The 144,179-nt window shown below is 42.7% G+C and overlaps 1 protein-coding gene across 1 annotated transcript; it reads right to left on the minus strand.

Annotated features, from left to right (window-relative positions):
• Window positions 1–28,744: 28,744 nt before the first annotated feature.
• LOC126355054 (uncharacterized) lies at window positions 28,745–115,459 on the minus strand. Its single transcript, XM_050005211.1, has 5 exons — window positions 115,017–115,459; window positions 87,748–87,958; window positions 46,562–46,749; window positions 39,060–39,259; window positions 28,745–29,382 (listed from the first exon to the last, which is right to left on the minus strand). Exons 1-4 carry the CDS (start codon window positions 115,296–115,298, stop codon window positions 39,071–39,073), a joined length of 870 nt encoding a protein of 289 aa, XP_049861168.1. The 5' UTR covers window positions 115,299–115,459; the 3' UTR covers window positions 28,745–29,382; window positions 39,060–39,070.
• Between the last annotated feature and the right edge of the window lie 28,720 nt (window positions 115,460–144,179).

A 144,179-nucleotide genomic window follows, 5' to 3' on the forward strand; every position in this document is an offset into this window, starting at 1 on the left:
ATTTAGCTCGACTTTACACAGCTGGCATGCGGTGAACCATCAGTAGTTCGGCTTCCAAGTATTTCTGGTTTTCACACACGACTCATCAATAAAATGAGCATGAGATGACTATCGTCTCTTGTATTGTAACCACTAATGGGTTTGGATCTTGATGGATATGGTATTATTCGCCGCCCGCTTTATCAAGATGGAGTGCCACACCAGTAAGGAACGTAAATGTGAGACTGGGATGCGGTATTTGGCCCCTGCCGTCAAATCTATACATTGAAGACGCAGCGAGGAAAATAAAAGAGAGGTTCATGAGTGGGACTAAATTCGAGTAAATGTGATTAATGATAGGATTCGCTAGCGACTTTGCTAAGCTCAATGAAGTCAGGAAGAATTTCAGGATATGTTGATGAAGTGAAGAGTCTGATGAACACAGAATATAGACAGAGAGTAAACCGAAGAAAGGCGAATGTAATGAGAAGTAACATAAATGAGATTACCGGTAACCTTAACATCAAAATTGAGGACCATGAAGTAGACGAAATGAAGGAATTCTGTTACCTTGGAAGCAACACAACACATGATGAACGATGCAAGGAAGATATCAAAAACAGACCAGCACAGGAATAGATGTCATTTCTCCTAAAAGAGGTCTACTGACATGAAACATTGACCTTAATGTGAGGAGGAAATTACTATGTATGCACGTCTGGAGCACAGCAATGAATAAAAGTGAATGGTGGACTGTGGGAAAATTGGAGAGGAAACAGAATCGAAGCGTATGAGATGTAATATTACAGAAGTATGTTGAAAATTTAGTGGACTGATACGGTAGGAAATGGGAAGGCTGTCTGCAGACTCTGCGAGCAAAGAAACAGGTGTAAAGCACTGACAAGAAGCTGAGACGTTGCCTCTCGCGGGCAGATGGTACACGGAGTTGTAGAAGCACGATTCACGACCCGCCCTTACTGCTTTGACTGCAGCACTATCTTTTCTCCTATCTTTCAGATTTCACAGAAGTTCACCTCCCTGACGAGAAGTTCCAAATCAACGCACGCTCTGCAGTAGAGAGAAAGTTTCTTCTGGACTGGTTAGAAAATTTATAGGATTATAGGACAGGGTGTGTCTTAATACATCTGGGAATAACTTCCACGGTTGGGGAAAGTGGCATATAATCAGGTATGGGGCGAAACTGGGAACCGTCATATTTCTGTCTGCGAGTTGGTAAAATTGTTTCTTGGCGGTTAGATCCTGAAAGCAGCAGGCAGCTTCATTGCCACCATGAGGCTCGGTAATGTCAGACGCGTTGTTGTCGAGAAAAATTATTTGTTATATTTTTGTAGCTTCGTATCTTATTTTGTGGTTTCTGTTCAATTGGTAAGTACAACGAATAGTTCTATTAATAGGCTTTATGAATATAGGCTACTTTAAACTATTGTTCAGCTGGTTTCTTATGCAGAAAGCATTTTACTGAAAAAGTACATTTGGAGTAAAACTGTGTAGAAGCAAACCGGGTAAAACTGGAACTACCCAATATTAGCCTCATGACTTCGTTACATGTGACTTATCTGTTTGAGGTAAGCACTTTATTCTTTTTAACGGTACGCTAATTGCGTGTACACAGACTAATTCTCACGCTTAATTAGATGTTAATCCATAAGATGTTAATCCATTTTACTTAAATAACCGACTAGTTCAGCCTCTTGTTGTACAGTAAAGACATGATAATTACAATTATACAATGATACGTACAATTATTTTGCGCCAATTTTAGTTGTTTGTGTCCTTGGAAATCGGAATAATTAACCGTTATTGAAGAGGTATTTTTTCATATCTAAAGGATAATTCGCAGTTTCTTCAATATTATTATTATCATTATTATTTCGGACTAAATGATCTACTTTCAACTTGCCAAGAACGTAAAAACGTAAAGAAAATGTGAGAAGGACGCCAGATTAAGTAAAAAAAGAGGGGGTTCAAAAGGGCACAACTAATTTTGGAGTACCGCAGTCGACATTAGAAAATAGAATGAAGAAAGTAAAAAATTGTGTATCTACAGAAGATGCAGCAAAAAAATTGGCGTATTTTCTTAGTTGAAGTACATTAATTTGTTTATTGAAAAGATATAAACCGTTTGAAAATTAATTCAGTCTTCTTATCTTTCAAGACAATGTTCACAGCGGATCACGAAGCTGAGTTGGTGATTGGTGTGCTACAGCTAGGTAATGAAATGTCGTTTATTTGGACTACCAACGAAAGACGTCAGACGGCGGAGAAGAATAATCTTAAGCACAGTTCCAATACGGAAGAGAAAATGGCCGGAATAGACTGGCTACATGGCGTCCGCAAGCGCCTCTTTCCCGCACTCCGAACACGTGAGCTAGCTTCGTCTTCTCTTGCAGTGGGTTTCAATCAAACAGATATTGCAATCTTCTTTGAAATATTATCCAAATGCTTCGAGAAGTACAAACTACCACCCAAAAAATTTATAATGTTGACGTAGCGGGACTGCCAACAGTACCAAAGTCGCATTCCAAGATCATATTCCAAATGGGAAAGAGGTAGGTGAGAGTCTTGATATCAGCTGAACGAGTACAGTTGGCAACAGCAGCAATATGTTTCTGTGCAGCATGCATATTCCTCTACTTCTATAATTTCCTAGAGCTGGGATGAAAGAGGAACTTCTAGATGGAGCCCCGCCAGGAACAGTAGCAGTGTATCATTCTCGTTGATGGATGCAAGCTTTAATGGTCTCCCAGTGTTTGCATCACTTTGTTTCTCATAACCCAGCCTTCCAAGAGTGAACCAGACCTTCCGCTGTATGACGGCCATGCAACTATTGTGAAAGCATGGGAGGTTTTAGACCTTGTTAGCAAAAAACGGTGTCGTGATTTTTTGCTTCCCGCCACATTGCACCCATAAGCTGCAACCTCTCGCTGTCAGTTTCATGGAACCGTTAAGCACTTTTACGGCCAGAAAATTAAGACATGCTTATCAACCATACGGGAAGAGTGACAACCCAGTGCGATATAGCTTATTTGTTCGGACTTGAGTATTCTAAAGCAGCAGCCATACAAATGCCATATCTGGATTAAAAAAAAAGGGGTATTTGCGCGCTTAATGCAAATGCATTTGGCGAAGACGAATTTGCGCCGTCAGATACGTCAGGAAGAATAATTCAGATCACTGAACACAAAAGAGTTAGTTACTGCCTCTTCTCCACGCATGGTTTGTGGGGAACAAACACAGTCTTCGTTCTCTGTAACACTAGGGAACGTAAAGACAGTTTGTCATTACGAGAGATCGTCATCAATCAAACAAAGAGGTAAATGCCCCCTAATCCTGAGTCTCCGTACACAAATAAACTCAATGCAACAGAAGCATCTTTCCTGCAGGTTAAAAGAACTCTTGAAGGACTCCGGATCGAGACCATAAAAAAAAAGAATCAGAACATATGTGAAGCAAACAGCTCTTCGGAAGATGGAAATGAAACGCCTTGTCCTCTTCGCATAGAAACCTACTCCTCAACAAGAAAGTCGGATGGTTGGGTAAAGTGTTTAAAGTGTAAGACTTAGGACGATGATGATTGCACATTATGAAACGAAGACGACTAACATCGTGTTGGTGTATCCCATGTCACAGATGGAAAATTTAACATTGCCTGGTTGTGCTCCACAGGGTGCCCGCTTATACTCCAGTGTACAGGCTATAGCTGTATATCTCAGAGTGCTAAGTTACATTAAATGTAATTTAAACAAAAAAGTTCTTATAATTCATATACATTGTTCATCCGTTATTTATCTTCCGCTCAAATAAATTTAAAGTCCTAACAGTAAAACTGTAATTGTTATTTGGGTTTTTCTTTAGCTACCCGATTATACTCGTTTTTCCTGCTGGAGGGAGCTGTAGAGAGTAAAAACTATAGTGGAAGACAGAAATTGGAATGTATCAAGCAAAGAGCTGAGGACGTTGGGTTAAGCCTTACTCTGAGGCTGGCATAAGAGAGGAAGTCGTGTCAGGTGACATCGAACCAGTCAGGATGACCCAGGGAAAAAAGTGTTATTCAACAGCCATAGCGTTGTTATCGCCGTAACTGAAATACGCAAGATGCTCGTCATCTGTCTCTATTATATAAAAGAACTGAATAACAGGCCAGGGCATGAGAGGTATGCGTGTTAAGGGGCTTATCAATTTTGAGTATGCCACGGCCGACATAGTCAGCTTGCGGAGTCACCGCTACAACACGATTCTTACACGTATCGAGCAGAGGAGCATTACATTCAGTAGGCGAGGTGGAAGCTTCCCCTCTTCCACTTCAATGTACCTCCACCCCACCCCATCCCTCCCCCCTCCTCCTGCCACACCAACACAAACCTCCCACACACAAACAAAACATCGATGATTATATTACATTAAACATCCTTCTTAAATTATTTTATCCATAACTGGCGCAGCTGAACTCCATGACTGTTCCTTTATAGGAGTGGAATAAAAACCGTTACCAATCACAAAAGAACTGATTTTATTTAACACACGACCGTTTTAGGTTACATTCATGAACATGTTTCCATATTCAGTGATGGAGATCATTACAGCTGGTGTATACGTGTCGTGATAAATGTTACGTGGAAATGATATGGATGCATCAGCTATAACGAACTCCAACACTGGGTATAGAAACATGTTTTCATGTACGTGAACCACCTGAAGACGGACACAAGCCCGAAACTGGACGCGTGTTAAATGAAATCACCTCTAATGTGACTGGTAACGGTTATTATTCTACACCCTAAAAATACTTTTTGTTCTATAGATCCATAGTGAGGATATCGTCAAAGATGTAGAACAAGCTATGAAATAAGAATATATGGGACATATTTATGAGTAAAAGATATGTGTAAATGTTCCTTCCACAGATCCTAAGTGAAACGGTCTTCATCGATGTGTAGGTCCAGAAGTCTGAAACCTATTTTCATTTAAGAGTTAATAACGAACTTTTTACGAAACATGCCAATGTGTAATACAATGAGGTGCATCATTCATAGGCTATCGTAGTCATGCTTCAAAAAATGAAGTTTACAGCAGTTCACTACAATGCTCACATTACTGCACTAAAGGTGTGCAGAAGACAGATTTCGTGTAACATTCGCGGTATTTGATATTATTAACAACGTATTACAATACGCCTCTTACAATAATGTTTATATACGACTCATCCACTACACGGAGGTTTGTCATGCAGGGATTAAATTGAAAAGCTTTGCTCACAGTATTAATCTATTAACATTGCGTTTACCTGGTTCTCTCGGTGGTGGCCTCGTTGTCTCCTCTTACGGATATGGCTATGTCAACAAGGCTTGTTGTACGAAAAAATTATACTGTTTCCAGGATTGTCAATTTCGATGTTTTACTAATGAGATGTTTACTTCTAAAATATACATGGTTTCCTTATTTATATTTAGCGTAGAGCCTAGCTCTAAAGCGTATGTGCATCTTTTTACTTCTGTAATTACGTACACACAAATTTCTTTTAAATAGATGTTGTATAACGCAGATATCCTATGAAAGATACCAGTGATTTGTATTTCAAATCAGAACTTTCTAGGCGCTCAGAGACATGCGGTATTCGTTTACTTAAACAAGGAAATGTAATGGTAATTCTATTGTTTTTTGAGCTCTAGCTCACTTCCGTATTGTCACCGGTCTTCTGCGATACAGAGATTTTCTGTAAATGTCTGTCCGTGTGCTTAATTTTTCATCTGGCTTTAAATAGGATTTAACTTGTGTATGACCTATTCTACTGTTATCATTTCGAGAATATTTTTTTACCGTTGAATTTTGACATGCGTATGTATTCTTTTTCTGTTTTCAGAATATTCAACGGCTCGAACCAGTCGGCAACGAATTGTTGGGAGACATTATTACAGCCGTTAATTTGTCTTTGGACAAAATTCAAAGAGGTCCTGAGAAATCTTAGTGTCGTTTTAAGTACGTTGCATTAATTTTTGTGCAAGCCATTATGAGAATGATCTCCGATCAGCGACCGAATCATTCTCAGTATAGATTCAGTATCAGTCAGACACAGGCCCTCTGCACCCTTCTTAACGGATGGTGGTAGAAAAATGTTTTAGCATTCTCATACGACACTCTGAACATATGTACTTTCTTTCCGAAGACCGCACCACGTTATACAACAGAATCATTTACCACCATCAAATGAAGTATTCTTCTGTGGTGGCGATTGTAGTCTGCATCTGTTACATACATGTCATATAATTTAATTGATTCAACTGAATCGTCTCTCTGAAAACTTTCGCTACTTCAGAGAAAGCAGAGGGAGGAAATACTTCACTAACTATCAAATGAAAACAATTTCTTCATCATTTGTAATCTTAAGCTTTCAGATTACTGATCGAAACGATAACACAACTTCCACATTAAAGTTATTTTTATCTGTTCACATGAGATACAGGGTGCCCCAGGCGGAATGGTCATTGTTCAGGAGTGTGACAGGAGAGATCATTCGAAGCAAGAAAGTCTAGCAAACATCATCTTAAGATCTATGCGCACTTATTCACTTTCGATATTTTGAAACAAGTCTTCTACTGCATGCTCACTGCTTTACATATTTTGAGAGGTGGTAGCATCGACCAAAACAAGGAAGGAAAGTCCAGTAAACATGGGCTCTGAAGTGCAGTCCTTTAGAGCTGTGGCACTTGTTTATCTTAGCAACTGTGAAACCGGGTTAGATTCCCGGGGGGGGGGTCAGGGATTTTCTCTGCCTCGTGATGGCTGGATGTTGTGTGCTGTCCTTAGGTTAGTTAGGTTTAAGTAGTCCTACGTTCTAGGGGACTGATGACCATAGATGTTAAGTCCCATAGTGCTCAGAGCCATTTGAACCATCTACTGTGAAACACATCTCTTCTACTGACTAAGTGCTCGCACATCGTAAGGTATGAATTTTAGAGTCCATGTTTGCTAGAATTTTCTCTTCGAAATTTCGAGTGATCGTTCCTGTCGTATCCCTGAACATTGACCATTCCACCTGAGACACACTGTACGAAGTTCTACCTGTTATGTATGCACAAAATAAGTCCGACTACTTCCTCTGCTTATCCCAGACTCTCTTTCGCAATTGCTTTCTGTAACAACTGCAACTTAAGTGCTTTTTACGACGTCTAAAACGTAACTGCCTAACAGAATAAATCAAACATGTCTGCTTTCTACCACTCTTCCAGCTAAGAGCGGGCACGAATAACAGATATAATATCCATATTGGTAGTCCAAAGATTTCAGTCATTTCACAGATTTTCAACAAAACGTTCAATCAGTGTACATAAATTGACACATAGATATTATAAATATTTTTATGTTACTACTTTATAAAAATTGGCGTATTTATGTTACTTTAATTACACAAAATAACGTTAAATTTCTATTCAACAAACTGGTTGTTCACAAACTATAAAGATAGATGTTTTACAAATTTTCTGTTTTATTTACACATTAAGTGATCGATACAAACCAGTATCGGAGATTTCATATTATGTATTAGGCTTGATTACCTCATACTATGTATCGATCGCTTCTGGTAAGAAGGTCTTCATTGGTGTAGAAACAGTTGGCTACCAATAACCAATAGAAGGTTTAGGTTCCTCTGAAGCCGAACTTTATTAGTAGCTTTACTTTTTATGGCTGGTCTGAGGTTACTGAAAATGTGTTCTTGAGCAATAGACACATTTCTGGACCAACGGATGGACCTCAAATTTTTATGAATCTTATTATAGTTTCTAGTATTGATTCCCAGAACTGATCTGTTGGTTTGAAAAACAGATATGTTATTTACGACAAACATCAAAAGGAATAAATATATTGGGAAGAAGTTGCTAATATCCCCAATTCCATGAACAGGCCTCTGCAGGACATTCACATGGAAAATACAAGGTCTGGTCAAAAATACGGAAACACCAAAGCCGGGACACATTACAACGCCTAATACGATGGTTCAAATGGTTCAAATGGCTCTGACCACCATGGGACTTAACATCTGTAGTCATCAGTCCCCTAGAACTTAGAACTACTTAAACCAAAATAACCAAAGGACATCAACACATCCATGCCCGAGGCAGGATTCGAACCTGCGACCGTAGCGGTCACGCGGTTCCAGACCGAAGCTCCTAGAACCGCACTGCCACGCCTAATACGATGTACTAATACAGTTGTGCAGTCAAAATAGGAATCGTATAACATTTTTTCTGCAAAATATTGGCAAATTCAGGTGATAATGATCGACGTGGACAGCGATCACACACTCTTCTCTCCGAGCCATTCGGAATAGGGCATATGTCCATATGAAGTTTTTTACTGCAAATGAGCGTTTCTGTCACATTCCTAAGTATCCATTCCTCCTCGGAAACCCTGTTTATTTATGACTTTTATCCCCATTTGTTTATATTTGCATACTGGCAATAGCATTGATCTTCATGCCGCACTATATTTATTTATTATTCAGCTAAGTTAACCTTTATAAGTTGTAGTTATTTTCATCTTAAGCTTACAAATGAAATTTCAGTGGCAGTTTCCACGCCACTCTGCCTCGTGATCTGCGCCTTTCTCTGGGATTCCACGCTAGTACTGCCTTGGTCCATATACCGTCATTTCTACGTGCGATATGCCCAACCCATTACCATCTTAGAGCCTTTACCGTTTCCATAACCTTCTGAAATCCTGTTATTGGTCTTATGCCTTCACTTCTTTTCTGATCTTTCTTGGTGAAACATGGGAATGACCTTTCGGTAGACCTCTGAGCTGCTCGTAATTTTCTTTTGGAAAACTCATTTAAAATCCAAGTTTAAAAGCCGTATATTAGTGGCGGAGGAACATACTGTTCGAAATCAACATTTTACAAGCTTCTTTTTGCATATTGTGTTAAAAAAAAGGTGCGTTTCTTCAATAAGCCCTCCAACGTGGCTTGGTTCGGTGAAAAATTTCGGGTTTTAAGTCTCCTTGGATATCAATTAACAGTACAAAAAAAAATTCGTCATCATTTTTAGACAGTTGTTGTTCAGAATTATTTATGTTGCAGTAACCCACTTGCGCATAGCATTTGTTTAGAATAGATTTATCTTAAGGCCCACTTTTACGCAACTGTCTGAGAAATCCTTTATAGACGATTGCAATTCTGTCATGTTGTTGACTGCGACTACTATTTAGACAACAAAGAAAATTTGGGAACAGACAGCGGCAGTTTTCCTGTAAAACCGCACCGTCAGTTCACTGCCGCATGCGAATGTAACCTACATTAACCCCATTTCGACCATCTAAATTTAGTCTGCATGTACGCATTCATTATTTTGTCATAGAGTTTCTGTGTTTACAAATAGCCTTTTCGTTACTACGTTGTGTTCAGGGGAATCTTAGATTTAAGAACATCTTTAATTTGAATGTCTACTATCTTTATTCGTTTGTAAGTAACGTAAAACGTAGGTGGCAGTAATGGTCTACATTGGGGTATTACGTATGGCCTTCATTTGGGCCGTAGCCAGATTCTGGACTACTTTGTCAACATGACTAAACTGTGCTGTTTTCATTCTACACTGCGAGAACAAAGCCAAAATATATGCCGCAGGAAAAAAGAAAGAAATGGAACGAAGGAAATAACCAAGACGATTCATGGAATCACAAATAAAACTTTATGGACACTGAAGTCTGCTATAATATTTAACGTGCCACAGGAGGGGTTACAAGCATTTTCGAAGGCACGTTTCTCCATAAAAAAATCGCAGAAAACTGGAAGGAAGCGTGTATTAGATGCAGAATTGGAAAAGGAAGTAATGCCTTACCTACTCCACATAGAAGAGAAATTTCATGGCTGCACAAGTGGTGATCTAAGTCGAATGGCTTACCAGTCAGTAACAAGAATGGGTCTACGACGTCTTTTTAAGAAAGGAGACGCAGGAAGAGCTAGTAAAGATTTGTTTTCGCAACGTGTTTAAGAAATCGACAAGAATTAATTGCTTTTATGATATAATCTGTGGGCTAGTGCAAGACCATAGCAGACGTAATAGGTCATCGCCGAGGGAAAAATTCGTATATATTTGGAGTTTTCTGGACATGGACGATTGAAATCATACGATGGTCCGATACTAGGCTTGTAATGATCGCTAGTAATTGGTTATCCTCTCCTCCATTACACTAAACCCATGCGAACTGCCGTCTTGCAATCGCAGCGTTGACACCATTTAATAACTCGCATTTATTTGTGAAAGATCACAGATATAAGTGTCACTGCCATTTCAAAAAGTCCGTTGCACTTTTAACCATATTTCACCCACAGTAATGTACCGGTATGGCCTAAACGCAGCGATGTATAAGCTGCATCTATTACATGATTTGTAAATCGAGTTTACAAGTTAGACGAATATGATTAACGCGAAGCATGAAAAGTTAAATAATTTATTAAGAAACTAAAATTTCACACAGAAAGTGTGAAAAAATCCGGTTTTTAACCTCTTCCTTTCTTCAGAATCAATTAAAAAAAGTTTTTTCACGCCAGCAAGTGTGAAAAAATCCGACTTTTTAACCTCTTATTTTCTTCATAATTGATTGAAAAAGTTATAGAACTAACAAACCACTCGAAATGAAATTAGTTGCTTTCTTTTTTCACAAGGAAAGTAACAAGTTCATAAAAAGATGTGACGTAGTCTTATATACCTCCAAGTGCTTTTATTGCGTCAAAATCAGAGAAGTTGATTTTCTCCATTTCTCAGAGTTGATAGTCGGGTCATGCGAGCAATTGATGCTCGAAAGAGCGTGAGGAAAGGCGAATGCAACTGCTCCCAGCTTACAAAGAGACTATATTGATATTCACCGAGCTTTCACAGAACTACGTGCACCGAACAATTCGAGCGAGCATAAGCATCAGATGCAGGTCTCTAATAGCCACCTCAAGGACTGCTATCAATAGTTTTGAGGATTTAGGGTCACCCTACCTTTCGTCTTTTACAATTCGCTCATGTGTTTCCCTATGCTGACAGAAGACGTCAAGATTTCAAGAATATATATTAAGATTTATATTTTTGTGAAAGCCAAGATCGCTTGATTTTAAGACCTTTATTCCAATTACTAGTTTCGACAGAATTATGTTGTCATCTTCAATCTGGCATTACAATGTACGAAAAGAAAAAAATGGTAATCGATAATCTGCACAAGATACAGCCGACCCAAATTTTACAAAACCTTTTGCCTACCTTTCTCAACATTTTGAGAACAAAGTGTACATACATTAAAAAACTCCACGTGGTTTTAAGGTATTTACACGTTGTACTCAGAATGTTGACGATACATGTGTGTAAACGAATACACAAAGGTATGCAAAAGTTTTTATAAAATTTGGGTCATCCCAAAAAATGGCTGTATCTCGTGCAGATTATCGCTTACCTAATTTCCATACAGTGTAATGCCAATCGGAAGATGACAGCAGGATTAGTTGAAACTTGTAATTGGAATGAATGTCTTACAATGAAGCGATCTTGGCTTTCACAAAAAGTATATATAAAAAGAGATCAGCTCAACAACATGTGTAAGTTCTATAGTTACATATTAAGGTTATGTACTTTGTTCCCGCACCTTGTTCGATCAGTGCCTGTATAATTGTAGAGTGGCTGACAAAGTCAAATGCCTTTTCACATTCTATAAAAACTATGCGTGGTGGCATTTCATGTTCATTGGCTCAACTGATTATTCGATGCACTATGTGTATATGGTCAATTGTACTGTAACCACAGTGGAATCCATCTTGTTCTATGGGTTGTATGTGTTTCACAATAGCATTGATGTGATTGGTCAAGACTTGGGTGAAAACCTTGTAGATAACAGAGAATAAACTGATGGGACGATAATTCTTCAAATCGTGAATATTTCCTTTTTTGTGCAGTAGCATTATATTTCTTTTATTCCGGGAGGCCGCTATGCTGTTCTCTGTAAACAAGAAGTAAAGGTTTTAGCCAGATTTTTTCTTTTTCTTCACCATTACGCTTAAGTGTTTCAGTCTTCAGATTATTATGACCCCCTGTTTTGCCATTCTGCACTTGTTTTATAGATTTCCTTACTTCTGCTCCGAGGAGTTCTGTGACTGCAATATCTTCATTTGCATAAGGATTTCTTGCGGTTGATGAGTACTTCGTATAGTTTGAAGTAGAAATTCTTTATATGTTCTAGAATTTCTTCTATATCGGATATACGCCCTTTATATCATTGTCAATTGTTGCTTTATCTTTTTTACCAGCCACAAGTTCTTGTTTAGATTTCTTACGTATTCTTTTATTCTCTATCGTTAATTTTACGGTATTTATTTTGTATCTATTTATATCTGCTTTCATTTTCTTATTCACTTACATGGTCCTGAGCATTCTATCTTGTCAACGGTCGTTTTAATTTTCGTCTCTCGTCTTTTGACAGTAATGCTTTGGTTTCGGCTAATAACTTCTCTGGTTGTTCAGCAACTTTCACATATCACCTGTTTCTTTTGCAGTTTACACTGTTGTTTCTTCTAGTTTTTTCTTTTGTAGACTGTTCTAAATTCAGGTGCAGAGCTCTATAGAATTCTCTTTGCCTTTCACTTCATTTATCCATGTTGATTGTTTCTTTTTTCACTGATATTAGTTTTCCTCTTTCTTGCTGGATGTTTGCTTCTACTTTCAATATTACCAGTCTGTGGTTACTACCAGTAATTAATTGGTTTAAAAGTGAAATAACTTTGATTATTTTGTTTTGTTTGCAGTAATAAAATCTGTTTCATTCATAGTCCTCTCCATATCCATTTTCTGTTATGGAGTTTCTTAAAAAAAGATGTTAATGATGAATAAATTATACTCTTCAGCAAACTGAACAAGCCTTTCGGCTCTTTCATTTCTTTCACAGACTCCATGGGAACTTACTCACACATCTCCTTTTTTTTAATACTAAGTCGGTCACTTAAATCCCCAGTTATCAGTGTAAAGTGGCAAACCTTTCCTTTATCATATACATACATTACCTCCTCAAAAAAGCATCCAATTCATCGTCAGAAATACAAGAAGTGGGAACAAATAGTTGCACAATTTGTAACTTGTATCTTTTTGATATTTTTATATGAGTGACACACAATATCACAATCACAGAACACAAAGAATGGTTTCTTTACTTTACTTAATTAACTTTGAATATTATTGCTTGTGTTATGTGGCAGTTTATCCCCAAACTGTCACGCAACAAGTTTCATAATGTTATATGCACATCCCCGTGGTAATGAAGTCATTCATTTAATACTGCATAACAAACAAAGATAATGCCAGTGACTAACCAGCTAATTTACTTCTTCTGTTTTTTTTCCATTTTATTATGGTGAGGGGACTGACATTTTCTACAGCCAAGGAGACCTTTTATAGCTGGCTCACAAAATGGACGTTTACTTAAAAGGACAAGGGAGAGTTATAAATTTGTTTAAAGCTGAAAGCTCTTCTTGAGACCACGTAGACACACCAGTATTAGCTTTGTTCCACGTCCGCACACTGGGAGGCAAAGAGGGCTGGGCGTCTGCCATAGAACGAGATTGTTCGAAACACTAGAAGCAATCCTTTTAGGAAAAATATAATCGAAGCCAGATGGAGTCTTCACAAATAGCAGAGCTTTTTTTGGTAGCCATGCCACTGAAGAATGCTCGTTTAAAACTCTTTCAATGGGCACTCTGATCGTCTCACAATATTTATTTCGGTAGAATACACGCTTTTCCATGTGTTTCTATGTGTAAGCCCTCTGATACGTCAGATTCAGTATCCCGTCGTGGAGTGGGAGAGATTTTCTGCCTTCCTCTCCATACTACAGTATCATTGGTTGATCATAACAAAATCCTCAGGTGTAGGAATTTGTTTTACTTATTTACAAAATAATTACCTGGTTGGAACTCGCGAGATCTGCTGCAATTGGTGGGCGATGTTTCTGCACTGGCAGCAACAGTAACGTTTCAGAGATCTAAGATAGACAACACTTGCTGCTGGCGATGGAAGAGTGAGGTCTTGCTGCCGGACAACCGATGAGATGAGACTTTCTGTTGTGCAGTAGGATGTCTCCACTTTAGTACTGAGTACAGAGGTGAGCTGCACTACGAATTGCCAGCCATTACTCTCAGTGCCTTTCATCTTCTTGCCGTATAAAAGCAGTAGAAATGAGGCAGCTTGCAGTCACCGAGTGGAGGGGGATGTGATGCTAATTAAATTTCTTCAGGGACTGCTTGCACAGCTTTAACGTTCGCAGCCAGCGAATTTCTTTCATCATGCACTTTGGCGATTCTGCTGGTGTTTGTACTTATTTTGCTGGGATCTTTTTTAAATCACTAACCATTCTTACAGTCATTAGTGGCATTTGCGATTTATTCTTAATGCTATGTTTTTATTGTGCCAAGGTTTGATTTGACAATTGCAATCCCTTCGTCATTCATTAAGGATCATGTACTTATCTCAGTTTGAATTTCATGATTAAAGCTTTATGGTAATAAACCAAATTGTTATAGTGACGGCTTGTTTCTGTTGTAGATCAGCCCTTTCATTAATGTATGCATGTGTAGTGTTGTACCTGTATTTTCATGCTTGATTGCGGCACACCTATTAGTTATCATTCAATAAGACGTTTCCACTGAGCGACTTTTCGCATTTCCTTAAAATTTGCGTGGTCTTATGGGAAGCATCACTTCTCTGTAGGTCACTGGAACTGGGCTTATAGTATGTTAGGGGTATGCTAAACAGCTCAGCCAACACCTCACACATGAGAGCTGTAATTATCTTGTAGATTTTTATGGCAATTGTACTGCTGTCATTTGCAGATATTACAACAGTAAGCATCATCAAATGACTTCTTGTCTACAGAAATTTCATTTACTCTTGACTTTTCTCTCTCATTATTATGCTTTTTTCTCTAATTTCTCCTGTGGCACAATCAATAATTTTTCATAAGACACAAGAGACATCAGATTTAAGTGAGTTGATTAAACTGGTGTAAGTGGTTTTTTTGTCAACCATTCACTTATAAATTTTTTTATAGTCTTAGTAAAATATACCTTGCGTACTTGAAATCGTGCTGCCAAATGAAAATACTGATGTAACTATTGAAGCACTGATAATATTGTTGGTAAATTTGGGGATCTCTTATGTCCTATTGATGTCGGGAAAGATGCAGACGCCGCGCGGTATTAGCCGAGCGGTCTAAGACGCTGCAGTCATGGGCTGTGTGGCTGGTCCCGGCGGAGGTTCGAGTCCTCCCTCGGGCATAGGTGTGTGTGTCTGTCCTTAGGATAATTTAGGTTAAAGTAGTGTGTAAGCTTAGGGACTGATGACCTTAGCAGTTAAGTCCCATAAGATTTCACACACATTTGACCATTTGAAAGATGCAGACGCGATGACTTGAAAGCGCAAGCTTCAGGCAGGCCTTCCCTCGTCTCAAGGAATTGGTACCCGAAATATCTGGCAGAGATAGTGTCCACAAATCCCTGACAGACCATGCTGTAGGTGTTTCCGCGCCCGCATCTCTCCGGCATTCAATGGAAGTACTAAGTGAGGTAATCGCCAGTCAGGGAGCTGGAGGCGACAGAAGTTGAACCATTGTTCGGAAAATAGCAGCACGGCACTGATAATGCGAGTACAACAAGGTAGACAATACGGCTGAATGTTTTTGCAATGTGCAGCACGGGCGTGCACTGACGAATCCCTCTAGTTCACGGTTGCTCACGACGTCTTGGCGCACCTTACTGTAACTTTTCGTGGCTATAGCCGTAGACGCCCCCGGAGATTCATTTCGGAACTTTAATGTAGTCGACCATCTTTGATGTGAATATGCGTTATATAGGGTGGCCAAAATAAAAGAGGCCCCATGTCTTATAAACAACATACAGACAATTCACTCTTTTACTGTTCATACAGAGCACAGAGTAGAAAATTTTTATTGTAGGTCAATAGTTCACAGGAGGTGCTGTATTTTAAACAACATACAGACAATTGACTCTTTTACTGTTAATACAGAGCACAGAGTAGTAAATTTTTATTGTAGGTCAATAGTTCACAGGAGGTGCTGTAAATGTTCACCATCAACTACTATACACAAGTCAGCACATCTCATGTTTCCGGAAGCTTTTGGCAATTCGTTTGGTATGACTGCTGCAATCGCAAGACTATGTTTGTTTTCAACTAATCAGTTGTACGCAAAATGTTGTTCTTTATGAAATGTTCAAATGTGTGTGAAATCTTACGGGACTTAACTGCTAACGCCACCAGTCCCTAAGCTCACACACTACTTAACCTAAATTATCCTAAGGACAAACACACACCCATGCCCGAGGGAGGACTCGAACCTCCGCCAGGACCAGCCACACAGTCCACGACTGCAGCGCCTTAGACCGCTCGGCTAATCCTGCGCGGCTGTTCTTTATACTTTATATTATCTCACAGGTAGACGGATCAAGCGATCCGGGAGGCCAAAAACCTTCGTAAACTGTACGTTCTTCTCCAGAAGCTTCGTGGACGTATGGCATTGAAAACCCTGAAGTAAGCGCCGTGGCGCCATCTTGCTGGTAAAATACATACTCTCGTTCTTCTTCCGTCAGTTGCGCTATAAATGGTTGAAACAATCCCTTTACATACTCGTACACTTGAGAGTTCACACTGTTGTTAAACAAAATGGGGCCCACAGTCAGTTGGTCTGAAACTGCACACCAAACGCCTGCATTCAGGTCATACAGAGGCACCTCAGAGCGTTCCCTGGGATTGTTTGTTGACCAGTCGCGTATGTTTTGAGAGTTCAAGGCCCCGTGCTTCGTCTGAGTTGAACTAAAGATTTGGATCCAGATAAACATCAGCGACATGCCTGAATACTCGCAATAGTGTTGTCGTTGTGCGTACTCCTTAGGTTTTAATGCTTGCTCACTCTTACTTTGCATGCAAGCATATGTAATAGGTTCAACATGATCTGGCATAACGTTCGTTTGATGTTTTGTTGGGTGGATAAACGTTTAGTTGATTTCCGTGGACCTCTTACCATAGTCTCGTGTACACATTCAATATTTTCGGGCGAACAAACTTTCTTTGTACGGTTACGTTTGGCGTTAGCGACTGAACCTGTTGCTCTAAATTTAGTGATCAATTTCTGCATAACACTTTTCGCAGGATCGGTTGCCTGAATATTTTATGGTGAACTTTTCATGAAATGCTTTACACAATTTCCATCCAAAAGAAGTTACAACAATAAACACTCTTTGTTCGATTTAAGAAGGCATTATGAAGAACTGTATTCACAACATGCTTGGAACTGTCTGCTGACAACGCAGCACTGATCACTAAAGCGCCGCTCGACATCACATCAGATCACGTGACTCCACTCAAGCGCCGCCCTAGCTTCAAGAAATAGCAACACTCAGATAGCTTCAAATATCACGTTCAGTGCAACACGGGGCCTTTTTATCTTGGCCACCCCGTATTTTCAACCCCTAAGTCGGGATTTATGGCGTCCCGCGTAAGGCTTACATGAGACAGCTCATGACACCACTAAAAGTAGGGACCTACCTATACTTACGCTCATAAATTAAGGATAATGTTGATACATGGTGAAACAATGCTCTGGTGTGCGGTTTGTGGATTTAAATCACCTCGGGTATTACCATGCGGTGCATATGACCTGCGGTCGTCGCACGGTGGTGCTGGCAGCAGTCCACATACGCAGAGGTGTGTTGGTGCATGCCAGAGTACGGTGCAGCGAGTACGTGTGCCGACGTTTTCAGGCGTGCTAACGGTGACTGTGTGTTGAAAATGGCTCAAAGAAGACATATTGATGACGTTATGAGGGGTAGAATACTAGGGCGACTGGAGGCTGGTCAAACACAGCAGGTCGTAGCACGGGCACTCCGTGTGCCACAAAAGTGTGATCTCAAGTTTATGGAAACGATTGCAGCAGACAGGAAACGTGTCCAGGCGCTACACTACGGGACGTCCAAGTGTACAACACGACAAGAAGACCGGTATCTCACCATCAGTGACCGCAGACGGCCACGGAGTACTGCATGTAGCCTTGCTCGGGACCTTACCGCAGCCACTGGAACAGTTGTCTCCAGACACACAATCTACAAACGACTGAACAGATATGGTTTATTCGCATGAGACTTGCAAGGTGCGTTCCACTGACTCCTGGTCACAGGAGAGGTCGTAAAGCCTGGTGTCAAGAACACAGTACATGGTCATTGCAGCAGTGGTGGCAGGTTATATTCATGGACGAATCGAGGTATATTCTGAACAGTGATTCTCGCCGTGTTTTCATCTGTTGTGAACCAGGAAGCAGATACCTACCCCTTAACGTCCTTGAAAGGGATCTGTATGGAGCTCGTTGTTTGATGGTGTGGGGTGGTATTATGATTGGTGCACGTACACCCATGCATATCTTTGACAGAGGAACTGTAACAGGTCAGGTGTATCGGGACGTCATTTTGCACCAGTATGTCCTCCTTTTCAGAGGTGCAGTGGGTCCCACCTTCCTCCTGATGGATGATAACGCACGGCCCCACCGAGCTGCAAATGTGGAGGAGTACCTTGAAACAGAAGATATCAGGCGAATGGAGTGGCCTGCCTGTTCTCCAGACCTAAACATCATCGAGCACGTCTTGGATGCTCTCGGTCGACGTATCGCTGCATGTCTTCAAACCCCTAGGTCACTTCAGGAGCTCCGACAGGCACTGGTGCAAGAATGGGAGGCCATTCCCCAGCAGCTGCTCGACCACCTGATCCACAGTATGCCAACCCGTTGTGCGGCCTGTGCACATTTGCATGATGATCATATCTAATATTGATGTTGGAAACACTGCCGTTTTGTAGCACATGTGTTTCGGAACGATTTCCTCAACTTATCACCAATACCGTGGGCTATGCGATCTGTGTCGTGTGTATTCCGTATGTGCCTATGCTATTAGCGCTAGTTTTTTGTAGTGCACGTTGTGTGGCACCACATTGTGCAATTATCTTTAATTTATGAGCATGAATGTAGAAGATCGGGGCATCAGGCAACCTAAAAGAACAATAAGGGGAGGGATGAAAGAAGAGAATAAACTTAAATTTTTTTTAAACACAGCGGATAGTGATGCGACAATCGATAGAAAAAGGACGAAACTAGGAAAAAACAGAGTGAACTTGACGAATGTCTTTATAGAAGGTTTTTAATAAAGCCAAATGAAGGTATGTGACTTTCTGAGCCGTTTGTAAAATCTCAGGTAGCAAAATTTCACCTTCATTTACGTGGCAATAAAGGCTTTATTGCATGAAAGGTTCTTCGGTACTGTGTCGGACTGTGTTGTGGCAACTGCGAAGTTCCCACATCTCCATCCGACGCTACACTCAAAAACCTCTTAAACAATTATTACGCCGAGAAAACCTTAAGCAGCGCAAAGGCTTTATTGTATCTGACGAGGTGGAAATGCATCCATGGTATTTGCAAATGAACACTGAAAGAGAAGCAAGCAAGCTTCAAAATTTCCTGAAATTCTGCACTAATTATAATCCATCTGGAACACACTTAATGGAATTGTAAGTGATTTGTGATGATTTCTTGGCAGCCCCCATAACGTATTCCGACCTGTTCTGCACTTTATGACACTCTCGCCGGACGATCGCCTCCGAATGTTAACTTCATTAACGCTAATCTGAGAATGGCGGTCGTGCTGCCGATTTTCCACACGTTCTAATCCCTCCTTATATTTTTTATGCCTGGAATAGCCACGCGTCCTTGACAATGATTGATCACACATCTGTGCAATCAGTCTCTGGAAATTTTCGTCGCTTCAACTCCTTCACGAGCAAGATATTTTATAATCGTGGTAGTTATTGACGATGCTACCGGATATAGTAGTGCCAACACAAAACAGCGCAGCCCAGCTTTGTTTTGTCACTTTTTGCGCCTTGTAATAATAGAATCAGGACCTCCTTTGGTTGCTCAACAGTTTTACTGAGGTACCGAGGTGCGGTGAGTTCAGTGTTTATCGCGACATCGCGGTGAACGCACATTGGAAGCGTGTATTCGTCATCGTCATACTGGCGTATCACCCGGCGTGATGGTATGGGGTGCCATTGGTTACACGCCTCGGTCACCTCTTGTTCGCATTGACGGCACTTTCAACAGTGGATCTACCCTTCATTCGATCCCTGTAAAACCCTATATTTCAGCAGGATAATGCACGACCGCATGTTGAAGATCCTGTACGGGTCTTTCTGAATACAGAAAATGTTCGACTACTGCCCTGGCCAGCACATTCTCCAGATCTCTCACCAATTGAAAACGTCTGGTCAATGGTGGCCGAGCAACTGGCTCGTGACAATACGCCAATCACTACTCTTGATGAACTGTGGTATCGTGTTGAAGCTCCATGGGCAGCTGTACCTGTACACGCCATCCAGTTCTGGGTAATGATTTCTCTGGATCTATGCAGCCAAATTGCGTGAAAATGTAATCACATGTCAGTTCTAGTATAATGTATTTGTCCAATGAGTACCCGTTCATGATCTATATTTCTTCTTTGTGTAGCAATTTTAGTGGCCAGTAGTGTAAAACTTAAGGATTACTTTTCACACATCTATGGAATGTTAAATTTCAAATCGCATTCTCTATTAGCCTATAAACCGACCTTGTCGAAAACTGCTTGTACGTGTTCTTGAGGTTTCAATTGAATACCGAAAAAGTTTCGAAAAAAATACTGTGGTTCGATTTACTGTCGCATACTGGTACATATGAGCTTCTGGTCCCTTTCTTACGGTCAACAGAAACTCAAACATTAACACTGCTTCCGTTCTCTGAGGACGGACTGTAAAGCTTTGCATAAAGTGTTACGCTATGGAAACACTCGTGACTAATCCCTTAGAGAAGCTATACTATTTAGTTGATTTTTCATTATTTTCGTTACCGCTTTAAATTTCGTGCTTTTTTGATGTATCCATTACAGGGTTAATTTTCACTCACAACGAGTGTGTTAGAAAACGCCCCATCAGTTAGGGGAAAGAGCTAACTGTGTGCAGAGGGTCAGATGTACGTTGTGGAATCAAACCGTTATAAACGTTTATTTTACGTATTTTGTAGGCATAAAGAAACGTTTTGTAGCCGTCGATTTGCTTCGGATGAAGAGGTGCATTCCAGGTTCCGCAGGCAACTACAAACATTTTTCTATGAGGTTACTGACCACCTTGTCTCACACTGGGATAAATGTATTAACACTTACGGCGATTACTTTTGAAATAATTAACATTTTGCTTCCTTTCTTCCATCTTATTAGTTTTCATTTGATTGCCCGTTATACTGTATACATTGTGCTTATACTTTCATAACAATTACGTTTCGTTTGGCAGATGTTCTAATGATGGGCTACGCCTGAAACATGCCAGGAAATATAATTTTTAACAACGAGTGGTCTGTTGATCTTAGTGATGTAATAAAGCAGTGATATAAAATGTGCTCAGAGCTTAGATAACGGTCGCAGGCCATCTGCACGATTCCATGTCGCCACTTAAGATACCGCAGCAGGAACGATAGGAGGAAAATCATTCTCACAGTTTATGTCGTGTGTGGCCTTTCTTGAAATGCTGTTTCATAGTGATCGTTCACAGTCACGCCTGCGATAAGCACCTTCGGACGCCTTATGAGTATTTCTCGCTATGTCGACTCCCGTGTTGTTCTGGTCGGCTTATGCAATACGTGTTAAGATTATGTGAATTGTGTTTCATCCTGGCTTTTCACGAGTATCGTTATCAGCAACTTGTAAGGTTACTGCAGGTCGACTGCACTGAGCCTGTCACTAGCGAGTGAGAGATGGGGCTGTCCATGCTAGAATAAGAAAACCTGAAACTGGGGAAGCGGCCAAAGATCGTCAACAGCGATTGTAAAGTAATACATACTCAAAATATGTCACTATTCACTCTTGACACTTGATTTTTTTTTATAAAAATTAATTTTGTATTTTCATTATGTAACTCTGTTATTACGACGAAGCCGAGCGGTCTAAGGCGCTTCAGTCATGGAATGTGCGGCTGGTCTTGGCGGAGGTTCGAGTCCTCCCTCGGGCATTTGTGTGTGTGTGTTTGTGCTTAGGATAATTTAGATTCAGTAGTGTGTAAGCTTAGGGACTGATGACCTTAGCAGTTAAGTCACATAAGATTTCACACACCTTTGAACCACCTATTACGACGACACTTGCTTAATTTAAAGATTCGTGGTCAGATCAATGTTTTATGCTGGTGTAAACTGTATGTAATACTAAGGCTAAACACATTTGCGATCTTGCTTTTAATCTTTTTAATCTTTTATTACAGTGGTGAATGTTTTGTTATGTAATTTCTTATATTCAAATTTTATGCAATTTTTAGATATCTTTTGCAATGTGACTTTATTAAGAGGTAAAAACGAAAAAAGTAATAATAAAAATAAAGTAAACTCTCTACATAGGGGGCACTCTTATCACTGCTGGCTGCAATTATATCTATTTAAAGCTCGGCATCGAGCTTTTCTTTTAGTATTTGAGACACCTACTTGGGAGCAATGGTGACGTCTGCGAGCTAGGCGTAAAGGGCTATTTATACATTTTAAGGTTCACTATATACCATGAGTTTGCCGCTATAGAGTAGTTTTGAAAATTTCTCTTGAACTACTGTTCTATTTAATGGTAGTTTTTGATCATAGGGTGACCAGAGGATGGTACTGTGTAGCAAGTACCCAAAATAAATTAACTACGACAGTAGACACGAAGATATACTTTTTCAGTACTGTACAGGTCGCTGTTCCACAGGAATTATGTAGAGAATATGCAGTGTACGTAACACAGTAGGGAATTCCTACATTTCTGAGTCGTTTTTTTAATAAGACATTGATTAACCTGAACGACACAGTTCTAAAATGGTTCAAATGGCTCTGAGCACCATGGGACTTAACATCTTAGGTCATCAGTCACCTAGAACTTAGAACTACTTAAACCTAACTAACCTAAGGACATCACACAACACCCAGCCATCACGAGGCAGAGAAAATCCCTAACCCCGCCGGGAATCCAACCCAGGAACCCGGGCGTGGGAAGCGAGAACGCTACCGCAAGACCACGAGATGCGGGCGACACAGTTCTTTTACGATATTATGATGTGTAACACATCAGGACAATATACCCACACAAATACGCTCATGGCTCTTTCAGATCAACAGTTTCACCGATGTGGCAGACCGGTTCTAGGTGCTTCAGTCTGGTACAATGCGACCGCTACGGCCGCAGGTTCGAATCCTGCCTCGGGCATGGATATGTGTGATGTCCTTAGGCTAGTTAGGTTTAAGTAGTTCCGAGTTCTAGGGGACTGATCACCTCCGATGTTAAGTCCCATAGTGCTCAGAGCCATTTGAAGCATTTTTTGGAACAATTTTACCAAACATATTAATGCACTGATAGCCGCCCCACGCAGGGGACGTGCTTCGTTGTGCCCCACATTTGTTGTGCCTGTTGTTTTTGTAATATGTACCGACCCTTCAGCGTTGATCTTTGGCATGCTAGCGGCTAAGGCGTCAGAAAACTAGGTAAGTGCAAAATCTACACACATCTACATGTACATGTCCATCTACAAACGTAGTCTGCAAGCCACCGTAGGGTTCTGGTGGGAGGGTAGCCTGTACTGCTACTACTCGTTTTCTTTCATGATCCCCTTGCAGACAGAGCGAGCACTATTGTCTCATATCTTATCTTGGTTGTCCTTGCGTGAAATGTACCTTGTCGGCAGTAAGATCTTTCTACAGTCAGCTTCAAATGTAGGTTTTCTAAATTTTCTCAGTATTATTCCTCGAAAAGAACGTCGCCCTCTATCCAGGGATTCCCATCTGAGCTCCAGAAGCATCTCCCTAACACTTGCGTGTTGTTCGAACCTGGCGGTAATAAATCTCTGAACTGCTTCGATGTCTTCCTAAAGCGTATCTGGTGCGGACCCCAAACAGTCGAGCAGTACTAAAGAACAGGTCATACTAGCGTCCTACATGCGGTCTCCTTTACAGATGAACCACACGTTCCTACAATTCTCTCAACAAATCGATGCATTTTGGATATTTATTTACTTATATTTACGTATATTAATCGACGTCGCGTTATCTCCTTTTCATTCGAGTGAATTTACGTTTACCGTATAAATTCGCTTAGAACATATAGCTCCAAAAACTTCACGTAAAATTTAAAGGCGCACGTCATGTTAATTGTAGCGAAACCAGCGGATGAACGATGATATAAAATATTATACATTTTAGTATACTTAGTGCCAGGAAAAACATATTTTGTGCTACAGCATCAGTTGTAAATCTGCGCTTTACACAGTAATATCCTTGTTCAAAAAAATTATTCAACCTAATTTTCAGTGTATGTCTTCGAGAATAAAGGTATATTCTTGAGAATTTTCGGAAGTTACCAGTGTTGTGCATGACATTCACTGCGGGAAAAATTAGTACACCTTTCAGAGATCTCAAATTCACTCAAGAGTTATTGTTACAGTAGTACATAAGGAATACATGAAATAATTACATTTACAGATCAATAGCGCAAGTAATTCTGAGGAACTACCCACGCTTCAACCTCCATGTTAATACGTAGTGTAGTCTCCACTGACAGGCAGTGCATGACGCTGACCCTAGCATCCAATTGGCAGTACATATACTGTCCTGGGATACGTTATTCCACGCTTGTTCACGCAGTTTTTGGATGACAAGTCGCATGAGCCTCTTCTCGTCCTATGGCATCCCACACGAGCTTGGCAGGAGGCGAATTCCGAGATTGTGGTGACTAGGGAAGTTGCTGCTGGTACTGCAGAACATGTTGAGTCTGTCTCATGCTGTCTGCTGGCGGACGACGTTGAAAGCGTTATCACTACATCTGATCTCCCCCGGATCGCATATTTCGCCATTGGATGAAAATCTTTGTCGTCTTTTTTTATCCCGGTAGTGTATTTTGTAGTAAACCGGAGATTGTGATTTACACTCAAGCGCCAGAGAAACTGGTATAGGCACGTGTATTCAAATACAAAGGTATGTAAACAGGCAGAATACGGCGTTGCAGTCGGCAACGCCTATATAAGACAACAACTGTGTGGCGCATTTGTTAGATCCGTTACTGCTGCTGCAATGGCAGGTTCTCAAGATTTAAGTGAGCTTGAACATGGTGCCATACTCGGCGCACGAGAAATGGGACACAGTATCTCCGAGGTAGCGATGAAGTGGGAATTTTCCCATACGACCATTTCACGAGTGTACTGTGAATACGTTAAAACATCATATCTCCGACATCATTTCGACTCGAAAAAGATCCTCCAAGAACGGGACATACGACGACTAAAGCGAATCATTCAACGTGACAGAAGTGTAAGCCTTCCGCAAATTGCTGCAGATTTCAATGCTGGGCGATCAACAAGTGTCAACGAGCGAAGCATCCAACGAAACGTCATTGTGTCCTTGATGACTGCACGCCTCGCCTGGGCCCGTCAACACCGACATTGAACTGGTGATGACTGGAAACATGTTGCCTGGTCGGACGAATCTCCTTTCAGGTGGTATCGAGCGAATGGACGTGTATTGTTATGCAGACAAAACCTCATGAATCCACGGACCCTGCAGGTCAGCAGGGGACTGTTCAAGTTGATGGAGGCTCTGTAATGGTGTGGGACCTGTGTTGTTGGAGTGATGTGGCATGCCTCATACGTTTAGATACGACTCTGACAAGTGACACATCTGTAAGCATCCTGTCTGATCACCTGCATCCATTCATGTCCATTGTGCATTCCGAAAGACTTCCCAGCAGGAGAAAGCGACACACCACACTTCCAGAATTGCTTCAGAGTGGCTCCAGGAACACTCTTCTGACTTTAAACACTTCCGCTGGCCACCAAACTCCCCAGACATGAACATTATTGAGCATATCATGGATGCCTTGCAACGTTCTGTTCAGAAAAGATCTCCATCCCCTCGTACTCTTACGGATTTATGGACAGCCTTGCAGGATTCATGGTGTCAATTCCCTCCAGCACTACTTCAGACTAGACATGGGCAAAGTAAAACATCTGTTTCGAAACACTCAAGCAGTACTATGTACTGTTTGGAAACGCCGTTTCGAAACCGTGGCACAGATTGTGTTTTATAATCGTATAGGCCTACATATTTACATCATCTTGAGTGTGTACTTTATAAATATTGCACATAAGTGCAGATGAGGCCCAAGAGCGCCAGTCATACCGCAGAAAGTATCAAACCTTCAGTCAGGTGTCTTAGCAGTTTCGTATTTCCTGCACGAAATGCGCTGCTTTTGCGTCCTGTGACTTTCATACTTTCCAATCGGCTGAGGACAGATGTTTGTATGTTTGACATATTAGATTTTGACAAACTGGCTTTCCTGTCTTCTAGTGCCTAATTTTGATAGGTTTTATGTATAATAATGTGTATCTGCTCATGAAAAGGCATATCATGATATATACTTTACTGAGATACTATTCTGAGAAACGAGGCACTGAACTAAGAAATTATACCCATAAAGTCTGCAGTATTTTATCTATCATTTATTTAGTGACTGGTAAAATAAGAATAGGGAGACGTATCTGTTTGCATCATTTTTCCAGCATGAATTATAGCTAAACATGTGCTTTTAAAAATTCTTCCTATTAGCAGCATCCAGAAGCTATGGCTTCTTGTAAACTTGGAATTAAATGACAAAAATTTGAAAATTGTTGATAACAGTCCAACGGGCTTAATTAAGAAATTTGTTATTCTGTATAATAATATGGACCAGAGCAGCAAATACACATGTAGAATCAGGCTATAAAAGCTTCAGAAGAAACCAGTAAGATGTATTGGATGGGTATTACGGAGACTGTCTTGCAGGAATAATTTCTGTGAATACTGAATACTAATAGGATCATGTTTTTAGAAGTAAACCGTGTGCTTACGTTAAACAAAGAAAGACACCTTTATCACACAAGAGGCAAAAATAAATATTATGTCAAGACTTCAAGTCACAAACTTGCTGATAAAGATTTCACAAAGTTAATGTGCTTATTATTCAACAATCTGCCTGAGAGTATGAAATATGCGGAAGAATTACCAGTCTTCATAAGAAAGAGAGTACTTGAACACAGGAGTTTTCTTCATGTGAAGAAATATTTCGAGGCCAGTCCAAAAGATTTGGAACAATAATTGTGTCTCTAACCCAGTTTGAGTAACATTTTTATTTACACTGTTGATTTTATGAAGCTTATGTTTTATTAATTTTAAACATACAAATGTGGAATCTTCCAAATGCTCCAATTGTGATTTACAATTTATTCACAAGTATTTTGATGTATCTGATATCATGCTAGACAATAGTCAGAAGATATATAAGTATGTTGTCTGTTTTCTGTGTTTATGAGTCAGTCACAGCACAATAAACACATTAAACACATGAAATGCTCCTACCAGAAAACCTTGATTCACCTCAGAAGTCAACAGCTGAATCATTATTATTTATCTTTTTTCAACTAGACCCTTGTGGTCCTTGAAGTATAGCACTGCTTGTGGATGATTCACTTTTATGAATGCGCCATCACAGTTTTCTCATTCACAGTTAAATTTTCCATTATTTGTCAAACACAGTAGGACTGCGAAGTGACTAACTGATGTCTATCTGTTATTGTTTGCCGCTGCTTTGAAAATATGTATTCACATGGAACAGAGGTGGGCGGAATACAAAGACGTCATTTCATTACTTCAAACAGTGTGGGAAAAAACACATTAATTCTTTTCCAACACAGCAATGAATCTTGTGATCTGTGTATCAGTGGCTTCTTAAGTATTTACCGAACTCGACTACGCTTGCTGCACGTGGATTGTCTACACTTTGGATCAACCCTCCTGCACCTTGCTCAAAACCCTCTCAGATATTGCCACTGCTAGAGTTGAATGTGCTCACCCCAATTGGTTGGGCTGGTGGTGGATTGTTTGTAGAACACTGAGTGTTAATTATGGCATCTTTTGTTTCTTTGAACAGATGCCTTGTTTTTGGAAATCCAATAACGTTCTTGGATCCACTTACATTGCTTCCAAACAGATTTTTGAACGATGCCGTTATAGATTCCATCCTCAAGTTTAGCAATTAATGTGTTAATGGCTTCATTGCTGTAATCTGAGTTTTTCAGTCTCACTGAATTTGTAAACCTTTGTTCGATAAGACAACTTTTGACAAGGTTACATTTCTTTCGGTGCTAATTTCTGTTGTAACTTGCTCAAATGCAGATAGTATTTCACAATAGCCGGCCGGGGTGGCCGAGAGGTTCTAGGTGCTACAGTCTGGAGCCGCGCGACCGCTACGGTCGCAGGTTCGAGTCCTGCCTCGGGCATGGAAGTGTGTGATGTCCACTTTCACAGCAAATGTATTGTAAGTTTTATCGAATGATCGAAGGAGATCTAAAAGAAGTGGAAGTAAGGATACATATTTATTGGCGACTCAGTATACCGAAAATAGCAGGCGAACGTGGAATAGTTCTTGCAGAGGCAACATACAGCCATTGACGTGGATGAAAAGGAGGAATCCATGGATATGAATGGTTTCCGGTAGACATACCTAATGAGTGAATTGAATGATAGAGGAAGTACATAACATTGGGGAAATTAAAGAATAGTTATTGAGAATCTGGCTAGTGTGTGAGCATAAGATGGAATAAAAAGTAGGATATATAAACAATATTTTATTAATATGAAATGAGAATCACAGCTTCGTCAGTATAAATACTATTAAATTACAGCAGACTTCGCTTTTCGTGGACTAGGCACGTGATAAATAATGCCATCTTTCTTTTGACTGATGGTCTTTGTACTACTTTAGTTTCTTAATACTTTATCAATAGTACACTGTACTAAAGATATCCATAACATTACATGAGGTCGAGAAGAACAAAGAACTATAACGACAGAAGACTAAGAAATTAAATAAGCAATAAATTACTAAATAAATAAAATGTAACGTAGTATTGTCTTCTTCTTCAGAGCCCTGAGTTTAAACGAGGCTAGCCCTATGATAATCGTCCAATGTGTACACGTATTTTTTTTTTTTTTTTTTTTTTTTTTGGCATCATGTTGTAGTCAGTACTACTTTGTCTTTGTTAACATGCTGTCTTACAGTCATTTGATTTAGCGACTGAATAGTATAACTGGTTTATCACGTCAACTTAGGTCTATCGTATGAAATGTTCAAGTCATTCTGTCGTAGACTGAGGCTCGTTCGTCATCGACGACCTCTGTCATCTGTTAACAAAACTCCAGCGTCCGTATTGACGTCACAGGAAAACTGCTTCGCAGCTGAGTCCGTCATCTCTGAAACAAATTGAAAAGAAGAGCCTCAGTAACAAAAGTAGGATCAGTGAAAAATTTAATGTAACAACACTCTTGCACTCATACTGATTATGTATCTTAATTCATATTTACGAACGTTATTGAGACCTTTGTTCTTGTGTTGCTTTTGTACCTAAAACGAACGTAATTAATGTTATTGTATGCTTATTACAGTATTGTTAATTAATTAGATTTCGTAACTAGTGAATTTTGTAGCTGTTAATTTTGCATGTGAAAGTTTGCACACTAAATGTAGCTCTGTGGTCACACCCTGAGTAGAATATTATTTCGTAACTATTTGAACGTGGGTTTCTACGAGGACTAACGAAACTCCCATGTTACGAATGCACGCTGGGCGTAAGGCAACTTATGGAGAGGCTACAAGTGAGCTGGAAATAATTCTTCAAGAATGAATATCATATGGCCTCGAATGGACGAATTCGAATGCGCATAGGTTTACGGATTCCTCGATAAATCTATTGGATGTAAAACACAACATGCTGAGCGAGGCCTGGGCTGTCCAGTGTACCACTTTACTTATGTCAACTGACGAACAGAAGTTCCATGTAAAATTCCACCTTCGCATAAACAGAAGGAAATGTTCTTAACATTGCTGAACATTGTGACAGGATAACAAACAGTTTTGCTTTCATGATGGAACTTCGTTTCACCTGGTAATAATTAAATTGAGATTGTTTGCGTATTTGTCACTAGTTTAAATTCAGTTGTTGCTGCTTCCCTGCCACAACAACCGATTATTAGTAAGAAATAAGCTATGACGAGCATAGCTGGATCTGTATAACTTCAATTGAGCCTTCTGTCACGCCTTACAAATCTTATATTACATTGCACATATTTTCAAATATTAAAGATTAACCATGTTTCATTCGTGGTTTAATAAGCAATTGCAATGAGAACAGTGTACATCTGTGATGAGTTTACTTTTTCGCTATAACATAATTCAGGTATTTGATATAACATAGTTCAGGCAAGACTAGGTTCAAGATGGTTCAAATGGCTCTGACCACTATGGGACTTAACATCCGACTTTGGCTGCTGTCGTCCTCCAATTTGTAATCCCACTCCTCTTCAGTCACCGTCTGTCACGATCACCCAACACACACTTCCGTCCACGTTGTGATTTGGCGGATGATGTTTTTCCGCTTTACCTGTATGCGGTATAAATATTTGATATTGTGTTTCTACGAAGAATGAACATTTCGGCTACCTTGGTTACAGAAGCACCAAGCAGACGAAGAGCAACTATTTGTTCCCCTTCGAATCAACTGACCTCACTCACAACTAGACAGAGTACTTTTCTGACCACTATTGACACTTTCAACGTTTTGAGGACCTTACGCACGTGCCGTTCATGGTCAAAGGCAACTGTGCAAACTGTGCGTTTGATTAGCATATGCATTTATGTTTTCGAGGTATTTTTGTCCAATCACTGTATGAGACATTCTAATTATCAACAGGCTTTGAAAGTATTCAAATGTGTGTGAATTCTTAAGGGACCAAACTGCTGAGCTCATCGGTCCCTAGACTTACACACTGCTTAAACTAACTTATGCTAAGAACAACACACACACCCATGCCCGAGGGAGGACTCGAACCTCCGGCGGGAGGGGCCGCGCCATCCGTGACATGGCCCCTCAAACCGCGTGGCAACAGGCTTTAGAAGAGTGAAATAATTACAATTCCTATGAAGGCTGATGGTAACAGTGGTGAATACGCTGAATACACTGGGCCAGATTGTGTGAAATTATTAAGGTAGCAAGGATAACTTCTACCAATTTTTGACTTTTGCCCTTACAGACAAGAGACTGTGAAATCCACTAATTCGTGCGATTAGCACTAACGAATTCGACTCTTGAGTATAGGCTCAGGACTTTTGAAGAAATTGTCGCGCCAGTAAACAACATATGGATAGCGAGGTGCACTGTCAATGAATCAAACTTCAGGCCGGCCGATGTGGCCGAGCGGCTCTAGGCGCTTCAGTCTCGAACCGCGCGACAGCTACGGTCGCAGGTTCGAATCCTGCCTCGGGCATGGATGTGTGTGATGTCCTTAGGTTATTTATGTTTAAGTGGTTCTAAGTTCTACGGGACTAATGACCTCAGATGTTGAGTCCCATAGCGCTCAGAGCTATTTGAATTTGAACCAAACTTCAGACACCAGGCGTGGGTAAGGCGACGTTTGCTTCGTGAGAATCCACTTTAAACTCATCAAGCCACAGTGTGTGTGGTGTCACCGCCAGACACAATTGCTAGGTGGTAGCCTTTAAATCGGCCGCGGTCCGTTAGTATAAGTCTGACCCGCGTGTCGCCACTATCAGTGATTGCACACCGAGCGCCGCCACACGGCAGGTCTAGTCTAGGCAGACTCCCCAGCACTCGCCCCTGTTGGACAGCCGACTTTGCCAGCGATGGTTCACTGTTTACATACTCTCTCATTTGCAGAGACGACAGTTTAGTACAGCCTTCAGCTACGTCATTTGCTACGACATAGCAAGGCGACATATTGAGCTACTATGCATGTATTCTGAACAGATAATATTGTGAATCATGTACCGTCAAGAGCGACGTTCATCATAAATGGATTAAAGTTAAGTATCAAACTAATTACGTCCGCTTTCTGAATTCTAATTCCTTGTCATGTTCCAGACCTCACGTCAGTATAGTTCTCCCCTCCTCACGCCAGCCTGCTTGAGCTAAAACGCGTGCATTTCGGCCTCCACTAGTAACACGGTGTTGGCTCTTCTGCCAACACAACAGTGTGGTGCCCAAATTATGCAACTGGAATGAATGGTTCATTTCCTTGGAAAATACGCTGACGACGCAGTAACAGTTAATTCTGATATGTACGTCGAACTGATTTGTACATGTTTCCCACCGCAGCTTGCTCTTTACCGAGTGAATGATCACACACTCTTCTAACAACTTTAGCATAGAAGCCAATGCGATAGAATCCCAATGAGTGCTGTGAATGATTTGTTCCCTAGTCGTCTCATTTCTCGCATTGGTGATATCCCTCATCCATGTTGTTCGCCCCATTTAAATGTCGGCGACTTTCTTCTATGTGGGTATCCAAAAACAAAAATGTTTCAGACGGATTATGTAAACAGAAGGCCGAGGGGGCAAAAGTGAAAGAAGAGTGAGTGTTTTCACTCGTCGCCGCTGACGCCGCATAAAGTCTCGATGCAGATGACATCATGAGTCCTTTCCTTTCCTTTCCTTTCCTTTCCTTTCCTTTCCTTTCCTTTCCTTTCCTTTCCTTTCCTTTCCTTTCCTTTCCTTTCCTTTCCTTTCCTTTCCTTTCCTTTCCTTTCCTTTCTGCCCCATGTATCTTCAGTTTACAGAATATGTATCACAGCTGCTGATTCCCCGTTGTGTCTGTTTTTTCGGACCTGTCCGAAAGAACAGAAACCACGCATTCATATAATTTCAGGCTGATGCACTCACATGAATGCTAGCCATCAAACGCCCTCTATTGGACGAGGTTCTAACAAAACCTTTAAATATGGCACTAGTGGCCATGCTAATCTTCCAGGCCAGACACTTTACTTACAATAGAAGACGTCTGCCCGCCGTAGTGTTCATAAAATAGTTTTGTCTGCATTGCACCCCTAACCGCTAGTCTTATACTTTCAGTTTATCTTAGAAATACAAGATGTTTCAGGAGTTACCTTCTAAGAGCTCTGTGTCTGTAACAAATAAAAATTATACCCATGTTATATGGGATGCTTTATTCGAATTAGTGTACATTACCACCTCCGAAAATATTCACTATTCCGTTTGAAACTTACTTGCTTGAAAGAAAAAAAATAATGTGTAGCACATAGATGTGTTTAAAATGTACCAAGAAATTCCCACTCAGTTGAAATCACGTCATTCGCTGGTTGTCCAGTCTGGAGTAGTATCTGGTGTCCAAATTATTTTCTTTGCATCATCCTACCAGTTTGCTTCTATGATCTGTACCGAAAACATCATCGAAGTACTTACATTAATTTATTTCATGGTATGTGTGAACTTTTAATTATTATTGTGATCTAAATAATTGTTTTCATCATACTTTACTACTGGTTATAAAGTGCTGTGAAAGTAGTTTATGGCTATTTACCTTGTATCTTTCAGTTTACACTTAAATTTTATTGTCAAATGTGACAATTTTATTGATTTTGTTAATGCCATGATGAAATGAATTATTGATAATATTTTAATTTCTTTGTACTGTTGTGCTAAATATGGACAGTGGCCGAAATGCGTCAGAAAACCTATAGAATAATTGTCTTGAAGACAAACAGACAGTTCAAATATATAAGTTCAGTTATATGTAATAAACGTAAAAAATAAATTACAAGAACCAAAAACTTTTCTCAGTACATAATTCAATATAAGGGTTCAATTTATACGTAATAAATATAAAAATTAAATCTTCAAGAACCAAAAACTTTTTTCTGCGTGGTCCTATACGACAGGAGCCTTAAACAGAACTGTTGTACCTAAAACTGATAGATTAGTTATTATTTAAGCAACAAAATAAGTAACGATGACAGAAGTAGAGAGTATATGAAATGCAGACTAGCAATTTCATTTACGGGAACAGAAATTCACTGACATCGAATATAAATATAAATGGTAGAAAAATGTTTGGAAATATTTACCTGGAATATAGCCTAGTGCGCAAGTGAAACATCTACGTAAAGAATTGAGACAAGAAGAGAAAAGAAGCTTTTGAAATATTATCCTACAGAGCAGTGTTCAAGATTAGGTGGGTCAAGCGGATTACTAATGAGGAGGTACTACTTCGTACAGACAATCAGAGAAATTTATGGCAAATTCTGACCAAAAGAAGGTATAGGCTGATAGGACGTATCTGGGGGAATCAAGCAATAGTCAATTTGGTAATGGAGCGAAGTATAGGGGAGTAAAAACAGCAAATGGAGACCAAGGATTGACTACAGTCAGCAGGTTCAAAAGGATGTAGATTGCAATTATTATGTAGAAATGAAAAAGTTACTAAAGTGTTACCACCAACATGGAATTGCAATTTTTACCCATGGGTCGTTAACGGAACTTCCATTACGTCTGACAGGACGAAAGTAATACAGGACGAAAGTAATACTAAGCCACTACGTAGCAAAAATATCACAAAGGAAGTGATTACCTTCACGAACATGGCAACGAAAGTTGCCAAATCAAATAATAATGAACTCGATCACGTCGACCGTAAGTTGCTAAAATTGAATTAGACAAGAAAAAAATAATAACCATCAGGCTAAATCTCACCAATTAATCGTCAACTACATAAATAAAAAGCTTGCTGACGGAAAGGCAATAGCTATAAGAGCAGAAAACAGAAACGCAACCGTGGTATTAAAGGAGAAGCAGTAGGTTATGAAGATGTTATCATCTTTTGCTGAAAATCACACTGAAATTGCTAAGGACTCAACAGCGGACTTGCAGTTTCAAGTGAAAAGTATCCTCAAACATATTTCCTACTACCAGATGCTGAAGAAAGAAGATGCTTAATTATGAAAGTAACTGTGCCTAAACTTAGGTGACAGCTGAAAATACATAAGTGAATCGCCTGGTTTGTCCAACAGTGAAATGTAGAAATATTCTGGCCCATAAGATAACTAGACTGGCCAACCACATTCTTAAAAAAGGTTCCGTCTTTGAGGACAACTATTCGGTGCGACATAGTATCTCTCTGATGAATGGAATTGAGAATAATCTCCTTCTGGGGGATATCGTGCCCAATTATGTTCAATTGGAGCGTTAGATCGTCAAAATCCTTAGCTGGTTGTCTCCAGACACGTCTTCGCTGGTCATCGGGGGTCAATCCTAAGCGAGCCACATCACTGAAGACAATTTTACTCCAGTCAATGAGATTACCGGCTGAAGAATTGTCTGGAGATGCCCTGAACAGCGCTAGGATACTAACCAGATTCTTACAGGCCATACAGTCCGACAATCTGGAGTAGCAGTCTGAGGTGCCATTTCTTTTCACAGCAGGGCCACTTTGGTTGTCATCCACCGCACACTTACAGCACGGCGGTACGTCGACGATATTCTACGTACCATTTCGTTGTCCTTCATGGCATGCCGTCCTAGGCTTACATTTCAAGAAGATAACGCGCACCTGCGCGTGGCGAGAGTTTCTACTGCTTGTCCTCATGTTTGCCGAACCCTGCCTTGGCCAGCAAGGTCGCCGGATCTGTCCCTAGCTGAGAACGTTTGGAGCATTATGGGCTGGGCCCCCCAATCATCTCGAGATTTTGACGATGTAACATGCCAATGGACAGAATTTGGCAAGATATTTCTCAGGTAGACATCCAGAAACTCTATCAATCAACGCCAAGACGAACATCATCCTGCGTAGAAGCTAGAGGCTAATCAAAGCTTTATTGACTTGCTCAGTTTCTGAAGCTCTTCTTCTTGATAAAATCATCCAGTTTTTCTGAAATTGCTATCATTCGTGCTGTTTCAGACTTTCCCGATATAGTAAATGCTTCATCGGTTCACGGGGGTCGCGTAGGATATTTTTGTGGAAGTTGCACAATATTTCGATGAGACAGCTGCTCGTCATCTTCTGGTGCTCAGTAAGCATCTGAAGACGATCAGCAGCTGTCTCCTCGAAATATAGTGCACATTCCACTATATTATGTGACACGACGCCCATTAACCGATGAAGCTTGTAATAATTTGTTTGTCTGTAGACGTAAATCGGCAACGGCCTTGCCGCAGTGGATACACCGGTTCCCGTGAAATCACCGAAGTTAAGCGCTGTTGGGCGTGGCCAGCGCTTGGATGGGCGACCATGCAGCCGTCATGAGCTGTTGCCATTTTTCGGGGTGCAGTCAGCCTCGTGATGCCAATTGAGGAGCTACTCGACCGATTTGTAGCGGCTTCGGTCAAGAATACCATCTTACGACAGGGAGAGCGGTGTGCTGACCCCACGCCCCTCCTATCCGCATCCTCCTCTGAGGATGACACGACGATCGCATTGTCCGGTAGGCCACTCGTGGTCTGAAGACGGAGTGTACATCACATCTATAGATTTCCGTCCCATTCTAATTTTTTTGTCTTAGAGTGTATAAAGTGCTCCGGCATAAAATCGCAGCCACAAAACAATGTATCGTGGACGAGGTTGCGGTAGTGTCCGTCAGTATTGTTGTCAGGTCATGCTAAATTTACAGGTCAGACTGCAGCAACACCTTACTTACAAAGGAAAACATTTGTCAGACACAGCGTTCAGAAAATGATTTCGTTTGTATTGTACCTGTAACGGTTAATTTTCTACTTTCAATTAATATGAAATAAAATATTAGAAAATATTTCTTCAATAACCAGTTGTTTTTTGGAATCCGACCGTTTCATGGGTACACCATGTACATGAAGAACTACTCTCTAGCACCCACATTACACAGGAATATGCGAGGCAAATCTGATCATACGCCTTGTCTCAGCGTAATGCTTTCGTTTGAAGAAAGGCAAACACGAGTCTATAACATTTATAAATTTAAAGAAATCTAGCGGCCAAATCGATTGGAATACATACTTTGCAATTCTAACAGTAGCAGGGAGGGAAAAGATATCTTAACTTGTACACATACCAGACAGCAGTTATAAGTCGATTGACGTGCAAAAGAAAGCAGTAACTCGGAAAAGAAAGAGACAGGGTTGTAACCTATCACCAATGTCATTAAATTTTTACACTGAGCCAACAGTAAAGGAAACCAAGGAGAAATTTGAAATGAGAATTTAAGTTCAGGAAGAAGAAATTAAAACTCTGGCACTTACTGACCACATAATTCTATCAGAACTGACAAAAAAAAAGAAAAAAAAAGAAAAAGAAACTTGGAACAGCAGATGAACGTAATGGGGATGTCTGAAATAGAAATCGTAAAATGAACATCAGCTAAAGTAAAACTTGGATAACGGAATGTACTCGAATTAAATGAGACGATGCTGAGGGAATTAGATTAGGAACTGAGACAAAGTAGTAAGTAAGTTTAGTTAGTAGGGCAGCAAAACAAATGATGATGGCCGATGTAGAGAGAGTAAATTACGGCCAGCCAACAAAAGAATGAAAGATGTCTCTGAAAAGAATATATCTATTTGAATGTTAAGAAGTCATTTCTGACGGTATTTGTTGAAAGCATAACGCCGTACGGAGTGAAACACGGGCAATAAAGAGTTCAGACAAGAAGAGAATTGAAACTTTGGCTATGTGCTGCTGCGTAAGAATTCTGAAGATTAGATGGTCAGACCAGGTAACTAATAAGCAGGTACGGAATCGAACTTGTGAAAAGGAGAATTAATGGCACAACTTGTAAGAATGCAAAGTCTCGCGGCAGTAACGCTGAATAAGAAGTTCTCGGGTTTCCAGATGCATCAAGTGGTTATAATGACGCGAACTTTTGGCCAAGCACTCATTGGCCTTTATCAAGTGGTGTGACTCCCAGCAGACTGCTGGGTAAGCCCTTATACACTAGCTGTCGACTGTGACGTCAGTGTGCCGTTGACATCGTCATATACGGGCATACGTCGATTCGGCGTGCGATGCGAGAGCTTCAACCGCGCGGTAGCTGGATCCCACGGCGCGCTGAGCTGCAGGCCACCGTGCGTATTTAGGGTGTTACCGGTAGCTTTTATTTCAATGGCTTCTGTAATTACACAATCCCAGTTGTTGTTATTGCGAGCCATGACGGAAGTTTCGTCAAATTTTATACGGTGTTCGTTTTCGAAAGCATTCTTAGCTAAAGCAGATTACTTGGGTTAGCGTCGGCGGTAAAACATCGCATCCTCCTAGTTGCCTTATTCCACAATGCGTACTGTTTGTCCGAGGTAAGACGGGCCGCGCTTCCAAGGCATCTTGTAGACCACAGGTGTTCTGATACTTACTGCGTCTTTAACTTGTCTCAGTAACTGACAGATTTTTGTCGCTGGTCTAAAGATCAATTCAATCAGTCGGTTTATCTTGACCATCGCGAATCCACAGAACGACAAAAAAGGAAATTACTTTTCTCGCTCCTCGTTGGTGGTCTCTTTGTAAGTCTAGCTTGAAACCACTTCATTTATTTGATGGACGATATAGCCGTGTTCCTGAAGACCTTGCGCTGGTGGCTCAGCTCATGGGACAGGTGGCCTGCAGCTCAACATGACGTGGGACCCAGTGATCGCTCTGCTGAAGCGGGCACATCGAACCCCTAATCAACGTATGCCCGTATATGACAATGCTGGGCGCACTCGTGATGTCACAGCCGGTAGGTAGTGTATAAAAGGGGCGTCCAGCAGCCCACTGGCAGTCATACCACTTGACAGTGACCAAGGAGTGCTTGCCCGGAAGCTCGAGTAACTTTAATCACTTGATGCGACTGGAAATCCCGAGAACTTTTTATTCAATGACACATTTTGACAGAAATAATGGACTGGTTGAGAGGACACTTCCTGTGGTATCAAGGAAAAGTCAGTTTTTAATGGAGGGAAGTGTGGAGGGTAAAAACTTGAGTACTGCAAGCAGGTTCAACTGGATGTAGGCTGTGGTGGTTAAGTGAATACAGTAGCTTGTACAGGATGGACTACCGTGGAGAGCTGATCAAACACGTCAAGAAACACAGTGTATGTGCAGTGGGCGGTGGGATACAGTACCTGTGTGGCAGTCAGTACCTCTGGCGGCGCAGGGCGGAGCGCCGCCCGCCCGCCAAGTGCTTGCGAGAGGCGTAGTGGGATCCGCCCCCGCCGAAGCCCGAGGGGCCGTCCACCCCCGTGGCCGAGTGGTCGGCGCCGCTGGACGACCAGTCGCCGTGCGGCACGTGGTACGCCACTGCGTGGTGGTGGTGGTACGGCATCTGCTAAAGTGCAAAGTGCGCCGTCAGTCGCTGTTCCATTTTAATACTGTGCTACGTGACAATAGGTAGGAAGCAATATCTCGTTGGTGTGCGTGCTGTAAGAACTTCAGTACACACCATAAGATTATTTGACTTGTCGCTCTAAGTAGGCGAGTGTCAGCAATACGTCTCGTGGTCTTATCGTGGCGTGTTTATTTTCTGCCGTTAGGTCAGATGATAGAAATGTCACTTGCACGCTTAGAGTAGCAGATTGATGGCGACCAACTTTAAATAGAACTTGATTAATTTTCACACACATTTATTAAAATAATAAAAAACATAGACATTACTTAACTTGATTCTGGATGCTATTTACAATTGACAATCTGAAGTTCCTTTGGTATTGGTACGTTAATCTTATTCTCACATATATCTCTGATACTTGACAAAAGTGTCTATACATTTATCTTCATGGCTATGAACAGGAATATGGTAATCTTATTAGGCGCAGACTGAAACTTGTCTATAGACTGGTACAGACTGGTCAGACAAATACAGACTGACTAATTGGAGGTCTGTACACCTGTTATAATACCTCGCGCGTTCATGTAACACTGACCGAGTGTGATCCGCGAGGAGAAAAGGGTATACGTTAGCAGCAATCTCGTTGGCTGCGTTACATATTAATACGCGGATCGGCGGAGGCAGAATTTGGTCTGTCTCTATGGCAGCGCCATCTCGTAGTGCGAGGATGGACGAGCGCTGCGCCTGCGCCGTTGTGCTTAGCGGGTCATGCTCTAGTGGGAAAGTTGTGTACGCACTGACTACGTGGAACTATGTACACAACAATCTCCATACACGTTGTTATAGGCTCCGTTACAATGCTAATTTGTTTTTCCTGTGTATGGTTAGAGATAATATGCCCATCAGACAAAAAGTCACCTCTGGGAGATATCACGCTAATGCCGATTAACGTCGCCTCTTGCTTACAAGGGGAGGCCACGACCTTGGATCAAGGATTTACTTCACCTGTAGTGGGCTATTAAAACAGCATAATGTGCAGGTAGTTAGGTGAGTGCATCTTACACGTCTGTCAATTCAGATAAAATCACAAGAGAAGTTTTACGCATCTATCGTATTAGTTGAAAACAGTCTTGGTTGCAATTTTTAGTTTTTTTTTAATTTATCGAATATGCGTTTCACCTTAGTTAGCCATCTTCAGGCACTTCTTAATTTGGTATTTCTTTGGACGGTCCTTTAGACAGTGTAACTAAAGGGCACCGTCGAGTACATCAGGCCAACATCGCCTTCGCTAACCTCAGTCTTTCTATTATTTGCTCACGTGAACGTGTACACATTATGCATGTCTTGGAGTCACTCATGTCCATCTAGAAAGTATTTACTGAGGTTAACAAAGGCGATGTTGGCCTGATGTACTCGTCGATACCCTTTAACTACAGTCTAAAGGATCGTCCTAAGAAATACCAAATTAAGATCAGCCTGAAGGTGCCTAAATAAGGTGAAACGCGTAGTTGATAAATAAAAAAACTAAAAATTGCAACCAAGACTGTTTTCAACTAATACTGTTAAACATTGGTTTGCTGATTCATGCCACAAATGGAATGGAAGAATTTACGCGTCTACTATGTAACTGATATATCTGACCGTAGGTGCTTGATGCTAAGGTTCATCAAGTCAAGTGGTCAAGTGGTTGCCGGCACGGTAGCTGAGCGTGTTCGGTCAGAGTGGTAGCTGGCCTCGGTCATAAAAGAAGCTCAGTGAATGGATCGACGATGAATTTGAACAGGTGTCATGGGATTTCCGCACCGCACAGTAACGGACAAAATGATATTTAAAAAAATAATAATAATAAGTGGTTAGCGCTCGAGCCTCGTTAGACACACGTGTATGAGGCGATGGTTCGGTTCTCGTTCAAACCTTCATTTTTGTAGTCATATTCAAAAAAATTGCACCTACACCATTCGTTCTTGATAGATTATCAACGTCTCACGGCTACGCAGTGTAACTGCCAAAAGAGGCCTGCCTCTGTGTCTGCTGCTCGAAGCGTCGAGGTGCAAAGTAGTTCCAGGTGCCTAGCCAGATTGCATGTATACGGGATTTCGCAGATCATGCCAGGTATACATATTCAGGAAAACTCTTTTTTTTTTTTTGGTCATCAGTCTACTGACTGGTTTGATGCGGCCCGCCACGAATTCCTTTCCTGTGCTAACCTCTTCATCTCAGAGTAGCACTTGCAACCTACGTCCTCAATTATTTGCTTGACGTATTCCAATCTCTGTCTTCCTCTACAGTTTTTGCCCTCTACAGCTCCCTCTAGTACCATGGAAGTCATTCCCTCATGTCTTAGCAGATGTCCTATCATCCTGTCCCTTCTCCTTATCAGTATTTTCCACATATTCCTTTCCTCTCCGATTCTGCGTAGAACCTCCTCATTCCTTACCTTATCAGTCCACCTAATTTTCAACATTCGCCTATGGCACCACATTTCAAATGCTTCGATTCTCTTCTGTTCCGGTTTTCCCACAGTCCATGTTTCACTACCATACAATGCTGTACTCCAGACGTACATACTCAGAAATTTCTTCCTCAAATTAAGGCCGGTATCTGATATTAGTAGACTTCTCTTGGCCAGAAATGTCTTTTTTGCCATAGCGAGTCTGCTTTTGATGTCCTCCTTGCTCCGTCCGTCATTGGTTATTTTACTGCCTAGATAGCAGAATTCCTTAACTTCACTGACTTCGTGACCATCAATCCTGATGTTAAGTTTCTCGCTGTTGTCATTTCTACTACTTCTCATTACCTTCGTCTTTCTCCGATTTACTCTTAAACCATACTGTGTACTCATTAGACTGTTCATTCTGTTCATCAGATCATTTAATTCTTCTTCACTTTCACTCAGAATAGCAATGTCATCAGCGAATCGTATCGTTGATATCCTTTCACCTGAACGTTTCTTTTACTTCCATCATTGCTTCCTCGATGTACAGATTGAAGAGTAGGGGCGAAAGGCTACAGCCTTGTCTTACTCCCTTCTTAATACGAGCACTTCGTTCTTGATCGTCCACTCTTATTGTTCCCTCTTGGTTGTTGTACATATTGTATATGACCCGTCTCTCCCTATAGCTTACCCCTACTTTTTTCAGAATCTTGAACAGCTTGCACCATTTTATATTGTCGACCGCTTTTTCCAGGTCGAAAAATCCTATGAACGTGTCTTGATTTTTCTTTAGCCTTGCTTCCATTGTTAGCCGTAACGTCAGAAATGCCTCTCGTGCCTTTACTTTTCCTAAAGCCAAACTGATCGTCACCTAGCGCATTCTCCATTTTCTTTTCCATTCTTCTGTATATTATTCTTGTGAGCAGCTAAGATGCATGAGCTGTCAAGCTGATTGTGCGATAATTCTCGCACTTGTCAGCTCTTGCCGTCTTCGGAATTGTGTGGATGATGCTTTTCCGAAAGTCAGATGGTATGTCGCCAGACTCAAATATTCTACACATCAACGTGAATAGTCGTTTTGTTGCCACTTCCCCTAATGATTTTAGAAATTCTGATGGAATGTTATCTATCCCTTCTGCCTTATTTGACCGTAAGTCCTGCAAAGCTCTTTTAAATTCTGATTCTAATACTGGATCCCCTATCTCTTCTAAACGCCATCCGCGGTGGTCTCGCGGTTCTAGGCGCGCAGTCCGGAACCGTGCGACTGCTACGGTCGCAGGTTCGAATCCTGCCTCGGGCATGGATGTGTGTGATGTCCTTAGGTTAGTTAGGTTTAAGTAGTTCTAAGTTCTAGGGGACTGATGACCACAGCAGTTGTGTCCCATAGTGCTCAGAGCCATTTGAACCATTTTTTTCTCTTCTAAATCGACTCCTGTTTCTTCTTCTTACACATCAGACAAATATTCACCCTCATAGAGGCTTTCAATGTATTCTTTCCACCTATCTGCTCTCTCCTCTGCATTTAACAGTGGAATTCCCGTTGCACTCTTAATGTTACCACCGTTGCTTTTAATGTCACCAAAGGTTGTTTCGACTTTCCTGTATGCTGAGTCTGTCCTTCCGACAATCATATCTTTTTCGATGTCCTCACATTTTTCCTGCAGCCATTTCGTCTTAGCTTCCCTGCACTTCCTATTTATTTCATTCCTCAGCGACTTGTATTTCTGTATTCCTGATTTTCCCGGAACATGTTTGTACTTCCTCCTTTCATCAATCAACTGAAGTATTTCTTCAGTTACCCACGGTTTCTTTGCGGCTATTTTCTTTGTACCTATGTTTTCCTTCCCAACTTCTGTGATGGCCCTTTTTAGAGACGTCCATTCCTCTTCAACTGTGTTGCCTTCTGCGCTATTCCTTATTGCTGTATCTATAGCGTTAGAGAACTTCAAACATATCTCGTCATTCCTTAGAACTTCCGTATCCCACTTCTTAGCGTATTGATTCTTCCTGACTGATGTCTTGAACTTCAGCCTACTCTTCATCACTACTGTATTGTGATCTGAGTCTATGTCTGCTCCTGGGTACGCCTTACAATCCAGTAAATCTATGCGTCTCTTTATTTATTTGTCGACAGTTATAAATATGTTTGTTCTAATGATTAAATTTAATTAAAGATAGTAAGTAGACAAATAACATGAAATTCACTAAAACTTCAGGCAAATACAAGTGGATTTTTAATTATATTACCTCTAAAATGTCATGTAAATTATATAATATGATAAATGAAGAAAAATTCAGATTAAGAATTAAATTTGAGTGGGAGCCGAACCGTCACCTGATACACATTTGTCTTCCGAAGATCGAACGCTACCCACTTGACTACAATGAACTCTGAGATCCAGCGCCTACGCACAGACTCATCCGTTACACAACAGACGCGTAAAACTTATCTTGCGATTTTCTCTGAATTGCCAGAGTAGTCTACGTTACTACTTGCACATTAATGGCATCATAAGGGTGTAAAAAGTTTCAAGAAAATCTGAGATCCCAACGTTGTGGCCTCCCTTTGTTAGATAATGGCTTCAGTTGGGAGAGGAAGAAAGACCGCCACGTTCCTCAAGTATGACATACAGAGCTAAATCCACTAACTGTTGATTAGATCCCTCAGATCTGTCAAATTTAGGGGATGTTGATTGCCAGGTTTCAATTGTTCTAGACATTTTATATGGGATTAATGTCAAGCGAATAAGCAGGCCAGTTAAGGTGCAATTTGGCGCGTTGGTGTTCACCAAACGGGGAACTTATGCACACAGCCTTTCAAGACGAGTGTTATCTTGGAAGATGGGAATGTCCACAGGACACTCAGCATAAAGATATAGAAGAAAGGCAACACTTGGTCATGGAGAATGCTGAAATAAATATCGTTGCTCTTCTTGAGGTGTGACCAGAATGAATAGGCAAAAGTCATGCTGTGAACAACGCCCCCAAAACATCGTACAGACACAGCCAGCTCATCTACACCCTCCACACTCTGCAGGTTAAATGGCTCATCGTGCCGTCGTTATGCCTGACGTCTTGCAGCATTTGCAAAAGAGGCAAAATTGTGTCTTGTCGTATCACACGACAAGCCTCCATTTATCCACACATCTCACACGTATTCTGTCTCAGACGGTTCTCACCGTTGTCATTTATCTGTGCAGATATGCGGTATGCAGACTTTTTCTCATATCTTTCCGTGCGGACCGGTCTGTAATCTCTACATTCTTGTGAAAATTGACTACAGTATAGGAACTGCAAATTGGTCGATCGCCAGTGAGAATTACGGGGAGCAAAGGAAGGAAGCACGGCCGCCCACATAAAACGCCAAAGGGTGAGTAATGGGGGAGGAGGAGAGACTGTCTACGCCTGGCTCCAGCAGTCCAGGCACACGCGCGCGCGCGCACACACACACACACACACACACACACACACACACACACTAGCTGATAGTCTGCGTGTCACTCGACGCGCTGTCCAGCGCGGTTATACGCACCTGTGGGCGCACACAGAGAATGATGGTTACCTGCTGGTCAAGCAGTGTCACTACAAGCAGCTCTGAAGTCTTTCTCAAACTATGTTACAGGCTCTATTAGGTAAAAAAAAAGGAATTTTGTGCTACTTGTTTGTGGCTTTATGTATTAGCTTCATGGAGAAGTGCCCATCGTTTCGTTAATGCTCATATCTATTGTGATATTTCCCATTTAAGTAAGACATTGCGTGAAATTCGGGAAGTTTGAAATGGGAAATATGGGTAGCTATGATTTTCGTTTGATGCATATTACATCCTACATTGCTGCACACGAACTTTATTTAAAATATTGATTTTCCTTTTTACTTAGCAGGTCTCTGTGAGAAAATGAAGTTCATTTAACGGACTAAGTCCCCATCGTGCACGCTACTGATCAAGCCAGAATGAAATTTTCGTAACATCCTCTTGTAACGGTATGGAATATCGAAAAGAGATTTTGGCGAGTCATAGCTGTCAAAGAGGAGACTACACTCAAGCGCAAAAAAAAATAAATAAATAAATAAATAAATAAAAAAAATAATAAAAAACTGGTCTATGGATGCGTATTAAAATACGAGGATATGTAAACAGGCAGAACTGTTCGTGCAGTTCGTCTGTTGACTCAGGGATCGAGCCGTAGCTGCACGATCCGTTCCAGCCACGCGGATAAGATGCCTGTCATCTCGACTGCTAGTGATACGAGGCCGTTGGGATCCAGAACATCGTTCCGTATTACCCTCCTGAACCCATCGGTTCCATATTCTGCTAACAGTCAGTGGATCTCGACCAACGCGAGCAGCAATGTCGGGATACGATAAACCGCAATCGCGATAGGCTACAATGCGACCTTTATCAAAGTCTAAAACGTGATGGTACGCATTTCTCCTCCTTACACGAGGCATCACAACAACGTTTCACCAGGCGACGCCGGTCAACTGCTGTTTGTGTATGAGAAATCGGTTGGAAACTTTCCTCATGCCAGCACGTTGTAGGTGTCGCCACCGGCGCCAACCTTGTGTGAATGCTCTGAAAAGCTAATCATTTGCATATCACAGAATCTTCTTCCTGTCGGTTAAATTTTGCGTCTGTAACACGTCACCTTCGTGGTGTAGCAATTTTAATGGCTAGTAATGTAAATAACTACCACCCGAAGCCTTCCGACTTCTATCGACCTCTACCATCTCAGGCTTAGGGAGCTCATCGGCCGAAGTTAACTCATTGTACTTGTTAGTAAAACGTGCTTGAAGCTGACTTGCGGGGCACGGAAATGAAGTGAATGGTCGGGAAGCGACGTGCGTCGAGCGTCTGGTGCGCGTACCTTGCAGGCCTTGAGGTAGTGCAGCAGCGCCGGCAGGAAGACGGCGGCGAGCACGAGCAGCTTCTTGATGAACAGCACTCCCAGCAGCGTGGGGATCAGCAGCGCCTTCAGCTTCATGAAGAGGATCAGCGGCAGCACGATCGCCGCCTTCTTCTTCTTGCCGCGGGCCTCCGAGGTCGCCAGCTGGCCTGCGTGCACACAACGAGTCTCTGCTACCTTAACATCGTACTACTCGTCACGCCAAGGTCGCAGCGTTGAAAATATGTGATATTTTGTAAAGAAAACCGCCTAGATAACTATGACAATTTTCTTGATTTACTACGCCATATGGGCTGCTGCAAGCTTAGAACTTACAGAACAGGGTTCAGTATCAGTATAAGACGTATTCCTAATCTAGTCGTTGATATCTGATGAGCCGGCCTAAGTGGCTGACTGGTTGTAGGCGCTACAGTCTGGAACCGCGCGACCGCTACGGTCGCACATTTCCAGTCCTGCCTCGGGCATGGATGTGTGTGATGTCCTTAGGTTAGTTAGGTTTAAGCAGTTCTAAGTTCTAGGAGACTGATGACCTCAGAAGTTAAGTCCCATAGTGCTCAGAGCCATTTGAACCATTTGATATCTGATGCTGGCAGTGATCGAAACCGCGTATTAAATAAAAACAAAGTTTTGATAGTGATCTAGAGAGTTTAATCACGACAATAGAGAATTTATACAGAAAATTCATTTCCAACATTAAAAAAAATCTGAAGAACTGTGAGTAGGACTGACGCACCGAGCGTTCCGTACAAACATAGTTATGTATATAGGTACTTCATCCATCTTGGGAATCGAGAATTTCGACAATTTTTGTCCGTTGTCGATATCGATACTGGCAAGCTATCAAAATATGTGACATAAATGGTCATACCTGTGACTGCAATAAAATAGAAGCTTAAATACTTTACACCGCATGTGACATAAATTTCAACTTCATAAGCCTACGAGTTCCTGAGAAAGAGGGATCTTAACAGACCGACCGACAGGCAGTTGTATAACAGTTAATAACAAAAATATTTTTGTGGTACGATGACAAATTAACAATTTTCGAATTTTTTGCGTTACTTGTACTGTGAAACCCTGCTACTTGCCAAATTTCATGTTAACAAGTCAACGGGAAGTACCTTACAAGTTTTGATGAGTGACTTTGCAAGTATCAAGATATGTGACATAAATAGACGCATCTTTCCATCGGATTGACTTAGAAACTTAAGTTTCTACACCACCAAGGGACCTTGGACGTTGGTATCTGCCGTAAATTTGAACTTGATACGTTTACCCATTCCTGAAAAAAACGATCTTAACTGACGTACCGACAAATATACAGTGAGATAACAAAGACAAATTTTTTTCGTGTGGACTAATTATTACAAAATAACAATTTTCGGATTTTTTTAGCTGTGTTCTTAAACCTTGCTTTTTGCCGAATATCATGATTATAGGCCAAAGGGAAGTACTTCATCGGTTTTTATGAGTGACCTTGCCAGTGTCGAAATATGTTGCATGAAAGGCCCTATTTTTTGATGCCATTGACTTGGAAGCTTACACTTATCACACTGCCTAGAGACTTTAGGCCTTGTATGTGACGCAAATCTCGACCGGATAAGTCTACCCATTCCAGAGGAAAGGGGGTGTTAACGGACGGAAGGACAGATAGACGGTCGGATGACAACTGTGTCATATAAATTTTTGTGTCATGTAATTTTTTGTGTCATATAATTTTTTGTGCCATATAATTACAAATTAACAATTTTCGAATTTTTTCCGTTCATTTGTGCTGTGAAACCTTGCATCTTGCCAAATTTCATGATTCCAGGTCAACAGGAAGTATCCTATAAGCTTTGATCAATGAATATCAGAGTATCAAAGTATGTGACATAAATGGCTGTATCTTTTGACTGCACTAACTTAGAAGCTTCAATTTTTTGCATCGCCAAGGGACCGTAGATCTTAGTATATGGTATGAATTACAACTTCATACGTTTTTAACAGTTGGATAGACAGACAGACGGAAACAACAAAATGATCCTCTAAGGTTTCCATTTTTACCGACTGAGGTACGGGACCCCAAAAATATGTGATAATTACAAATAGCAAGAAAAATTCCGAAATACAGGCATAACTCTTCATTGCGTACATTATGATGGGTCGCAGATGGCTCGGAATTTGAACAGACATCATCTTCCAGATGTAGAAACACGCTTACCAACGTCCGTTTACGTCTTCGTGTTGTGATTTTTTTCCGTCAGTGTAGTCGTAAAACATTATTTGTTATTATTATCTGTTCTTTACGTTAGTTTCTTATCAACACGCAATGTAAACGTTAACATAATTTTAATGTGATCCTGCGCTGACACATTTGTCGAAACTTATAGTTCCGTGAATGTTATACTGTTGCACGTTGTTTCATAGTTACTGTAAATGCTTGTTACAAAAATGTTTGCAGCGTTAAGGATGGTATTAAATAATAATAATATGCACAAAAATGTATTACGTTTTCATTTCTACCAATATGTAAATGAATGCCTATGTTTAAGAACTTGCTCTGGCGGAGGGATTATAAATTCCATCTGGTTGACAGTTTCTACTTATGGTTGTGGCACTTAATCATGAAAAAACGGTGCTGAAGTGCGTATTTTAATTACTACAGTTTTTGCTCTTTCACTTCCGTCGAAAGTTGATTACAAACGAGCTGTAATGCAGTCGCTTGGTCCAAAAATGGCGACCACCGCTTAACTAGGGCTTTACGCTTGCGGTTGGTTTCAGTGTCGCCACAGCAGTCTACTTTGCGATCTTTTGAAGTAAACATGCCTGCAGCTCTCTCCGTTAGAACTGTAATTCGCTTTCTTTGGCCTGAAGACCTAAGAGGAAAACTTTCAGTACAACAAACAGGCAATATTTTATCACGGGTAAGTGCTTACCCGTAATCTTAACAGTTTATAAGCGACCGAAGAAGCGTGATGGACGAGGAAAGAGAAGGACGTTTTGTCGCATCCACTGTTGGTTCGTTGATTTGCAACCCTTGCCCTTTCTTAGAATGAGGAACGAATGACTGCTTATGATGTGGCAAACCAAATGCACATGATACAATGAAGAACCAAATAAACTGGTACACCTGCCTAATTTCGTGTAGGGCACCCGCGTGGACGAGGAAGTGCCGCAACACGACGTGGCGTGGATTCGATTAACGTCTGAAGTAGTGCTGGAGGGAACTCACATCACGAATCCTGCAGGGCTGTCCATGAATCCGTAAGAGTACGGGGGGTGGAGATCTCTTCAGAACAGTACGTTGCAAGGCATCCCAGATATGCTCAATAATGTTCATATATGATGAGTTTGGTGGCCAGCGGAACTGTTTAAATTCAGAAGAATGTTCCTGTAGCTACTCTGTAGCAATTATGGACGTTTGGGGTGTCGCACTGTCCTGCTAGAAGAGCCCAAGTCCGTCGGAATGCACAATGGACATGAATAGATGCATGTGATCAGACAGGATGCTTAAGTACGTGTCATCTGTCAGAGTCGTGTCTAGTCGTATCAGGGATTCCACATCACTCCAGCTGCACATACACCACACCATTACAGAGCGTCCACCAGCTTGAACAGTTCACTACTGACATGCAATGTCCACTGATTCATGAGGTTGTCTCCATACCCTACACGTCTATCCACCTGATACAGTTTGAAACGAGACTCGTCCGACCCGACAACATGTTTCCATTCATCAACAGTCTAATGTCGCTGTTGACGGGCCCAGGCGAGTCAAAAAACTGGTTCAAATGGCTCTGAGCACTATGGGACTTAACATCTGAGGTCATCAGTCCCGTAGAACTTAGAACTACTTAAACCTAACTAACCTAAGGACATCACACACATCCATGACCGAGCCAGGATTCGAGCCTGCGACGGTAGCGGTCGCTTGGTTCGAGACTAAAGCAGCTAGGACCGCTTGGCCATACCGGCCGGCCCAGGCGAGTCGTAAAGCTTTGTGTCGTGCAGTCATCAAGGGTATACGAGTGCACCATCGGCTCCGAAAGCCCATATGGATGATGTTTCGCTGAATTGTTCACACGCTGACACTTGTTGATGGCCCAGCATTGAAATCTGCTGCAGTTTGCGGAAGGGTTGCACTTCTATCACGTTGAACGATTCTCTTGAGTCGTCGTTGGTCCCGTTCTTGCAGGATCTTTTGCCGGCCTCAGCGATATCGGAGGATGATGTTTCGCCGGATTCCTCATATTAAAGGTACACTCGTGAAATGGTCGTACAGGAAAATCCTCACTTCTTCGCTACCTCGGAGGTACTGTGTACCATCGCTCGTGTATCGACTATAACACCACGTTCGAACTCACGTAAATCTTTATAACATACCAATGTAGCAGCAGTAACTGATCTATAACAACTGCCCCAGACATTTGGTTTCTTATATGGGCGTTTCCGACCGCTGCGCTGTGTTCTGCCTGTTTTCATATCCTTGTATTTGAATACGCACGCCTATATCAGTTAATTTGGCGCTTCACTGTAGATGATTGTTTGACAATTCATACAGTGAGTAGGTTTTTTTAAAATAAAGTTGTTAAATCTATTAAGATGAAAGTGAGTGAAATGCCAAATGGTTCGTTGTAGCTGTATTCATTCAGGTCAATTATAAACCTAAACAACCGGTTTCGCAACTATTAAGTTGCATTTTCTGGTGCCTTTATCTGTACAAAACAGTTTTTATAAGTAATGCTTTGATACTGAGGAATAGCAATTATCAGACATATAAAATACAGAATGACGAGACTTAAATGTATTTTAAAGTATCTAAGATAACTGCAGTTCCTCATTATCAGACATATAACATACAGATTGACTAAACTTGAATGTATTTTAAGATATCTCGGATAACTTCAGTTCCTCATTATCATAGCATAAATTATAAAACACTATTTTGTACACATATTGGCACCAGATGATGTAACTTAGAAGCTGCGAAACCGGTTGTGTTGGTTTATAATTGACGTGACCAAATAGAGCTACAGCGGATTACTGGAGATTTTATTCAGTTTCATGTTAATAGTTTTAATACATGTATTTTAAAACACTATCCACTGTATGAATTGTCGAACAATCATGTATAACTATTGTAGTTGTGGTTGCCCAGTTTTAAAATTATGTGTAGATGTAGATTAGTGAGTGTTCTGCATATCACATCATGGATAACAATCTCAAACTTCGTAGATTCTGTTCAAAATGGGTCTCAAAACAATTCGGTGCAGAGGATAGGTTGAAACATGTGAGAATCTGTGAGCAATTACTGATCGGTTGTGCTAATGAAACAAAACTTGAGATGCACTATGGGTTTATCACTTCTAACCAGAAACGAAACAGCTGAGCTTGGAAAGGAAACAACCCAGATCGCCAGCCAACAAGAAATTCACAGTTGTTGCACTTAGTTTAATAGGTCATCGATTCACCTCCGAAGAAGAGGTGAACGATGCAGTGCATACGTGGCTTGTTGTTCAACCGAAAATTTTTTTCTCGTGATACTGGAAATCTTGGACAACGATGGAACAAGAACACTGAAAAGCTGGATTACTACGACGAAAAATGGCGCCATTGTAAATTTTGTATTGTTGGTGTAATAAATGAGAAAAATGTTATTGAGATACTTTTGACTTACCTTCATATGTTACAAATAATTTAACAGTAATAATTATTTCTACTTCAACGTGGGAAAACTAGAAATATTAACAAATATGACCTGAAAATAATCAAGGAACATCCTCAAAGCGGATAGATACATGTAATACATATTACATCATGAAAATGCAACATCTATCAGGATAAAAAAATAAAAAATAATATAAGGTGTGACATTATTTTCCTGTGTAGGGAAAACAGTGACTGCTCATGGATATGTGATCCGATTGAACAAGTAGAAACATCGAGGGAGAAAGTTGTTAAGAAAATAATGACATAAATTTTCGTAACGTTGACTCACTATAATTTTATCGTGCATGCGGATGAATAAAGGACTGTGGGAAAATTTAAAAAAAGAGACTCGAAGACTTCGTGATGCAGTCATGTAGAAGTATGTTAAAAATTGAGTGGATCGATAAGATAAAATTGAGAAGATCCTCCACAGAATAGGCGAGGAAAGGAATATGACAAAAACTGCGACTAGAAGAAAGAACAGGATGGTATGGTATGAGTAGAGACAACAAAGTTTAAGTTCCATGCTACTAGAAGGAGCTGTAGGGGATAAAAACTATAGCGGAAGACAGAGATTGGAATACATCCAACAAAACACTTGAGGATGTTTGGTGCAAGTGCTAGTCTGAGATGATGGGTCTGACACGACAGAGGTAGTCGTGGCGAGACACAAAAAACCAGTCCAAGACAAAGAATGACATTTACTCGTCTGTTTGGCAAAATACATTTGCGACAGGGCACGATTATTCGGTTCGTGTCAGCCACAAATCTTTTTCCAGAAGGCCGCCTTAAGATAACTTGCCTGTGAATCCACTTAAAGGTATCGAAATTTTGTTTTCATCTTAAATCAATGTTTAAAGCTTTTGAACGAAACAGTGGTTAGAAGAACTAAAGAGGACATCGGGAAGTTGCTTAAAAAACATCTCAAATATCTCCCGATGTGCGTCCACACCCATATTCTCGCTACTTTCACACGTCAGTGTTGTCATTAGACTTCTGTTCGAGAAATGTAGCCTATACTATAGAACTGTTACCCAAGTTGACAGTCCTATTAGAAGTTACGCTTTCCAATGCACTTATTAATCGCTTGTACATATCTCTTTTTTGAGTGTTGTGTGCCTTATAAAGTTTTCTGTAGTTTGAGTTGCTGCTATTTTGTCATTCGAAAGTTACTCGTAATATGCTTGTAATTTCGTTTAACGTGGGACAGTTACCAGGTGTGAAGTTCTAGAGTTGCTACGAATATATCATGGATTTAATGTCTGTCACTGTCGACAGTTATTTTCAAGAGAGTGGCCGAAGCTGAAAAGAGGGTCCATGAAGCAACTAAAAAGACCAGGAGGAAGAAGAAAAGGCAGCGAAAAGATGGGGACAGTAAACCATGAAAATCATGGATCTGTATTCTATTACGAACAACAGAGATTGGTCATAGATCAAATATATCTGTGCACTGAATTTCCGGAGAGTTAAATTTTCTGACATGTTTATTTTATGCACAAAAATTTTATGTGAGCCAGAGGTCTGAAATTATTGGGATATTTCAGGGTACTATTTGGAGGAAAGTAAACTACAGACACTAACGTACTATCGACGGGAAGGAAAACGCATACTGATTAATTATAAAAAAGCGACCTTAATTTTGATTATTAGATGTAAATATTTCTAGAATAAAAACTTGTGGCTGAAATGACATGCCTGTAGTCCACTTTTCAGATAGACATATTGTTAATGTATACTTAATGTTTCAAGCATCTAAGTAAGGTAGTTAGCCAGCGCATAGATTCCAAGCGTGGACAAGCATATCAAAATTTATTTTACTGATCTTCACAAAATAATTATAATAAAGTCAGCGCTAGAATTTATGTTATTAATTGTATGTCAAAATGTTCAGGAAGAAATACTCCCATGATCCTACAATTTTCATGCTATTAAGAGATCAGCTGTTTAGTTATAACTGTACAAACTTTGTGATCGTTTTAGTATTTCTCCAGGCGTTCACGGGCAAGTTACTGTAAGAGATTAGTGAATATTGAGTAATGCACGAAAGTATTAAGTCTGCAGTTCTCATATACTCCTCGTATTTGCGCCTATTACTAAAATGCTGTGATAAATTGCGAAGACAACTTGCGTATCTTAGAACAGTACATGGAGAAAATTTAAACTTTAAGCACGAATTTTAAGTGTGTATGAAGTGTGAGTTTACAGACAATGCTATGCTGGACAATGACCGTTAATGCTCAGAATCATTCACGCTAAATTAAAAAGCGTAATGATTTCTTGAAACAAATAAAAAATCAATCACACGTAGATGGCGAAATGTGCCGAGTGACCAGCCGGTACCGCTCATGGCAGCATCACAGTATAGGGTCACAGTATAAGGGGCGAAGCAGATTGAGCCGATTAGTTTGACGACAGCGACCGTAAGAGTAGCTGACAACGAACACTTCTGAAGACTTGAAATGCAGCTACCTTATTTGCTTGAGGTACTGAAAGGGCGCAGAAAAAGACTGTGATTCAAGCACCCGTACTGTATTCGGGCCGAGAATAAAGTTCTGTGAAGACCTTGAACAAGTTTAGAAGATTTAATAAAAGAATGGTTACTCGTTTAGATCATAAGATATCGAAGACACGCTGTGACGATTTTGGCTTTTGCAATTAACTGAATTTTAGTGAGGTAGCATTCAATTACATTTGTTTTATTAACATCATTGTTATTAGTATAACATCTGATTCGTCCGTGTCTTTTAGTTGACACATATAGCTTGTTGAGGAGTGAGCGGTGCATGGAACTTCCGACAAATAATATTTATTGATGCTCTAACAGCCACTGTCTTTGCAATAGATGTCTTAGGTGTTGGGAAACAAGTCAAATCGCTTAAGAAAGGAAAGTCTTCCCGTCCAGATGGTATCCTTTCAGAGTATGCAGACACAATAGGGCCTTTCTTAGCAATCATATACAACCGTTCACTTGACGAAAGGTCTGTTCCTAAAGACTGGAAAGTAGGACACCTCACACCAATATTCAAGAAAGGAAATAGGAGTAACCCATTGAATTACAGACCCATATCACTGACCTCAATTTGCAGTAGGATTTTGGAGCATATACTGTACTCGAACATTATGAATCACCTTGAAGAAAATGATTTATTGATACATAACCAACACGGATTCAGAAAATATCGTTCTTGTGCAGCTAGCTCTTTATTCCCATGAAGTAATCAGTGCTGTCGACAAGGGATCTCAGATTGATTCCATATTCCTAGATTTCCAGAAAGCTTTTGATATCGTTCCTCACAGGCGACTATTAATCAAATTGCGTGCGTATGGAGTATCGTCTTATTTGTGTAACTGGATTCGTGATTTCCTCTCAGAGAGGCCACAATTCGTTGCGGTACACAGTAAATCATCGAGTAGAACAGAAGTGATATCTGGCGTTCCGCAAGGTTGTGTCATAGGCCCTCTGCTGGTCCTGATTTACACAAATAATCTAGGTAATAATCTGAGCAATCCCCTTAGATTGTTTGCAGATGATGCTGCAATTTACCGTCTAGTAAAATCACCAGACGATCAATTCCAATTACAAAATGATCTAGAGAGAGTTTCTGTATAGTGCGAAAAGTGGCAATTGACACTAAACAAAGAAAAGTGCGACGTCATCCACATGGGTACTAAAAGAAATCCGATAAATTTTGGGTATACTGTAAATCGCACAAATGTGAGGGCTGTCAATTTGACTAAATACCTAGGAATTACAATTACGAGCAACTTAAATTGGAAAGACCACATAGACAATATGGTGGGGAAGGTGAAACAAAGACTGCGCTTTGTTGGCAGAACACTTAGAAGATGCGACAAACCCAATAAAGAGAGAGCCTACATTACACTTGTCCGTCCTCTGCTGGAATACTGCTGCGTGGTGTGGGATCCTAACCAGGTAGGATTGACGGAGGACATCGAAAACGTGCAAAGAAGGGCAGCCCGTTTCGTGTAATCGCGCTATAGGGGCGACAGTGTCACTGATATGATACTCGAGTTGGGGTGTCAGTCACAGAAACAAAGGCGGTTTTATTTGCGGCGAGATCTAGTTACGAAATTTCAATCACCAACTTTCTCTTCCGAATGCGAAAATATTTTGTTGACACCTACCTACGCAGGGAGAAATGATCATCATAAAATAGAAATCAGAGCTCGAACGGAAGGATTTAGGTGTTCCTTTTTCCCACGCGCCATTCCGGAGTGGAATGGTAGAAAAGTAGTATGAAAATGGTTCGATGAACACTTTGCCAGGCACGTAAGTGTGAATTTCAAAGTAACAATGTAGATGTAGATGCAAAGTATAGTATTGGATTCCACCTGTTGTTGCAAGCTACAAAATTCTTCTTACTAAATATTTTATGTAAATATATTTCACTTCATGTATGTCACCATCCGTGGATTCTGATTTTATTCAGATCTGAAGCCAGTTTTCGATAAAATTTGCGAGTGTAAATTAGGCCCAGTTCTCACTCAGAAATTTTATATTTTGTACATCTACATCTTCATCGATACTCTGCAATTCACATTTAAGGGTTCATCGAACCTTCACTATTCTCTGTTATTCCAATTTTGCACAGCGCGCGGAAAAAAAGAACACCTATATCTTCCCGTGCGAGCTCAGATTTCCCATATGTTATTATGGTGATCGTTCCTCCCTATGTAGGTTGGCGTCCAAAAAATATTTTCGCATTCGGAGGAGAAAGTTGGTGACTGAAATTTTGTGAAAAGATTCCGATGCAACGAAAAACACCTTTGTTTTAATGATGTAACCCGAAATCATGTATCATTTCAGTAACATGAGCTTTTTCGCTGAACTCCGTCAATACTATCTGATAAGGCCCCCACACCGCACTGCATTATTCTAAAAGAGGACGGACAAGCGTAGTGCAGGCAGTTTCTTTAGTAGATCTGTTACATTTTCTAAGTGTCCTGCCAATAAAACGCTGTCTTTTATTAGCCTTCCCCACATTTACTATGTGTGCTTTTCAATTTAAGTTGTTCGTAATTGTAATTCCTAGAGATTTAGTTTAATATACGGCCTTTAGATTTGACTGATTTATGGTGTATCCGAAGTTTAACGGATTCCTTTTAGTACTCATGTGGATGACCTCACACTTTTCGTTACTTAGGACCAATTGCCAATTTTCGCACCATACATAAATCTTTTCTGACTCGTTTTGCAATTTATTTGATCTTCTGATGACTTTACTAGTCCATAAACGACAGCGTCATCTGCATACAACCTAAGACGGCTGCTCGGATTGTCTCCCAAATCGTTTTCATAAATTTTTAACAGTAAAGGGCCTATAACAGTACCTAGGGGAACGCAAGGGATGACTTCTGTTTTACTCGATGATTTTCCGTCAGTTACTACGATTCAGATTTCAATAACTTTTACGTTCTATGTTACTACTTTTGCGAGAAACAACATAGTCAGATAGGAGCAAAAAGTTTCCGCTGTCAATTAACATCATAAAAAATAGAAAAATCGGGAGGAACAAGTTTATACGGAAAGAACTAACACAACGGAAACAGTTTACCTATACGAACAAATCTATCAACGGGATGGAGAAAATTTGTGAAAGAGATACGAAAATTACATTTCTTCAGAGAGAAGCAAAATTTCTGAATAATGTATCTCAGCAGATTTCTTTTTGTAGGCAAGATCTACTAATATCTGACTGCAGGGCTTCGTATGAATGCATTAGGGATTTGTACCAAGTACAACGTCTGTGTGGTTCTGAGGGTTCCGTACCAACTTAATTATGTATACAGGTAGTTCTTCTATAGCTTTTGATGAATGAGTTAACGAGTATCAAAATAAGCGAGATAAAAGACCGTATCTTGAAACTATTGATTTTACATCGTCAAGGGACTGTACATCTTAGTTGTTGTTGTTGTGGTCTTCAGTCCTGAGACTGGTTTGATGCAGCTCTGCATGCTACTCTATCCTGTGCAAGCTTCTTCATCTCCCAGTACCTACTGCAACCTACATCCTTCTGAATCTGCTTAGTGTACTCATCTCTCGGTCTCCCTCTACGATTTTTACCCTCCACACTGCCCTCCAATGCTAAATTTGTGATCCCTTGATGCCTCAAAACATGTCCTACCAACCGATCCCTTCTTCTAGTCAAGTTGTGCCACAAACTTCTCTTCTCCCCAATCCTATTCAATACCTCCTCATTAGTTACGTGATCTATCCACCTTATCTTCAGTATTCTTCTGTAGCACCACATTTCGAAAGCTTCTATTCTCTTCTTGTCCAAACTAGTTATCGTCCATGTTTCACTTCCATACATGGCTACACTCCAAACAAATATGTTCAGAAATGACTTCCTGACACTTAAATCTATATTCGATGTTAACAAATTTCTCTTCTTCAGAAACGCTTTCCTTGCCATTGCCAGTCTACATTTTATATCCTCTCTACTTCGACCATCATCAGTTATTTTGCTCCCCAAATAGCAAAACTCCTTTACTACTTTAAGTGTCTCATTTCCTAATCTAATTCCCTCAGCATCACCCGATTTAATTGGACTACATTCCATTATCCTCGTTTTGCTTTTGTTAATGTTCATCTTATATCCTCCTTTCAAGACACTGTCCATTCCGTTCAACTGCTCTTCCAAGTCCTTTGCCGTCTGTGACAGAATTAGAATGTCATCGGCGAACCTCAAAGTTTTTACTTCGTCTCCATGAATTTTAATACCTACTCCAAATTTTTCTTTTGTTTCCTTTACTGCTTGCTCAATATACAGATTGAATAACATCGGGGAGAGGCTACAACCCTGTCTCACTCCTTTCCCAACCACTGCTTCCCTTTCATGCCCCTCGACTCTTATGACTGCCATCTGGTTTCTGTACAAATTGTAAATAGCCTTTCGCTCCCTGTATTTTACCCCTGCCACCTTTAGAATTTGAAAAAGAGTATTCCAGTCAACATTGTCAAAAGCTTTCTCTAACTCTACAAATGCTAGAAACGTAGGTTTGCCTTTTCTTAATCTTTCTTCTAAGATAAGTCGTAAGGTCAGTATTGCCTCACGTGTTCCAACATTTCGACGGAATCCAAACTGATCCTCCCCGAGGTCCGCATCTATCAGTTTTTCCATTCGTCTGTAAAGAATTCGCGTTAGTATTTTGCAGCTGTGACTTATTAAACTGATAGTTCGGTAATTTTCACATCTGTCAGCACCTGCTTTCTTTGGGATTGGAATTATTATATTCTTCTTGAAGTCTGAGGGTATTTGGCCTGTCTCATACATCTTGCTCACCAGCTGGTAGAGTTTTGTCATGACTGGCTCTCCCAAGGCCGTCAGTAGTTCTAATGGAATGTTGTCTACTCCGGGGGCCTTGTTCCGACTCAGGTCTTTCAGTGCTCTGTCAAACTCTTCACGCAATATCGTATCACCCATTTCATCTTCATCTACATCCTCTTCCATTTCCATAATATTGTCCTCAAGTACATCACCCTTGTATAAACCTTCTATATACTCCTTCCACCTTTCTGCCTTCCCTTCTTTGCTTAGAACTGGGTTGCCATCTGAGCTCTTGATATTCATACACGTGGTTCTCTTCTCTCCAAAGGTCTCTTTAATTTTCCTGTAGGCAGTATCTATCTTACCCCTAGTGAGATAAGCCTCTACATCCTTTCATTTATCCTCTAGCCATCCCTGTTTAGCCATTTTGCACTTCCTCTCGATCTCATTTTTGAGACGTTTGTATTCCTTTTTGCCTGCTTCATTTACTGCATTTTTATATTTTCTCCTTTCATCAATTAAATTCAATATTTCTTCTGTTACCCAAGGATTTCTAGCAGCCCTCGTCTTTTTACCTACTTTATCCTCTGCTGCCTTCACTACTTCATCCCTCAGAGCTACCCATTCTTCTTCTACTGTATTTCTTTCCCCTATTCCTGTCAATTGTTCCCTTATGCTCTCCCTGAAACTCTGTACAACCTCTGGTTCTTTCAGTTTATCCAGGTCCCATCTCCTTAATTTCCCACATTTTTGCAGTTTCTTCAGTTTTAATCTACAGGTCATAACCAATAGATTGTGGTCAGAGTCCACATCTGCCCCTGGAAATGTCTTACAATTTAAAACCTGGTTTCTAAATCTCTGTCTTGCCGTTATATAATCTATCTGATACCTTTTAGTATCTCCAGGGTTCTTCCACGTATACAACCTTCTTTCATGATTCTTAAACCAAGTGTTACCTATGACTAAGTTGTGCTCTGTACAAAATTCTACTAGGCGGCTTCCTCTTTCATTTCTTAGCCCCAATCCATATTCACCTACTATGTTTCCTTCTCTCCCTTTTCCTACACTCGAATTCCAGTCACCCATTACTATTAAATTTTCGTCTCCCTTCACTATCTGAATAATTTCTTTTATTTCATCGTACATTTCTTCAATTTCTTCGTCATCTGCAGAGCTAGTTGGCATATAAACTTGTACTACTGTAGTAGGTGTGGGCTTCGTATCTATCTTGGCCACAATAATGCGTTCACTATGCTGTTTGTAGTAGCTTACCCGCATTCCTATTTTCCTATTCATTATTAAACCTACTCCTGCATTACCCCTATTTGATTTTGTGTTTATAACCCTGTAATCACCTGACCAGAAGTCTTGTTCCTCCTGCCACCGAACTTCACTAATTCCCACTATATCTAACTTTAACCTATCCATTTCCCTTTTTAAATTTTCTAACCTACCTGCCCGATTAAGGGATCTGACATTCCACGCTCCGATCCGTAGAACGCCAGTTTTCTTTCTCCTGATAACGACATCCTCCTGAGTAGTCCCCGCCCGGAGATCCGAATGGGGGACTATTTTACCTCCGGAATATTTTACCCAAGAGGATGCCATCATCATTTAATCATACAGTAAAGCTGCATGTCCTCGGGAAAAATTACGGCTGTAGTTTCCCCTTGCTTTCAGCCGTTCGCAGTACCAGCACAGCAAGGCCGTTTTGGTTAATGTTGCAAGGCCAGATCAGTCAATCATCCAGACTGTTGCCCCTGCAACTACTGAAAAGGCTGCTGCCCCTCTTCAGGAACCACACGTTTGTCTGGCCTCTCAACAGATACCCCTCCGTTGTGGTTGCACCTACGGTACGGCCATCTGTATCGCTGAGGCACGCAAGCCTCCCCACCAACGGCAAGGTCCATGGTTCATGGGGTTAGTATCTGCCATAAATGTCAAATTGCTACATCTGCCAGTTCCTGAGCAAAAGGTGTCTTAATAGATGGACAACAAAGTCGTCTTATAGGGGTTCCGTTTTATTCCGACTGAGGTACAGAAACCTAGAAATAAAGGAACCCTCAGTATCATAGTGAATGATAAGCTGAAATCGCACAGCAAGCAATTTCTAAAGGACCAAAATTTGCAACTGAAGGACTGAGTACGCGATCGTATCGTTGAATGTACGTCCAGAGCATTTACAGTGTGCCGACCCACGTACTTTCTGATTAACAACCTCACAAAACACAGGTGGCCGGTTCGAGTCCGAGATTGGCCTGACTATGTGTACATTGTGTAATTACAGTAGAAAGTAATAATCAACGTTGATTGCGAAACTATAAAGATTATACGAATCCACCTGGACAACGACAAAAAATGCGTATCTAACTAGTAAAAACTGCAACATTATATCGCGAGTGTTGAAACAGAAGCTTTTTAAACATCTGAAAGCATGATAATTTGTGGCAGATCCGAAATGAAAGTGATTTAAAAACCAGAAAATATTAGGACTAAATACGAATACAAAAGAAGTCACTGGAGATCTACGCAGTTGCAAGAAAAAAAATCATAGATATTTTCAGAAAGAAATGGTTAGAATCTATATAGAATAAACAGCAATATTTTCAATAAGACAATTCCAAACTTAGTAAACATTTTATATGCAGCGCATCCGCAGCTGCTGAAAGTCATCATGAACGAAATCGATGCTGAAAACTGTTTAAACGTGTTTATAACTGACTGCACTACAGTCGCATCTTCAGCTGCAACTGATTTGGTGGGAGAGGGTAAGAAAACGGCGTGCCTAGTTTCTTTCACTTTGTACCTGCAGTCTGGCACTAATTCCACCGTTAATTACTTTTGAGCTATATTTTCGAAATCGGTTTTAGCCTTCAGTACTGTTCTCTCTTTCTCTCTCTATTTGGACATGCAATAAATGGCCATTGTATAACGGTACACTCTACCGGGCAACATTAGTAGAACGTATTCAAGGGCCATCTTTCCATGTAGCCTTAGTTCATAAAATTTTTTAAGTAATGGCAGTGTTCCCCAAGTGGCAGTACATATGGCGGGTTAATTTGTTGGTTGGTTGTTTGGGGAAGGAGACCAGACAGCGTGGTCATCGGTCTCATCGGATTAGGGAAGGATGGGGAAGGAAGTCGGCCGTGCCCTTTCAGAGGAACCATCCCGGCATTTGCCTGGAGTGATTTAGGGAAATCACGGAAAACCTAAATCAGGATGGCCGAACGTGGGATTGAACCGTCGTCCTCCCGAATGCGAGTCCAGCGTCTAACCACTGCGCCACCTCGCTCGGTTATGGCGGATTAATGAAATAGTTTTTGTACCGAACTAGTCTTCAAATAATCTTTATATAATAACTAATTTAACAATAATTTACAATGCAGCTTATGATTGTATTTCAGTTTTTAGGTACATAGGTTGCGTCTGAAGATGCTGCTTAAGCAAGTTTTAATTCATCTAAAATAAGCCTTAAAGAAGAAAAACCACAGCAACTGGCTAACAGAAGTTAATGAAGACCTAAATGAAGTTATATTCATAAATATATCATTTAAGAAAGAAGGAAATTTAGAATCATAATACACAAACATAAATCTGCTGAGAAACCTATCCGACTAAATTAAGAATACAGAGAGAAATGTGAACCAAGGAGGGGATACTGTGATAAAAGAAGAAACAAGTGCTAAATTTGTTCAAGAGGACCGTTTAGTTGATCATAATACTTAAAAATTCGGCGTTGGATATGAACTTTATGTGGTGCGTCCTATAAATACAGCAAAGTGTACGTCACACTTAAATTCCTGTTAAATGGATATTGTCCAAAGGCCAAATAAAAAGAAAAAGTTGAAAGTGAGACCTGTGGCGCACCCTTCCAAACTCAGAGCATGATTCCATTCAGTCCAAAACCACAACCTGATTCCATTGACCAACGTCTGATTCCACTGACAACCGCACCAAGCCTCGATTGCTGTGACAGAGCCAACATCACTAATGACTTCCCTCACTATAGTAATCTCGTCTTCATCGCTGTAATCCGGTTCGGGCGTGCAGTTATTGCAGCCATGCAGCCGCTCCAATAAGTAAAGTTCTGGCGATGGAAATCGAATCGTGGTGGTCACGCGCCGTCAATTATCTGGAGCGAGTCTGGACGGGTTCCCGCCATGTTGCTATAACGTGCCCAGCGCCCGGGGACCCCCCGACTGCTAACGAGGCACGTGGCGGTCCAGAGGCACTGCCCTCTTCGGGGTGACCGCGTTTTCATAATACGGCTGCCGTTACAGCCTACAGACAAAAAATAAAAGACGACGTAGAGGACCCTCTCACGGTCTCTCGGTCCTCATTGGCTACATTTTCGGCAGTTTCCTTATTGATCGACCTCGTTACCTCCTTTTACCGTTCAATCGTTATCAACACTTAGAAAGATTCCTTCCAGACATTAGCATTAGAGATAGATGCAGTCCACTGTGGTAGTCTCATTTTTGTTAAAATCCATAATAGATCTATTTAATTTCTGGTTAAAAGAAGTTTAGAAATTTCTGTGAATCACGGATGGATTCCAGACAAAATATACTGTATTATGTACTGCAGGGAGTGGCTGTGTTACTTTATGTGAATAAACAAATTAAAAAAGAAAGATTCAGTATTGCTGACTTGTAACCCTATCTGAGACGGTAAACAATACATTATATTTAAACAGAAAAACATAATTTTAATTTTGGTGGGCTTCTCAATTTCAAGAAATCTGTAGGAACATTTTCACAAATTTAGAAAGCGTGAATGTCCATAAACGCCTGGTAATATTCCAACCTTTGTAATATCCTATGTAACAAGCAAGTATTTTAAATTTATAATTTTTCATATTCTTCCTATCAGTTTTATTGTTATAATTAGCACAAAACGTGTTTCATGAATCTCCAACATGACGCAGGGAAAAATGGGCCAGCAACTTTCTTTTATTTCAATAATAATTTGCAATAGTCTCGAAGCTGCGGTCAGGAAAAAGTCCTTTATTAGCGGTGACTAGTTGTCCATTATTAACGTGGTTCGATAATGGACGTCATGTCCGAAGGTAGTCACCGCAGATAAGAGGTTTCTTCCTCACCACAACTTCGCCAGAATAACAAATGATAGTTTTATTGCAATATTTAGCATAATCTTGTCGCCTGCGATAAGAGAACTGTCGACGAATTTCTCATAAAGTAGTGCGAAGCACTCGCAGGCTGCACACTATGATAGTTTTTGTTTTTTATCGAGCATCTATGTTGACAATGACTTTTTGCAACCGTAAATGTTCACTTTGTATTACATAATTATATTGGTTTTTAATTTCGCCCTAATCTATGTGGACAATTTTGAAGACAAGTTACACATTTTTTATTGTTATTAACCTTGGTAATGGATAAAACTCCAGGTTCCATCTTTAGTGGTACGTGGTGTCGAGCATGTACGTTGAACGTAACACAAAATGATCGAAGAAATTTTCCACCGCTTGCGTATCTAGGAACGCGTGTAGCATTGGACTCAAAGTGAACAGGGAATGAAAGGACAACGTCATATGAAACTAAAATCTGGTTTTCTGTGAAATGAAAATAGAACAATAAACAAAATAAAGGTATTGTACGGGAAAGTGCGCACCTCTGAATTCAAAATCTGCTGCTGGGTAACATTCCATATCGTCTAGCTCCACCCTGTGCATGGTAACACGTTATGGCCCTTGCTGCTCAAATCGGTCCTACTGATCGAAGGCGACTCTTTTGATGCCATCCTATGTGTATGATCGTTCCTGTCATGATGAAGAGCTGGTTTCGAAAGGTCTCAAGCAGGGTCAGTGAGATTTCATTAATTCCGGGTTCCAGGATGAAGGTATCGAAGTGTGCAAGTTCTGTTCGTGCATTATCGTCTTGAAAGATGGGTGAAGAGTAGGTTGGAGGATACCGTCCGAGCACAATCCTTATATTACCCTACTGGCAATGAGAGGTGTCCAAAACATGGCAGACTGCCCCACTCTCCCTTCCTGCTAACCCTGTCGGACTTTTATGACGGACGTGCATTTGTAAGTGTCCAAATGTATACTCTTCTACGACGATCATTAGGCGTCAGACAAACGACGGCTAAGAGAAGCCCTTTTCATAAATACAGGTACCATTCCATAGATTCCATTGCCATAACGGTGCTGGGATGTTTGTACTGTTGTTCGCAATGGACACATAAAGTCCATGTAGAGGAAGTGAGGAACTGCGTATTGTCGACACAGCTCTGCCAGTTTCCTTCAAAAATCCGGTGTACAGTTTTCTAGCACTCTCTTTAGGCACCTACCAGCCATAATCATCAGCTCATATTGTCGACCACTACTACTATGGGCAGATTTTTAATGTTTTGTGTCTCACTGTTGCTACTGAATAGTAATATGACGTCACTGCGGTGTGTGTCTGCTCCTGTTTGGCGGTAAACATCCAGTGCTGACAGTCCTCCTTCTACTAAGGTGACCATGTGCACGCGATATAAGCTTGAAATCACCCCTCTGGGTATCTTAACACACTGAAAATTGTACACAAAGCGCATTGTAACGCTTAGCATTGGAGAAAACGCCTTCGCTATACTGCGCTGTGAATGCAGATTCATTTTTAACACTGTCACACACGAGCCTGTAGGCAGGGACTTGCTATGGTCAAAAAATGCAGGGAAACGGGCTTCAGCGAATGCAAGTCATTAGGGTGGCGCAAAGTATATCTTAAAAAATTCATGCTTTATCAGGATCGCTGTAGAAAAGCAGTTATATGTCAGCTACAAAGCACGGGCACCCGCAAGCCTTTTCTCTTCGTAAAAGATGAAACTGCTTGATAAAGTATTGCTTTCCTGTCTCCGTCTCTTCAAAACAATTGGTCTAAAAACACGCGGGCTACACGGGAAAATGGAAAGAAGCAATGCAGAGTTTTTGAGTTACACTTTCATAGAAGGGGCAGTCAATGAGAGCGAGACAGATGGAAATTAGTAGGTTGACTGTTTTTTTTTATTTAAAAAGCAACCGCCATAGCTATTAATGCATTTATCTCGCTGTAAGGCAAGGCGGTCGGTGCCTTCATGGGAAAATGTTGGGGCTGCTTTCGAAACCACTGTTGTACCCAGGCATGCACCTTTCGTCCGAAGCAAATCGACGGCCACGGATGTTTTTCCTCGGGCCTCCAAAAGAGTGGAAATCGCTAGGAGAGAGACTTCGACTGTATGGAAGATGCGTAAGGGATTCCTAGCGAAACTTGTGCAGCGTAGTCGAAACCACCTTGGCACTACGTGGTTGGGCATTATCTGCAACAGAATATCGACAATGTTGATTCGGCCACGCTGCAGCAGTTTCGCTGGGAAGCTGTTATACATCCTCCATAGATTCCCGATCTCTCCCCATGCGACTTCCATATTTTTGGAGCCCTGCCCCCTGGCCGTCTATTTTCTTCGGACGAAGAGGTGCACGCTTGGGTACAATCATGGTTCTGTAGACAACCGTAAATACTTTTACTTGAAGGCATTGACCGTTTTGTCTCACTCTGCGAGAAATGAATTAACAACTACGACGATTACTTTTGAAACAATAGACTTGTTTTACTTCTTTTCCATCTGTCTCGTTTTTATTCGGCTGCCCCTTATATGTCAGAGAAGATTTCAGGTGGTTTCTAAAAGAAGCACATTTGTGAATAACGCTTGTGTCCACAAATTAAGACACTCATTGCAATTATTCACGAATTTTGGAAGCCACCAACACTGAAGGAATCGTTACATAGCAAAAAAAATATCGGGCAGCTGTTTCGGAATATTATAAGCAAGCTGCACATAGCTTTTGCCTGCTGTTACCACTGTTGTCTACGTCCACTAGGTACTGTGCGAACAACTGAAAATCGTGGTATTACAATTTGTGGTACATTGTATTTTCCTGTATATTGATACAGGGTGTTTCAAAAATGACCGGTATATTTGAACTGGCAATAAAAACTAAACGAGCAGCGATAGAAATACACCGTTTGTTGCAATATGCTTGGGACAACAGTACGTTTTCAGGCGGACAAACTTTCGAAATTACAGTAGTTACAATTTTCAACAACAGATGACGCTGCAAGTGATGTGAAAAATATAGAAGACAATGCAGTCTGTGGGTGCGCCATTCTGTACGTCGTCTTTCTGCTGTAAGCGTGTGCTATTCACAACGTGCAAGTGTGCTGTGGACAACATGGTTTATTCCTTAGAACAGAGGATTTTTCTGGTGTTGGAATTCCACCGCCTAGAACACAGTGTTGTTGCAACAAGACGAAGTTTTCAACGGAGGTTTAATGTAACCAAAGGACCGAAAAGCGATACAATAAAGGATCTGTTTGAAAAATTTCAACGGACTGGAAAGGTAGGCCGACTGCATACGGCAACCAAAGAGGGCAACGCGCAGCTAGTGCAGCAGGTGATCCAACAGCGGCCTCGGGTTTCCGTTCGCCATGCTGCAGCTGCGATCCGAATGACGCCAACGTCCATGTATCGTCTCATGCGCCAGAGTTTACACCTCTATCCATACAAAATTCAAACGCGGCAACCCCTCAGCGCCGCTACCATTGCTGCACGAGAGACATTCGCTAACGATATAGTGCACAGGATTGATGACGGCAATATGAATGTGGGCAGCATTTGGTTTACTGACGAAGCTTATTTTTACCTGGACAGCTTCGTCAATAAACAGAACTGGCGCATATGGGGAACCGAAAAGCCCCATGTTGCAGTCCCATCGTCCCTGCATCCTCAAAAAGTACTGGTCTGGGCCGCCATTTCTTCCAAAGGAATCATTGGCCCATTTTTCAGATCCTAAACGATTACTGCATCACGCTATCTGGACATTCTTCGTGAATTTGTGGCGGTACGAACTGCCTTAGACGACACTGCGAACACCTCGAGGTTTATGCAAGATGGTGCCCGGCCACATCGCACGGCCGACGTCTTTAATTTCCTGAATGAATGTTTCGATGATCGTGTGATTGCTTTGGGCTATCCGAAACATACAGGAGGCGGCGTGGATTGGCCTCCCTATTCGCCAGACATGAACCATGTGACTTCTTTCTGTGGGGACACTTGAAAGACCAGGTGTACCGCCAGAATCCAGAAACAATTGAACAGATGAAGCAGTACATCTCATCTGCATGTGAAGCCATTCCGCCAGACACGTTGTCAAAGGTTTTGGGTAATTTCATTCAGAGACTACGCCATATTATTGCTACGCATGGTGGATATGTGGAAAATATCGTACTATAGAGTTTCCCAGACCGCAGAGCCACCTGTTTTTGACAATTGTAACTACTGTAATTTCGAAAGCTTGTCTGCCTGAAAATGTACTGTTGTCCCAAGCATATTGCAACAAACGGTGTATTTCTATCGCTGCTGGTTTAGTTTGTATTGCCGTTTCAAATATACCGGTCATTTTTGAAACACCCTGTACATGCTACATTAGCAAAAAAACGTTTGCTTATACGAGGACTACACAATTTAATTTGTTTAAGTATATTTTTATTTATCTAAAAGAAATTTACTTCTTTTCTTGTTGAAAGTCTACCTCAGGAGCCGAGTGTTCAGCGTAGAGGACTACCATACAGAAAAGCCGGGTTCGATTCCGATCCTGCCAGAAACTTTTCCTTCGTGGGAGGACTGGTTCGGACTGTACTCAGCATCTTAATGACAACTGAGGAGCTACTTGAATGAGAAGTATCGGTTCCATAGTCTGAAAAATCGACAAAACGGCAGGGAGAGCGGTGTGATGACCACATGCCCCTCCACATTACACTGAAGCGCCAAAGAAACTGGTATACGCATGCGTATTCAAATACAGAGATATGTGAACAGGCAGAATACGGCGCTGCGTTCGGCAACGCCAATATAAGACAATAAGTGTCTGGTGCAGTTGCTACTGCAGTTACAACGGCAGTTTATCGACATTTACGCGGGTTCAAAGGTGGTGTTACAGTCGGCGCACGAGCGATGGGACACAGCATCTCCGAGGTAGCGATGAAGTGGGGATTTTCCCGTACGGCCATTTCACGAGTGTACCGTGAATGTGGGAAATCCGGTGAAACATCAGTCACCGATATCGCTGCGGCCGGAAAAAGATCCTGCAAGAACGGGACCAACGACGACTGAAGATAATCAGTCAACGTGACAGAAATGTACCGCTTCCACAAATTGCTGCAGATTTCAATACTGGGCCATCAAGAAGTGTCAGCGTGTGAATCATTCTACGAATAATCATCCAAATGGGCTTTCGGAGCCGAAGACCCACTCGTGTACCCTTAATGATTGCACGACACAAAGCTTTACGCCTAGCCTGGGCCCGTAAACACCGAAATTGGGTTGTTGATGATTGGAAATATGATGCCCGGTCGGAAGAGTCTCATTTCAAATTGTGTAGAGGGGATGGACGCGTACGGGTATGGAGACAACCTCATGAATGCATGGACACTGCATGTCAGCAGGGACTGTTCAAGCTGTTGGAGGCTCCGTAATGGTTTGGACGTGTGCAGTTGAGTGATATCGGACCCCTGAAACATCTAGATACTACTCTGACAAGTGACACGTACGTGATCCTGTCTGATCAGCAGCATCCATTCATATCTATTATGCATTCTGACGGTTCTGGGGAATTCCAGCAGGACAATGCGGCACCCCAAACTTCCAGAATTGCTATATAGTGGCTTCAGGGACACTTCCGCTGCCAACCAAACTCCCCGGAGATGAACATTATTAAGCATATATGGGATGCCTTGCAACGTGCTGTTTAGAAGAGATCTCCATCCCCTCGTACTCTTACGGATTCATGGACAGCCTACTGGATTCATGGTGTCAGTTCCCTCCAGTTCTACTTCAGACATTAGTCGAGTCGATGCCACGTCGTGTTGTGGTACTTCTGCGTGTTCTCGGGGCCCCTACACGAAATTAGCCAGGTGCAGCAGTTTCTTTGGCTATATTAGTTAATGCAAATTGTTTTTCTATTATTTCTAATATTATATTATAGTGTTTCATTTCTTTTATTGTTATCATTATTACCGTCGAAGCATCTGTGGCACATTAAAAGTGAGGGGAACAGCAAGTTAAATTTGGTGAATGGGGAGATGGAGAGGAGGGAGAGACTGTGATCCTCCTCCCTCCCCCTCTCCCTTTCCCTCCCCCAGAACCGCACACCAGACTCGCACCTGAATGCATCGAACATTCTTCTTTTGAAATTATACCTATTGAAGATCATCTTCTTCTTCACTTCATCCAGTAGACTGCACAGGCTGTTTGGGAAACCATCTTATCCTCGCACGTCTGAAACTTCACTGTTTATTGGATTTGTAGTTGATAGCGATACTAAGTAGATGATCATGGTGCATGTTTTTTAAATGGTTACACCACTTGACTTCATACACGCTGGAAAAAATTAGTACACATAAAGAAGACGATGTCGATTTTGATCCTGTGATGTCATATGCCAACTGGGGGATAGTAGATAATGGTTTCAACATCGTCCACCGATCTTAGCTACCAGAGTGTAATCTGTGTCTACCCTTTAATAGGGAATACTCACAGCTAGAAGGGTCATTGTGGTGCAAACGTGTCTAGCGCGCAAGCAACTTTGTCACGGAGACGAACTCCTGCTTCCGACAGCTAAGTAAGCGAGTTTGGAGAGGATAAAATTTTGGCCTTCCGAGTGGCCAGATGTTCCCTTCGGAGAATTGCTATACAAGTTGGACGTGCTGCGTTGGTTGTAAAACGATGCTGGTATCAGTGGTCTCGTGAACATTCTCATACCGGTAGACGAGATTCTGGGCGTTCACGCAGCATAGACACCAGCCAGGATCGCCGTACTGTAAGGGCAGCAGTGGCGGATCGTACAGCTACCACAGCACAGAGAGGGTTTCTGAGCGCAGACGTGCCAACACGAACTGTTGGAAACTGGTTACTAGCAGTGGGATTACGGGCAACACTTGTAGCCCGTCTTCCACTCGCCCTGCAGCATCGACGTGCATGGTTCGACTGTTGCTGTCAGAGGTTGACTTGGAAGATGGAATGGCTCGCCGTGATCTTCAACGGTGAAAGCAAATTTTGCCTGCCTGCACGCAAGTGATGGTCGTTCGCGCGTACAACGTAGCCCTGGTGAGTGCTGTCTCGCAGAGGGTATTCATCCAAAACACACTCGCCCCACCCCAGTCCTTATGGCCTGGGTACGCTAAGCTACAACTCTAGTTTGTGTTTCTGGAGGGGACGCTAACCAGTAACAACATCATCTACATGTTAAATAATACTTAATCCGTACTATGGTGAGAAAATTATACGATGCTTTAAAATTTGTTTCCATCTTACTATGACCTTCTGTATTGTTAATTACGGTTTCTGCAAATGAACCTGTAAAACTGAGGGCTGTATCTGTTGCCTATTCACGCATTAAGTCCGTAGCTTTGATAATCTGATTAGTGTTTGCATATTTGTCAGTCAGTTTTTGTAACGTATTATAAAATTGATCCTATTCTTATTCTTATCCTCCTTTGGGATACAGGCACAGAGTAGCGTAAGTATTCCTAGTAGATGTTTCGGATGTACAAGCATATTTCTCATTGAGATAAATATTATTTTGTACATAGAACAGTCGCAGCTAAAAAAGAACATCGTTAATATTTCAGAAAATCCAAACCATTTTATACTAAAGAAGGATCTTGTCAACTGATCGGATTCACAGTGATTGAAAATTGTATTCTTAAAAATTTGCATTTTAATTATTAGTGCACATCACCTGAGGATGCTCCTGAAACGGTACGAAAGCGGTAGTGTCCTCAAGAAAGGACTACAAAACAGCTTAAGTGACTTGGAGAGCCTTCATTCACTATGGGTCCCAACAATTCGTAAGATTCTTTTTTTTAGTAAAAACGGTTTGAACGTTCTTAAATATTAACGATGTTCTTTGAGATATATTTGCAGCTCTTAAGTCTTTCTTCCAGAGTTCTTTTCATCATAAGTGCTACACCTTCGCTTGGTCTCTGCTACTCGACCACCCGACTACTACATGCAGCACAGCAGTTTTCAGCCCACTTACTAATTCAATTTCTTTATTGATTATTGATCTAACATTCCAATTCCCGAAAAATAATTATCCGGCAATCCATCCCTATTCCTTTATCTTTCTCATTCACTCAACATTCACTCCATTCCTAGATTCGAGGCTATTCTGGCTTCTGCCGCTCATGTTTCTTCCCCTGGCTGCGTTACAAGCTCCGCGCTTGCACTATTTTCACCTGGGGTTTACTCTCCTAGGCTCTCGCGCTCTCTGCGTTGTTGGAGTAGTCCTCTTCCACCTTCTAGGGCGTTGTCTGGTTTTCATCTGTAGTCATAGGCAGGGGCCCTTACTATCTTACTGCTCTGCCTCCTCCTTCCTCATCTCAAATGGTTCAAACGGCTCTGAGCACTATGGGACTTAACATCTGTGGTCATCAGTCCCCTAGAACTTAGAACTACTTAAACCTAACTAACCTAAGGACATCACACACATCCATGCCCGAGGCAGGATTCGAACCTGCGACCGCAGCAGTCACGCGGTTCCGGACTGAGCGTCTAGAACCGCTAGACCACAGCGGCCGGCTCCTTCCTCATCTCCTCTATACTAAGATGCCCCCGGCTTGCCACTGGAATATGGCGGCCAATTGAAGACTGAACCATCAAGTTATTATACCGTATTCTTGACCACATATTCCCTACAGCTGCACAAAATCTACCGATTTCAGTAGTGCTGCGGTTGAAACGGCAGGCTTGAGGATTCTAACTTTCGCCCTACAATAATGATTCTCCATGGATTCTCTAACTATAATTTTCGTATGCATTGCCTTCCCGATACTGTGGCAGTGTACGTAATACGTAAAGGAGAGTAGCACAAGTAACATTACAAAAAAAAAGTGCTACCTTACAAATAGAAATTTCTCTTCGAATATCACGAATCCCAAAAATAAACTTCTCAACGTCAGGTAAAGGAGTGGTATCGGTGTGTGAGACATTATTTTTTTAAAAAAACGTTCTGCCCCTCACTATATTGGTTTTGGTTTGTATATTTCTTCATCGACCTCTGAGAAATCAGACTCTTTTGCTTCGCTCGCATGACACGCTAAATGCAGTGAAAACTTCGGGAGAGAAGTTGTTAAACCTCGTTGACAGGCGTGCGAGAGGGAGAAAGCAGGGACGTGTTCCTCTTGTTAGTGTTGTTTAGCACCAATGTTCACCACGCTAACCCCGTCTGGTGCTGGTTTTTTGAACGATCTTAGTTAACATTGGCCACATTCACCTTGCTGGATATAAAAATTGTGTATCTGGTAATCAGATGATTCAGACGTCACAACTGGGACGATTCCGGTAATCGTGCAGATATCTTGGAGAGGTCGGTGTGTGAAGAACGAAGTGCAACGAAAACAATGGTTTAGTCCTGTGGTGACGTTTTCTCTCTACGTTGGAAACAATTTTTCTCTGCATCCATCTCTAGTAAAGAGTGTACACAGGGAGAGCCAGTATTCAGACAAATTTCCACTGGAAATATTCAACGGCAGTGAACGGAACAACAAAGATAGATCTAAAAAATGAACGTTAAATTATGTATGAGCACAAAAAATAATGGATGCAGCACAACGATAGAGGAGACTATTGTTTTCTCGATAAGTAGAACACCGTCTCGTAATGAAAGTAGCCCTAGAAGCGAGAGGTGGTTATGGGAGAAGAGAAACCAGAACAACCACTTTTACGCATTGAGGGTGCAGCAGCTGTTTGTCGCAGATCTGTGGGAAAAAAGAAAAAAAAACATGATAACGACTGTGCGCGATCTTTAGGAGCAACACACGAACTACTCCTAACACCTTGACAAGAACCACAACTATCCTGGCACAGATGGCTCCCCAAGCGGAAAATCGTCTTTCTCTTTTTTTTCTATTTTCGACAACGGCAGAACTTGGAGCATACATTTATCGACGACGAGCGGACGAGGTTTTCTCGTTTCCAGCGTCACTACATTTACGTGGCGCTTCCAAATCCGGGTTTTGCACACCGATTTGCCACTACCGCTTCTCGTTTGTCATGTAAATATTCCAAAATCGATTAGGAAAATACGGTTCTAGTTGCCCGATTTCCTCTTCCACAATCGATATTCGCTTGCATTTAAATGTCAATAGGTTTTGAAACGTGTTTGGTTTGTCGGGTTCCCACTTGCTTTTGAAAATGTTGACTAACCTGCTAGGAAAGACTTTTTGTGCAACGAAGCAGAAGATAAAAAGTTAGACTGAACAACAAGTTACCTACATCTAATTGCAAAGTAACGGCCGTCGCCATGAGTAATCGGAAACCGTACATATGATTTTCAGAGGCAATTTGTGTGAAGCAACTGACGATCAGACAGCCGATGTTAGACTGGGCTCGCTAAATCGATTGTGGCATTAATATGTAAAAATCTTCTTAAAAGACTTCTGGAAACCCTATTAGCCATTGATAATCCTTTATTCCAGGATACACGACCGACTTCGCGATATTGTAATGCATCTTCAGGTGAAAAAATCTTCAAAAACGTATAATATGGATTAGGAACAAATTAATAATGTTAAAAATATGAGTTGCCTAAACCAAAAAGAGAGAGTGAAATATTTATACGTCTTGCTTATAATCCCCATCTGGGTTATTAATCATTTTTTTATTACTTTAACCAACCTTATTTTCTAGGTCATTCTGAAATTTTAACTTTATTGGTGTTTCATCAAAATAATTTTTGTTAGCAATTCCTAAGGTGCTTCTGTAATTTCACCATTTTATATAAAGCGGTTTTGTTGTTATATTACACATACTTTACTTCTTCTATCTAAAAGTTCCTGTTTATATAATGGCTCCCAACCTTCGCTTTAAAAATAGACCAATGTTACTTCCTCGCCACTTCTGCGCCCTCTCTCGGGATATACCACAACTTTTCACTTACCCTCTCCCAGCGCATTGCCCAATATCAGTTTTCCCCAACACTCAGCCTGTCCATATCTTTATGCGGTGGTACGACTTTCCTGCTGAAGGCTTAGTCACGTTTACTACATGTGGGTTTTTGCTGTTTTCAACTGTTTTCCAGCGGTGGTAAGCAGTCATTCCTGTACTTTATCGTAAGTTAGTTTCTCCATAATTTATCGGGTTTCTTACCCCTTTTTTAAATCTAAAAACGCGACTTCGAGTGTTGTGTTACACGGCCTGTAAACACTAAGATTTCTTGATTTTTTTTCTGTATTACTCGCCATCCATTTTCACTGGCACTGCTACTGACAGGTTCCATCCGAACGTTGGGGGACCGTACTGTTTTGACGGTCTGATGTCAAATTACCTATGTGAGTATTTCACTCTCTTTTTTCCTGGTGTAGGAGCCTCTGGTATTATTAATTTGATTCTAATCCACATTATATCATTTTGTAGATTTTTCTTTCACCTGAATATGAGATTAGAACGTAGCGAAACTGATCTTGTATTATCTTTGAATAAAGGATTATTAACAGCTAATACAGTTTCCAGAACTTTTTTAGAAGACTTAAACAACGTTTTTAACATGTATCAACTAAGCAGTGGATGCCTGCACCGTAAAATCATATGTTATTAACATGTAAACTGGTCAGCGAAAATCGGTTTCACAGATTCGGTTTCCATCTTACGGAAGTTCTGTCACACGTAAATTTAGCAAGTGAAGTTGCAGTTGCAGAGTGACAGTTTTTCTCCAGTGAGTTATTATCCCGTAATAGTCCGGACTGTAGCACATCACAACCTGAATATTTAGAAGTACAGGATATGCTGCTGACGATACACTTACGGAGCTCTCGAGAGAATTACTTACTGCACTCACGTGGCGAATACTGTCGCTTCCGGGATCCTCTACAAATTATCTTGGTAATATCAGAGTACGAGGATTGCCCAAAAAGTATATTTCCCTCGTCGGCAGCAGATGGCAGCACGTACAGGGCGGAATGTGAATGCGCATGTGAGGGAGATGATGAACACGGTTATCGTATGCCTTTGTTGTAACGTCCAGGTAGGTGGAGGCTCTGATTCTATTTAAAGCTGAGTCTCTTCCTCCCCTCCTCTGTCCCAACCTTTTCATACCCGAATACCGCTTACACGGCAAGGACTCAGTTATTTGTTGGCTATATACCCATCTCTGCCTTCCCTTATACGTTTTGTCGTCTACGGTTCCTTATTGTACCACGGAAGTTATTCCCTGTTTTCTTAACACTAGTCCTACCATCCTGCCCCTTCTTCTAGCCAGAATTTTCCAACATACTGCTCTTCTCACTGATTCTGCGGAGGACTCTTCATTCCTTGGCTTATTAGACCACTTAATTTCAAGCATACTTCTGTAACGCCACATCGATTTTCTTCTTTTCCGGTTCACCCACAGTCCGTGATTCTCTTCCATACAATGATGTGCACCAGACGTACTTTCTTAGATATTCCTTCGTCAAATGAAGGACAGTGTTTGGTGCTGGTAGTGATAAATGACCTCCTTGTCGGTACTAGTTTGCTTCTTATATCCCTTACGTAACTTGCTTCGTCTATCATTTGTTTTTTGGCTTCGAAGGTGGCATAATTCCTTCACTTCGTCAAGTTTGTGGTCTCCAATTTTTGTGTTAATTATTTCGCTAATCTTATTTCTGCTACTCGTCATTACTTTCATATTTCCGTTTTTTTACTCTCAGTCTGTATTCGTTGCTCATTAGACATTTCATTTAAGGGGTCCTGTAATTATTTTTTTCATTGAGGATAAGGTTAAATAGTAATATCCTTTCATACTGAATTTTAATTCCACTCATAAATCTCCCTTTTATTTCCATCACTACTTCTTCGATGTACAGAGTGAATAGTAGGGTACCACATTCCATCTGAAAACTTTGTGCTTTACCTTCCATTCGTTGTGCTGGTTCATACTTCTTGTACATATTGTATACACCCATGATCACACCCTTTGGAGTGCAGCACAACTGCAATTTTTGCTCTAGTGCCGGAGTGGCCGAGCGGTTCTAGGCGCTACAGTCTGGAACCGCGTGACCGCTACGGTCGCAGGTTCGAATCCTTCCCCGCGCATGGACGTTTGTGATGTCATTAAGTTACTTCGGTTTAAGTATTTCTAAGCTCTAGGGGACTGATGACCTCAGCAATTAAGTCCCATAGTGCTCAGAGCCATTTGAACCATATTTTGAACTACTGGGACCATTCAAAACAATTCGAAGAAATTTGAACACGATACAAAGTGGCAAAGGGTTGTAATGGTTTTTGAGCCCTCTTGTCGTGTGATTTCAGAGGAGTGCAAAGTTGACAAATGCTCGAATAAAACGGCAGTGGGTCCCTTGAAGTCCATCCAATTCGGAAACACTCTCACTGCCACCTGCACACCTTTGTTGATCACATTAAAAATGTACCTGTACAGTCATAAATTGTGACAAGAGTCCTAGGCGCCTGCTGGCAGGCAAACCCTTGACACCCTTCCAGTCGTTCATCCTACTAGCAGGTAGAAGAGCAGCAGTGTCAACTACCTGCAAGAACCTAGGACACTCTGTTTCTATTATTGAAGAGGTGAATGAGTGGTAGAAAGCTTCAACCGTTGTTTAGAAAGAGTCAGTGAGTATACTGTAAGTTATTGTCATGCATCTGTATCACTTTGACGTGTAGTGCATAATTGAGTAAAAGTTACTTGGATCATCATCATCATCATCATCATCATCATCATCATCATCATCATCATCATCACCACCATCATAATCGTCATCATCATCATCATCATTTAAGACTGATTATGCCTTTCAGCGTTCAGTCTGGAGCATAGTCCCCTTATAAAATTCCTCCATGATCCCCTATTCAGTGCTAAACTTGGTGCCTCTTCTGATGTAAAGCCTATTACTTCAGAATCATTCTTAACCGAATCCAGGTACCTTCTCCTTGGTCTACTCCGACTCCTCGTACCCTCTGCTTCTGAACCCATGAGTCTCTTGGGTAACCTTGCTTCTCACATGCGTGTTATATGACCCCATCATCTAAGCCTGTTCGCCCTGACTGCTACATCTATAGAGTTTATTCTCAGTTTTTCTTTGATTTCCTCATTGTGGACACGCTCCTGCCATTGTTCCGATCTACTAGTACCTACAATCATCCTAGCTACTTTCATATCCGTAACCTCAACCTTATTGATAAGGTAACCTGAATCCACCCAGCTTTCGCTCCCATACAACAAAATTACTTGGGTTGCCGTAATAATTTGTAACTTACTTTTAAAGCCCTGTCACAAATGTATAATAAATTTGATGTAAGAATTAATAAAACGGAAACAGAGTATGATTTAACTAAAATATCTATGAGAAGAATTGATCTCTGGAATCACGAAACTAAAACATTACACTACAGTGTAAGAGCAGAATGTTTATAGACAAGTGAATCTATAGAACGAACTATAAGCTGGATAGAGAAGAGATACATGAAAGATAAATTATGAGAAAAATAATGGGTGATGTATAGACTACAGATGGTTAGAAAATAATAAGTCACGAATCTAGCAAACCGTAATAAAATACACAAGTCATGACAAAGCGGAAGTTAATTCTCTTTGATGAGCTCTAACGAATGAACGACGACTGGCTAACGAAATAAACATTACTGTATTTCTGGAAAATGCAGTCCGAAGTATCATCGAGAAGCCAAAAATGAGATCGAAAATAATAGGAGAAATCGTCTCGAGAACAAAATACCAAATTTAGGTTTTCGAAGCAGAAACAGTAGAAATCAAGAACAACGTGAACAGAAGAAAGGAAAAGACGACGACAAGAAGGAGTACTGGAGAAGTAGTAAACAACAAATAAAGATAAGGATCTGAAGTTGTTACTTGACCCTAGTCGGTCGATATGATGACAAAAAGAAAAGATAGCTTTCTGGCGCTGCAACAGAAACTCGTCAAACTCATGCTAAAATTCCCATTACTGGCTCACAGATGGGTGCCAGGTCGACTTGGCGAATGAGAACATCCTTGAATTGCAGAATGTCGAGCTTGGCACACATGTCCGACGACGATTCTGCTTGGATCAGTGCCCGGCGACGTGCAGCGGCCGTTGCATACCGGACCAGTGTCCTCGTTTCGGATGCGACTGGGGCAGATACGCGATCGTATTTACTAATTATGGACTGAACACAGCAGTGGACGAGGAATGTTCTACAGTTTTACTTGTTTATTTTGAGTCATTAGTCGGCTGAGTGGTTTGATGCGGCCCACCACGAATTACTCTCCTGTGCCAACCCATTCGTGTCGGAGCAGCACCTGCAACCTGCGTCTTCAATTATTTGCTAGATGTATTCCAATCTCTATCTTCCTGTATATTTTACCCTCTACGCTTTCCTGTAGTACCGTGAAAGTTATTTCCTGATGTCTTAACAGATTTCTTATCGCCGGCCGGAGTGGTTGAGCGGTTCTAGGCGCTACAGTCTGGAACCGCGCGACCGCTACGGTCGCAGGTTCGAATCCTGCCTCGGGCATGGATGTGTGTAATGTCCTTAGGTTAGTTAGGTTTAACTAGTTCTAAGTTCTAGGCGACTGATGACCTCAGAAGTTAAGTCCCATAGTGCTGAGAGCCATTTGAAGCCACATTTCTTATCGTCCTGTCGCTTCTTCTTGTCAGCGTTTTCCGTACAGTTCTTTCATTGTTGATTCTGTGAAGAACTTCCTCATTTCTTACCTTATCAGTCCATCTAATTCTCAACTTTTTTTCTGAAGCACTATATTTCTTCTGTTCCGATTTTCTTACACTCTGTGTTTCATTGCCATACAATGCTATACTCCAAACGTAAATTGTTAGAAATTTCTTCCTCAAATTGAGTCCTATGTGTTCTACTAGTAGACTTCTCTTGGTCAGAAATGTCCTTTTTGCTAGTTTTAGTCTGCTTTTTATGTATACCATGCTCCGTCCGTCGTGGATTATTTTGCTGCCTAGGTAACAGAATTCCATAACTTCGCCTACATCGTGACACCCAATTTTGACGTTAAATTTCTAGCCGTTCTCATTTCAGCCAATTATCATTACCTGTTTTCTTCGATTTACTCTCAGTCCATATTTGTACTGGTTAGACTGTTCATTCCAATCAACAGAATTTGTAAAACTTCTTCACTTTCACTGAAGTTAGCGATTTTATCATCGATATCCTTTCACCTTGAATTTTAACACCACTCTTGAGCCTCTCTTTAATTTCCGTCATTGCTTCTTCGATGTATAAGCTGAACAGTAGCAGCGAAAAGCTACATTCCTCAATTCGAGCACTTCATTCTTGATCTTCCAGTCTTATCGTTCTCTCCTGGCTCTTGTACATATTGCGCAGTATAGTACCCTTCTTTCGTATAGATTACCTCAATTTTTCTCAGTATTTCGAACATCTTGCGCCATTTGACATTGTCGCACTCTATTTTCAGATCGACAAATCTTATGAACAGTTTTGATTTTTCTTCAGTCTTGCTTCCATTACCAACCGAAACGTCAGAAGAGCCTCTCTGGTGCTTTTAACTTTCCCAAAGCCACACTGATAGTCATCTAACAGATCCTCAATCTTGTTTTCCATTTTCCTGTATATTTTTCTTGTCAGCAACTTGGACTCATGAAGTGCTGAGCTAATTGTACGATAATTGTGGAACTTGTCGGCTCTTGCTGTCTTTGGAATTGTGTGGATGATATTTTTCCAAAAGTCAGATGGTATATCACCCGATTCATACATTCTACACACAAAAGTGAATAGTCGTTTTGATGCCAATTCTCCCAATAATTTTAGAAATTCTAATGGATTGTTATCTAATCCTTGTCCCTTATTTGATCTTAAGCCTTCCAAAGCTCTTTTGAATTATGATTATAATGCTAGATGCCCTATCTCTTCTATATCGACTCCTGTTTTTTATTCTATCACATCAGACAGATCTTCCCCCGCATAGATGCCTTCAAGGTACTCTTTCCACCTATCCGCTCTCTTCTCAAAATTTAACAGTGGAGTTCTCATTGTTCTCTTAATGTTACCGCCCTTGAATTTAATTGTTGTTTTGACTTTCGTATATGCTAAGTCAGTCCTTCCGGCAGTCATTTCTTTTTCGAATACTAAATAGCAGTGCCTTTGTTATTCAGAAGGACGATGCATGCACGTGCGAACATTCAGACTCTGCAGCGACTACAGCCGTCAAGAAATACAGAATTTGCATTTGCAGTTGCAAATATGAACCATCGTCGGCTTTATATTGGAATGACGGTGAAAACTTGAGACGGAACCGGGACTCGAACCCGGGTTTCCGGTTTTTTGCGAGCAGTCACCTTAACAGATTCGACCATCGGAGTACGAATTGCGGCCAGATCTAAACTTCCACATGTCGTCTCCCATGTGTCACAACTTCGACTCGTAAATTACGTATATTTCCGCCCAGGAAGAACATTTTATTGAGAGTCAATGGCCTGTTACTGGTGAAACAATATGAAATATCAATGCCTGTGCTATTACTATCTGACATCTATTGCAGAACTCAGTCTAGCTCCTTTCTCATTCCTACTACCAAGCCCACATTCTCCCGTAATCCTTTACTCCTTTCACTACAACAGCATTCCAATCCCCCATGACTATAAGTTTTTATCTTCCTTTACACACTGAATTACCCTTCAATATCCTCCTACACTTTCTCTAGCACTTCATCTTATGCCTATGATGTCGGCACACCTGAACTTTTGCTGTCGGTGTTAGTTTGCTGTCAGTTTTGATGAAAACTGTTCAGAGTAATTCACCCTCTGTCGTACTTTTATATTCATACTCATCCCACCAGAAATCCTTGTCTTTTTTCCGTTTCACTTTGCTGATCTTAAAGCAATTCCCTTTTCAGATTTTCTAGCCTCCCTACCACTTCAAGCTCCTGACATTCCACGCCCCGACTCGTAGAACGTTAAACCTTCTTTAATTATTCCATCTTTTGTTTATGGTCACCTCCCCTTGGTAATCCCATTCCAGAGATCCAAATGGGGGACTAGTGTGGAATCTTTTTCGAATGGAGAGATCTTCATGACACTTTTTCAGTTACAGGCCACATGTCCTGTGGATATATGTTACGTGCCCTTGAAGCTGTTGTTTCCATTGCCTTCTGCATCCTCAAGTCGTTGATAATTGCTGATTCTTCCGTCTTTTAAGGGCGAAAGAGTGCACTGGATCACTATCCGTGCCTCCGCCCTCTTTGACAACTCCGATGGCAGAGCGAGGGTGACTTCTTATGCCGGAAGTCTTCGGCCGCCATTGCTGTTGATTTTTATTCAAAATCAAAGCAGTGCCGAGGGTCGAACCCGCGAGCCAGCACGTTTTGATTCTTAATCAAATACGCTTCCATAGACCATAGTCTCTTCCTGCTGCAGCTACGGGTAATATTTATTCTAGCGCTATCATTTCCAGCCTTCTGGATGTGAAGATGACCAAGCGGTACCTTCTGGTTTTATGAAGAAAACGTTCGTGATAAACTGGGCTCTAATCAGAAGTTTTCCCGCCTGAAACTTGATGATAAATTTTCTGGAGGCAGATCGCCTGGCATTTCCGTCACGGACCATAACCAAATTCTGATTTAGAAGTAAAGGAAGTTTGTAATTTCTATCAGGAGGCATGTAAGTGGATAATGGGTGTTGCTACTGCATATCGGGTTCAGTACTGGACTGATTTTAGAGTCGAAATGTGTGTCTCCCTGGCTCATTGTAGGTTACTACACCTACAGTCAGCAAAATAAAATGTCAGTGCTCTATTTATAAGATCAGCTGAAATAACAGGTAACTTTAACTAGACAATCTTATTGATCTTCGCGTTACACATCCTGTACTGCCTGCGTCACACCTCGTAATTACGTAATTCAGCCTACTTGTGGAGGCTAACCATTCCAGTGTCATGGTCAGTTACTCGGTATACCTTGTAACGCTGTGTTAGGTACTACTTGGATCCAAAGGGGGAGGGTGTGAGGACTTCACAACCTCCCGCGAGAAAGACAGAAATGAGGCATATGAATTTCAAAATCTCTCAGTTAACTTACGATAAATATAGTAACGTCAAAGAGGCATTCTGGAAATTACAAGCTGCGTTTAACACAGGACATTTCTCAATAGCTTGCGTGAGGGTCTACCGATGTGGAACGTTTTGCGGCGTGATCGCCTGCCGAAAACGTATATAGGCGCACAATCGCAGGATGGCCGTGCCTGCTGGGACTAAGAAATCCAACACAGTTCGTGAGTGTACAGGTAGAACCAGACAACCGCAAGAAATTTGGTAAGGTATCGTAGAAAGGGAAAACCCTCTACCAAGAAAAAAGATAACGGACTGACTTCTCTAATAAAGGCGGAAAGGACGACAGAAACAGCGTTCCCTTCGTTTGCACGCTCACATAACCACAGTGTGCAGTCCTGTGTTCACAATCGTTGTGGTAAGTGAAAAATCTACATTTACCAGAGCACGCTTCGACTTCATGTTGGGTATATTATGATGATGTCCAAGATGTGAGAATTTGTTGCTATTACAGTTCTTAAATCAACCAGATGAAACACATACGTCTCAAGTTTTCGGACGAATGCTTGTCGAATGCTATATTTCTCTGAGTTTGCACTTTATTGGAAGTTATGGTAAAGCAATGTACTAAACATTGATGTATACAAATGATATACCAATTTATTATTATGTATTTTATTATTAAAAGTGTGAACGAAGAAGATGCGAAAATGTCACTGGAAAATCTTGCCATAGTTGAAGCAAAAGCCAACCTCAAGATAACGTACAACAGACCAAGGAGCGTGGATGAAGAGGCCAACTGGAAGGCTGAAGATCAAGTGTTGGAGGACGTGAACAGTTTTCGTTACGTGGAGGAAAACGTAAGAGGTAAATTACATTCCAACAACAGCAGAAAAGATGGGTCCAAACGTTGAAGAAATTACGATCTGTGGAAAATACAATTTATGAAAAGAAAAAAAAAACCTTCCAGGAAAGCGAGACAGACACTGTATGCCAACAATAATTGTATGCAACCGAGTCAACCACCTTGGGCAAGAGAGTTTGCATCTGCCTGGAGAAAGAGGCACGGGGCACGGAAAAACAAGGTGAATTCTTTATACGTAGGTCAAGGCAGGACCTGGAGCTGTGTGAGAGTGCTGAATAAACCTCGTGCTTGATACGGAAGAGAAGCCTGAGATTTACCAGGCACATCATGAAGATGGAGGATAACACGTTGACCAAGAAGATATGGAAAGCAACATGTTTAACAAGGAACAACTGGATCAGAGAAGTCGGGAGGGGGGGTTGGAAAACAGTTGGAAGAAGCGAAAAAATCCATACGCACCAGTGCAGGACAGGCACATCTATGGATAGTCATAGGTAATCTGATACTATGATCAAAACTAGGATCAGGAAAACAGAGAGGACCAGGAGGGGCTAGAGAATGAAGAGGTATTAGGAAGAAAGAAGACGTACTGAACATGTCACCTGAGATCACAAAGGTCCAAACTGGCCAAATGATAATTTTATTGTGAGACCTTAACTTTTCCCGGCGTATTGAATGTTCAAATAACATACGGGTTTGTTGCCGGGTGACGTCGTCGACCACCGCCGATATTTCGACAGGAGCACACCCTGCCATTCTCAAGGCACAGCTGCAAGGAGGAAGCAATGTGCAAGGGAATTTAATAGCTCGGTTCACAGAGGAGACACAACGAAGTTACCACACACACAATAAGTAACCGCAGAGTCAACACACTGCCAAAGACAACCAACATCAGAAATATCGATAGTGACTATTAATCAACAGGAGAGGTAGCACTAATTCTGTCCCTCTGTTTTTGATGAGACAGAGCCTATTCCAAGCAGCATTTAAACAAAATCCACCATCTCTGTTTATAAGATTGCTTGTTAGTTTGATTTCAACAGCTTTGTTAATAACGCTATCCCAATAGCTGGACTTGCAAGCCAGAATCTCCGTGTTGTTGTATTCCACAGGATGACCGGGGTCAAGGCAATGTTCTGCAATAGCGGATTTGCTCTGCTGTTGTAAGCGTGTGTGACGCTTATGTTCAATACACCGGTCTTCCACAGTCCTGATTGTCTGACCAATATATGACATGCCACAACTGCAAGGAATACGATAGACGCCAGTGTTACGCAAACCAAGAACATCTTTTACGGACACCAACAGGGCCTTAATCTTAGAAGGTGGTCGAAAAACACATTTCACATCATATTTCCGCAAAATACGACCAATCCTGTTGGAAATGCTTCTTACACAAGGCAAAAAGGCGTGAACTTAGGTGCCACTTCGTTGCTATCGTCACTCACCCGTTGCACAGAAGGCTGATAGCGCATCGCACGTTTGATCTGCCTCTCACTATAACCATTCTGACGAAAGGTGACTTCGATGTGTGATAGCTCAGCTGCCAAACTTTCAGGGTCTGAGATAACGTGAGCCCTGTGAACCAAGGTACGAAGTACTCCTTCACGCTGAGCTGGAGGGTGACAACTATCACCTCGCAATACAAGTCAGTGTGCGTTGGCTTCCTATAAATAGACTGTCCCATCGTACCACCAGTCTTCCTTCTCACCAACACATCAAGGAAAGGAAGGCATCCATTCCTTTCCACCTCCATAGTGAACTGAATATTCGGGTGGATTGAATTCAGGTGTTCCAAAAACCGGTTTAAATTCTCACTACCATGAGGCCCTTGCACATTGTTTCCTCCTTGCAGTTGTGCCTTGAGAATGGCAGGGTGTGCTCCTGTCGAAGTATGGACGGTGCTCGACGACGTCACCCGGCAGCAAACCTGTAAAGTTACTTGAACGATAATTTTATTGTAATTTTTACCATTATAAGCATCTATGACATGTTAAAAGTGGGATGAGCGTAAGGCCGGTATTACACTATCAAATTTCTTTGTCAAATATCTTCGTCCAATATCTTTGTCAAAGATATTTGATGGTGTAATAGGGAACTTTGTCAAATGTCGTCCATTATTTGATCAAATCTAGGGCCTCGCTGTAGATTTGATCAAAGAGGTGTCTTGTCTTCTGTTCACTGCAATGTCACATGTTACCACATGGAGCGCTAGCATCGCTGCAGCATTCTGTCGTCTGTAGTGTTTTAATAAACATTGTCGGTAAATACAATTGGTGTGTGCCGACAACTTTAAAGTTAATAGAGATGTATGAAGCTGATGAGGCGCTTTACAACGTGAGGCACGGTGAATACAAAAATAGATTAAGAAGATTGGGGACCCGACCTGACCTAACCTAACCAGACCTAACCTAACGTAACCCTCTCCTGTAGCAAAGAATGGGAGTATTACAGTGAGCCTGTCTTCTGCAGATGTAGCAGTTCTTAAGTGAATATTGTGCTTTGTGATATGAGGATACACTTCATTGAGCACATACAGAAATGTATGCTCATCCATCCTTAAGTAATTGATGTACGACTTGACGTCCTCCACTTTAAGCTCACGTAACAAGTTTTGTTGAATGCTTTAATCGTGTCGTCGTAAAACCCAGGTATGTTTACTTTTTTTTCCCCGCTTCTCTTCCGCATGTGCACACAGTGCAATTGTGGTACATGCAACTGCTATGGTTAATAACAAGTTGTTATTGTCAGCCATCTTGAACTTTGACGAAAAATATGATGGCAGTGTAATACCCCTTCCAGCGCTACGTCAAAGATCTTTGTCAAATATGTTTGACGGAATATTTGATCACATCTTTGATCAAATCTTTGAAAAAGAAATTTGATAGTGTAATACCGGGCTAAGGGGTATCTGCAGTGGAGGCGGGAGGTTGGGGGGGGGGGGGGGGGGGGGGAGGAGAATAAATCGTGTCCGCCCTTTCCTATCAGAGATGGATCGCACGTGTGTGGCCCACGGTTTTGTGAATTTCGAAGATAGTTTAAATGCTGGGCTCGAGCCCAGCTGATCAGATCTCGGCGGTTGACGGCATCGTGAAAGCTGGGTCGGTGACGGGGTTTTGTTCGTAGCCCAGCGAGTGGAGAGAATGGGCGAGGCTGATGAGGATGCGAGGCCACGGCGCCGCACACGTGCGCGCAGCGGTGCGTGTGCAGACAGGCGCAGCCACAGAATGGACACTCACGGTCGGTGTCATCCCGCGGCGTCAGGTCGAGGCGCAGCGCGTGAGAGCGCGCGTACCGCTCGAGCATGCGCAGAGCGAACTTGCTGGCTTTGTCCGCCTCGGAGTCACCGGCGCGAGGCGCAGACCCGGGGAACAGCGGCGGCTGGCCGGAGAGGACGGGAGACCCAGCAGAGCCCAGCGGCGACAGCGACAGCGGGCCCCACAGGAACACCTGCAACACCACACCGGCCGCTACTGCATGGCGCACAGCTCTATACAGGGAGCTTAAAAAATGTGTCGCATACTCCTACAGGAGGTAGTACTGGTTAATGCGAAGTAACTAGGTATATGCAGTCACAATAAAAGAACAACAACTTGAACGAATACAGATAGGACGTTCATATTCAAATGATAAGTACACCACTGGCCATCAAAATTGCTACACCACGAAGATGACGTGCTACAGGCGCGAAATTTAACCGACAGGAAGAAGATGCTGTGATATGCAAATGATTAGCTTCTCAGAGCATCCACACAAGGTCGGCGCCGGTGGCGACACGTACAACGTGCTGACATAAGGAAAGTTTCCATCCGATTTCTCATACACAAACAGCAGTTGACCGGCGTTGCCTGGTGAAACGTTGTTGTGATTCCTCGTGTAAGGAGGAGAAATACGTACCATCACGTTTCCGACTTTGATAAAGGTCGAATTGTAGCCTAACGCGATTGTGGTTAATGGTATCGCGACATTGCTGCTCGCGTTAGTCGAGATCCAATGACTGTTAGCAGAATATGGAATCGGTGGGTTCCGGAGGGTAATACGGAACGCCGTGCTAGATCCCAACGGCCTCGTATCACTAGCAGTCGAGATGACAGGCATCTTATCCGCATGGCTGTAACGGATCGTGCAGCCACGTCTCGATCCCTGAGTCAACAGATGGGGACGTTTGCAAGACAACAACCATCTGCACGAGCAGTTCGACGACGTTTGCAGCAGAACGGACTATTAGCTCGGAGACCATGCCTGCGGTTACCCTTGACGCTGCATCACGGACAGGAGCGCCGGCCGGTGTGGCCGTGGGGTTCTAGGCGCTTCAGTCTGGAACCGCGTGACCGCTACGGTCGCAGGTTCGAATCCTGCCTCGGGCATGGATGTGTTTGATGTCCTTAGGTTAGCTAGGTTTAAGTAGTTCTAAGTTCTATGGGACTGATGACCACAGATGTTAAGTCCCATAGTGCTCAGAGCCATTTGAACCATTTTGAACAGACAGATGGTGTACTCAACGACGAACCTGGATGAATCCAGGTTCTGTTTACAGCATCATAATGGTCGCATCCGTCTTTGGCGACATCGCGGTGAACGCACGTGGAAGCGTGTGTTCGTCATCGCCATACTGGCGTATCCCCCGGCGTGATGGTACAGAGTGCCATTGGTTACACATCTCGGTCACCTCTTGCTCGCATTGACGGCACTTTGAACAGTGGACGTTACATTTCAGATGTGATACGGCCCGTGGCTCTACCCTTCATTCGATCCCTGGGAAACCCTACATTTCAGCAGCATAATGCACGACCGCATGTTGCAGGTCCTGTACGGGCCTTTCTGCCCTGGCCATCACATTCTCCAGGTCTCTCACCAACTGGAAACGTCTGGTCAATGGTGGCCGAGCAACTGGCTCGTCACAATACGCCAGTCACTACTCTTGATGAACTGTGGTATCGTGTTGAAGCTGCATGGGCAGCTCTACCTGTACATGCCACCCAAGCTTGTTTGACTCAATGCCCAGGCGTATCAAGGCCGTTATTAAGGCCAGAGGTGGTTGTCATGAGTACTGATTTCTCAGGGTCTATGCACCCAAATTGCGTGAAAATGTAATCACATGTCAGTTCTAGTATAATATATTTGTCCAATGAATACCCGTTTCTCATCTGCATTTTTTCTTGGTGTAGCAATTTTAATGGCCTGTAGTGTACATTAGTAAGTTCTGTTGAAATGATTAGCATTTCAGTAACATAAGGCGCGAATGGCATCTTGTAGTACAGCCATCCATGCTGCATTCACCTGGTTCAAAAGCTCATCTGTTGTGGTTGTAATCGGGTCACACCACTACAACCGTCGATTCACCATATCCCATACATTTTCCATTGGCGACAACTCTCCTCATCTGCTCACCATATCCCGCACATTTTCGATTTTTGCATTCACATAGGTCACACTGGTCACAGTGCCATGGACAGGCACCAACTGTGATTTGTGGTTGTACCCAGTAGCACCTTAATGCTTTGAGTTGGCGCTCTATGTCTTGTGCGAATGCATTCACTGCGACGCCGTTCCCCCTGTCTGCGGCGAACCAAAATCCGGCCATCATTTTCAAACAAACAGAACCTATATTCCCCCGAAAAGCACTGTCTGTTGGCATTGCTGTCCCCAGTGCCGTCTACCATGTTTCTGCACATTCGTCAAAGGTAGGCGGAGAAGTGGACGAGATACGAGGTTATACACTGGTCCACTGTTGCGCCAGAACCGAGAAGAACGCAGATCTGCCCTTCAGCGCCATTCGGATGAGGTGTTCTTCTCGGGTGATGGTCTGGGTCGTGCGACCTGACCCATCTTGTCGTGTTGTTCAGCCTTTAATAAACCATCCTCGACACACCCGTTGCACTTCGTTCCACAACACGAGCAGTAATTTCCCGGATGGACGCATCACATTCTCTCATGCCAATATTGCATCCTCCTTCAAACTCACTGATTTGACTGATGGTTCGCGCATACATCTGCGAGGCACCCTGCACGTCTGCTCAAAACACACTGATCCATTACCTTCGGTTTACAGCGACAGCGAGACCTCAGGCACATTTTACCGCTAGGGAGTAATGCGTCTCGAATCCGCGGGCCGACGTCCTTCAAATACTAATCATTTCTGCACAACATACTAATGTGCATGTCCTGTCAATATGAATGTCCTACCTCTAGTCGTTCAAGGAGCTCTGTTTTTTTTTCTAAAAAAGAGTGTATATCCGGAAACCAGTACCTGTTCAGATATACGCCGTTTTCCATGTGCCGAGTAACGGATAGTACTAGGGGTGTAGGCCGTCACAAGAGATGGCACAGTAAATTACCTCAAAAGCACCCGTGGGCAGATGAAAATCCTCCAGAAGCCATGGAAGGGAGGTATCAGGATCGCTTCAGTAGCAATGTATGGTCAGGAATTGTCGGCGGCAGACTTGTAAAGCCATACAGTTTACCAAACACATTAATAGGTATGTTGGTGGTGATGATTTGTGTGCGATTACCGGCGCTTTTGGAGAATGTTACCCTTGCAGAGGGACAAAGACTGTGGTTTATGTATGGCCAAGCACCATCGCGTTTTCTATGGAGTATGCGACTGTGCCTCTCCGCAACTATTCATGAGCGATGAAATAGTCGAAGACGTTCGATAGCATGGCCTCGCCCTTCTACGGGAACTGAACCAGCTCCTCATCGGAATTTCTGCCCACGGTAACCCTTATGACATTTTTGGATGCCAAACTCATCAACACTGTCCATACGTTACAGGAGCATGTGATCAGCGCATGTGACGCATTCGGAATGAAGCCCGGTGTATTTGAAAGAGTGCGTGATTTACTGCGAAGGATTGAAGGATATCTCAAGATGCATCGTAACACATGCAGCTCTGCCTATTGCGTCTGCTACTACCTAACAGATCGGAAGAGGAGAGACACATTGGCCCATGTCTCAACAGGTATTGGTTTCCAGACAATTATAGGAAATTTTCTTCTCGTTTTGGCCAATACAACCTTCTGTAGGAATATATGACATTATTTTTTAAACACGCACTAGTTTTGTTGTTTTAGCGTAACTCTCCACGCTAGTCCACTTTGTGCAACTCTGTTCATCTCTGCATAACTACTAGTATCCATTTGTACCTGCTTACTGTAGTCAAACCTTAGTCGACCGCAACTGTTTTTACTGCAGGTGCTACTCTCCATTACCCAACTGGCGATTCCTTCATGCCACAGCGTGTGTCCCATATGATCCTTTCTTTTTGTCATATTGTGCCGTACATTTCTTTATTTTCAGTTCGATTCAATTCCTCTTTGTTAGTTATTTGATCTACTATTCTCTTCTTTTCTCGACTGTTTATCCCCAAAGTTTCCTTTCCTTTCTAGTTTACGAATCAGGCAATTACTTTCAGAAAATACTTTCTAACACTTAAATTTAAGTTAGATTCCCGCAAATTTTGGTTTTTCAGAAACGCTTTCCTTGCCATTTCCAGTCTAAATTTTACATCCTCTCTGCTTCGGCCATCAGCAGTTCTTTCACTGCCCACATAGCAGAACTCATCTACTACTTTCAGTATCGCAATTCCTAATCTAATTCCCTCAGCATCGAATCCGAATACGGCCATTGCTCTTGTTTTATTTTTGTCGATATTTATCTCATAACCTGTTTCCAAGACACTGTCTATTCCGTCCAACTGACCTTCCAAGTCCTTTGCGGTACATGACACAATTGCAGTACCAACGCTAAAACTCCTGCCGCGCGGAATTAGCCGAGCGGTTTAGGGCGCTGCAGTCATGTTCGGCTGATCCCGGATGAGGTTCGAGTCCTCCCTCGGGCGTGGGTGTGTGTGTTTGTCCTTAGGATAATTTAGGTTAAGTAGTGAGCAAGCTTTGGGACTGATGACCTTAGCAGTTATGTCCCGTAAGATTTCACACACGCTAAAACTCCAAGATTTCTTTCTTCTTGAACTTCACAACCCTTTCGAAATATCTCCTTGGTTGCCTTTACTGCTTGCTCAATTTATAGATTTGACGACATCAGGGATAGACAACTGTCCTGTGTCACTGTCTTCTCAGTTGGTTCTCCTCTTTCGTGTCATTCGACACTTAACACTGAATTCTTGTTTCTGTGCAAGTTCCCACGCAATACTTAAAACCAGAGGCTCTAATTATCACAATTATGAATATTTCTCTTAATCATGTACTTTCCCCCAACGTCTTCGGCATTTCTGAAGTTAGATGCAATTTGCCGAGAGTAATGAAGAGAACAGAGGAGAAGAGAAGCTACTCGGCAAATATCAAATTTTGAGCAGTAGAGTAAGATAAAGAATAATGTTATTTAGGAAGATTACACAAGATCTTCTAAAATGTGTTTTGACAGCGGATAGATGAAGAACACTGTAACAGATTGTACATTCCACATGAAAGTCAGAGAATATCTGTAGCCACACAACAGATGCAGGAAAAACGTACATTCTTTTGGTAGCATTTGGGACAATTTCCTTATTTTGAACGTTACACACAACGATTCTCTTATTTACTTAGTTTTGACCCTCTTGTCGGTGCTTACTTGCCTACATTGCAATGAATGTTACAGTTTTATTCAGTCAGTATCACAGACATTCTCAGTCAACACCAGTGGCAGACGGTGAAAGAAAGGTGTCGTTAACTGTTTAAATTTCAGAGATGGTGTTTTCTAGAAACGACAACATTTATATTGCGACTCATGTGGATATCACGCGAAAAGGCCATGAAGGTAAAATTAGAGAGGTTCGAGCACACATTGACGCTTATCAGCAGTCCCTTTACCCGCGAACCATTCGCGACTAAAACAAGATAACAGGGAAGTGAACAGAGGTACACAAAGTAGCCCCTTCCACACGTAGCAAGGTGGCGTGCGGGTATAGATGCAGATCTAGATTAACACTCGTTAACGAATCGAGCTCAACAAAATTGATCTACATTCCATTCCAGGTGTTCCATTGTCCATATTCTCTGAGCATCATACGTTCCGCGAGGTTTGTCTTTGTTGCTCATGACTGACGTCTAAAGACCATGCTGAACGTTTAGCAACTGTTACCTACTGTCTGGCTCGACCTAACTCACCCAAATGCCCCCAGAAAAGGCAGTGGGCGGTTCCGTTGCATTGTCCTCTGGGTAACTACGAGCCATAATCTATAAGCATATGTCTTACGTTAGTGGTAGAATCCTCGAATGACGCTCCTGTGATGTAGACATGTTCGGCGCCCATTTTCACATACTAACAGTCCTCTTGCTGTAAGTGATTACGTGTCTTAGTTAGAAGCTAGAAATTTTTGACCGTGCCATGTTGACAGATTGTACAGTTGACAGACTGTCCCCTTCGCGGTTAGAGACTGAACTCCCTCTACTACTTCCATTAAAATGGGTATTTTCCTTAACTTCTATTACTCTGGTGGCTGCACGTAGAGATTTTGTGTAGTAAAAAATAGCACTGAGAAGCAGTTTTCCGATTAGAAGAATGTACGCAAATCATGACGGTGGTGGAACATTTTACGACCAATTCGTGACAAAGTTCAAAATAAATACAATACAAAGTACTTACGGGCATTCAGCCAGGTTGAATTTTCGACAACTTCCGATATTTCGGCGGATGCACACTCCGCCATTTTCAAGGCTTGACTGCAACGACCAGACGAAGTGCAGAAAACACGAGAGCTCGGTTCTGCGAGTCTAACAGAAAAGATAACACACACCTAAACAAAAGCCACGAAAGATGAACGAAGTCAGAGCTATCGATAGTAAGAAACTATGGACTGGTAGTTGAGGAAACGTTAACTCTGTCCCTATGTTTTTTAACAAGTGAAAGAGCAGGATTCCAGGCCGAGTTTAAACAAAAGATTCCATCCCTATTCACAAGGTTGGAATCCTGCTCTTTCACTTGTTAAAAAACATAGGGACAGAGTTAACGTTTCCTCAACTACCAGTCCATAGTTTCTTACTATCGATAGCTCTGACTTCGTTCATCTTTCGTGGCTTTTGTTTAGGTGTGTGTTATCTTTTCTGTTAGACTCGCAGAACCGAGCTCTCGTGTTTTCTGCACTTCGTCTGGTCGTTGCAGTCAAGCCTTGAAAATGGCGGAGTGTGCATCCGCCGAAATATCGGCAGTTGTCGAAAATTCAACCGCCAGGAGAAGCTCAGGTTACACAAATACAATACAGTTTGAAAATAAATGCAAGCCAATGATCCTGATGTCACGCCGAACGCCTCGGTGATGAAGCTTGCTGTGTATTGCTGCCGTTGTCTGCCTGCGGATCGACTTATAGGCCTCGGTAAGCAGGTGGCTGTGGTGGGGGGAGGAAAACAGAGACGTGATATAGATGGAGACCTGATTACGAGATGTTTGGAGAAAGGAATTACCAGTTGAACATTGCGGGGACTGGGGTAATGAAACAAAAGCGTCCTGCAGTTGTGAATACTTTAATAGGGCAAAGCACCCTAAAAAATCCTGTACAAACAGATCGTGTTCTCTTCCCTGAACGAAAATGTTTTGGTGGTTTGTGCGTCTGGCTAGCACATGTGGAGCTCTTCAGCTTCGCACGCTTTCTTTTGTATGTAAGAGTTCTTAGGAGTTTACTTTGTAATCTATAAAAAAATTTCAACCTTTAGTTGTCTCTGATAGAGGGATGTAGTCTACAACGAGGTGGTAAGAGTTATGGGATAGCGATATGTATACATACAGATGGCGATAGTGTCGCATACACAATCATTTGTACCCGGGTGATTGATGTTCCAACTTGATTATATTCGCACGACTGAAATTAACAGATTTTGAACGCGATATGGTAGATGAAGCTAGACACGTAACATTTCGGAAATCGTCACGGAAATCACAGTTCAGAGATCCACAGGGTCGTGAGTGTGCCGAGAATATCAAATTTCAGGCATTATACCACATCACCGACAACGCTGTGGCCGACAGTCTTCACTTAACGACCGACAGAACGGCGTCTCCGTAGAGTTGTCAGTGATAAAAGACAAGCTACACTGCGTTAAATTAAACGAAGGAATCAATGTGAGACGTACGACGAACGCATCCGTTAGGAAAGTGTGGCGACATGTAACGTTGGCGGGCTATGGCAGCAGACGACCTGTATGAGTGCTATTGCGTTCCATTGGAACTACTGACGGCCTTGGCAGAGCCAGTCCTGACAAAACTCTACCATCTGGTGAGCAAGATGTATGAAACAGGCGAAATACCCTCAGACTTCAAGAAGAATACAATAACTCAAAGAAAGCAGGTGTTGACAGATGTGAAAATTACCGAACAATCAGTTTAATAAGCCACAGCTGCAAAATACTAACACGACAACTTTACAGACGAATGGAAAAACTAGTAGAAGCCGATCTCGTGGAAGATCAGTTTGGATTCCGTAGAAACACTGGAAGACGTGAGGCAATATTGACCTTACGACTTACCTTAGAAGAAAGAGTAAGGAAAAGCAAACCTACGTTTCTAGCATTTGTAGACTTAAAGAAAGCTTTTGACAATGTTGACAGGAATACTCTCTTTCACATTCTAAAGGTGGCAGGGGTAAAATACAGTGAGTGAAAGGCTATTTACAATTTGTATAGAAACCAGATGGCAGTTATAAGAGTCGAGGGACATGAAAGGGAAGCAGTGGTTGGGAAGGGAGTAAGACAGGGTTGTAGCCTCTCCCCGATGTTATTCAATCTGTATATTGAGCAAACAGTAAAGGAAACAAAAGAAAAATTTGGAGTGTGTATTAAAATCCATGGAGAAGAAATAAAAACTTTGAGGTTCGCTGATGACATTGTAATTCTGTCAGAGACAGCAAAGGACTTGGAAGAGCAGTTGAATGGAATGGACAGTGTCTTGAAAGGAGGATATAAGATGAACATCAACAAAAACAAAACGAGGATAATGGAATGTAGTCGAATTAAGTCGGGTGATGCTGAGGGAATTAGGTTAGGAAATGAGACACTTAAAGTAGTAAAGGAGTTTTGCTATTTGGGGAGCAAAATAACTGATGATGGTCGAAGTAGAGAGGATATAAAATGTAGACTGGCAATGGCAAGGAAAGAGTTTCTGAAGAATAGAAATTTGTTAACATCGAGTATAGATTTAAGTGTCAGGAAGTCATTTCTGAAAGTATTTGTATGGAGTGTAGCCATGTATGGAAGTGAAACATGGATGATAAATAGTTTGGACAAGAAGAGAATAGAAGCTTTCGAAATGTGGTGCTACAGAAGAATGCTGAAGATTAGATGGGTAGATCACATAACTAATTATGAAGTATTGAATAGTATTGGGGAGAAGATAAGTTTGTGGCACAACTTGACCAGAAGAAGGGATCGGTTGGTAGGACATGTTCTGAGGCATCAAGGGATCACAAATTTAGCATTGGAGGGCAGCGTGGAGGGAAAAAATCGTAGAGGGAGACCAAGAGATGAATACACTAAGCAGATTCAGAAGGATGTAGGTTGCAGTAGGTACTGGGAGATGAAGAAGCTTGCACAGGATAGAGTAGCAGGGAGAGCTGCATCAAACCAGTCTCAGGACTGAAGGCCACAACAACAACAACTACTTCACCACCTGCAGCGCATCTCCTGGGCTCGTGACCATATCGGTTAGATCATAGACCGGAAAACCGTGGCCTGGTCAGAAGAACCCAGATTTCAGGTGGCAAGAGCTGACATAGGGTTCGAGTGAGGTGCAGATCCCATGAAGTCATGGACTCAACAAGGTACTGTGTAATCTGGTGGTGGTTCTATAATGGTGTGGGCATGTATACGTGGAATGGACTGGGTCCTCTTGTCCAACAGAACCAACCCTTGACTGGAAATGTTTATGTTCTGTTACCTGGAGACCATTTGCTGCCATTCATGGACTTCATGTTCCCGAACAACCATGTCATCTCAGTGGACTACAATTGTTCGAGATCGGTTTGAAGAACTCTTTGGACAGTTTGGGCGAATGATTTGGCCACCCATATCCCCCTACATGAATCCTATCGAACAATTATTTGACATAATCGAGAGGCTCATCCCTGCACAAACTCCTACAGCGACAAAACTTTCGCAAGTGTGTGCTATAGAGGCAGCATGGTTTAATATTTCTTGTTGAGGGCATGCCACGTCGAGTTGCGGCACTACACCGGGCAAAAAGAGATACAACACAATATTTATAAACATCCCGTAACTTTTGTCACCTCAGTGTATTTCTTCTTACTTCGATACTTTAACTTGTTCTATAACGTATTGTGTTCTACGCCTGCACTACAGAGAGTTATATTGTAATTTAATTTTGTAACTAGTCTGTATAATTTTTTGTGACGTTCATCTTACTTATCCAGTTACTATCATTAAATACTAGTTTTTGTTTTCATTAATTAGTATTTCAGTCAGTGTCGTTCCTTTCCGTTATGTATGTGTCCTCTGAATCACTCAGTTACGCAGTAAAGTGAAAAATATTTATTTATAAAATTTATGATGTAGCTGTTGGAATAAGCTGTGGTATGATGTTAAGGAAATCTGCCATCAGATGTCAATGAAATAATAAAAGTATGGAACAGCTGACTTATAACTTGACTGGACCCAAAACCTGCAAAAAGACCCATGAGGTTTTCCCATTTGGCAATAACTAAGCTACTCACTGATGAGGACGTACACTCTCTATGCAACCGTTAAATACGATTAAGATGTGAGCCTCTTGGGAATGATTATTATGATAGTGGTCCATCGTCCTACGTGATTAGAACTTATCATATTCGAAAAAATGACTTAAGACTAGTGAAGAATTTCCGCGGCTAGCATTCAGGTACGCTTGCTCTGGAGAAAGTGGGTGTTGTTTGAGTTGACATTGCGCCACTCAACAATATTTGTCGAGTTACCAGATGGATCAAAGAAGTTCCAAAAAATGCTAAACGATCTTATTCACTATCACGTAAAGTTTGAATTACGGATTCATTCCTACGAACTGCAGATAGTGCAGAAATGAAACCCTTGACACACTATGCTGCGTAATGAATTGTTCGATTGGGTGTTGGTTGAGGTTAATCAACGTCTTTAGCAATGCCAGTAAGTAATATCTAAGTTAAAAAAACCGACGTTACCTCTGTAAGGATCTTAAAAGCAAAATATACCAAACATGACTTACAATAGTAACTGAAATAAAGTATGGGCAAAAAGCAAATGCAAAGCTCCGCAGTCTGACCGAGATGTAACAATCGCACACGACCGACCGCCGTGTCATCGCTTGCCAGTGGCGTCATTTGGAAGTGGTATGGAAGGGCATGGGGTCAGCACACTGCCCTCCTGTCCATTGTCGCTTTCGGGACCTTGGAGCAGCTACCCCTACCTCACGTAGCTCCTCAACTGCATCACAAGGAGGAGTGCAGCCGGGTCAAGTCTTTCCACCAGCGAAACATATTTGACAATGTGGATCCACCGCACAGCAGCCAGACACATTAAGCACTGAGCTACGGACGCAGAGGGAATACAATAGGGCACTGAACAAATAATCATTAACATACTTTGAGACACGAGCCATAATCTGTTCCAAAGATTGAACGAGAGACTGTTGGAATGTGTGCTCTGAAATGGAACACGCAGCCTTGCTCTTAATTTTAAGACTCAACCATTTCACCACCATTGGACGTACGTGTCCCACGATAGGTTATCAGAGAAACCGTGAGAACTAGCTGCATGTTATTGCTATGTATCAATGTCCCACTGATAAGGGGAAGCCTGTTAATGGTGTGCAGAATTCTTGTAATTACAGGCTGCAACTTTAGGTTGAGTCGTTTTCAGATTAGACTGTCCACACTCTGCTACGCGCCGCTCCATACTATCGCATCGAATTATGTAGAGGCTGTAGGTAGGCAACCCAATAAAGAGATTTACAAAGCGGGCTGCTGTCACGCCTGCCCGGAAATTCGTGCAAATAAAATTTTATGCATATACACCGAGGTGACAGATATCATGAGATACCCCCTAATACCGTGCGGGCCTCCTTTTACCCGCCGTAGTGCAGGAAGTCTACATGTCGTGGACTTAGCAAGTCGTTGGATGTCCCCTGCAGAAATATTCATCTACATCAACATGGATACTCTGCAAAACACATTTAAGTGCCTGGCAAAGTATTCGTCGAACCACCTTCACAGCTTTCCATTATTCCGATCTCGTACAGCATGCGGAAAGAATGAGCACCTATATCTTACCGTACGAGCTCTGATTTCCCTTATTTTATCGTGGTGATAGTTTCTCCCTATGTAGGTCGATGTCAACAAAATATTTTCGTATTCGGAGGAGAAAGTTGGTCATTGGAATTTCGTGAGAAGATTCCTTCGCAACGAAAAACGTCTTTCTTTTAATGACGTCCAGCCCAAATCCTGTATCATTTCAGTGACACTCTTTCCCATATTTCGCGATGGTACAAAACATGCTACCCTTATTTGAAATTTTTCGATGTACTCCGTCAGTCCTATCTGGTAAGGATCCCACACCGCGCAATACTATTCTAAAACAGGACGGACAAGCGTAGTGCAGACAGTCTCTTTAGTAGATCTGTTACATTTTCTAAGTGTCCTGCCAATAAAACGCAGTCTTTGGTTAGCCTTTGCCACAACGTTTCTATGTGTACCTTCCAATAGAAGTTGTTCGTAATTTTAATACCTAGGTATTTAGTTGAATTTTTGGCTTTTAGATTAGACTGATCTATCATGTAACCGAAGTTCAACGGTTTCCTATTAGCACTTATGTGGATGACCTCACACTTTTCACTGTTTAGGGTCAACTGCCAAGTTTTGCATCATTCAGATATTTTTTCTAAATGTTTTTGCAATTTGTTTTGATCTTCTGATGACTTTATTAGTCGATAAACGACAGCATCATCTGCAAACAACCTAAGGCGACTGATCAGACTGTCTCCCAAATCGTTTATATAGATAAGGAACAGCAAAGGGCCTATAAGACTGCCTTGGGGAACGCTAGAAATCACTTCTGTTTTACTCGATGACTTTCCGTCAATTACTACAAACTGTGACCTCTCTTTCAGGAAATCACAAATGCAGTCACATAACTGAGACGATATTTCATGAGCACAAAATTTCACTTGAAGCCGCTTGTGTGGTACAGTGTCAAAAGCCTTCCGGAAGTCCAGAAATACGGAATCGATCTGAAATCCCTTGTCAATAGCACTCAACACTTCATGTGAATAAAGAGCTAGTTGTGTTTCACAGGAAAGATATTTTCTAAACCCATGTTGACTGCGTGTCAATAGGCCGTTTTCTTCGAGGTAATTCATAATGTTTGAACACAATTTATGTTCCAGAATCCTACTGCATATCGACGTTAACGATATGGGCCTGTAATTTAATGGATTGCTCCTACTACCTTTCTTGAATAGTGGTGTGACCTGTGCAACTTTCCAGTCTTTGGGTACGGATCTTTCGTCGAGTGAACGGTTGTATATGATTGTTAAGTATAGAGCTAATGCATCAGCATACTCCGAAAGGAATGTAATTGGTATACAATCTGGACCTAAATACTTGTTTTTAGTAAGTGATTTAAGTTGCTTCACTACTCCGACGATATTACGTCTACATTACTCATGTTGGCAGCTGTTTCCGATTCGAATTCTGGAATATTTACTTCGTCTTCTTTTGTGAAGGCATTTCGGAAGGCTGTGTTTAGTAACTCTGCTTTGGCAGCACTGTTTTCGAGAGTATCTCCATTGCTATCGTGCAGAAGAGGCACTGATTGTTTCTTGCCGCTAACATACTTCACATACGACCAGAATCTCTTTGGATTTTCTACCAGGTTTCGTTGTGGAAACTGTTATAAGCATCTCGTATTAAAGTCAGAGCTAAATTTCGAGCTTCTGTAAAAGGCCGCCAATCTTGGGGTTTTTGCGTCCGTTTAAATTTGGCATGTTTCTTTAGTAGTTTCTGCAACAGCGTTGTAACCCGTTTTTCGTACCAAGGAGGATCAGCTCCGTCGTTTGTTAATTTATTTGGTATAAATCTCTCAATTGCTGCCGATACTATTTCTTTGTCATGCTGCCTCTGGATTGCGAAGGTGTTGCCGGTAAAGGATTGCGTGCACGAACTGACCTCTTGCTTGTGTCTCATATGTTCGATAGGATTCATGTCATTCACTCCAATTGTGCAGAATGTTCTTCAAAACAATCGCGAACATTTGTTACCCGGTGAAATGGTGCATTGTCATCCATCAAAATTCCGCCGCTGTTTGGGAACACGAAATCCATGAATGGCTGCATATGGTCTCCAAGTTGCACTGTTTATTGTAGCTTGTCTGCTGTATGCTCAAGTATTTGCATTAGCACTGGCATTGTTTGCTGTGGTTCTCCCGCGCATGCATAAAACTGTATGCAGTCATTGACGACGATGATGTGTAACCTTCTTTGCATCATGCTGCAACATAAACTATTGTCACACCAGTGCTGTACTGGTACTACTGTTATAGCATGTACTATGAATCTTTTTTCAAGTAATAAGCTAGTCATTATCAATGAATAAAGGAGTCTTCCCAACGCAACTTATGACGGTGCTCCAAACATTTATTTCATTGAAGGTAAAGTTGCGGTCCTATTTCACCTCCGGCATAGTAACCAGTTGAGGGCTACAGCAACATTCGCTCATTACCTCGTCGTATATTAATAGAGAGCTGGAGCAGGTCCGCTCCATAGCTGCGCGGTTGCACGTCTGACTGCTGGGAATGGAAACTGGGTCCGATTACGATGCAGTCAAGAATTGATGGACGGGAGTTAGGTGCGCCTGGCGTCGTGTGGACAACTGACGATCTATATTTACGTTTACACAAGGTGAGCATAAAGTCTTTCCCTGATTGGGCTCTGAGCACTATGAGACTTATCATCTCAAGTCATTAGTCCCCTAGAACTTAGAACTACTTAAGCCTAACTAACCTAAGGACATGACACACATCCATGCCCGAGGCAGGATTCGAACCTGCGACCGTAGCGGTCGCGTGGTTCCAGACTAAAAGGCATAGAACCGCTAGGCCACCAGCGGCCGGCTCTTTCTCTGATTACGTGAAGTTATTTCTAACGAATTATGATAGATACGGGTACGTGTGGTTTGTTTCAAACGGTACTGTAACTCATAATGTTTGTTATTGTTACACTTATACACGTTCTCTGACAGTATCTGACTTCTTTCGTCTCTCTCTTGTTACAGGTAGCGTAATTTAGGAGTGCTGCTGTCCCAATGGCGTCTATACACATGAGAGTGAGATATCTTGTGAGTTCACTGAATACTGTCACTTATGACAGTTCAGCAACAGTTCCGCAGTTCCTAAGGTCGAGATCTGCCAGACGTGAAGACCATCAAAGGACGGTATAAATAATAATAATATTCTTCTCGGGTATGCAGCCGGATCATAACGTCTTCATGACACAATATTTCCGCGGTCCAACTGGCCGCCATCTTCAGGTGAGAGTGCTGGTGCACGATCTCGCCGGAAGTCAGTTCCGGCGAGATCGTGCACCAGCACTCTCACCTGAAGATGGCGGCCAGTTGGACCGCGGAAATATTGTGTCATGAAGACGTTATGATCCGGCTGCATACCCGAGAAGAATATTATCAATTATTACGCCGGGAAAGCCTTCGTAGTCACGACGGTATAAATAGTTTAACCTATTTATAGACTGGTACACCTGCAGCGAGTGACGACACTGTTGATACGGTCCTTATAGCTTTTCATTGCAATCTGCCGAAATCGACGCGTCGCCTTTCCAGAGAAACTGACATACCCCAGAGAATCGCGTTGAAGATTTTACACAAATGGCTGCGTTTCCAAGCATACAAAGTGCAACTCTTGCAAGCCTTTTAGCCAGATGATAGGCTCAGACATGCTGAGTTTGCAAGGAATGTGCTGGAGCGAATCGTTGTAGACAATGACTTACTTAATAAGTTTGTTTTTCGAAGAAGCGGCTTTTCACGTCTCCGGGGAAGTCAACAGGCAAAATGTCCCGATCTGGGGGTCGGAGAACCCACGTGCTACAGCAGACAAGGGACAACCGGAAAGGGAATTGTTGGTGTGGCCTAGTGGAGAACGCACTTATTGGACCGTTTTTTTTCTTTTCACTGAGCACTACGTGAACGATTTATGTGGACATGTTGGAACTTTACGTTGCCCCTCCGTTACAAACCTTCAGGCTGGGAAGTGTTTTGACCAAGATGGTGCACCGCCGCACTGGAGGTCATACGTTCGTCACTTCTTCGAGGAAACTTTTCCGGACAGATGGATCTGTAGAGAAGGTGCAACATCATGGCCACCACGTTCACCAGGCATAGCCCCTTCTGAGTCCTTTTCTAGAGTTAAGTTAAGGATAAAGTGTTCAGTTCACCGATTGCTAATATGGAAACTCTTAGGTCACGAATACGAGATGCTGTAGAGGCTGTGACGGAAGATATGTCGGCAAATACATGCCGAGAAACTGAGTATCGCCTAGATGTTTGACGTGAAACAAACAGAGCATCTGTGGAAGTGTAGCCATCTGCAGAAAACCGCATAGCCCTGTGGAGTATATTATATAAAACACGTTACGAGTTAAGGTACCATTTTCAACAAACCGCACAGCTGTATCGCGATTACTTTCTTAGGATTAATATCTGTAATCAAGGAAAGTCTTTACGAACACCCCGTACTTTATAATCCACCGTACAGTGCGTGTCGGAAAGTGCTTCGTACAGAACGAGGCTAAAAAGACTGTCAGTATGTGTCTGTACGCATCCTAACGTCTGTTTTCGTACTGGCATAATCCCTTTGTTAGATATGCATTGGTACTATCATAATGGTTTCGTAATTTTCCTCGAATATCGGTTCACCATATCTACCTAACAGAGATTTGCGAGGACTAGCCGGCCGTTCTTCGAGATATTCGCACTTAATTTCTCCTAGCATCTCCGTTAAACGTTCTGTGGACTAAAAGGACATTTGACGATACTAGCAGCGCGTCTTTAAATTCGTTCGATATCGGCTCTCATGCCTACATGATAAGGACTGCAAACGCTGGAACAATGGTTTAGAACTGGTCTCATTAGAGTTTTGTTTAACCTTTGCCTTCACAACGCACTGTCCTTTACCATATCCCTATCAACAAGTCGTTGTCTTCTATTCATCTTCCCTAATACATATTTTGCATATTTTTCACCTTTAGTACTGTACAAAAAGTTCTCGAACTTCTTGCCGCGTCATTTTAGGGCAAAACTTCGAGGTTTCGATTATTATCGTCATCATCTTCGCCGGTCAATTTCTCCTGACGAATTGCTCCAAGTTTTACTGATTCTGCAAGAAGCCCAAGAATGTTTTATCATCAGTGTCGTCGAGAAAAACTTCGCTCTCACCTCTACTATTATTTTAACGATCCGACGGTCTCAGAAGTATAGCACTAATCTCGTAATCGTAAACTATCGATCTCTTTCTCTTTGTTACGGGCGTTACCTTGTGTTTTATCTGAGAGCTACCGTTTACTAGAACAAGTGGAAATTTTGTACAAATCTTCCTGAGTTTCTTTACGATCTTCTAAAGAAGATACTTTACGGTGTACGAAAGAACACTTTAATTATGCTGCTGACAGTATCGCTTCCGTGAGGCCCTTTCCATGTAACTTTCACTTATGATGAAGAGTCACCGAATACTATGGTGTACGGGTTTCTATCAGTCAAATACTCATCGTGGCAGTTGCACAGAGAGGCTGGACAAAAATATGGAAACACTGCGAGAGACACATTCTTCAAAATAAATGCAGGTTCCGCTGTTGTATTTGACCACGAACGGCTCCTGTACAATGTTCTCAATATTTGTAAATGTCAGTCGTGGCCAGAACAGTTTTCTGTGTAGTTGTGAGTGCATCAGGCCGGCGCTAAGTGAATTCGAACGTGACAATATTGTTAGTGCTCATATGACGGGTGCTTCCATTGCCAAGGTAGCCGATTTGTTTGGTGTTCCAAGAGACCCCCATATACGGGGGGCCTTTGAAAAGTCCGTGTAAAGTACGAGAGATGGGACCATCGGCGCGTATCGAGGTCATTTTTAGTTAGTAGCACCTTTGGAAAGAATGCACGCCAAGCTTCAGCCATATTGGTCTATTTCTTTGTGTTTGACATTCGTGTGAATCAAGGAAGTCGAGCGATTCTCAAAAAAATGGACGAAAAAGAATTTCGTGTGGTGATTAAACATTTCTTTACGAAAGGCAAAACGCCTCAGGAGACTAAAGAGAAGCTTGATAAACATTACGATGACTCTGCACCTTCGAACAGAACAGTTTATAAGTAGTTTCAAAATTTTCGTAGTGGCCATATGGGCACAAGTGATGCTGAACGTTCTGGACGCCCTGTGGAGGTTACGACTCCAGAAATCATTGATAAAATCCGTGATATGGTGATGGGTGACAGAAGAGTTACGGTCCGTGAGTTTGCTAGTGTTGTGGGCATCTCGAATGAACGGGTACATAATATTTTGCACAAATATTTGGACCTGAGAAAGCTATCCGCGAGATAGGTTCCGGGATTGCTCACGCTTGACCAAAAACGGAATCGTGTGAAGTGTTCAAGGATGGTTTGCAGATGTTCACGAAGAATCTGCAGGACTTTAAGCGTCGTTTCGTGACTGTAGATGGAACATGGATACATTACTATACTCCTGAGACCAAACAACAATCTAAACAATGGGTTACCAAGGAAGAATCTGCACTAAAAAAGGCGAAGACAGTTCCTTCGGCCAGAAAGGTTATGGCGAGTGTCTTTTGGGATTCGCAAGGGATAATCCTCATCGACTGTCTGGAAAAGGGTAAAACTATTACAGGTGCATATTATTCATCGTTATTGGACTGTTTGAAAACCGAGCTGAGAGAAAAACGCCGGTGATTGGACCGCAAAAAAATCCTTTTCCATCACGACAGTGCACCAGCACACACCTCAGCAGCTGTGGTCGCAAAATTAATGGAAATAGGTTTTCAACTGGTTCCATATCCCCCCTGTTCTCCACACTTGGCTCTCTCGGACCACTATTTGTTCCCCAATTTGAAGAAATGGCTGGCGGGACAAAGATTTTATTCAAACGAGGAGGTGATTGGAGCAACTAATAGCTATTTTGCAGACTTGGACAATTCCTATTATTCGTAAGAGATCAACAAATTAGAACAGCGTTGGACGAAGTGTATAAGTCTAAAAGGAGACTATGTTGAAAAATAAAAAAGGTTGACCCCAAACACGTAAGTAGTTTTTATTTTTGCATGGACTTTTCAAACGCCCCTCGTACATACAGGAAAATCGGGAAAACATCATCCATTAAGTTACAAAGCGGACGAAAGTGTTTGTTGAACGATCGTGACAGACATTCATTGACGATGACAGTGACGAAAAATAGAACGACGAAAGCAGCAAAAATCACTGCCGAATTGAATGTCGTATTCGCGTAGCCTGTCAGCATCAAGCAAAACGAAAGAAGCTTCATAAGGACAGAATTGCTTGTTGAGCTGAAATTGCAAAACGTCTCATCAGTGATACAAATGCCCATAACATGAAAATATCGTTCCGAAGCCACAGCACCTGCACTACGGACAATGGAAGAATGTCATCTGGTCCGGTGAGTCTTGTTGTACACTGTTTCCAACTTCTGGTTGAGTTTACGTTCCACGTTCCAAGAATGAGACATGGCGGGGTTTCGGTGACGATTTGGTCGGCTATATCGTGGTGTTCCATGGGCTTCATGGTTGCTGTGCGAGGTCGCATTACTGCCAAGAAGTATGTGACAATTTCGGCTGCTCAGGTCCATCCCATGATAGAATGTTTGTTCCCCAATGGTTACGCTGTGTTCCAAGATGTGAGAGCGCTGTTCACAGAACTCGTATGGTCCAGGACTGGTTTTGTGAGCACGAGGATCAATTGTCACATCTCTGCTGGCCTTCGAAGTCACCAGATCTCAATGTTATTCAACCTTTGTGTTCAACTTTGGAGAGAAGGGTGCGTGATCGACATCAACCTCCATCAGCCTTACCTGGACTTGCCTCTATTTTCTAGAGAGAAAACCATAAGGGACCTCAATACGGCTGAAAACTGTTTGGAATGCTACAATATTTTCTACGCAGTGTTAAGCTTACTAATGTTTTGTGTATTTAGCGTTTCCATATTCCCGTCCACCCGTTATTTATGTAAAGATGAGTGTATGTGGCTACTAATCGACGATGTGGTATTGTGGTTAAAGCCTTTCAAAAGTCAGAGAAGATGAATTCTGGATCTACTGTTCGCAAGATAGCTTGTGTGGATAAATCAAGCACTTTTTAACACAAGTACTTTGCCTGAATCCGTATTGATTCCCTGAGAGACACTTCTTTTTAGAACATGCACTAGGATTCTCCGTCAGACGTCAGCCATATCCGTCTACAATTCTGCACATCCGTTCTTTTACACGTTTTGGTTTATACAGGAGTTGTCTGCTCTTTTTCCAGTCACTTTGCCAGGAATGAGATTCTCCATGAACATGAGCTAAGAAAGGAGCATTTTTGCAGAGTATTCAGCATGAAACCAAACTGGAATTCTGTGAGGGCTTGATTCACTGCTTGCTTTGAGTAGTCATAACGGAGGGTGCTTGTCTCAGTATCATTTGTGAATTTTTAAGGCCATTGTAAGAGTGCACTGGTATGGATGTATCCTCATGGATAAACTCATTGTCAAATTCGGAATTTAATGTGGCTGTTTTCTTTGCGTCGTCTGCAGTTCCAACATGAGATTTTTGTACGAGAGATTGAGACTGCAGTGGCACTGAATGGCCAAGACTAACTGTCGAGAAAGCAGAGTCGACCTCATGGCTCTTCATTTTGTAAATTTCGACTGGTTTCATTCTGCCCTTCATCTTTCCCTACCTTGTGTTAACATTTTCTCTGCGTAACTGTACTGCACGTCCTTAAAAATGCAACACCATGAAGCCATCACGCAAGGAATAACAAATAAATTACAATGTAATGAATACCCCTAGCTGCATACAGGCGTTGATGTAAGTCAACGGTGACAGTTGAAAATGTGTGCCCCGACCGGGACACGAACCCGGGATCTCCTGTTTACAAGACAGATCTACATCTACATTCTACATTTATACTCCGCAAGCCACCCAACGTTGTGTAGCGGAGGGCACTTTACGTGCCGCTGTCATTACCTCCCTTTCCTGTTCCAGTCGCGTATGGTTCGCGGGAAGAACGACTGTCTGAAGGCCTCCGTGCGCGCTCTTACTCTAATCTCTCTAATTTTACATTCGTGATCTCCTCGGGAGGTATAAGTAGGGGGAAGCAATTTATTCGATACCTCATCCGGAAACGCACCCTCTCGAAACTTGGCGAGCAAGCTACACCGCGATGCAGAGCGCCTCTCTTGCAGAGTCGGCCACTCGAGTTTGCTAAACATCTCCGTAACGCTATCACGGTTACCAAATAACCCTGTGACGAAACGCGCCGCTCTTCTTTGGATCTTATCTCCTCCGTCAACCCGATCTGGTACGGGTCCGACACTGATGAGTAATACTCAAGTATAGGTCGAACGAGTGTTTTGTAAGCCACCTCCTTTGTTGATGGACTACATTTTCTAAGGACTCTCCCAATGAATCTCAACCTGGTACCCGCCTTACCAACAATTATTTTTATATGATTATTCCACTTCAAATTGTTCCGCACGCATACTCCCAGATATTTTACAGAAGTAACTGCTACCATTGTTCCGCTATCATATAATCATACAATAAAGGATCCTTCTTTCTATGTATTCGCAATACATTACATTTGTCTATGTTAAGGGTCAGTTGCCACTCCCTGCACCAAGTGCCTATCCGCTGCAGATCTTCCTGCATATCGCTACAATTTTTTAATGCTCCAACTTCTCTGTATACTACAGCATCATCCGCGAAAAGCCGCACGGAACTTTCGACACCATCTACTAGGTCATTTATATATATTGTGAAAAGCAATGGTCCCATAACACTCCCCTGTGGCACGCCAGAGGTTACTTTAACGGCTGTAGACGTCTCTCCATTGATAACAACATGCTGTGTTCTGTTTCCTAAAAACTCTTCAATCCAGCCACACAGCTGCTCTGATATTCCGTAGGCTCTTACTTTGTTTATCAGGCGACAGTGCGGAACTGTATCGAAAGCCTTCCGGAAGTCAAGAAAAATAGCATCTACCTGGGAGCCTGTATCTAATATTTTCTGGGTCTCATGAACAAATAAAGCGAGTTGGGTCTCATACAAAGCTGTTTCCGGAATCCACATTGATTCCTACAGAGTAGATTGTGGGTTTCCAAAAACGATATGATACTCGAGCAAAAAACATGTTCTAAAATTCTACAACAGATCGACGTCAGAGATATAGGTCTATAGTTTTGCGCATCTGCTCGACGACCCTTCTTGAAGACTGGGACTACCTGTGCTCTTTTCCAATCATTTGGAACCTTCCGTTACTCTAGAGACTTGCGGTACACGGCTGTTAGAAGGGGGGCAAGTTCTTTCGCGTACTCTGTGTAGAATCGAATTGTTTTTCCGTCAGGTCCAGTGGACTTTCCTCTGTTGAGTGATTCCAGTTGCTTTTCTACCCATTTTTTTTCTTTTTGTTCGTTATGGTTCATTCTATTTCGTCGTAGCGGACGCCACATGACATCCGTCGAAGCCCGTTGTTGATCTTTTTACTCAGTTATTATTATTATTAATTATTTATTTTTATAGTACTTATCTTTTAATTAATTATTTTTGTTATTATTTTATTATTATTTTTATACGTCTCTGACCGAACACGCTGAGCTACCGTGCTGGCAATTTTACAGTTCAGGTGGGTTTTGAACTCACGATCCTCCATGCAAGAGTCTAGTGTCATAACCACTACACCACAGTGACTGTGTCTATCTGAGCCACCGTAAGAGTTCGGGCACTGTTTGTGGCCGACGAGCCTTCGGACATGTCCGAAATAACAGATACTATTTTCATATATATATATATAGTTAAGGCTCACCAGCCACTTGACCATCTTCTTCTGTGCGGATGCACAAACAATGCCCGAACTCTTACGGGAATCGGAAAAAAGTCTCGAGTAACCAGTATAATTGGCAGGGGCACTATGAATATAGAGAGGGACGATAAGTTGGGAATGTGGGTGTCATGGGAGGCGTGCCAGAGATAAGTAGCTGCAGTCGCATGATTCTCTCTGTCCTGGGTGGCTCAGATGGACAGTGCGTCTGCCATGTAAGCAGGAGATCCCCGGTTCGAGCCCCGGTCGGGGCACACATTTTCAAGTGGCCCCGTTGATTGATATAAACGCCTATATGCAGCTAGGGGTATTCATTTCATTGTAGCTTCATTCTAACGAGCTGCATGGTCACCGATGCTATCTGTTCTTTCGGACATGTCATATCTTCATATAAATATCAAATAGACATGAACTACATTATACGTTTGGATAAGGAAGTGTTTAGCATTTCAGCGCAAGTGTACAAGGTGGGTGCGACTAGAGTTGTGTACATATTCTACAAAAGGAGAACCACGCAGCGGGTTTCTCATTCCGAAATCGCATTTGGACGTACGACTGCAAGACACAAAGCGAAAGACGTGCCCGCATCTGTCATGCGAAAAACCAACATCCGCTAAGCCACAACGCGGACGAAAGTGTATTTGCTGAGTGATCGTCACAAACGGTCATTGAAGAGGATTATGACGAAAAATAAAATGACAAAAGCGGGAATTTTTATATTAATGGTAGCGAAGTTCAGAACTCAAATATTAATCCCCCCCCCCCCCCCCCCCCAAATTTCTCGATGCTGATCTAAAAAATTCTCGAGAAAATTGAGTTTGAAATTTTCCGACCATCTGTAATACGTTAAAGATAGATAGATTGTCCTCGACAGGTCGTGTGGCTGTGTGGTAGTATGCTCGCCAGCCGCGTAGGAGTTTTAGGTTCAATTCGCTGCTGATGCAAGTCTTTAAGCAGTGGTGCCCTTCGGCCGGCCGGAGTGGCAGAGCGGTTCCAGGCGCTACAGTCTGGAATCGCGCGACCGCTACGGTCGCAGGTTCGAATCCTGCCTCGGTCATGGATGTGTGTGATGTCCTTAGCTTAGTTAGGATTAAGTAGTTCTAAGTTCTAGGGGACTTATGACCCCAGAAGTTAAGTCCCATAGTGCTCAGAGCTAGTGGTGCGCTTTCTAATGACAATTCCATGAATAATAAAACACAGAAAGGTGGGAAAAGTAGGCCAAGTGTGATTAGGACTGGCGCACTGAGGGTTCCCTACAAACGTAATTATATACAGAATGAGTCATTAACTATTACCACCAAGAATAACTCCGAAAGCATGATAGTAGCTGAAAAGTTTGTGGGACAGAAGTTGCATGGGACAACGGGGGCCATAATATGACGTTGGTTTTTTGTTGTCGTAGTGATAAGGAATACCTCTCAATCCAAGATAAGAAGATTGCAGCACTGCATTGATACCAATGGTCATCACTTCGAACACCTTCTGTAAATGGTTGTTCATGCCACCTTTTTGACCTATCGTTGACCTTTAAAGACCTTACTTTTACACATCATTGGATTCGTCTCGATAGCCGCTATCAGAAAATAAGTGCCAAACTATAGCATCCCATTTAAAAAACAAAGTTGAACTTCATATCTGTGACGCGACCCCACCTAGCAACAAAAAGCTAACGTCATATTATGGGCCCCGTTGTCGCACGTAACATATCATCCACTCTGGGAATCGAGAATCTCATCGATTTTTGCCTGTTATCGACGTCGATACTGGTAAGGTACTGGTCCCGGGAATCACAAACCGTATCAAAACCTCTACAGTAGTTCCTCAGACTGATCCAGATGTAGGAAAAGAAGCGAGCAGGAGACTTAAGTTTAGTTTATATATGTAGAGAGAGAGGGTTTAATCTGGAAATTTGTGGTAAGTTGCCGGCCTAGGCGCTTCAGTCTCGAACCGCTCGACCGCTACGGTCGCAGGTTCGAATCCTGCCTCGGGCATGAATGTATGTGATGTCCTTAGGTTAGTTAGGTTTAAGTAGTTCTAAGTTCTAGGGGCCTGATGACGTCAGAAGTTTGATTTTTGTTGTTGTTGTGGTAAGTTCCTATGGGACCAACCTGCTGAGGTCATCGGTTCCTACGGTTACACACTATTTAATCTAACTTAAACTAACTTACGCTAAGGACAACACACACACCCATGCCTGAGGGAGGACTCGAACCTCCGACGGGGCAGACGCACGAACCGTTGCAAGGCGCCCCTGGCCGCATGGCTACCCCGCGTGCCCGAATGTTTAAAATAACATCTTCTATATACTTATTAAAAGATTATCACAACTTAAATTTTATGTTTACATGCGATAGTGTTCGTATATTGTCCTTTTGAAGGATGATGAATACAATGTATGTTCAAATGGCAAAAGATATTATTTATATAATATAATTACGGTTTAAGAAGTTTCAGATTTTTTGATTTACTTGTACCCTGTAGCTTTGCTTCTTGCCGAATTTCATGATTTTAGGTCATCGGGAAGCACCCTATATGTTTTGAAAAGTAAATTTTCGAATATCAAAATATGTGCCATAAATGACCGTACCTTTTGATTGAAGTGACTTAGAAACTTAATATCTTTACGCCTCCAATGGTCCATAGACCTGAATACGTGACATAAATTTGTACTTGATACGTCTACCCGTTCCTGAGAAAAAGGGTTCTGAACCGTCGGACAGACAAACAGACAGACGGGCAAAAAAACGATCCTTTATAAGGGTTCCGTTCCTTGAGATTGAGGTTCGGAAGCCTAAAAACCAGTAGCGCTCGAGACTGGTAATCACTGGTTCGAGTCTCGTTTCGGTCATTATGTTTTCGTTCTTTGTTCCGTGCACTTCGAATACCTACTTCATTTAAATATGAGATTTATCAAATATATAGTAACTAACAGGTATCTAATTGCTACTTTAATGAAAAATGGTCATCTAATTTCTAATTGCAAATCACACACACAAATCCAGTTTTCATTGCAAAAATACATTCTTAATTAATGATATTTTATAAAACATTGTTTAAACTAAAAAAGAAACATTAGAAATTAAACTGTTTTTCATCCTTAAGTACGAGGGTTATTCGGAATGTAAAGTGTGATCGGTCGCGAAATGGAAACCACTTTGAAAATCAAGGAAATGTTTTATTTGCAGCAATCAGTTCCACCTTCTAGCTACTTCTCTACTTAGTCGCCGCTCCAATTTAAGGCATTTGTCATAGCGCTGTACGAACTTTCCAATACACTCGTCATAGAAGGCATCCGTCTACACTTTACATTATGTTGGGCTGCATAACGTCAGGCGAAATCTCTCACTAGGCCCTCATACTTGGCGGGAGACACTATTTTCTATGCATCTTCACGTGCTATCTGTGCCCTCAGAACTGAAAACAACGGCGTGACGCGGTCAACGGGCATACTAGACACATTGCCCAACACATCTGTGCAAAGCTGTATCGGATTTTCACTTTGCTTTCCGAATAACCTTCGTATTTTACTTATAATGAAAATGTTCATGGAATATGCACCTTCGTTTAAAATTTGGCAAGGCTGAGAACCGAACCTGTGCCACAAGCGTGGTACGCTAGCATTCTACAACACAGCCAAACGACCTGTCGACAAAAATTGATCTTGCCTTAGCGTATTAAAGATGGTCGGAAAAATTCAAAGTCGACTTTCTCGAGAATTTTTGAGAATTGCATCGAACCGCTTTTCTGATAGATATCTGAGTTCTAACGTTCACATATTATGTGTTAATTTTGGCCACATTTATCGTTTCCAGGGTCTTACTACAAGCCAAGTATGAATGGTAACTTATTTTAAAAAAGGGAGGAGGGAAAAAGTAGTAACTGCTAAACACTTTATGCGAGTGCATGGTGTTTGAAAGAACAGACACCACGCATAATCTGTAGCTCTTATGCATTATACGTCGGACGTTTTTGTGCTTCCGCACTGAAGAAGTTGGATTCATTGCTCAACTAGGCCAATCAAATTATATAAATGTGTAATGTCTGTTCTTTCGTACATGTCCGACCTACTGTGGGCATCTGAGAGAGAGAATATAGAGGAAATGGATAGGGATTGCAGATAGGTGGCGCATGAGGGGAATGTGCATCTGCTGAGATAGCCCGCGCAGTTGCGATAACGCTGCGTCCCGGATGGCGTAGTGGTTAATACAGCTGTCTCGTAAGCAAGAGATCCAATGCTCGAACCCCGGTCCGGTACACATTTTCACTCGATTCCGCTTAAGGTCCCGACGCAGCTGACGGCAGTGATCCCCTCCCTTTCTTTTCTCCCTCTCTTCACCTTCAATTTGCATGTAATCCTAAACAGTGCCGTAGACAGATGGGTGGCGGAATGCTGTGTCGGTATCCCGCTACTTGCCGCGCGCATGCTCGACGCGGAGTGGGGTGTAGCGGCACGTACCTGCCGTGGCGAGGAGGCGGCCCTGACGGCGAAACGCAGCAGCTTGGCCTTGCTACAGGGCCACGAGGCGCCCGTGGTGGCGCAGTCCGCCTGCACCTCGGACAGGTACGCGTCGCCCCCGGCGTCCGCCCCCGGCGACGCCAGCTCCGCCTCCGGCTCGCCTCCGGGCGCCGGCTGGGGGCGGGAGCCGGCCGCCACCGAGAGGGCGCACGCCGCCGACAGGAAGGCGGCGGCCGCCACGAGCACTGCCACCGGGGGCTGTCTGACGTGATGCTGTGCCATGGCGACGGCGGCGTGGTGCGAAAGCGCGGCCCGAGCGCACGGCGGCTTATAACAGAGGCTCGGCCGGCTGTCGGCCAATGGCGGCCGTCCCCGCCCCTCGCCTGTCTGCAAACGTCGCGGCACACTTAGCACCTGGCCGCTGGCTGCCTGCCCCCAAACGTAGCCACGGATGCTCTCGACCTGTGCTTGTGCCCCCACTCTCTCCCCTCCACGAAGATGACGTGCTACAGACGCGAAATTTAATCGACATGAAGGAGATGCTGTGATATGCAAATGATTAGCTTTTCAGAGCATTCACACAAGGTTGGAGCCGGTGGCGACACCTACAACGTGCTGACATCAGGAAAGTTTCCAACCGATTTCTCATACACAAACAGCAGTTGATCGGCGTCGCCTGGTGAAACGTTGTTGTGATGCCTCGTGTAAGGAGGACAAAGTCTTACCATCACGTTTCCGACTTTGAAGAAGGTCTGATTATAGCCTATCACGATTACGGCTTATCGTATAGCGTCACTGCTGCTCGCGTTGGTCGAGAACCAATGACTGTTGGCAAAATATGGAATCGGTGGGTTCAGGAGGGTAATACGGAACGAAGTGCTAGATCCCAACGGCCTCGTATCACTAGCAAATGGTTCAAATGGCTCTGAGCACTATGGGACTCAACTGCTGTGGTCATCAGTCCCCTAGAACTTAGAACTAATTAAACCTAACTAACCTAAGGACATCACACACATCCATGCCCGAGGCAGGATTCGAACCTGCGACCGCAGCAGTCTCACGGTTCCGGACTGCGCGCCTAGAACCGCGAGACCACCGCGGCCGGCTCGTATCACTAGCAGTCGAGATGACAGGTATCTTATCCGCAGGGTTGTAACGTCTCGATCCCTGAGTCAACAGATGGGGACGTTTGCAAGAAAACAACCATCTGCACAAACAGTTCGACAACGTTTGCAGCAGCACCGACTATCAGCTCGGAGACTGTGGATGCGGTTACCCTTGACACTGCATCACAGACAGGAGCGCCTGCAGTGGTGTACTCAACGACTAACCTGGGTGCATGAATGGCGAAACGTCATTTTTTCAGATGAATCCAGGTTCTGTTTACAGCATCATGATGGTCGCATCCGTGTTTGGCGACATCGCGGTGAACCCACATCGGAAGCGTGTATTCGTCATCTGGCGTATCACCCGGCGTGATGGTATGGGGTGCCATCGGTTACACGTCTCGGTCACCTCTTGTTCGCATTGACGGCACTTTGAACAGTGGACGTTACATTTCAGATGTGTTATGACCCGTGGCTCTACCCTTCATTCGATCCCTGCGAAACCCTACATTTCAGCAGGATAATGCACGACCGCATGTTGCAGGTCCTGTACGTGCCTTTCTGGAAACAGAAAATGTTCGACTGAAGTCCTGGCCATCACATTCCCCAGATCTCTCACCAATTGAAAACGTCTGGTCAATGGTGCCGAGCAACTGGCTCATCACACTACGCCAGTCACTACTCTTTATGAACTGTGGTATCGTGTTGAAGCTGCATGGGCAGCTGTACCTGCACACGCCATCCAAGCTCTGTTTGACTCAATGCCCAGGCGTAACAAGGCCGTTATTACGGCCAGAGGTGGTTGTTCTGGGTACTGATTTCTCAGGATCTATGCACCCAAATTGCGTTAAAATGTAATCACACGTCAGTTTTAGTATAATATATTTGTCGAATGAATACCCGTTTATCATCTGCATTTTTTCTTGGTGTAGCAATTTTAATGGCCAGTAGTGTAGCTTTTATCAAGTCCAGCAAGACGAAACATGTACAACTGACATTTCGTCGACGTTGTTACCATTAGAGACTACCTCGTTTGGTATCAGCGAGAGAAAGGAAAAACGGAAACAACAAGGTTTGACAGCACTGGAGCACATTCCCGGGAAAGGATTGGGGAACGGAAATTGGCTGTATCATTCTTCATTAGAGGGGCCGTTCATGAAATTGACCGAAGATGTCACTTTTCAGTTTATTTTTTATGTTTCAATGGAAATGAGCGTTTGGCATCTTTGGTCTGGAGGCCCCTTACGGGGCAGATGTGGTCGCCTTGGTGCAGGTCTTATTACATTCGACACCACATTTTTAGAAGATGACAGCAACCAGCCACTTTTTATAATCCTATTTATTTAAATATGTTTCAGTCACTTCGGTTGCTCACCGAAATATCTTCCCTTTAATAATTTGCTTACGTCACTTAGAATCGTTGTGAGGCCCAATTACAGTTAAAAAGACATTGTCTCACACCTTGTTTTGGTAGTAGGGCACCACCAGCTCAAGGAAACTTCATCAGTTGGGTAAACAAAAGGCGAAAGCTAATGTAAAACGTGAACTAGCCGTCTGAAGACGAACATGTCGGTTCGAAACCGGTAACGGCACTATCTTAATAAATAAATAGGATTGCGAAAAGTGGTTAGTTGCTGTAATTTTCCATGTCAGAGTCAACCTGTACTTCAGTACTAGCTCGATGAACGACGATTCCGTGGATTACTTTCAAGGAAACTTGCACAGGATACATCTAGAAGGCTGTGATGTACATTGTTTGGTTTTATAGAACATCTGGAGCTCTGTTCCGTATCTTAGAAACAATAAAAAACTAGCTGCTTCGCTTACGAAGGAGCAGTTTTTGTTCTGCGTTGTTCTACTGGCGCAGACAAACGCAATTGTTCCGTTCCTTCGTTATTCAATAATTCCACGGGCACAAACAGTCTATAGAAAACTGAATAAACTGCGTTTGCAGAACTTGGTGAATGCCGGATCTGAGAACATTCCATTCATCATCTGTACCACATTAGACGGTGTAAATATCTACATGCTGTGAGGGATAACAACCCCTGCATTCCAAATTGTGTCCTTCATGTTGTCAAGTTCACTTACACGTTTCCGGCTGATCGTAACGTCTAAAAAAGTGTATTCATTGCAAAATCCATAATCCAAATGAGTATTAAATTCATTCATATGAAAACGATACCCCAAAAACTAATTTTTCATCTGCTACAGTTGTCATAATTGCAACTTATGCTGCAGTTCTTGCTTTTAGTGATTGGAACGTAGGGAGGATGAAGGTATTAGAGAAGAAAGGCTTTAAGATAGGAAATTTGATCAAGACATCTTGAGAAAAATAGATTTACAGCGCCTCTCTTGAGCTGAAAAGTCAGCAGAAGACCTAATAAAGAAGAGAAGGCAGAAAACAAGAAACAGAAAGAGAAGCCTGGAAGGGAAAGAGGACACTGAGTACAAATTTGGGGCCTTCTATAGAGCTCACATTGTAAAAAACTTTAGTTTGAACTTTAAATTGCATTTCCTGAAAATAACGTTTTTTGAGGTTTATGTACCATTTTCTCAGAATGTATTAAAGATAGAATTACGAAATTTTGTACACTTGTTTCTATAAACCCAATACATGTTGTCTTAATAGTAAAGTTTGAAATTCTGAGTGTAAGCTGAGATACAGGTCAGATTGTTTGGAATTTTGCATGAAATATATTACACTTACAGAATTATAATTAAAAAAAATATTAAAATTCTTCTATTCGACATGTTAAAAAATATTCATGAATGCAGCTTACTATACGCAAAGAGATTGAACAGAGGAATGTTTTTAGAAATCTCTTGAATAGTTTCTGATATATATAATTTTTTTAAAACAAAATTTTTAAATTCTATAAAAAAGTTAAATATACATATAATCGAAGAAACTTAACAGCAAGTGTGTTAATTTCATGAAAAGCACGGTACGAAATTTCATTCCTGTGTCTTCAGAATTGTATATTTGGTGCAGCCTTTAAATAGTGTCCGTTATTCGTACACGCCCCCCTTTAAGCGATTCATTGAAAGCACAGAATCTACCTTAGAATGGTAAGACAAGGATTTGGGTCATTATCTTTAATAATAGGAGCCTATTACGAAGGATAGTGATAAACTTTCAATTAACACCTCTAAAAGGTCAAGATGCGAACATAAAACTTACTTCTATGCAAATCCCGTTCAACGTGTAATATACGTTTCTCCTTCAAAATACGTAGACCATGTTCAGAAGGTGTTATAGCAAGAGGATTTGTAGTATCTTTCACTTGAATTTTGAGCACTCATCAGTTGACTAAGAACGAAGAGCCGTGATGCAAATGGACTAGCGATTTTTAAGAATACAGTGCGTATTGTGTTAAAATTAGGCGATTTTCTCATGGGTGACCGAGGAAAATAGTTCAAACACACCACTGCTCAGTATCAACGCGAAAGGGTCTCAGGGACTGGCATAAAGGACGTCAATGAAAACACTCCTTCCCTTGGGGCACAGAGTCACAGATTTTGCTTCCGAGACCGGGGTGCATCTCAAGTTTCTGATAAAATGAAACGCAAAACTATGGAAAAACCGAGTGTATTAATCATCAGATATACTAATGCGGACTCTTTGTATCTGTGAGTCCATTGATACGCCGGAGACGAATGAATTATCGTCGTCGGAGGAGGATGAGGCCAATACGTCGTAGACGGAGAACATGGAGGCGCAGGAATGTCAAACTTACATTTCCTGTGTTTGGGAGAATGTGTAGATGGAAGACAGAATTTGTTAAGACCTTTGATGTGTAATTTGCTTATGGCTAAGAAGGGGAACATGGTTCTTTCGATCCATATGCTAAGAATTTTCCTCTTTGGTCCCATTACGTTATTAAGAAGCAGTTAAATTTCTTAAAAACAAGTATGACAGTGTAATAATTAATAAAGTTGGAATGTATGCATAGAGTTTATTTTACAATACAACGCATTACTGAAGATGGTTCGGCATCTGAAACATACTTTGAAGAGCAAGGCGCTCTTGAGAATGTTGGTATGCTCTGTAGTAATAATTTGGGGCAATTTTGTATTCGAGGGTATGATTCAAGTAACATTAAGTTAAGTACCTATAATTTATGTGTACCACAGTAAAAAAAAAGATGCGTTCTCAATAAAGGCACTTGTTTACAGCATATGACTGCGCATCAATATTTTTACCGGAACTGTGACCATATCCGGCTCTATCCCGACGACCTCAACCTGGGTTTCTACATTGGTAGGGGCATTCGTATTCAAATACAGAGATAGGTAAACAGGCAGAACACGGCGCTGCGGTCGGTAATGCCAATATAAGACCACAAGTGTCTGGCGCAGTTGTTAGCTCGGTTACTGCTGCTACAGTGGCAGGTTATCAAGATTTAAGTGCGTTTGAACGTGGTGATATAGTCGGCGCACAAGCGACGGGACATAGTATCTTCGAGGTACGATGAAGTGGGGTTTTACCTTACGACCATTTCACGAGTGTATCGTGAATGTCAGGGATCCGGTAAAACATCAAATCTCCGTCAAAGCCAAAGGATCCTGCAAGAAAGGGATCAACGACGACTGAAGAGAATCGTTCAACGTGACAAAAGTGCAACGCTTCCGCAAATTGCTGCAGATTTCAGTGCTGAGCCATCAACAAGTGTCACCGTGTGAACTGCTCAACAAACATCATCGATTTGGGCATTCGGGGCCGAAGGATCACTCGTGTACCTTTGATGACTGCACGACACAAAGCTTTATACCTCGCTTGGGCCCGACAACACCGCCATTGGGCTTTTGATGACTGGAAACATGTTGCGTGGTCGGACGAATCTCGTTCCAAATTGTATCGAGCGGATGGAAGTGTACGAATATGGAGACAACCTCATGATTCCATGGACATTGCATGTCAGCAGGGGACTGTTCAAGCTGTCGAGGCCTCTGTAATGGTGTGAGGCGTGTGAAGTTCGAGTTGTATGGGATCCCTGATACAGAGTCATTTGAACCATTTGAACAGCGGAAAAACGTTGCGTGGAGTGACGAGTATCGGTACACAACATGGCGATCCGATGGCAGGTTGTGGGTATGGCGAATGCCCGGTGAACGTCATCTGCCAGCGTGTGTAGTGACAACAGTAAAATTTGGAGGCGATAATGTTATGATGTGGTTATGTTTTTCAAGGAGGGGGCTTGCACCCCTTGTTGTTCAGCAAGAGTACGAGGGGGTGGAGATGTCTTCTGAACAGCACGTTGCAAGGCGTCCCAGATATGCTCCATAATCTTCATGTTGGGGGAGTTTGGTGGCCAGTGGAAGTGTTGAACTCAGAAGAGTATTCCTGGAACCACACTGTAGCAATTGTGGATGTGTGAGTTGTCGCATTGTCCTCCTGGAATGGCCCAAGTCCGTCGAAATGCATAATGGACATGAATGGATGCAAGTGGTCAGACAGGATGTGTGAGGTGTTGCATTGTCCTCCTGGAATTGCCCAAGTCTGTCGGAATACACAATGGACATGAATGGATGCAAGGGGTCAGACAGGATGCATATGTACGTGTCACGTGCAGGAGCCGTATCTAGGTGTACACAATGTAATCAAAAGTATCCGGACACTTGGCTGAAAATGACTTACAAGTTCGGTAATGCTGGATTTCAATACGATGTTGGCCCGCCATTGGCCTTGATGACAGCTTCCACTCTCGCACGCATACGTTCAAGCAGGTGCTGGAAGATTTCTTTGGGAATGGCAGCCCATTCTTCACGGAGCGCTACACTCAGTAGAGGTATCGATGTCGGTCGGTGAGGCCTGGCACGGCGTTCGAAAACATCCCATAGGCGTTCTATAGGAGTTAGGATGCTATTGTCGTGTAACCACTCCATCACATGCCGTACGTTATGAACAGGTGCTCGATCGTGTTGAAAGATGCAATCGCCATCCCCGAATTTCTCGTCAACAGTGGGAAGCAAGAAGGTGCGTAAAACATCAATGTAGGACTGTGCTGTGATAGTGCGTACTGGTAGCACTTTGGAGCTCATGAGTGATTCCTTCTGCTGATTTACAGCAAGTTTTTATAGCCGCTCTCCGTAATATTCGATGGCCCTTGTCTGGCTTTCAGTGAGGGCTGTTTGAATTGGTTTAGCCATGATTCTTTCCACTTTACAGTAATATCACCAACAGTCGACTTGGGCAGATTTAGAAGCATACTGCCGCTACCCAGTTTTAGTGAAATGAATAAGAAGTTTTAAGAAAGTCGCCATGGACGATTGCAATAACAGTTACTGCAATGTGACGACATGTTGGTCAGAATAAGGAAGGATTGTGAGAAAAGATAGCCTCCCTGAGCAGAAAACTGCACTGCACTGCAGTAACGGCCTTAGAGAATGGTTTGATGTCACCACACCAGGACAAGGCTCTTCAATACTAGGTGCTAAGTTTTGTTGTAACAAATACATGCCAGAGCCGTATAAATAGGTCCAAAATTAGAGACAGAGCTACTTCTTTGGAGTCCAGCAGCACCACCAAGATTCCAGCGTCACGCCAGAGGATGAGACGACTAGACATCGTCAGTAGCAGCCATGAGTTCGAGTCTGGGTATGGGCCAGTTACACCAGCACGATCTCCTTGTGGAACTTGGTGCTTCAGCGCCAGCCGCCGTCCGACTCCTTCCAGAGAGCAGTGGATTGCATCCCGCACACGGCAGTCACCACATGCCACCACGGTGAGCACATGACGAGCTGAGTCGCAAGAAGACCCCATTTCCCAGTGTTTCTGTTGGAGGAGGTGGAAAAATGATGTCGATCAGTATGTCACGAGGTGAGAGAGTATGGGATGTTACTAATGGCGGAAGATGAAGATCGGAAAATGTTAATGACTGAGGGTGAGTTACAGCAATGCCAGAGCGACGTGGTCACTGTATGCCGTACTTGTGAGATTCAGACCAGTGGAAGGACATGCATCACGCAGTTGTTCAGGGGCAAGTCAGGCGGTTGTCCATGCCACAAAAAGGTTATCCAACGGAAGCTGTATCTCCAGAAAGCGAATTTGCTTTAAAGGTTGGGTTGTTGGGTTCTTTGGGGGAAGAGACCAAACAGCGAGGTCATCGGTCTCGTCGAATTAGGGAAGGACGGGGAAGGAAGTCGGCCGTGCCCTTTCAAACGAGCCATCCCAGCATTTGCCTGGAGTGATTTAGAAAAATCACGGAAAACCTAAATCAGGATGGCCGGACGCGGGATTGAACCGTCGTCCTCCCGAATGCGAGTCCTGTGTGCTAACCACCGCGCCACCTCGCTCGGTGAATTTGCTTTAAGTGAGTCACGATGGCCTAATGGGGCTGACGGCTGTCTTCTGGCCTGGCATCAACAGCGAAGGGCGCCTATGTGAGCCTCTCAACACTGAACAAAAACAGCCAGCCGCGACCCAGTGACGATAAGGGCCAGCGGAGTGAGGCATGTTTTCCTTCACATCTACATTTATACTCCGCAAGCCACTCAACGGTGTGTGGCGGAGGGCACTTTACGTGCCACTCTCATTACCTCCCTTTTCTTTTCCAGTCGCGTATGGTTCGCGGGAAGAACGACTGACGGAAAGCCTCCGTGCGCTCTCGAATCTCCTCGGGAGGAATAAGTAGAGGAAAGCAATATATTCGATACCTCATCCAGAAACGCACCCTCTCGAAACCTGAACAGCAAGCTACACCGCGATGCAGAGCGCCTCACTTGCAGAGTCTGCCACTTGAGTTTGCTAAACATCTCCGTAACGCTATCACGCTTACCAAATAACACTGTGACGAAACGCGCCGCTCTTCTTTCGATCTTCTCTATCCCCTCTGTCAACCCGACCTGGTACGAATCCCATACTGATGAGAAATACTAAACTATAGGTCGAACGAGTTGTAAGCCACCTCCTTTGTTGATGGACTGCATTTTCTAAGGACACTCCCAATGAATCTCAACCTGGGACCCGCCTTACCAACAATTAATTTTATATGATCATTCCACTTCAAATCGTTCCGCACGCATAATCCCAGATATTTTACAGAAGTAAATGCTACCAGTGTTTGTTCCGCTATCATATAATCATACAATAAAGGATCCTTCTTTCTATGTATTCGCAATACATTACATTTGTCTATGTTAAGTGTCAGTTGTCACTCCCTGCACCAAGTGCCTATCCACTGCAGATCTTCCTGCATTTCGCTGCAATTTTCTAATGCTACAATGTCTCTGCATACTACAGCATCATACGCAAAAAGCCGCATGGAACTTACGACACAATCTACTAGGTCATTTATATATATTGTGAAAAGCAATGGTCCTTGGTAACGACGAAATGTGTAATTAATGATGAATAAAGGCCTTTATTTTGGTCAGCAGTGTTTCCACTGGGCCTTCCAGCTCGTTGTCACCACCACTCAAACTACTTTGTGCAACCACACTCAACAGAAGGGTTGAAATGTTCCTAATGGATTCGTTACTCAGGTGGCATCCAGTGGATAGTCCACACCCAAAATCAGTGAGCTCTCTTGATATACCCATTCTGCTGCTACTGTTTCTCTACTGGCGACACAATACTCTCTGCGTCGTTCTATACTATCGAGTTCGCCTCTTATGACGTCTAGTGATCAATTACATAAGGGTGTCCGAATACTTTTGATCGGATAGCGTATCTGTACCCTGCTTCAATTCTCTCTTAATATGTAGGTCCTTGAAGCTGAGCGCTCTAAACCCAACAAACCAATTAATACTTCATCTAATACCCTGTAAGCTACTTGATTCACATAAGCAGGTCCTAAAGTGCACTTAAAGTAAATATCGTGGCCTGAATTCCTTCCAACTACAACTCTCAAAAACGTATCACACTTCCTACTTCACTGTCGTCACATCTTGATGTAGCCATCTATACTCATAAATTAAGGATAATGTTGAAACATGGTGATACAACGCTCTGGTGGGCGCCTTACGGGTTTAAATCATCTCGGGGTATGACCATGCAGTGCATTTGACCTGCGCTCGTTGCACGGTGGCGCTGGCAGCAATCCACATATGCAGAGGTGTGTTGGTGCATGTCAGAGTATGCTGCAGCGAGTAAGTGTGCAGGCGTCTTCACATGAGCTAATGGTGACTGTGTGTTGAATATGGCTCAAAGAACACATATTGATGACGTTATGAGGGATAGAATACTAGGGCGACTGAAGGCTGGTCAAACTCAGCAGGTCGTAGCACGGGCCCTTTGTGTGCCACAAAGTGCGGTCTCAAGATTATAGCAAAGAGTCCATCAAACAGGAAACGTGTCCAGGCACTACACTATGGGACGTCCACAGCGCACAACACCATAAGAAGACCGATATCTCACCATCAGTGATCGCAAACAGCCATGGAGTACTGCAGGTAGCCTTGCTCGGGACCTTACTGCAGCTACTGGAGCAGTTGTCTCCAGACACACAGTCTACATACTTAACAGACATGGTTTATTCGCCCGGATACCTGCATGGTGCATTACACTGACCCCTGGTCACAGGAGAGCCCGTAAAGCCTGGTGTCAAGGACACAGTACATGGTCATTGGTACCGTGGTCCCAGGTTATGTTCACAGACGAGTCCAGGTATAGTCTGAACGGTGATTCTCACCGGGTTCTCATCTGGCATGAACCAGGAACCGGATACAAACCCCTTAATATCCTTGAAAGTAACATGTATGGAGGTCTTGGTTTGAATGTGTGCGGTGGGATTATAATTGGTGCACGTACACCCCTGCATGTCTTTGACAGACGAACTGTAACAGGACTGGTGTATCGGCACGTCATTATGCACCAGTATGTCGTCCTTTTCAGGGGTGCAGTGGGTCCCACCTTCCTCCTGATGGATGATAACGCAAGTCCCACCGAGCTGCCATCGCGGAGGAGTACCTTGAAACAGAAGATATCAGGCGAATGGAGTGGCCTGCCTGTTCTCCAGACCTAAACACCATCGAGCACGTCTGGGATGCTCTCGGTCGACGTATCGCTTCAAACCCCTAGGACACTTCAGGAGCTCCGACAGGCACTGGTGCAAGAATGAAATCATCTTAACAGTGATATCGCCGTCGACATGTAGAATGACGAGAAGATAATCTAATTTCCGAAGCAACTTAGTAGTGATACAGCCGTGAAACATAATTTTACGTAAGGGAAGTCAATTATCACAACTTGGAAGAAAAGTAATTTACAAAAATGTGTAGCGGAGATAAAAAAGTCAGCGTGTTTGGTTGGCATCGTCACTATTTATTCTTTAGCACATATGCGCAGACCACCGTAGTGAATGCAAGTGTACCTGGCGAATGTCCTTAGTTGAAGGTGTGTTTTAGAGATTTCAGTGCCGCAGCCCCTTCATCCAGCTGTGTGAAGATGAGTTGTTTGCGTATTTCTCATATGCGTACGACACTAACGATCTCGTAGCTGTGACAAAAATAAACGTATCTCTTACCTCGATATATTTAAATCTAAGAAGTCGGAACTATCACGTTTCACAGATTTTCAGTCTCCCGCGAAAGCAATAGCATTAATCGATATACGGCCATCTGGTTTGACCGCTGCAACTGAATTTGTAATCTCCCTTAAGCTTGCTAACCTGTCACTTCTGCACCGGTTTTTTCCTGCAGGTTTACGAATACCGTTGCCGTTAAAAGAAAAAAAATAGTTCCCGCTTGCTCTTGCGCCCGGCTTACCTTCAACCCCATCGTTGTTGTGTATGATGCATTAATTATCTTGACGTCGTCAATTAGCTGTTATTTGCTTCCTCCCCTAGTACTCTTCCGAGTAATCACCCCTTCTGGTACTCCCTTTATTATGCAGTCTCGACTCATCCCGTCTCTAGCCAAATTCTTTTCCTCCTCTTGTCTCCCTATTTGTCTTTTCGCATTCACTCTGTATAACACATCTTAAAACGAGGTTACATACCAAGATCGAGAATATGGATACAAAACTGCAGCCACGAAAGGTATATGTGTAAGTATGTGAGTGAGATAAGAGAACGCGAAGAACGCGGCTGCCGATGTTTCACACAGGAAAATAGCGGCCCCCAATGTTCCAGAGCAATAGTAAAGATTTGATGGGAAAATAGCAGTCTACGATGTTCCAGACTAACAGAAAAGTATTTGACTGGAAAATTGCGACTTCCGACGTGCAAATAGAGCAGAAATGATGTTGGACGCAATAATCGCAGGGCACGCTAAATTGTCGGGAAATTAACTGAATGAATACGTCCGCGTCGCCCACGGCTGTAGGGTTAAACTTCCATCTGTATCGAGGGGCACTGATACCTCTCACAACCAATACAGCTACACTGAAGCGTCAAAGAAACTGGTATCGGCATGCGTATTCAAATACAGAAATATGCAAACAGGCAGAACACGGTGCTGTGGTTGGCAACGCCTATATAAGACAAGTGTCTGAAGCCGTTGTTAGATCGGTTACTGCTGCTGCAATGGCAGGTTATCAAGATTTAAGTGAGTTTGAACGTGGTGTTGTAGTCGGCGCACGAGCAATCGGACACGGTATCTCTGAGGCAGCGATGAAGTGGGGATTTTTCCATACGACCATTTCACGAGTACTGTGAGTACGTTAAAACATCAAATCTGCGACATCACTTCAGCCCGAAAAAGATCCTCCAAGAACGGGCCCGACGACGACTGAAGAGAATCACTCAACGTTTCAGAAGTGTAACCCTTCGGCAAATTGCTGCAGATTTCAATGCTAGGCCATCAACAAGTATCAACGTGCGAACCTTCCAACGAAACATCATCGATATGGGCTTTCGGAGCCAAGGGCCCACTCGTGTGTCCTTGATGACTTCACGCCTCTCCTTGCCCCTTGATACCGTATTTGGACTGTTGATGACTGGAAACAGGTTGCCTGGTCGTACGAGTCTCCTTAAATGGTATAGAGCGGATGGACGTGTACGGGTATGGAGACAACTTCATGAATCCATGGACTCTGCATGTCAGCAGGGGACTGTTCAAGCCGATGGCGGTTCTGTAATGGTGTGGGACGTGTGATGTTGGAGTGATGTGGGATCCCTTATACGTTTATATACGACTCTAACAGGTGACACGTACGTAAGCATCCTGTCTGATCACCTGCATCCATTCATGTCCATTGTGTATTCACCGGACTAGGGCAATTCCAGAAGGACAATGATACACACTGCGCGTCCAGAATTGCTACAGAGTGGTTCCAGGAGCACTCTTCTGATTTCAAACACTTCCGTTGGCCACCAAACTCCCCAGACATGGACATCAATGGGCATATTTGGGATGCCTTGCAAACGTGCTGTTCAGAAGAGATCTCCACCCCCTCGTACTTTTACGGGTTTATCGACAGCCCTGCTTCGCCAGGTCCTGATGGGATTCCAATTCGGTGTTACAGAGAGTACTATACTGAATTGGCTCCTTACTTAGCTTGCATTTATCGCGAATCTCTTGCCCAACGTAAAGTCCCGAGCGACTGGAAAAAAGCGCAGGTGACGCCTGTATATAAGAAGGGTAGGAGGACGGATCCTCAAAATTACAGACCAATGTCCTTAACATCGGTTTGTTGCAGGATTCTCGAACATATTCTCAGTTCGAATATAATGAATTTCTTTGAGACAGAGAAGTTGCTGTCCATGCATCAGCACGGCTTTAGAAACCATTGCTCCTGCGAAACGCAACTCGCCCTGTTTTCACATGATATCTTGCGAACCATGGATGAAGGGTACCAGACGGATGCCATATTCGCTGACTTCTGGAAAGCGTTTGACTCGGTGCCCCACTGCAGACTCCTAACTAAGGTACGAGCATATAGGATTGGTTCCTAAGTATGTGAGTGGCTCGAAGACGTCTTGAGTAATAGAACCCAGTACGTTGTCCTCGATGGTGAGTGTTCATCGGAGGTGAGGGTATCATCAGCAGTGCCCCAGGGAAGTGTGGTAGGACCGCTGTTATTTTCTGTCTACGAAGTGGTTCAAATGGCTCTGAGCACTATGGGAGGTCATCAGTCCCCTAGAACTTGGAACTACTTAAACCTAACTAGCCTAAGGACATCACACACATCCATGCCCGACACAGGATTCGGACCTGCGACCGTAGCGGTCGCGCGGTTCGAGACTGAAGCGCCTAGAACCTTTCTATCTACATAAATGATTTTTTGGATAGGGTGGATATCAATGTGCGGCTGTTTGCTGATGATGCTGTGGTGTACGGGAAGGTGTCGTCGTTGAGTGACTGTAGGAAGATACAAGATGACCTGAACAGGATTTGTGATTGGTGTAAAGAATGGCAGCTGACTCTAAATATAGATAAATGTAAATTAATGCAGATGAATAGGAAAAAGAATCCTGTAATGTTTGAATACTCCGTTAGTAGTGTAGCGCTTGACACAGTCACGTCGATTAAATGTTTGGGCGTAACATTGCAGAGCGATTTGAAGTGGGACAAGCCGTGTAATGGCAGTTGTGGGGAAGGCGGCTAGTCGTCTTCGGTTCATTGGTAGAATTTTGGGAATATGTGGTTCATCAGTAAAGGATAGCGCTTATAAAACACTAATACGACCTATTCTTAAGTACTGCTCGAGCGTTTGGGATCCCTATCAGTTCGGATTTAGAGAGGACATAGAAGTAATTCAGAGGCTGGCTGCTAGGTTTGTTACTGGTAGGTTTGATCATCACGGTAGTATTACGGAACTGTTTCAGGAACTCGGGTGGGAGTCTCTAGAGGAAAGGAGGCGTACTTTTCGTGAATCGCTACTGAGGAAATTTAGAGCTTTTGAGGCTGACTGCAGTACAATTTTACTGCCGCCAACTTACATTTCGCTGAAAGACCACAAAGATAAGATAAGAGAGATTAGGGCTCGTACAGAGGCATATAGGCAGTCATTTTTCCCTCGTTCTGTTTGGGAGTGGAACAGGGAGAGAAGATGCTAGTTGTGGTACGAGGTACCCTCCGCCTCGCACTGTATGGTGGATTGCGGAGTATGTAGTTGTAGGATTCATGGTGTCAATTCCCTCCAGCAATACTTCAGACATTAGTCGTGTCCATGCCACGTCGTGTTGCAACACTTCTGAGTGATCGCGGGGGCTCTACGCGGTATTAGGCAGGTGTACCAGTCCCTTTGGCTCTTCAGTGTATGTCTGCTGGGTAGTCTGACAGTAGACATAAGCAGTGTAATCACAATATAGTTCCGGGCAGATTCACAGATGGCGCTGGCTCTGCCAGACGGTGCCAACGTGGCCGCACTACTAAAGCGTGAAGGTATCAAATGGCTCTGAGCACTATGGGACTTAACATCTGTGGGCGTCAGTCCCCTAGAACTTAGAACCACTTAAACGCAACTAACCTAAGAACATCACACAAATCCATATCCGAGGCAGTAGCGGTCACGCGGTTCCAGACTGAAGCGCCTAGAACCGCACGGTGTGAAGGTATCCTTCCACTTTTGCCAGCACTGCCCAATAGTAGCGACTTGCCAACTTCGAGTTATCTCCGCGTTGTGTATGTGACACAACAAATTGGATTTTCATCAGTTACACTCTTAGCTGTTTGACCTCTTGACAAACATAATATAAAATCTTGGTCTGCTAATGTTTACTTCCGGGGCGACACCCTTAAAGCCAGCAGTGCTTGAAGGAACTTGATACTGGGATGAGTAAACTATTTCGTTTAAGACTTGGTGTCTAAGTGATCATTAGTGGATTTCCGTGTTTTATGTTGATAACCTTCGTAAGAGTTAGAATTGTGTGTACGTCACTGGTGACTTCCATTTAGTTCTATCACTTAGCAGTTGCGTAGCCACCTCGATAAACAGAGACCATGGCAATACAACATATCATCAAGATTCTCACAGGACCTCACAATAAATTTAATCTTGCATTCGTCTTCCCTGCTTCTGATATCCCATGTTGTCCCATTTCATACAGCTTCATTATATTATAAATGTGTGTGTGAATTCCTAAGGAACCAAACTGCTAAGGTCATCGGCCCCTACTTAAACTAACTTATGCTAAGAACAACACACACACCAATGCTGGAGGGAGGACTCGAACCTCCGGCTGGAGACACCGCGCGATCCGTGACATGGAGCCTCAAACCGCGTGTCCATTCCGCTCGGCTATATTACCTCTACGGCTGACTCAATCTTTGAGTAACCGTCTTGACAAACTGAGGCTAAATATCTACGTCCATTACAACACATTGTGGGGATCGTCACAGTACCTCCCAACAAATTCAATACCGCCGAACAAATTTAATCTTGCATTCGTCTTCCGTGCCTGTACAAGACCGTTCGCCGGTTTACACTGTCTATTCGCCTGAATTGGCTTACCAGTGCGCTAATAAATCGTTCTACCTAGCATAAAAAGGGCAGACATTTAAAAAATACAATTGATACCTTAATCCAATCACAAAATTAATTAGTTATAAATTTCGCCAATAACTGCTTCCTATTCTTCTCGACAGTATTCCAGTAACGTATCAGAAAATAGTAAAGAGTTTTTGTGTAGTTTTGTAAGATGGACACTTCAAACGAATTGAAAAAAATGTCGCCACTAATAGGAAGAATTTTATTTGCCTCTACGCCCTTCTGAAGATTCGGAAGATATTTATACTGGATGGATTGGATTGTTTGGGGGAAGAGGCATAACAGCGAGGTCATCGGTCTCATCGGATTAGTGAAGGACAGGAAAGGGCCGGCCTCGGTGGTCTCGCGGTTCTAGGCGCGCAGTCCGGAACCGTGCGACTGCTACGGTCGCAGGTTCCAATCCTGCCTCGGGCATGGATGTGTGTGATGTCCTTAGGTTAGTTAGGTTTAAGTAGTTCTAAGTTCTAGGGGACTAATGACCACAGCAGTTGAGTCCCATAGTGCTCAGAGCCATTTTTGACAGGAAAGGAAGTCGGCCGTGCCCTTTCAAAGGAACCATCCAGGCATTTGCCTGGAGTGATTTAGGGAAATCACGGATGGTCGAACGCGGGATTGAACTGTCGTCCTCCCGAATGCGAGTCCAGTTTGCTAACCACTGCGCCACCTGGCTCGGTATTTACTGGATGGGAAACGTAGCTTGTTCAGTTATTCTTTCAGCTGTAGCTTTACTACCGCAATGAAGGGTTAATCCATTATGGCATGAGTGCTGAAAATTCTACACAATTAGAGCTAACCATGAACGCTTGTGAGCGTTATGACTGCAACATCCATCTATGCCAAAGCTTCATATCTCCATTAAGGCTGGTTGATGTCAGAGAAGCAGAGTAACAGCCACACTCTGTGACTGCTTCAGCGGTCCCGGATGCAAAAGCCACCCCGCCGTACCTTGCGACAGAAGAAAGCATATTGTTACGTCTTTAATACACGTCCTGCTACATCTGTTGGTTATTTTATATGTTTAAAATAGCTTCTAGTGAGGTAGGCTAAGTGGATAGTTATTGCTGGGTCAAATGGACATGAAACATAATCTAAGAATTGGTCATTACATCTTTATTCACTACCACATGAGTTTCTTGGCCTGCTGCTTCGGTAATTAGGATGAGTAATTAAACTGCGGCCCACGTATTAATAAGCTAATAACGTTCAACGGAAACGGCTTCTAGCGAGCAGGTGCTAGAATCTGACGTGGGGGAATAGTGATGGTTTCTTTTGCATCAGTGATGGTAGATTTGCATCAATTCCAGATTAACTTTATATCTTCAACTCTCAATTGCTATACCAACACAAGTTCACAAAGAATGGCATGTAACAGTGCTCCTAACACAATGACTCTGTAAAGATTCGGTAATGCATTCATATGGAGAGGTAAATCAAGAAATCGTTATGAATAGGAAGGGAAAAATAGTAGTCTCTCGCATACCTTGCAGGTAAACCTGAGGAACATGCTTCTCTGCTAGCTGCTGACCACTATTGCAAATAATGGTGACAAAATGAGTAAAACTGTGGCCTAGTGAGGAACGGAAAGCTGGTAATACTTATGATGAATTTAAACCCATTATGAGACGTAACAACAACTCCCAATGTCTCTCTAACTTCACTGAATCGAGTAAGTAAAAATGAAAGTCGCAGAAGCACAACCAAAAAGGAACTAAATTCCATCCTCCCAAGAACCGTAGGACACCTCGAGGAATCGCATCCGGTGCCCTTACCTCCAGATGCCGCTCAGCGCCAGCGTCTCACCACCCGCCACTGACCCGTACTCACTCACCACTGCGGAAACACTAGCAAAGATCAGGTCATTCCGCGATCCTTAGTGCAGGGGGAAAGCAAGCTGCTGTTACGTCCCAGAACAGTATTCCCGGCAGACACTAAAAATTCGTCCAAGTTCTACCTTGGCATCTCCCACAAGCCGAACCCCTGTCTCAATGGACCAGTAGACCGACAGCTAGGGAGAGATGCTGAACGAGTGGCGGCAAACATGGAACGACCGAAGCATAATGACATCACGGAAGTCGAAAGATACCACCATAATAGTGAAAAAGCAGAGTTTCATAATGGAGGCTAGGTACAACGCAACAAAATATTCATGTTCCGGAACAACACATAAGAGCCTCAGAAAGGTGAAGTTGGCAAAGTGTGAAGTCTAGAACAGCTGACAGCAAGGAAAGACCAGGACACATGATGTCTTAGCCACCCCAACCGTCTACATCTACATCCATACTCCGCAAGCCACCTGACGGTGCGTGGCGGAGGGTACCCTGAGTACCTCTATCGGTTCTCCCTTCTATTCCAGTCTCGTATTGTTCGTGGAAAGCAGGATTGTCGGTATCCTTCTGTGTGAGCTCTAATCTCTCTGATTTTATTCTCATGGTCTCTTCGCGAGATATACGTAGGAGGGAGCAATATACTGCTGGACTCTTCGGTGAAGGTATGTTCTCGAAACTTTAACAAAAGCCCGTACCGAGCTACTGAGCGTCTCTCCTGCAGAGTCTTCCACTGGAGTTTATCTATCATCTTTGTAACGCTTTCGCGATTACTAAATGATCCTGTAACGAAGCGCGCTACTCTCCGTTTGATCTTCTCTATCTCTTCTAGCGACCTTATCTGGTACGGATCCCACACTGTTGAGCAGTATTCAAGCAGTGGGCGAACAAGAGTACTGTAACCTACTTCCCTTGTTTTCGGATTGCATTTCCTTAGGATTCTTCCTATGAATCTCAGTCTGGCATCTGCTTTACCGACGATCAACTTTATATGATCATTCCATTTGAAATCACTTCTAATGCGTACTCCCAGATAATGTATGGAATTAACTGCTTCCAGTTGCTGACCTGCTATTTGGTAGCTAAATGATAAGGGAACTATCTTTCTATGTATTCGCAGCACATTACACTTGTCTACATTGAGATTCAATTGCCATTCCGTGCACCATGCGTCAATTCGCTGTAGATCCTCCTGCACTTCAGTACAATTTTCCATTGTTACAACCTCTCGATATACCACAGCATCATCTTCAAAAAGCCTCAGTGAACTTCCGATGTCATCCACAAGGTCATTTATGTATGTTGTGAATAGCAACGGTCCTATGACACTCCCCTGCGTCACACACGAAATCACTCTTACTTCGGAAGACTTCTCTCCATTGAGAGTGCGCACGGCAACCTCCAAAAGAAATACCCCACCCTTCTTAAGAAATTGCTGATTGCTGAGTGCTGGTTGGCGACTGCCCAGTGCCTCGTCTCAGCCTTTGTGTCAGTCGCTGCTATCCAGATAGAGGGGAGGGCATGGATGTCGACCGTCGGCACGCCTAGCTGTTTCCAGTCCGTCTATGGAACCACGAGTCAGGCTGGAGGGATACTCCTGCTGCCAGCTGCACCTCTGAGGCAATGCTGATAAGACGCAGACGCTGCCATCACCCTGCAGGTCTGCTGGAGTTTTGGCCTCCGAGACCTGGACGCTGTCCATCATCAGCTTTCGAAAGGAAGGGCCACTGCTGCTGTTCATCCCGTTCCTGGGGCAGACACCAGTGCTGCCAGCTATCTTTCAAACGTGTGCTGAGAGCTGATCCCTGTGAGTCATCGAGTACTTCGGATGAACTTGTGGACGTGACTCCTGAATGCAGATCTTCGGGGTCTACGAGGGCTTTTGGAGATGGATACACAGAGCTGGAGGCCACCGACGTACACAGGTCGACGGTCGCCCCGCGATGTTACAACCGTCGCCAGACACTTTTCAGGACGAGTGTGTGCTGGCCTTCCACAGTTGATGAAGACGCTGCTCTGCCAGCTCGGCTGTGGCACAGCACTTTGGAAGACAAAACTGTAGTACTACCTACTAAATGTGTTACTGTCAACGATGTTTTCTTGGCGCTCTCCACCCTAATTAGGTCTTCACCATTGAATCCCACCCAGCTCTCTCCAGATGACTGTAGGAGTCTGGTATCAGACTCCTATAACGTTCTGAATGTGAAAGTGACCAATCTCCCTTCTGTCATATTTGTTCCATCCTCATTTGAAATTGTGCCTTACACTGTCGTCAGCATCCCCACTGTCTCGTGAGTGCCATTCTTGCATCCAAGTGAGGGGCAAAAGCTCATTAGATTTTAAAAACATTCAGTCATCTCACTGCTTACAACTTTGTGTCCCCCGCCTTTCGACCTTCACTGCCTACAAAACAGAGCTCAGCCGCAGGTATGGAGGGGAGAGATTCAGTGAATTTCAAACATTCTAATCATGAGCCGTTTGAAGCTACCGGTTTTTCTGTCCCTTCTGTCCATGCACTTCTCGCCAATGTCCAAAATTGGCTCTTTCTACCGTGTGGTGGGGAGAAGATGCCGCTAAAATTTGAACACGCCATTGATTCCCTCGTTTGAGGTGCAGCGTTTCACCATCTCCCTCATGCAAGTATTCTTTCTTACTAACTAAATTTCCACTTCAAGTGGTATGGAAGAAGTTTTTATTAAAATGTAAACATTTGAAAGAACGAAACTGACCTTCCCGCCCTTCATGGGTCTTTTTCTTCTTCTGTTGCCATGATGTGTGAATTCTCCACTAACCCTCCATCTACAGTGGCACGTGAAGTAAGAAATAGAGGAATTTAAATGCAATAAAACACCTAACATGAGTCATCCCTCTTCCAGGAGGCCTTACTACAGTCTTGCCAAGCCAAGAATTTAGGATATAGCGCCATCGCCATGATGAAAAGATGACCTTTCATCAGTGCATATGAATCGGACCAATAGTCAAGTCCCACAGAAGTCAAGTACTTGTCGTCATAATCGCAACAGAAGGATTCATTTATCTAGTATGCTAGCTGTGCTTAATCCACAAAATACAAGCATTCGGAAGCCGCTGCTCATTGCCTTTGCACTTTGGAACAAACAGCTCTCTTCTTTGTCCACAATTCAGTGCCCTGTTGCAGTAAAGAAGTTGAATCACTTCCTTTTGTCAACTTCATGACTTCTCACTAAAAAATTAACACACCTGGCCACTCTTCTCTCCCAGACAGTAAAGCAAATGATCTTACCTCCTCCCAATTATGCATCTTTCTCTTTTTAAATTAACGTTAAAGCAATTACAGCCCTAGGTCACAAAATTTAAGTCTTTTGACCAGGTTTCGACCCTTCTATGAGTGCCTTCATCAGAAATTAAATATTCAAATTGGCATGTCACGTATAAGATAAATATCAAGCGGTAAGGCTTTAGTCAAAAATTTAAAAAAAGAATACATGGAAGGCGAGCTCATAGATGCAGCCCATAGTGGCTCTCCTCCCATGTATTCTTTTTTTTTTATTTTTGACTAAAGCCTTACCGCTTGATGTTTATCTTATACGTGACATGCCAATTTGAATATTTAATTTCTGATGAAGGCACTCATAGAAGTGTCGAAACCTGGTCAAAAAACTCAAATTTTATGACCGAGGACTGTAATTGCTTAAACTTTAATTTGTAAATGGTCACTGACTACGCAGCCTTATTTAAAATCTTTCTCTTCTCATTTGCCAATCAGTCACTCCACTCTCTTTGCCCTCCTTATTGCTGCTATTCTATCACGTTCCTCTCCCCCCCCCCCCCTCTCTCTCTCTCTCTCTCTCTCTCTACCACCTGTTCTCCTAAGTCTTCTTAGAGGTCACGTTAGAATAAAAACATATTAGTAAAAACGCTTAAAATATGGTTTAATTGGCTGCATATTTAATCAATAATTGTTCTGTTGTAAGGAAAGGTACTTTAGCAACAGCAAACAAAAGTAGATTATATAATCTGGCAATAATATGAAATTCAAATTAGTTCGCACTTACGTGTGCGAAATACTTTCCTCCAATAATATTTGCAATAGCCGTCTTCCACTAAAACGTCAAAACTGATGTAATAGCAAATCATTCATCTGAGTGAACCTAGATGGAGTCCGACTATCGTAATACCAAGCATTGGTCCCTGCATCCACATATTCCACAAAATAAATAAACTAAACTATTTACGTACCTCTATAGGTTTCACAACACTTATTATGCACAAATAGAACGTTTATTACTTGCTTCTGGGAGCTCTAAAATTGATTTACAACTACGAAGGAATAAACCATTCTGCTTCTACTATGAGATACGTCAACAACAGTAACTCGATTTGTCACTACGTTTCACTGACTGTGGTTGAATACAGATGTAGCGTAACTCGAGAATAGAGAGACTATATAGGCGGGCTGTTGTCAGAAATATGAAACTCTGAATTGCAGGGATTCATCGCAACATGCTTATAACAAAATACTGCAAAATTACCTACATTAAGAAATTACCTGACCTTACCTCATACTGCAGTTTCATACAACTCCTCCCCACTCTCCACTTCGTCACTTCAGACGGGCCTGCGCCATATGCACGCTGATGATGGAATGTAGTTGTCCAATACATACGAACGTTGGTGCTACAACAAATGAATGTGTCTAGCCCAACCCCAACGCTACTGTCAATGCTTGACAGATTACCATAGGGCCAAAGGAAAAAGTTTCAGGCTTATTCCTATTACTGACCGTATGATTTCGACTGAAAACATATTCAAACGGCTCTGAGCAGTATGGGACTTAACTTCTAAGGTCATCAGTCCCCTATAACTTAGAGCTACTTAAACCTAACTAACCTAAGGACATCACACACATCCATGACCGAGGCAGGATTCGAACCTGCGACCATAGCAGTCCGCGGTGCCGGACTGAGCGTCTAGAACCGCGAGACCACCGCGGCCGGCCTGAAAACATAGTCGTGACACTTTTAAAAGGAAACTTGATCCAAGGAGGCAGTCAGGAAGGGGCGACCTTGTCCTATTTATGGTTTCGATGAAGCTTGCGCACACCCTACTTCTCCGCTAAAGCAGAGCCAGCGGAACGAGGTCCAGCCGAGATCTCATTCCAGAATACCGTTAGGCGGCTTACGAAAGCCGTGGGGCAACTGCTTTTAATCATTAGACCATATTTCCGCATTTTATGATGAAAGATACGAAATTCGTTCATACCTTTTTTCCGTACTCATTAAAGCACTCGGAAGTGGAAAGAATCAAAGTAAGTGGAACATTAATCTCGGGAAGGAGCTCCAAAGGGACTATAAGCAAAACATATGCCATTTACATGTTTAATTATGTAGAATGATAATGATGGACCACTCCGCCGGTTATGATACAAGTATACACCTACACTTTCGAACTTTTCAGTGTTTATGTGCAAGTACATAGCCACACATAAAAAAATTCGTCGATGCTTCTGAAAATCTGCATTTGTTCGCCGGCCACGGTGACCGTGCGGTTCTAGGCACTTCAGTCCGGAACCGTGTGACTGCTACTGTCGTAGGTTCGAATCCTGCTTCGGGCATGGATGTGTGTGATGTCATTAGGTTAGTTAGGTTTAAGTACACTCCTGGAAATGGAAAAAAGAACACATTGACACCGGTGTGTCAGACCCACCATACTTGCTCCGGACACTGCGAGAGGGCTGTACAAGCAATGATCACACGCACGGCACAGCGGACACACCAGGAACCGCGGTGATGGCCGTCGAATGGCGCTAGCTGCGCAGCATTTGTGCACCGCCGCCGTCAGTGTCAGCCAGTTTGCCGTGGCATACGGAGCTCCATCGCAGTTTTTAACACTGGTAGCATGCCGCGACAGCGTGGACGTGAACCGTATGTGCAGTTGACGGACTTTGAGCGAGGGCGTATAGTGGGCATGCGGGAGGCCGGGTGGACGTACCGCCGAATTGCTCAACACGTGGGGCGTGAGGTCTCCACAGTACATCGATGTTGTCGCCAGTGGTCGGCGGAAGGTGCACGTGCCCGTCGACCTGGGACCGGACCGCAGCGACGCACGGATGCACGCCAAGACCGTAGGATCCTACGCAGTGCCGTAGGGGACCGCACCGCCACTTCCCAGCAAATTAGGGACACTGTTGCTCCTGGGGTATCGGCGAGGACCATTTGCAACCGTCTCCATGAAGCTGGGCTACGGTCCCGCACACCGTTATGCCGTCTTCCGCTCACGCACCAACATCGTGCAGCCCGCCTCCAGTGGTGTCGCGACAGGCGTGAATGGAGGGACGAATGGAGACGTGTCGTCTTCAGCGATGAGAGTCGCTTCTGCCTTGGTGCCAATGATGGTCATATGCGTGTTTGGCGCCGTGCAGGTGAGCGCCACAATCAGGACTGCATACGACCGAGGCACACAGGGCCTACACCCGGCATCATGGTGTGGGGAGCGATCTCCTACACTGGCCGTACACCTCTGGTGATCGTCGAGGGGACACTGAATAGTGCACGGTACATCCAAACCGTCATCGAACCCATCGTTCTACCATTCCTAGACCGGCAAGGGAACGTGCTGTTCCAACAGGACAATGCACGTCCACATGTATCCCGTGCCACCCAACGTGCTCTAGAAGGTGTAAGTCAACTACCCTGGCCAGCAAAATCTCCGGATCTGTCCCCCATTGAGCATGTTTGGGACTGGATGAAGCGTCGTCTCACGCGGTCTGCACGTCCAGCACGAACGCTGGTCCAACTGAGGCGCCAGGTGGAAATGGCATGGCAAGCCGTTCCACAGGACTACATCCAGCATCTCTACGATCGTCTCCATGGGTGAATAGCAGCCTGCATTGCTGCGAAAGGTGGATATACACCGTACTAGTGCCGACATTGTGCATGCTCTGTTGCCTGTGTCTATGTGCCTGTGGTTCTGTCAGTGTGATCATGTGATGTATCTGACCCCAGGAATGTGTCAATAAAGTTTCCCCTTCCTGGGACAATGAATTCACGGTGTTCTTATTTCAATTTCCAGGAGTGTATTTCTAAGTTCTAGGGGACTGATGACCTCAGATGTTGAGTCCCATAGTGCTCAGAGCCAGATGAAAAATTTCTTTTTTTTGTTGTATTTGTTCGACATATCGCAAACACAAACTTTAATAAAACAAATAATGACCAGTGCAATCTATGGACATGCAACGGAATTGCTTCCTTTACATACCAAAATATAGCGCGTCACACGGATCTAATACATATCAAAGCTGATGAAAGGAAACCGTAGAAATGACTACTACACAGTATGTGGTTAGTGAGCTGTAAGGACGCGTAAACATAAGACTGGAAGACAAAAAACTTATTTCAGGTTACTTGAGCGGTCTACATGAAAAATCCATTACCAAGACAGAAAATGATCTTAAAAGAGCAACGTTTCAAGAGTATTGTACAATACGCCTGAGACAGGTATACGCCGAGCAAAGCTGGATGAGAAAGACCCATCAAGTTTCAACAGCCGTCTTAGAAAACTGTCTCCAAGCCAAAGAGAGCTTCACTGTAAATTCCAAGCTCGCGTATCATGAAGGTTTTGGAGAATGAAAATCTCCTCTGTATGAATCAATGTGAATTCCAAAAACAACGAGAGTGTGAAACGCAACTCTCTCTGTTCACCCGTGAGAAACAGAAAGTACACTAGTGGCCACTAAAATTGCTACACCAAGAAGAAATGCAGATGACAAACGGGTATTCATTGGACAAATATGTTATACTGGAACTGACATGTGATTACATTTTCACACAATTTGGGTGCATTGATCCTGAGAAATCAGTACCCATTACAACCACCTCTGGTCGTAATAACGGCCTTGATACGCCTGGGCATTGAGTCAAACAAGCTTGGGTGGCATGTACAGGTACAGCTGCCCATGCAGCTTCAACACGATACCACAGTTCATCAAGAGTAGTGACTGGCGTATTGTGACGAGCCAGTTGCTCGGCCACCATTGACCAGACGTTTTCAATTGGTGGAGAAGGGCAGGGCAGCAGTCGAACATTTCCTGTATCCAGAAAGGCCCGTACAGGACCTGCAACTTGCGGTCGTGCATTATCGTGCTAAAATGTAGGGTTTCGCAGGGATCGAATGAAGGGTAGAGCCATGGGTCGTAACACATCTGAAATGTAACGTCCACTGTTCAAAGTGCCGTCAATGCGAACAAGAGGTGACCGAGACGTGTAACCAATGGCACCCCATACCATCACGCCAAGTGATACGCCAGTATGGCGATAATGAATACACGCTTACAATGTGCGTTCACCGCGATGTCGCCAAAACACGGATGCGACCATCATGATGCTGTAAACAGAATCTGGATACATCCGAAAAAATGACGTTTTGCCATTCCTACACCCAGGTTCGTTGTTCAGTATACAATCGCAGGCGCTCCTGTCTGTGATGCAGCGTCAAGGGTAACCGCAGCCATGGTATCCGAGCTGATAGTCCATGCTGCTGCAAACGTCGTCGAACTGATCGTGCAGATGCTTGTTGTCTTGCAAACGTCCCCATCTGTCGACGCAGGGATCGAGACGTGGCTTCACAATACGTTACAGCCATGTGGATAAGATGCCTATCACCTCGACTGCTAGTGATACGAGGCCGTTGGGATCCAGCACGGCGTTCCGTACTACCCTCATAAACCCACCGATTCCATATTCCGCTAAGAGTCACTGGATCTCGACCAACGCGAGCAGCAATGTCGCGATACGATAAACTGAAATCGTGATAGGCTACAATCCGACTTTTATCAAAGTCGGAAACGTAATGGTACGCATTTCTCCTCCTTACAAGAGGCATCACAACAACGTTTCACCAGGCAACGCCGGCCAACTGCTGTTTGTGTATCAGAAATCGGTTGGAAACTTTCCTCTTGTCAGCACGCTGTAGGTGTCGCCACCGGTGCCAACCTTGTGTGAATAGCCTTTTTTTTTTAACAATTCCATACCGCCATCTATCGAGTGAACAAAATATCAGATCAGCAATGTGATTCGACTGAAAATTTACTAGCAAACAGAACATAGCGTGTCCGTCCTAACGGAGAGAGATCTTAAGACGTAAACGTAGCTTCATGAGTACCCACAGGAAGTGTTATAGGACCACGGAGTTTCTCATTACAGATGTACGACCTAGTGGATAACGCAGGAAGTTCGTGATCTTTCGCCTGATGATGCTCCTTGTTGTATACAGAAAAGTAGTAACGCTAGAGAATTGTGGCGAGTTGCAGAAACACTTAGAGAGGATGGACACATGGTGCTGGGATTGACAGTTGACTTTTAACATCAACAAATGTAGCTTATTGCGTTGTAAAAACATAGAAAAACTCGTTATTTTATTATTACACGATTGCAGAACAATCACTGGAAGCAGTCACATCTACAAAATATCTAGGAGAATTCGTTCGGAGCGATTTAAAGTGGAACGATCGCATTAAATTAATCGCCGATAAGGTAGATGGCAGACTGAGGTCATTGGACGATCTCTCTAGAACCGTAGTCCGCCCATAAGTTGTATCCCACCCGTGAATGTAGTACTTTACAAACACACGTTCGAACAATACTTGAATATTACATACCAGACTGAATTCATAGAGGATAATGGAGAAGATCCAAAGAAGAGCAACACGTTTCGTTACAGGTTCATTTGGCAAGCGCGCAAGCGTCATGGAGATGCTCAACCAACTTCAGTGTTAGACGCTACAAGAGAGGCGTACTCCATCATGGAGTGGTTTACTGTTGAGATTGTGAGACTATTCGTTCCTAGAGAGTCAAGCAACATACTACGTCTTCCTACAAGTACTTTGAGGCAAGAGCATGAAAGCAAGGTGAAAGAGCTTCGAGTTCGAACGGCTTACCAGCAATCGTCCTTCCCGCGGCCCATTCGCGACTAGAACACGAAAGGGGAAAAGTGAATGTAGTATATAACGTACCCTTCGTCACACACCGTAAGGAGGCTTGGGAAGTGTAGGTGAAGGTTTAAATGTAGACTGGAAGAAGGGAAAGGATACTAGCTAAACAACTGCAGGATCTTCGATAGGTTGTGGAATAATTCCAGGTGCGTAGCAAGCCTCAAAAAGTTGCTATCTACAGGTTGTATGCGGTATTGTTTAATTATGTGGAGAAGGTGATAGGTAACTCGAAGGGCACGCAGTCAAATCAAGTGTGCTGACGTGCCGGTCTCCATTTGCCAGCTTATATCAGCAAGTCCGATTACCAGAGACATCCTGGAAGGAAGTCAGTGATATATGAATTGCATCCCAATGTCGCAAAAGGTGCTATTTTAGAACAGAGCGTGCTTCGGTAGCCTGTTCATCCTTCTTCGGTGGGTATGTTCGCCCTAAGCGTGTCTCACGGAGACATAATTATACAGCTAACTCTATCTATACATACAGGGTAAAGATGCGTGTGGACAATTCAGTGCAGAAAACATAGATAATTTGAAGACAAAAGTTCCTCTTCAATTTTTTGTTTGGCCAACGGCTTAGTCCATAAGTAATGTGAAAGATTTCTGTTTTTAGGTACTACTTTAGAAAACACCTGTTGCGAGAGTAGACACCCATACGTGAATGTCGGAACAAGCAGGTCTGCGGGAGACTCCTTGGCTCTTGTTGGCAATAAGAAGTAGCAGGTGCATACAATGGAACGTGTGCTACATTTGAGCAACGACTTTCGCCTAATAAATCTGCTGGTAAAGCCCGAAGGATGTGCTGTGCTTCCAAAGGTACACACTCTTCGCTCGGTTGACGAGAAAAGTTCTTCATCCAGTTTAGGACCAATATACTTTGTTTAGAAGGAGCAGC

This window comes from Schistocerca gregaria, chromosome 3 (assembly GCF_023897955.1).
Source record: "Schistocerca gregaria isolate iqSchGreg1 chromosome 3, iqSchGreg1.2, whole genome shotgun sequence".
NCBI classification, from domain to species: domain Eukaryota; kingdom Metazoa; phylum Arthropoda; class Insecta; order Orthoptera; family Acrididae; genus Schistocerca; species Schistocerca gregaria.

Bases quoted from the DNA above. Each gene is read 5' to 3' on its own strand.
- LOC126355054 (XM_050005211.1), bottom strand. From the start codon at position 115,298: ATGGCACAGCATCACGTCAGACAGCCCCCGGTGGCAGTGCTCGTGGCG. The intron at 46,750-87,747 runs GTGAGTGTCCAT...GTGTGCACGCAG, and splicing joins GCCGCGGGATGACACCGACC to GCCAGCTGGCGACCTCGGAG. The intron at 39,260-46,561 runs GTACGCGCACCA...GCACTTTAGCAG, and splicing joins ACTACCTCAAGGCCTGCAAG to ATGCCGTACCACCACCACCA.